At 41.2% G+C, this 144,179-nt stretch overlaps 2 protein-coding genes across 15 annotated transcripts; both read right to left on the bottom strand.

Moving 5' to 3' along the window:
- Window positions 1-12,714: 12,714 nt before the first annotated feature.
- Window positions 12,715-112,384, bottom strand: LOC124132285 (ATP-dependent RNA helicase DDX19A-like). The gene is made up of 12 exons (XM_046496137.2): window positions 112,347-112,384; window positions 96,019-96,086; window positions 95,629-95,818; window positions 92,007-92,145; window positions 67,349-67,441; window positions 55,637-55,739; window positions 50,407-50,521; window positions 47,172-47,349; window positions 44,874-45,114; window positions 21,777-21,939; window positions 15,561-15,749; window positions 12,715-14,516 (listed from the first exon to the last, which is right to left on the bottom strand). The coding sequence occupies exons 2-12, from the start codon at window positions 96,070-96,072 to the stop codon at window positions 14,455-14,457; spliced, it is 1,527 nt and encodes a 508-aa protein (XP_046352093.1). The 5' UTR covers window positions 96,073-96,086; window positions 112,347-112,384; the 3' UTR covers window positions 12,715-14,454.
- On the bottom strand, window positions 56,180-67,335 carry LOC125378607. 14 transcript variants are annotated; one of them, XR_007220378.1, is made up of 4 exons: window positions 65,749-67,335; window positions 63,153-65,689; window positions 59,845-62,856; window positions 56,180-58,781 (listed from the first exon to the last, which is right to left on the bottom strand). XR_007220378.1 is itself a non-coding variant. In XM_048394310.1 (4 exons), the coding sequence occupies exons 3-4, from the start codon at window positions 58,567-58,569 to the stop codon at window positions 57,326-57,328; spliced, it is 1,008 nt and encodes a 335-aa protein (XP_048250267.1). In that variant the 5' UTR covers window positions 58,570-58,781; window positions 59,845-63,270; window positions 63,507-67,335; the 3' UTR covers window positions 56,180-57,325. The 14 variants fall into 14 exon arrangements, 5 of the variants coding, with proteins under 5 accessions (XP_048250267.1, XP_048250270.1, XP_048250266.1 ...); XR_007220377.1 differs by having other exon boundaries at window positions 63,153-64,333; window positions 64,570-67,335; XR_007220382.1 differs by having other exon boundaries at window positions 59,845-61,734; window positions 61,794-62,856; window positions 63,153-67,335.
- Window positions 112,385-144,179: the final 31,795 nt, after the last annotated feature.

The following is a 144,179-nucleotide window of genomic DNA, read 5'->3' on the forward strand; positions in this document are numbered from 1 at the left end:
CTTGTTTTTGTGCTTGTCAAACCTGGCTGTGATCAAACTTTATCCCTAAGTCTGTGCAAACATAAACAGTGATACGTCGTCAGGGGAGCTACAGTTCTGTTTCGCCGCGTCCAACTGGAAGGTGCATTTCAAACTGTACAAAATAAATTACGTTGCCGTCAATTAAGATGGTCTCTGATGATTGCAACGTGACCGACAATGACGACCCTACACGTTTGAGTTTTAGTTTGCTGGAGCAATTTCATTTGTCAACAGCCCTTCAGTGTTCATAGTTGCCATATCTATTCGGCAGTATGTGATTTTAATCCCTTAATGTCAATGACGTACATTCCGCTGCTTGCCCCGTGGCAGCATATGGCTGAGATAATACCTTCTATAGTTTCTTCTTTCACATCCGCCCGGAAAAAAGACACAGTGCTAATGCGGCTACATGTCGCTCTTCTGATTTCATTTGCCGGCGATGTTTGAGGTGACATTGGTAATGGCTAGTGACACACAAGACACAAGCCAGCATTTCCACTGAAGTTTTAATATCATAAGACGGTTAGACTGACATGGCGTGCTGGATAGGCACTGTGCTTTACTTCATCATCTGTTGTAACTGTCTCGTATCAGCTACTCCCCAAGACACTAATACAAGCAGCTCCTACCTACCAATCAGGCCTGATGTTTGCTATGGTCCAAAATGGTCATGTGTTGGTGCGTGCGGTCAGTTTCGAAGCATGCCATGCTCATGCGATGAACGATGTCCAGTGTACAACAACTGCTGCGAGGACTACCTCTTCGTTTGCTCACCACCAGACAACAGAAACGTGTCCATGTTCCACAAAGCACAGACTGTGTGTCTTTGGAATGACTTGTTACTAATTGCACAGTGTCCCGCAACAGCTAGCAACAGGACAGATGTGAAGCGATGCTTGCAGTACCAGGATAACTTTGAAGATCTCGTCCCTGTAACCGACACAAGGCTCGGCCTTCATTTCCGAAACTCGGCATGTGCCCGGTGTAATGGCTTGGATGATATCGTCAGATGGGAGGCCAACATGAGTTGCCAAGTGGACTTACCAGAGAATCCGGAAAACGCTTTCCACTTCATTAAAACCAAACGATGTGATGTAAACTTCCACGCCCCTCTTGTTGAAGGAGTCCACCTGCCCACGGCCGCCCGCTGTGTGCTGACCGGGTCCAGATACTGTAACATAAAAGCCTATAGCAGTATGTGTGGCGCCTTTGCGTCCTATGTGAAAATGAAAAATACAAAAATGATTTTCTATAACAGGTAAGTGCTTCAACATTTATTTATCTTGTGCTGGTGTAGCGGCCATAAAATTTCCGAGTCCCGTGATGGGATTCGAACCACGGACCTTCTGATCCGAGGTCGGACGCCTTGTCCACATGACCAAAGAGGTTACCCCCCCCCTTCAGCAAGCTGACAAGGTAAGGATGTCATCTGTGGGATGACTCCACGCTCTGCTACATACTCCCCCGTCAACAGAAGGCACGTCCCGGGTCGCATAGTAGGGTACTGAGGCTTATTTTGCTCAAATTTAATATGAACGTGCTCAGCCCCACGTTGGGCGCCAGTGTAGTGGCCATAAAATTTCCGAGTCCCGTGATGGGATTCGAACCACGGACCTTCTGATCCGAGGTCGGACGCCTTGTCCACATGACCAAAGAGGTTAACCCCCCCTTCAGCAAGCTGACAAGGTAAGGATGTCATCTGTGGGATGACTCCACGCCCTGCTACACTGGCATCGATCTTTTTAGAGTTTGGATGCAAGACATTATTATTAACACAATTTTCACATACATAACACCACTGCTCCACCGAGTGTCTGTAGGTGAGCACGTCTCGCTCAATTGGCAAAGTTGGATTAATAGTTTTAATAACACTTTAGTCGTCTTTGAACACTGGTTTAAGTATCTCAGTAAATCTAGCAATACATTATTGTCCTCGCTAGATCTTCACGTGGACATATGTTGACACGCCTATTAGATAACTAACCTCGCTTTCACAAACAGATATCGGCATTTGTCAGATATGTTTTTCGTGTATTGGTAAATTAAAAGGCTTGTCCGGCAATTTGTAAGATTTAGTCATCTTGAAAGGCGTTTGAAAAACACGTCATACATTGATCAGAAATGCATTCACGTTTATTTCTTCTACTACCATCACGTTAAGTGATTACATTATTCCCCAGACACCGCGATATTTCGTATATGAAATCAAATCTGCTAACGGCCACACGGCTATTCTTAGTCTGTCTTACAGACCCTGATACAAATATATATCAAATACAGCCCATGCAAGTCTATCATGTTTGGCAAGTCTAGATCACTGCAGTATCAGTATCTGAAAATGAAGAGAGTCACTGGGCTCCTTTTTATTATATTTTTATTAAGATAACTGAACAACTGTTTTTTTTAATGTATGATATGTTCATTTCAGAGACTAGATTTTAGTCTAGGCTATTCTACATTTTCCCCGCAGTTAGGGGTATTTGAGGAGAATGTTTTGGAAGACCTGTCTTAAACAGAGCATTGTTTAAGGACATTGTAAAATCTACTCAACCTCTGACAAAAATTACCAGGGTCCATAACGCGACAATGTGACAACGCGACAATGTAACAATGTGACAATGTAACAACGCGACAATGTGACAATGTGACAATGTAACAACGCGACAATGTGACAATGTAACAACGCGACAATGTGACAATGTAACAACGCGACAATGTGACAATGTGACAACGCGACGATGTGACAATGTGACAATGTAACAATGTAACAACGCGACAATGTGACAAAGTGACAATGTAACAACGCGACAATGTGAAAATGTGACAACGCGACAATGTTACAACGCAGCAACGTGACAATGTAAAAACGCGACAATGTGACAATGTAACAACGCGACAATGTGACAATGTAACAACGCGACAATGTGACAATGTGACAACGCGACAATGTGACAATGTGACAATGTGACAATGTAACAGCGCGACAATGTGACAATGTGACAATGTAACAACGCGACAATGTGACAATGTGACAATGTAACAACGCGACAATATGACAATGTAACAACGCGATAATGTGACAATGTAACAACGCGACAATGTGACAAAGTGACAATGTAACAACGCGACAATGTGGCAATGTAACAACGCGACAATGTGACAACGCGACAATGTAACAACGCGACAATGTAACAACGCGACAATGTGGCAATGTAACAACGCGACAATGTAACAATGCGACAATGTAACAACGCGACAATGTGACAATGTTACAACGCGACAATGTGACAATGCGACAATGTAACAACGCGACAATGTGACAATGTAACAACGCGACAATGTGACAATGTAACAACGCGACAATGTAACAACGCGACAATGTGACAACGTGACAATGTAACAACGCGACAATGTAACAATGTGACAGCGCTACAATCTGACAATGTAACAGCGCGACAATGCAAATGTCCTTCAATATTACTCTTTCGCTGTATGAAGTCGAGCTGAACTGAGTGGCGAAGGGTTACATAAATGGAAATGCATAAAACAAATAGTGGAATTGTATTGAATTGTATGTTTCTATGCAGGTTTGGTCTAGATGCGGCTCTATTTGTTGTGTAAAGAAGCGCTTACAATCACTGTGGCACGGGTCTAGTTTTCAAGAGTCTTCACTATGGATATTCCAACAATAAGATGAAAAATCGTACACTGACTGAATCAATGTCAGGGTGGCTTTAAACTCTCGATAGGGGGGTCACGGTAACAAGCAGATTTGAAAACCTCGAAAAGCGCATTGATCGTCGACTACCAAGGATTTCGGAATTGGTTGAATTAAATAAAGCATGAAGGTACACTGTAAATGATAAGAACCAGTAGTAGTTGAGGTTATTCTCTGTGTTTCAGGTTCTGCCTCCTGTGTCGCGGTGTTGAAAGTGCTGACTGCGATATCCCCAAAATTGACCTCTCCGAGGGCTACTACGGGGCGTCCCAATTCTCGTCGTTGATGAACTGGGTGCCAGCCGACGGGACGTGGGCCATTACGAACACCTTCGAACACAAGTCCGCCACCAGGTCCTGCTCTGCGGGTTCAGGAACAGCTTCTTCAGTGTGCAAGATCACCTCTTGTCCTGAAGGATCAGTTCCTTTCCTTAACAATACGTATTGTTTGTCAGATCCAACATTTCCGGTTTATGTTTCGGTGGCCGTGGACGCCACATTGCCTTCAGACTTTACCCCGTCCAATAAGCGGGATAATGCTGTTGCCGGGTGTACCAGCATACGTAGTTTTGACACTTTGGTCCACCATTTGGTGTATAGGTTTGAATGTAACTGGGGAACTACAAGAACACATGCAACCATACATCAAATGAAACAACTATATGATGCTATTGTAGATATGTTACGAAACAATAACGTTCTTTATCGCATAACTAACATGACAACCGTTTTTATATCCGTTCATAAACAGCTGATAACAGAAACGGAAGCGACATTTATACCACCAGATGACCAAACGTGGCTAAAAGCAATAGAATGGACCCTTTCAGTGATCTTCACATCCTTGTCCATCACCTGTCTGGGCGTACGGGTGCTCCTCCAACCGTTCTCCTACCTGCTGCACACACATCCCGGCTCCATGCAGTTTTGTCTGTGTGGATGTCTCCTCATGGCCTACTCTCTGTTCCTCGTGTCCCAGACAGCCGCAGCCAACTCGCGATACTGCTGGGTCACGTCCTTACTTCTCCACTGGGCCTTTCTCTCCAGTCTGTTTTGGATGCATGCAATAACCTATGATCTCTGGACAAGATTCCGATACGGCCGTATTCTGTCGTCTATGAGGGAGCGCAGATCACTAAAGAAAGTCAGCATCTACTGTTGTTTAAGTCCTTCTTTGATCGTGGGAACTGCATGTATACTCGATATCTTGTACCCATCTAGTATATTCAGTCCAATGTATGGGGCTAGTCTCTGCTGGATTAACCAATCAAATGCCTTGATCGTGTTCTTTGTTGTCCCGGTAAGTCTCCTTTGTGCCATGAATCTTGTCCTCATAATGGTCACGTTCAGGAACCTACACGCTCATTACAAATCGTCAAAGTTCATCAACAGTCTATCGACCTCTTCGCCTATTTTGAGTATTTCAATCTGCACTAAGATGACGTGCCTTACAGGTGCCACTTGGCTTGTCGGGCTTATTGCTGGCTTTGTCAATAATTCTTTCTTGTGGGTTGCCTTCACTGTTATCAACTCTTCTTGTGGTCTCATGGTGGGAATGACGCTGATGTGGAACAGACGACTGTGGGGATCACTGACACTGCCTGGAAAGAAGAGAGTGTGTATCCGGGCTAGCGTCACCCCATCTAGGGGCAGACGCGTACCTATCTACTCTGTTTCACCTGACACAAAGTCGAACAGTTCTACTTCCGGAACACATGTGAGTGTAACATCATGTTCACAACATGTGAGTGTAACACCATCTACACAACATGTGAGCGTAACACCATCTACACAACATGAGAGTGTAACACCAGCTACACAACAAGCGAGTGTAACATCATCTACACAACATGTGAGTGTAAAGCCATCTACACAACATATGAGTGTAACATCATATACACAACATGTGAGTGTAACATCATCTACACAACATGTGAGTGTAACACCATCTACACAACATGCAAGTGCAACACCATCTACACAGCATATGTGAGTGCAACACCATCTACACAACGCGACAGTGTAACACCATCAACACCAACATATGAGTGTTGAATCATCTACACAACATGTGAGTGTAACACCATCTACACAACATGAGGGGGCCAACACCATCTACACAGCATATGTGAGTGCAACACCATCTACACAACGCGACAGTGTAACACCATCTACACAACATGTGAGTGTTACATCATCTTCACAGCATGTGAGTGTAACACCATCTACACAACATGTGAGTGTAACACCATCTACACAACACGAAAGTGTAAAATCATATTCACAAAAAGCGAGTGAAACACCATCTACACAACATGTGAGTGTTATATCATGGACACAAAATGTGAGTGTAACATCATCTACACAACATGTGGGCGTAGCATCAGCTACACACCATGTGAGTGTAACACCATCTACACAACATGAGAGTGTAACACCATCTACACAACAAGCGAGTGTAACATCATCTACACAACATGTGAGTGTAACGCCATCTACACAACATGTGAGTGTAACATCACATACACAACATGTGAGTGTAACATCATCTACACAACATGAGGGGGCCAACACCATCTACACAGCATATGTGAGTGCAACACCATTTACACAACGCGACAGTGTAACACCATCTACACAACATGTGAGTGTTACATCATCTCCACCAACACCATCTGCACAGCATATGTGAGTGCACCATTATGTACATAACATGTGAGTGCAACATCATCTACACAACATGTGAGTGTAACGCCATCCACATAGCATGTACGTGCAACACCATCTACACAACATGTGAGTGTAACATCATCTACACAATATGTGAGTGTAACACCATCTTCACAGCATGTGAGTGTAACACCATCTACACAATATGTAAGTGTAACACCATCTACACAACATGAGAGTGTAACACCATCAACACAACATGTGAGTGTAACACCATCTTCAGAACATGTGAGTGTAACACCATCTACACAACATGTGAGTTTAACACCATCTACACAACATGTGAGTGTAACACCATCTACACAACATGTGAGTGTAAGACCATCTAAACAACATGTGAGTGTGTCACTATCTACACAACATGTGAGTCCAACACTATCTACACAACATGTGAGTGTAACACCATCTACACAACATGTGAGTGTAAGACCATCTAAACAACATGTGAGTGTGTCACTATCTACACAACATGTGAGTGCAACACCATCTACACAACATGTGAGTGTAACACCATCTTCACAACATATGAGTGAAGACCATCTACACAACATGTGAGTGTGTCACTATCTACACAAGATGTGAGTGAAACACCATCTACACAACATGTGAGTGTAAGACCATCTACACAACATGTGAGTGTAACACCATCTACACCGCTTGTGAGTGTAACTCCATCTACACAACATGTGAGTGTAACACCATCTACACAACATGTGAGTGCAACACCATCTACACCGCATGTGAATGTAGCACCATCTACACAACATGTGAGTGTAACACCATCTACACAACATGTGGGAGTGTAACACCCTCTACTCAACATGTGAGTGTAACACCATCTACACAACATGAGGGGGCCAACACCATCTACACAGCATATGTGAGTGCAACACCATCTACACAACGCGACAGTGTAACACCATCTACACAACATGTGAGTGTAACACCATCTACACAAGATGTGAATGTAACACCATCTACACAACACGACAGTGTAAAATCATATTCACAAAAAGCGAGTGCAACACCATCTACACAATATGTGACTGTTACATCATGAAAACAACATGTGGGCGTAACATCAGCTACACACCATGTGAGTGTAACACCATCAGCAATACATGTGAGTGTAACACCATCTACCCAACATGTGAGTCCAACACCATCTGCACAGCATATGTGAGTGCACCATTATGTACACATCATGTGAGTGCAACACCATCTACACAGCATGTGAGTGTTACATCATCTACACAACATGTGAGTGTAACACCATCTACACAACATGTGAGTGCAACACCTTCTACACAACATGTGAGTGTATCACCATCTACACAACATGTGAGTGCAACACCATCTACACAACATGTGAGTGTTACATCATCTACACAACGTGTGAGTGTATCACCATCTACACAACATGTGAGTGTTACATCATCTACACAACGTGTGAGTGTATCACCATCTACACAACATGTGAGTGTAACTCCATCTACACAACATGTGAGTGTTACATCATCTACACAAATGTGAGTGCACCATCATGTACACAACATGTGAGTGTAACATGATCTACATCATGAGCCCCATTAGCAGGCCAAGGTTGTGTGGGTTTTTTCTTTATGTCCAGTAAAGTCTGTGATCACACGTGCAACGCGAGGGTGTGTATTGTCCTGATGTTAAGTGATGTGACACACGCGTGATTGTAATTTTCCATCCGATGTCGGCAAACACGCTGACGGCCACCACTGCTGTCGTGATGTAATCTGGACTCATCTGTGGAGAGAAATAACTTCTCGCAACCCAAACCTCAGATGTTGTCTTCACATGACAGCCGTGCAATTCGATGACGTGGCGACAAAATTGGAAGTTATCGATTCCACCCATTCCTTTCACAAATCGGAAGTAAGCCAGGGATGCCCCGAGTTGTCACAGCTGCAGTTGACACCCGATTTCGCAGGTGAACCACACTGATACGATTATCTGACCAACGTGACGTTGCACGTAGACGTCCAGAACGTGGTCGGTCCCTGGTGTTGTTTGGTTGTTCTTTAACGCCGCACTCGCGCCGTACGTTGTGAATGTGTGACGAATTTCTTACTCATGGGATTGTATGCATGTATGCACGTGCAACATCATGGTCATCATATATACTATTTATTGTTCCTAAGCACTGTCCTAATTGTAGTAATGTGGTTCGTATTAATAATCGTCATGTATAACTTTGAAGGCGCAACATAAATCATGTTTGTTTGTTTGTTGTTTAACGTCGCACTCAGCAATATTCCAGCTATATGACGGCGGTCTGTAAAATAATCGAATCTGGACCAGACAATCCAGTGATTGACATCATGAGCATCGATCCACGCAATTGAGATTGATGACATGCATCAACCAAGTCAGCGAGCCTGACAACCCGATCCGGTCAGTCGCCTCTATCGACAAGCATAGTCGCCTTTTACGGTAAGCTTGGGCTGCTGAAGAACTATTCTACCCCGGATCTTCACGGGTCCATAAATCATGTAATAACACGGAATAAAATGTTTTATTTGTGTAATCTAAATGAAGATAGTTTTTCTCTGTTCCGGTCGTCAACGTTTGACGCCATGTCAACAAGACAACCATATTTGGTTAGTGCATCTACGGAATCGATACCAAACTACAACATTAACAGCTCGGAACAATTCCTGGGCTGAGACCAATTAGTGGCAGAACCACACGCGCAACCGGCACAACATCTGGTCGCGACGTCCAGCGATACGCCCACTACGCCAAGCTTGGTGTAGACAGCATCTGAGGTTCAGCAGATACACTCGGACAGAATACTGTTCACAGATGCGTCCAGGTTTTATCTGGGTCTCCTCCAACGGTCTACAGGCGTCAAGGAGAACCTTTTAGCGACGTTTGCGTCACTCAACGTCGTCAGTTTGTGGTGGAAATGTAAAAGTATGGGTTTTGTCAATAAATTAATGATAAAACATTGATCAGACGAAAAACGAATTATGGTGTTACTTTCAATAACATAACATTTACACCACTTTGTATGGACAGATACTTATTTACGCTAGTAAACATGGGTGTGGGTGTGAACGAGGACTGGTTCTGAATACACACAGGAATAATGTCGACAGAACACAGTAAAAAAGAAATCATCACGGGAAATGGCAGTATACGTTTATTGGTTCTGATTACCCTGTGATACGGGGGCTGGTCAAAACGTTCAAAGCCTGACTAACTTTCAAACGTTGGACTGAGAGGCACATGCGGAATCGTCTGATATGGTGTCGTGCCTGTAATCGATGGAACTTGGCCAACTGGAGAAGGATCCATTGGTCTGACGAGTGTCGAATGCTGCTACGAACTGTTGATGGTCGAATACGTGTTTGGAGGCAACGTAACACTCGTTCTGCACAAAGGAACATCCAGAAGACCTTAGCATGTGGCGGGGGTCTGTCATGATATGGGGTTGTGTTTCCTTCGGCTGCAAACTACCGCTGGTGACAATTCGTGGAAACCTGAATGGCCAACAATACCAAGATGCGGTTCTTCGCCCAGTGATGGTCCCTCATTTTGACAACCATCCTCTCCAGACAAGACCTGTTTACATGGACGACAATGCTAGACCACAGAGATCTCGGGCAGTTTTGGCTTATTTGCGTCAAGAAGCTATTGCCTCTTCCTTGGCCGGCCTGTAGTCCGGATCTTAATCCGATTGAGCATCTCTGGGACATTCTTGGCCGGAAAATCAGACATCGTGATCCCCCAGTTCAAAATCACGCTGGACTTGAAGCCGCACTTCATGAAGAATGGATCCGTATGCCTCAGAGAAGCATTCAACGACTTGTAATGAGTATGAGGCGTAGAGTTAAAGTTGTGGTCAATGTCCGTGGATCATACACACGTTACTGGCGTTTGTCTTGCAATAGACTCTGCACTCCCTTGGGTGTCTATGCGACACCTGATATGGTCTGCTGATATGATGACAGTTACATGACAAAAAAAGTTTTTCAATGTTTTCTAATCCTTCAATTTCTGGTCTTCGGTAAAATTCCATTCTGCTCATATTCTTTTGGAACACAAGATAAACTTGCTTTGGGACAACTTTTGCATCACATGAGGTTTACATATACGGCTTATAACAATCGTACATCTCGTTATAATAGTCATCATTAAGTGCCAAAAGTATCAGCTCACAAATATGGTGGGTGGCGCTTAACTTTTGTGCATGTGTATATATTAGTGACAGCCAATTGAACGGGATGGGGGTCCAAATGGACACAGACATGGAAAAGAACGAGTACCGAGTAGTCATCAAGGTTTTTTTTAACTTAAAAGAAAAGAACTCCCCAAGAAATTCCTTACCGCACGTCACAAGTGTATGGGGATAAGTGCCCTAGCTATTCATTCCACTGTTAAATGTTGGGCAGCAGTGGGAGAACAAGCCTTGGTGATGACCCTAGGTCTCGGTCTGGACATCCATCAACTTCCATCAATGAAGATTCAGGGAGATAGAAAATCTTACACTGTCAGATAGACGTATATGAATAAGATGAATAAGACAATTGCTTGTTGAGTGCCAAAATTTTCCAAATTCTGACCAAAAGGAATAAAGAACTGACATTGCCAGAGAAAATTTAGAGCTAATTGAAGTTTTCGATAAATTCGAAAGGAGATGAGTCACGGGTGATGAAACATGGGTCTACCATTATGATCCCGTGTCAAAACGTCAATCCATTGAATGGCACCATTCCACTTCTCCGGCACCAAGGAAATTGATCAGTGAAGAATGTTTTGGCCACTGTATTCTGGGATGCAAAGGGTGTGATCCTTGTTGATTACTGAGAAAGTCAAAAGACGATTACCGGTGCCTACTATGCTGATTTGCTTCATCGCCTTTCTCTGAAAGAAAAGCGGCGAGGATTGCTGACTGCTACCACTTTTATCATGACAATGACTCTTCTCACACCTCTCGACTTGCAAAGGCTGCTGTGCGACAATGTGGGTTCGAAGAGTTTCCTCACCCTCCATACTCGCCAGACCTGTCACCAAGTGATTTCCACCTGTTTTTCAAACTGAAAGAACACCTTCGTGGAAAGCGCTATGACGACAACGATGACCTCAAAGTTGCTGTGAATGGCTTTTCAGGGTGGCTTCGGAAAACTGAGAAGTGTATTGAAAAGCAGGGAGATTAGGTTGAATTTTTTTTTTAAAAACACTTAACACTTGTTGGTTTTGTTTGAATGTCTCAGAACGTTTGGACTCGCCCTCGTACACGTATATTTCACTTCACTGGAAATTGTTTCACAATTCCGTGGTTAGGGTGCTTGCACATTATGTCATGATCAAGGAAAAAGCTGGGCTGTCAATCTCGAAATAAGAAACGTTGCAAAATTGTGTCCAAGTGTGAATATCACATTCTCACGGAACGGGAACTTTCTTCTGCAGTGAGTGGGATGGGGGATGGGACTACAAGCACCTGCAAGGCAACGCATTTTGAAGTTTGTTTTTGTCTTGGGTTGTGGCCTATGAATGAAACAAATTGATACATGAGTGGCATGTCATGTCACATGACTGATTATTGGAACAGTTCATAAAAGCTGATGTTGTCTGGTTCATTGAAGCTGATTTTCAGACCCACACATGACGATGATGCACTCGTTCATACATCACAAGTAATGTCATGCTACCACTTATAGGGGCCTCAAATCTTCCACACCTGCTTATGCAGGGGCTGTCATTCATTTCTATTGAATGGAATATACATGCACAATCGACAACATATGTAATAAACTTTCTAACAGCTCAATAGTTTTAACAATCTTGACTTTCACAGCAAACTTAACTAAGAGACAAATGTGTTTTGTTTGTTTTTTAACTTTGCACACAGCGAATTTGAATAAAATAATTATGAGCAATGTCCTTGCTGATATGACAGCTCACTCAATATAGATGCAGGTGCTGCTAACATGGAAATATGTTCATTTCTTTGGATGGGTTTTGGTTGCTGTTTCAGTAATGTTGCAGAATATCCTGGATACCGTACATAAAGGGTCATCCAGGTTTTGTTGGAAATATTGCTGTCCCTTCACTACAGTAGGATGGAGGAACAAGGAGATGCACCTTATATACTGTGAAAGGAGAGGAACACATACTAAAGCAATGAACACACTACACAATCAGGAACTTCTTACCAGACAGATGACTGTGCCACAAGGGTCAAGACTTAATTGTTAAATAAACACAGACAACATTTCACAGTTTATTTACAAGTATTACAAACAACTTACAATAGCGACATCTGTTATGTACACTGACAAGGAGAGTACTCAAATAAGCATGAAAGTTTGGTGATTTCCTTCTCCCAAAAGAAGCCATGAAACTGGCGGATTGATCTTTGAAAAACTGCAACAATTTGGGATTGCTAATTGATCATTGTGCAGACAAATCACTGTTGAAGAATGACAGTGTTAACTGGTTAAACACTGGAAAGCAAATATGTGGTTCAGTACATGTCATCTTGTCACAACTATAAGAATTCCTCCTACACATTCAAAATACAAAAATCGTTATATATTCACTTTTTCTTTGAATCACTAAGAATTATGTAAAAAGATGTACTTATTGACGGAGGAAATAGCAAAATATTGAATTTAAATTTAAAAAGCATGAGCCATTGGCTTCTGCAGATCACTGAGTAAATTATTCTTTGCGGAATATCCAAAAATTTAAATCAAAGATCTTAACATACTAAAAGCATCAACGTTTTCATATCGTTGCTTGGATATTCTGTGAAAAGATAGACTTTCATATTTTGAATAAATGTAATACCGTTAGAACTACCAGAAGAGTACATAATTGAGCACCAATGAAATGTTAAAAAAAGCTAAAACATGCTATGCCTATGTGGACATACACAGACATTTTATTCCTAATGGTATCAATCCCCATAACACCTCCATTATTGCCAAACATGAACCAAGTTTGCACACCTCACCAAATTACAGAATATGTAATAGTTCCTTGTTCACAGCTGTTTACAGCAAACAATACACAAAACAAAATATGGACTGTCATGTCAATTTGGGGTCAGAGTGGAGGGTGCTATTAAAAGTTACTTACAGATTGTTCTAAAAGTTGGTCAAGGGGTGTGTATTGGAGCAAGGCACTTAATACGGCGAATATGGCGAATATGGCAAATAAGATCAATGGATCTATACCACAAAGTCCCAAACAATGTTTTTGTCTACATGCTAATAATCATAAAAAGTTTTCTGGATTCTTATAATATCTGACAATTTTCAGTTTGAAGTAAAAGATTTTTAGACCAATGTAAAAACAAATGTTTAAAAAAATTAAAACTGGTCAAGAATTGCTATTTCCTTCTTGAAAAGCACACTTGCATCACTCCTACTTGCTGCAGCATCACATTGTCAGTCAACAAACACAACATCCCGCTGGAAGAAGCAACTGAAGCTTTTACTTGATATTAACTTTATTGTCATTTATGTTGATTCCAAGAAAAGCATCATATATACATTCAACATAGTTCTAGAATAGTCTCCCTTCACATACCAATTAAAAATATCTGCTTTATGGAACTAAAATGTCTGTTTAAGTTTCATTAAATTGCTTTCCTGATCTCATCTTTACGTCCACAGTAACTCCTGAAAATGATTTGAACATTCACGTGGAGTTATTATGGAAAAACAAAACTGTCAACAAAATAAGTTGACAGCAAAACCAAGGTAGTTTTTGAACCTGTTTCTTTTAACCTGCCCTGGTGGTCTCTTAGCCACGACACTTGATGACAATAGAGGCATCTGTGTGCTGCAGGGTTCCGTGTTGCTTGAGGCAGTGGCAGATACAGTTCAGCTCAAGTACAGTATCAGTGGTACAACTCGTGCTGCCCAGCAGCTCATCAAGGTGGACGAATGAGTGATCATGATAGGAGGGGTACTTCTCTCATCATATTTGTCCACCTGCTTCTCAGGTGCTGATTTTCTCTATCTCTTCAGCATCATCGGCATCCAACTTTGTGATTTTCCGACCTGTAATGCAAACAAAGAATGTGTATGATGTCAAAGGAAATAACGGTATTAAAGAAGGCTCCGTTACTCACCAGAATATTTCAGAGGTAAACAATCATAACAAAAGGGTAAAAAAGAATATGCAATGGAATTTACAGAAGTTTCTCCACAATAAAACAGCATGAGTATTTTGAAATTACAAGGGGTGTCTGAAAAGTTAAGAGTATATCTACACTGCAACATTTGGACAATATACACAACCAGGCAGGAAACGTCTGCAGGCATGCAAGTCACTAGATATTTATTGTTGAGAAAAATGGACAAAGCCCTATAACTAGTCCAACAAATCATGAAAATGTTCTAATGCCAAAAGTCTCACAAAATCACTTTCTCACAGTTGAAGCGGCTGAGATTAACTGTGGTACAGTATCTTTACCTGAAAACATTTACTTGAGCTGTGCCGTGTTCACTGATCTAAGGTCATTCTCTGATTTGAATAACCCTATTCCCATCACCCTCACTTACATCTGATTGTAAATGATCACCAAAAAAGCATCAGCTTAAACGACAAAGTGAAAATGGGCCTCACTGGTCCTTGCTCAAGGCTCAGAATATTACTTTGGGCAAGGTGCTCACAGGGTCGTGGCACTCACACACACATTCACACACAGGTACAAACATGAAATGTTTTTATTCGAAACACACAGTCTCTTGCAATTTCGTAACATACAGTCTGAGGCTACAATAGCCTCCCATAGCCTCCTTTTCATAATAAATTGCGGACCAATGGTAAATTTTGATTGTAGCTAAGAAGACCTTAGCCTACAAGTGCAAGTGGATTGTTGCAGAAGCCTTGGACAGAAGCGTTCAGGCTTACAGTGATCGTAGCAGTCCGAACATTGTGTGGTAGTGGGCCAAGTAATTACCTAGTCTTCCAGAAGTCACACATTCACTGCTTTTCAGTTTCTAATACCCCAGACACAGACCCTTTACTCTGGCACTTGCTTGCAATGAAATGATAATAATAATGGATGATCAAATGTTTTGAACTTTTCCTCCACTTACCAAAGTGGTTCTCTATAGATCTCATAGTGTTCATAGAGCGAGAACTGTCCACCATGTTGATTGCAATGCCATTCTTGCCGAATCTGCCTGTCCGTCCTATCCTGTGTAGGTATGTCTCATTGTCAGGTTTCCCATCCAATGTGGGCAGGTCAAAGTTGACCACAACTGTTACCTGTTCCACATCAATACCTACAACAGAACACAATTGATGACAATCAAATTCCCAATACTTATATCAATCTTGATGCAGTAGGCTATTGCAGACTTATGTTATGATGCAGTATCCATGAATTTGTGAGGGTGTGGTGTGGGGTGTGGTGTGTGTGTGTGTGTGTGAGGGGGGGATGGGGGGGATGGGGGGGGTGGGGGAGAGAGATCCAGCTGGACTATTTCATGCCGATATCTCTCAAAAAGTAATATTATTTGTGATGTACCTTTCAGAATTTAACGCACTCCTGATTTAATTAATGACATCAATTCTGGTTTTGGAAAAATCAGTACGCAGTACGATTCTGAAACAGAATCTCCTTTTCCTCTAGCTTCCTTAACAACAAAGCCATAAACACACTTCCATCATAATTACATCACTTCTGGTTTGGGAAAACATGTGCCCAATGTAGAACAACAGTTACTTTGAAACAGTCCTGTGCTAAATGGCTACCTTAACCACAAAGTTATATACACTTCTGGTTTAATGGCATCACTTACTGTTTGGGAAAACACACATACAACTTTCAAATAGAGAATCCTATGCCTATAAAACATTATTAAGAATAAATTCTATGCATTTTCGGCTGAAAAAATATATGCCATATGCACATGCAGTGTAACTTGACACAGGATGTCCCATGCATCAAGATACATTAACAAGAATGTTACATGTACTTCTTGTATAACAATTTCTCTCATTGGTTTGGAAATATGCATGTTTTTTGCAAGACATCTTAAAAACACAAAGCTACTTTAATAAAGTCATATGCACTTCCGGATTAATGACCTTGATCCCCAATTTCTGCCAATCACATGCTTGGTTGTTTCCAGCTGAGAGATGGGTGCTTACTCTTTACTTTTCTCACAGGATTAGTTCCGCAGAACAACCTAACAAATGTGCATTTAAGTGACCTTGACCTACAATAAACTCCTTGAGTTATCACAAACATATTTTTTGAATTCATGATCTTGGGAGTTAATTTAAACTTACTAAGGGCTATCCACCATACAAATCAAATATTATATCACTTGGTGGAATTCAATTTAACAACGAAAAAAGGAATATTCTCTTGACTGAAAGCAGGGGTAGAAAAAAACATTTTAGTCCACTAGTCCTTACAATGATAACAAATAGCAAAACCCTTAAAAATTGCAAATTTCTATTGATCCTCATGATACCTTAAATACTGGGCAGTTTGGAGGACTATAGTACTGGTGCCAATTTCTAACAGTGGAATGTTGGCCACAGTGATTATCATCTTTGGTGGCACATAAGTAGTATTTAAGTGATATAACCACAACCTGCTTAACACTTAATAAAGAATGTAAAAAAAGGCATTTAAGTGAAAATACGGAACATACTTTATGAATGACCTCAACCGTGTCAGATCGGAGAGCCACCCCAAGGATGACAGATACCAGGTTTAAGCTTCAGAAAATCCTTTTCGAGTTAGGCAGTAAACAAAGTGTTTTCAGGCTATGACCTAGAGGATGACCTTGACCCCTGACACAACATACTAATGTGCAAAAATGATTTCCCTTGCTCATAAAAGAAACACATAAATGATATCCTTGAGATATACAAGCCTTTAAAAAAAAAAAATCGATACTAATTTATATACCCCGTCTGTAAAGTGAAATGGAATGAAGCACATCACCTACATTTGAAATAAAAACATATACTGAACAACAAAAGTTCCTGTGACATTGAATAAGATTTAATGCAAAGTTATGTTTTTTACCAAATCTGAAACAATTTCGGTTGGCAATAGAGAAAAGACTCCTGTAAGTGTTCAAATGGTTTAATTTGCCATAAATGCGTGATTTCATAAAAAAAATATGAACATGCCAAAATGTCAATTTACAAATCAATAAAGTGTGTGTCCACCTCTGGTTGTGATGCAAGCAACACATCTTCGTCTCATGGAATGGTTCAGGCGTCGCACAAAGTCCTGTGGGATATCTGTCCATATCTGCTAGAGTATGTTTCGAAGTTCCTGCAGTGTCTGTGGAACACGTGGTTGACGTCGAAGACGCCGATCCATCTCATCCCACATGTGCTTGATTGGTGAGAGATCAGGGGAGCGAGCCTGCCAGGGGATGACATTCACGTTGTTTTGTTGAAGAGAATCCTGAACAAGTCGAGCAATATGACGCCGGGCATTGTCATGATGAAAGGTAATGCCTGGGCCATGACCATGCAAAACCGATCTTCTTCCATGAAAACAATGATTGATGTAATGTTCACCGCGACGTCGGTACACTCGAATCCGTCCATTGCTAAGGCTGAGGTGAAAACGAGACTCGTCAGTGAATAGAACTTGTCCCCACTGCATGGCCGTCCAGCGTAGACACTGCCTGCACCACTGTAGACGTGCTTGATGGTGGTTCCCTGTCAAAATGGGGCGTATGGAGGTCTTCTGGCGACATTCCCTGCACATCTAAGGCGACGACGTACAGTTTGTGAAGATTTTCGTCGAAGGCCAGGGATGCTTCTTGCAGTCACTGTTGCTGGCTGGAATCGATTTCATAGGTGTGTTGTTCGAATCCAGTTGTCTTGTCTATTATTGGTTACGCGTGGCCTGACACTCCAAGGATGGTCTCTGACTGCATTAGTCTGTTGCCAAGGTTGCCATAAACACCAAATGGTGTTTCTGTTGACGTTAAATTGTCTTGCAACATCATGTTGACTCGATCCTGCTTCAAGCATACCAATGGCTCGCAGACACTCAGTTTGTGGCATTTCGTAATGTTGAATAATTGCGTCATTTTGTTGTTTTTCTGAGTGGTTGTTGTCAGCACGATGCTAAGCAATGCATATGGAATCCCGTTGAGGCACATATGTTTTTATACCCATTCTTGGGTAGCGAAATGCATGGGGCTTGCATAAAAGTCAACTTTTGCATGGAATGCATGCTTTTCTGTAGCAGTTGCGTTTTTGTGACTTGATTCCATACATGTACTACAATATTGAACACAAAACTTTACTTGTTTGAAAAATACACTAAAATATTGGTGTTACAGGAACTTTTGTTGTTGAGTATATGTCTTCCGCAGAAAAAAATTACATCATATCCCTTCAGCGAAACTAACAGATCATAACAATTAAACTTGGTCAATAAAAAATTCAAAATTTGAGATAAAACATCACTAGACATGATGATTGACCGATTAAATCATATTTCCTGTTCTGTTAGCCATTGTTTTAAGTCCCTATCTCAAATACACGATTTAAGAAATTGCGAAACACGATTTAAGACAAGTTTAAAAGTCGTGTTGATTCGTGCTCGACCTTTTGGTTTATGCAAATTTCTTAACCAAACACAACCCTCATACGGCTAAAAACGACCCTCATACGACTGAACACGACACTCATACGACCGTCATAAGATATTCATACCATACAACACGATTTAACCTCATTTAACACGACCCCAATACGACTGTCATACGACCAAACAAGACCGTCATATGACGCCCATACGACTTAACACGCGATACGATTAAACCCGATTCATTATGATGTCCATACGACTACAAAAACAAGCATGAAATACTCACATCCCCCACCAATATGACATGTCGGGTGTGTGCAATGCATTAGCTCCTTTGAACTATGTTCACTGGGCCTTTTTGTAAAGAAATATAGTACGTTTTTCAAGATCTGCTCCGGAAACGAGGACTACCTCCATTTTCAGTCTAAATCAAAGTCGTTGCCATGGAAACTAAAAAAATATTGTTTTTAAAAATGCCAAACTTTCAAAAGGCACCAGTTCACCACTAGATCTATCTATGTGCCAAGTTTGGTAGAGAAATATGGTACGGTTTTCAAGATCTGCTCCGGAAACGAGGACTACTGCCATTTTCAGTCTAAATCAAAGTCGTTGCCATGGAAACTATAAAAATAACTTTTTGAAAAATCCCAAACTATCAAAAGGCACCAGTTCACCACTAGATCTATCTATGTGCCAAGTTTGGTGAAGAAATATGGTACGGTTTTCAAGATCTGCTCCGGAAACGAAATGTGACGGAAGGACGGCCGGATGGCACCCAATCCTATATCCCCCTTCCACTTCGTGGCGGGGGATAATAAACACGATCTCCATACGACTGAGCAAGACCTTCATACGACATATTTTGGTTTATTTTGGTCACGTGGGTCATGTAGTATATAAGCTGCATTGCAACAGCATTTCTGTGTCAGTCTTCACCAAGTTCAACAACGAACGAGACCCGCAAGAAGCAGCTTTGGAGGATGAGGAAGTACTTCTGGTAGCTATGGCTTTGATGGTGAGGGGTAGGAGGCAGCATAGGCGTCGCAGAGTGGGGAACAGGAAGAGATTGTGGGTCCGACCATGGTTGTTGAGCTTCTGTTTCGGCTGCCTGAGGTTTGGCATGGCTGTAGAATGAGCTTTCACTTTCAGGGGGTTTCCCATGTTCTCACTCAGTCACGTGATGGGCTCTTCCGGTCGTATGACAAACGTATGGATTTCGTGTTAAAACGTATGAAAGTCGTATGAGTTTCTTCCCACGCTCCCCAACACGACTGAACGCGACTGAACACGATCTTCATACGACTGAACACGATCTTCATACGACTGAACACGATCTTCATACGATTGAACACGACTGTCATACGACCTTCATAGGATTGAACACGACTTTTCAGCTCGGCTTAAATCATGTTATAAATTTTTGCAATGCAAAAATTTATAACATGATTTAAGCTGAGCTGCGACGTCCATACGACCGCGTGCAACCGACCAAGACTTAACATGAATGAACATGAATGAGTGCGCGACCTTCATACGTTCTAACACGATTTATGGAAAAACGTTAAATCGTGTTCAGATTCGTGAATGTGAGATAGGGGCTTTATATGCAGAGATTGAGACTCCCGTGTGTATCATCTTATTTATAAATGAAGCCAGAAGCAGCCATCAGCTGTACACACGTTTTCTCGGAATCTACCGGTGATATCAAATAGTATCATCTATAATACATCAATACCAAAGATTGCTATTTCTATCCAAGGGTTGCCAAATGGTATATCTATATCACCACCAAAGCTTGCTATTTCTATCCAAGGGTTGCCAAACGGTATATCTATATCACCACCAAAGCTTGCTATTTCTATCCAAGGGTTGCCAAATTGTATCATCTATAATAGATCAATACCAAAGCTTGATATTTCTATCCAAGGGTTGCCAAATAGTATCATCTATAATACATCAATACCAAAGATTGCTATTTCTATCGAAGGATTGCCAAATAGTATCATCAATAATAGATCAATACCAAAGCTTGATATTTCTATCCAAGGATTCCCAAATAGTATCATCTATAATACATCAATACCAAAGATTGCTATTTCTATCCAAGGATTGCCAAATGGTATCATCTATAATCAATTATCAGCTTGATATTTCTACCCAAGGGTTGCAAATGGTATCATCTATAATAGATCTATACCAAAGCTTCCTATTTCTATCCAAGGGTTGCCAAATAGTATCATCTATAATAGATCTATACCAAAGCTTGATATTTCTATCCAAGGGTTGCCAAATAGTATCATCTATAATAGATCTATACCAAAGCTTGATATTTCTATCCAAGGATTGCCAAATGGTATCATCTATCATACATCAATAACAAAGCTTGCTATTTCTATCCAAGGATTGCCCAATAGTATCATCAATAATAGATCAATACCAAAGCTTGATATTTCTATCCAAGGATTGCCAAATGGTATCATCTATAATCTATTATCAGCTTGATATTTCTATCCAAGGGTTGTCAAATAGTATCACCTATAATAGATCTATACCAAAGCTTGATATTTCTATCCAAGGATTGCCAAATGGTATCATCTATAATAGATCAATACCAAAGCTTGCTATTTCTACCCAAGGGTTGCCAAATGGTATCATCTATAATAGATCAATAAGAAAGCTTGTTATTTCTATCCAAGGGTTGCCGATTGGCATGCAATTTGTTATGCTTTACCTCTGGCTGATACATTGGTTGTAATCAGCACCTTTTCTTTGCCATCTCTAAATCTGTGTATAATGGCTGCCCTTTGTTCAATGGCCAGCTCCCCTGACAACAATCCCACAGCGTGCCCTTCCTTGGTCATCTTCTCTGCTAGCCACGATGCTATTCTCCTCGTCTAATCAGAAAGAAAACATCTGTCATACATGTAAATATGAAACAAACTTAAAAGTAATGTGTGTTCAAATGAACAATCATTTTGAGCATCTTGCCCTCGGTAATTACCTAAGAGATGGGGCCTTGTTACGGACTTCCCCAGGACCCACTTGTTACCATATATCCATCAACTGTGTTGTAGCAATCAGTATCCAGCCTCAGCATTGGAGGCTGGTCATGACAGAGGCCTGAGAAAATCTTAACCATCTGGTGACAATCAATAATTTCAGATGTTCAAGTGAATTGTACCATGTTACTTCAATACTACAATGTTAATGTTAAATGTTTTTTGTTTGCAATAACTAATGTACAGAAATTTAGTATTTTATATATCATACATTTATCCTATATCTAAAACACAGCGTGAAAAGTCTTCACTCAAACATACAAAGGGCTACGGTCACTAGTTCAGAGTTATTTCCCTTGATCTTCCTCTTGCTTCTGTCTTGCCAAAGGCCGGACAGACACCTGGGTATGGGGTGGCTGGGCCAGGCTTATTCCAGTCACATCAGGAGAGGCATATAATATACGAAATATTAGATTTTTGTCAATTATTCCTAATCCTGATATGACAGTGTGCAGTTAGAGTTCTGGAAACTGTTGCATCATCCCTCATCATGACAGTTGGACTCCATCGACTTACTTTGCCCAGGAGGTGCGTTCACTTTCCAGTATCATCAGCACAAGAAGTTGGGTCATTGTGAAGCTCCATGTATCACACCTTGTGCAGGTACCCAGTAGGAAAGAGAACAGTGCAAACTCTCTCAGAACTTCTGGCATTTATCTTGTGGCCAGAAACTCTTGTTAATAGCGGCAATCTCTGGTGCTTTGCTGACCATGTGAGTCCTTGAAGCAGCCAATACAGTGTTGATTGTATGTAAGTAGCAATTGCAGCCCTACATAGTTTCTTGTACTTCAGAAGATGAAGGAGGATATCAGCCACAAACTACATCAACGCCTAATTAGGTTGAACATCTTTCTTTGGCAATAGGCAGCAGAGGGCTCCTGATTGTTGTCACTAAGGGAATGGGTTGAGATCCTATGAATGAGTTGTTAACAGCTGGAAAACATTAGATTATCTCTCACGAGCAATGTGATGAAGGGAGGCATCAACAAAGAGGTAAAGGGAAGAGTGAGTGAGTGAGTATGGTTTTACATCGCTTTTAGCAGTATTCCAGCAATATCACGGCGGGGGACACCAGAAATGGGCTGCACACATTTTACCCATGTCGGGAATCAAAGTAAAGGGAAGAAGCAAAATCTGTTAAAGAAACTGTCAAAGACTTTTGACTCAAGTTAGAAGATCCTTTAACATCTGCAATTTTTGAACTGACAAATATCCTGAGAAAGCTTGGTATACCAGTAACTATATTTGCTGCCATCCGGCTGTGTTGAACTGTCTTCAGATGAAATAGACAGAATTTGGTGGGATGACTTCATATTTCTCCTCATTGATAATGAGGCCCTCACTAAACTCTCCAGCCCATATTTATTTGAGTCAAAGTTAAATGAAACCAAAAATACTTTAAATTCAAAACAAAGAATAGAAATGAAATCCCTGAACATTTGTATTAGTTGATACACTTTGTGTGTCAATATCAAAATACGTCAAATTTCAAAAGTGTGAAGTGTGACAAAACAAATGAATGAGTAGAGCCAATTTATTCGTTGGTCTGGATAGATGATTCAATACATAGTACAGAAATAATGAACATCCAGCACAATGTCACAATAGTGTTTACTTTCATTAGGTTGTCCTGTCTGTACTTGGGTTACCATGGTCATATGTCCTTCGCGTAACAAAACTGTCTTTGTAGGAAATATTAAAAACCGATATAAAAATAACAAGCGTATAGTTGACAAAGTCATCTATATCCCCCGCCCATTTTAACACATTATGGTCCCAAACCAGTTAACTGACCCAACATTTCTCTTAGCCCATGTCAAAATAGCTGCAATGGAAATTCTAAAATAAACATTTCTAAAACTCCTTAATATCAAATGGCACTAGTTCAGTATGCGCTTTATATATAGACATGCAATGTTTGGCAAGGAAATATTTAACAGTTTCTTTGTTATACTACTTAAGTAAACCAATCCTATATTAAAACTTAAGTCCAACTTGTTGCCATGGAAACGTAAAACATAAAAATTTATAAAACTCCTAAATAGCAAAAGGCACCAGTTCAGTATGTGTCTGGTAAACATGCAAAGTTTTGTAAGAAATTATTTAACGGTTTCTGAGTTATGCTCCGGAAACAATTTCGGGACGCACACACGCACACACACACACGCACACACACACATGCACACACTCATGCACACACACATGCACGCACACACACACACACACACACATGCACGCACACACACACACACACACACACACACACACACACACACACACACACACACACACACACACACACACACACACACACACACACACACACACACACACACACACACACACACACACACACACACACACACGGACGGAACCCATTTCTATATCCCCCGCCAACTTCATTGGGGCGGGGGATAATCAAACTTTGAATGCAGATCTTTTATATATTAGGACTTAGTTTTATAATAACGCAATACCAAAAGCAATATTTCTTGTATAGAAATGCTGTAAGATATATGTGTTATTGTATTGTCAACCCATATAATTGTTGTCTCGATTCCCTAATGGTGTATATATAGCCATCAGAATAAACCTGAATCGCCAATGATAAAATGTCTATGGGAAATATTTGATCTGATATACCATTGAATACAGTAGTAGTTGTATATGTGACCAAAAACGTCATCCTTACAGGAAGGACATTTTGTTATGGGATGGAAAACATATTGTTACGGGAAAGACATGAATGACTTGATTTTATCTAACTTACTTTCAGATAAATCATCTAAATCCACAATGAAAAAAGGAAATAGTTTGTAAAAAATACATGCATTTTTTCTTCTGCATTGTAACGTTTAAAAACATGAAACGGGAAAGACATATTTTGTTAAAGGAATCAAACCTGAGTCGCCAGTCTTGTGGAAATATGTGACTGATTGCAGATATTTTGAGAAAAATTAAACATATATTCAATATGAATACTTTTACTGATATTTTCCAAGAAGTTTTTGATTTGACAAATATACACAAAGATACAACACCAACAAGCCAAGGGCTTTCACAGGATGCCTGAGGATGGACACTTTTCTGTTACATTATTTACTCAAATCTTCTTTGATCTGTTTCATGGGTGACTGTTACAAGAAGGAATTTTTTTAAATAAAATACATTTTCTGCTAAATGAATGCTCCCTCAAAGCAAATTGCTCACAGTTCAATCATCAGTACACCATTGCATATTTACCCTCGCTGTCTAAAGCCATTTCCCTCAGGTTGTGGCTGGCAAAGCCCGAGTCAGACCTCCAAAAACATCCTTCTATGATGGCTCTAATGGAACAGTTATCGTGTGGAACCATCGTCGAGGCAACCGCCCCAATATTATAGGAGTTATTTGCTCTTGGTGGCTCAAGATTAGCAATATTGTAGGTGTGATGGCATCTTCCCAGGGCAAGGGAGTCGACTGACTGTTAAAGTCCAATTTCCATTCTTGCCAAACTACGCTGAAATTTCATCCTTCCATCGTAGCTCCACCAGTGACAATTACTGATTATGTCCCTTCTAAGTCCCTCCTATTGACCAATCAGATTCCACCTCTTTATATACTGAAACGCATTGAAAACACACTAGAGGAAATTGATGCTAAACCAAATTTTATATGGTGTTGGGCAGGGGTCCGGAAAATTTAAAATCCCAATCGGACATTTGCATTTAGGCCACGCCCCCTTCAAATAGTGTATTCTAGTACGACTTTTCACACACATTACAAGTTGTTACGTATTCATAATATGATGAATTATTTCAATCTAAATTGTTTAATTCACTGGACAATTAATAACAAATAATATCATTTTAGATATACATGGAAAACATGCGTTTGTTTCTGTTACAATAACGATCTGTGAACGTAGTGAACGGTCTAATTAATATTCATGAGTTATATCTGCTCAAGTGTATGCGTTGTAACATTTGGATCGAGGCTATTATCCCATATTTGGTTATCACGTGACTTCACGGGAAAAGGTTTTTTATCAAGCTAAAGATTATTCAATAACAAGACAGATAATATAATCACAAATACTAAAATATCATTGATAGCAGTAGTATAGGTAATAGGGGTTCTGGCTCACTTCCACTGGAGCCGGATTCATATACCTATACTGCTACTACAGATGGAATTTTTTATGCCAAAATGACTATGCGATTCAACGATAGTCATAAGATTAAGTTAAATTGACCCTAGCTCACCAATACCTGGGGCCAATCATTGCTTTAGATGAGTCTAAATGGTAATAAAAATATTCTTTATTATTTTTATCGATAAAGCGATATTCAACATTTTTATTAAGTTCTTCGTTCATTTTACTAGGAGACCAGACTATATAACTACACTCTTTTTGTAAATTGATAAGAAACAATTGATAACCATATTTGGTTGGTTTGACATCACTGATATAATAAAAACCTTGTGGTAATTCTTTCCATTGAATAGCTTTCTCCATTATTATATATTTATGTTAGCATTTGTCTAAATGTAATCACACGATAGTAAACAATCTATTTTTAATCTCCAACCAGTTCTTTGGTTTTGGCACGGAATAATTGACGCGCTTGTTGCCTCCCCTGTTCTATGAACTTTTTTTTCTCGTCTTCGCTAATACCACTGGTCTTACGAGATTTTGATCGAATCTCCTGCTTCATTTCATTGTATTTGGTGAGCTCCGACAGCACTAAACGAAACTCATCCTCGGATATCTTACAATCGGCCATTGCTGTTGAAATATGATCCTCAATGCTGTTCAACTTTGCTTCGGCGAGTATCCGAATACTATCGTGTTTTAATGCTTTCTTTTGTAACCTACGAGAAATGAATTTTATCGCTATTCCTGCCAGTCCCGAGACTCCAGCGGTTATTTCCATGCCGAGCACGATAGGCGCGGCGATTATAGTTGATAGTAAACCGATACCCGCTACACCGAGTCCCATGCCAGATACTAAAAGCACGGTGTCAACTCCGTCCAGAGCATTCACGGCTCTGCGATACTTTTTATACAATCCAAGTCTCAACTCCCTATCCTTCTCTATTCGATGTTTTATGTCGCTTATTTGATGTAATCGAAATCCATCAACAGTTTCCATCTTTTCAAATGCTTTACCGAGCGCCGGATATAAACTCATAGTGTATATAACGATCATATAATAGTCTTTAATTGGTCTTGCTTAAATGTTTTGAGACTATACATCAATCTTATCAAATGTATATTATACGGCAAGAATATCTTAGAAAGAGAAATGCTGTCACTTTTAATAATTTGGACCCCCTCGAGGGTTGCAACGGGCGATGCTCCGATATGAATAATACTGCAACGTTGATGCTCGTGTTTCTTGAGCCATTTAATCGATAGACCTGGTAATATATCGAAGGCATCTTCCGGTGCATCTCCGAACAAGACTTCAATAATAAGCGTAGAAAGATTAGGTATTGCACTCAGGTTAACTTTAATATCTTCGAATTCAGTAACCAAATTTAACATTTTTTAAGGCCGGACGACTATATAACATATGACCTGGGTTTTCTGGCAGGGGGGTAACTAACACACTTTTTCGTTTTGACGGGATATAAGCCGCGAGTACGATGCCACTATTTATTATCTTAGTTAAATTATGTCCCTTACCCATCATCACATAAGGTGGGGTAATGACGATATTCAGTAGCCACTCGATGTTTGCTTCGATCATAGTCCATTTATTATCGTCGTTGCGAGTAATATTGTACGAAGTGTTTTTAAGGAGTCTACTAACATCAACGTCGCTTAAATCTCCTAGATTACCCGTGAATGTAACTTCTTTCCGATTGTATACATTATCGTGTAAGTGTAAAGCGTATAACTTACCATCGGTACCGGGTTTACCGAATCCTTCTGTGTCTCCGAGATCAGAAAGCGCAATTGTATTACATTGTCTTACTGTTCCAGGGCCTGATGCATCAACCATTATTTTTAATATGGAGTGTTACACTTAAGTATCCTATATGTACAGGTTGGTGTTTTACATCTAATATAGAAATTTTGAGGTCTGAAATAATACCACGCTTCAATTTTTTATATTGTAATGACGAGAAAGATTCCGTTCTACCGCTATTGTATTTTTCATTTTTCACTGGAACACATCTGAGTAGAGTTGAAGGACTTTCTAGTTGAATATTATCCGTCGTGCTTATTTGATCAAGATGGATGAACAACTCTTTATAGGGAACTAAATCGGGTAATGCATCTCCATCAGATGTTGTCCTGTATATTGATAATATAAAGTTTCTTGATCTTTCTACCTGTGTAAATCCAAGTGTAATTGCTAAGTTCTCATGAATCCATATACCTTTTTCTCCAGTGCCGATTTTCACTATCCCATTCCACTCATTTTGTGTGATACTAATTCCATTAGGCTTAAAAATTTTATCATTGAGTGAGCATATATTGTAATACCCATCAGGTATATTAATGTTTTTTTCAATAATATTTTGTTTATCTGTTATAGACAACTCATTATTATCTCTCGCAGCACTTATATTGGTCCACAGTGGGTAATACGTTACATCGCATAGGGCTACTTCGAGTTGACCATCCGAGTTATCGATAGTATGAAGCAGTTCAATAGACTGACCATTTGTTATTCCCGGGAGTGTAACATACATATTAAATATACAATGATACTATATCATAACTTAAATATGAAATCGAGATACATTACTAATCAATCGATTATAGTAACTGCCTCTGGTGCTGAATTTTTCGTTAAATTCCCCGATATCTTTGAAAAGTACAGGGTCACGGCAACTAGCGATAAAATGGTGCACGATTGGTTTCACAATCCTATGCAATTTTGGCAGAATCAGTTAAACTTTGCCATATGGTGTGCCACAACGGGATGTGGCGTATCTGTTAATGCCCCAGGATTTATGCTAAATAAGTCTGTTTTATTATTTCACGTGTATTATCAGATTAGACGTATACTTAAAGAAATTAGTGCTCCATTACCGCAGGATGGAGCTTGGAATTCCACAAATAATCCGTACAATAGGTCCGCGTATGAGCGTATTTGTCAGGAATTTAATATTTCTACGAGTAAAGATTGGCGTATTAAAGGAGCAAACCATGGTCTAGGTGTTCCTTACACAGGGGAAATAACCGTCAAAGAAGAAAGCGATGATTTATTTAAAGAAGTTAACAAAGGTCCATTTAATGCGTTTAAGTTGTTGCATACCAGCAAACTTTACATAAGAATGTATGATTATTTTCTAAAAACTCATCATTGGTATAAAGACTGGGAACTTTCGAGTAACGATTGGAGAGGGGATATTATGAGTTTTAAGAGTGGTTTAATTTATATTGTTACAAAATTTATACAAATGAACGATACCGCAAACGCTTGGAATGAATTTCTTAATGATAAAACAGAAAATAATTTTACTAACCCAGGATTTGTAAGATTTAATGAATCGATAAGAACTTATGTATGGGCAATTCTCGGAGCACAATCGCAAACACGAACATCCATTATCGGTTCTGGGACGGCGCTCGATGCGCAAAAACAGTTTGTCTCAAACGTGGAGGACGCCATTAATTCACCAGTTGACATACCATCGTCTATAAAGCGTTTTCAAGATGCATTACAGTACGCTCAATCCAAAGTGGACTTCGTTTATGCGCCGGGACTATACATGTCTCCGAGTAATATGGAACTTAAGATCGGTCAAGTGATAGGCTATAATAATAAAATTGTTATCGCTACCGATCAACAAAAACCAGGTATAAATTCAGATATTAACGTCGAATTAATAACGCAAACGATCACGGGCGAAAAGGGAATAGTCAAGCCGCAAACACCACATGTTTCACAACCATCTACTAATGCACACGCACAAGTACCACCGCATATTGAGGCTAAAAATCAACAACATATCGATGAAAAAACAGCGCTTGTAGTGGGTGGAGTCTCGGTTGGTTTACTCATGATTTGGTTAGCGAACTGATTTGGTGGTTAAATAGTTCTTAGCGAATACGTACAACAGCCCTGCAATTGCTACGATCAGCCCCCACAAGTTTTGACTAAGCCAAGTGGTGGTCTTAGCTAATAAATTCAATAGCCAGGAAACAACACTCCCTATTATACCGGGAAGTGCGGCCGCGGCTTTCTGAGTGAGCTTTCCCAGTGCTGAACCTAATGCTTTTAAATGCTTTTTTATCCACTCTTTTATACCATTTTTATCGTTAGGAGGTGATCCGCCTCCACCTGTACTACCACCTGTTAACGAGAGAGTCAAAGTCGATATAATAAATCCCAACGCGGTTAAAATACTGGCAATTGTTATTCCCTGTTCTCTGAACAATGTTTTAATTTTATCGGCCAGTGTGGTGTCATCGTTGAGGACTTGATCGATAGTTTCTCGAATACGACTGATTTGCGAACGAAGTGCCTTTCTATTACTGGAAGCTGCTTCGAGGCGGGCCGATCTTTCGTCTTCTAAGTTACGCAATCTTTCCGCTACGCGGCGTCTACTGAACTCATTGCCCGCCTGTTCGAGTTTTGTTTTCTCTTTAGCTATATGCTTGTCGATTTCGGATATCTTGGCTGTATTATTGATGAGTTCTCCCCGCATTGTTCGCATTGCCTTGTCAAGACCTCGTAATTCCCTAATACTAAACTCCGATACCTGTAACGTGGAATTATCGTAATAGGTATCTAAGATTTCTCCAAGTCCGTCTGAGGCCACCATCGAGGCTGCTTCCAAATCATCTGTATTACCGAGTTCAGTACGCACGGTTTGAAGAACCTTAGTAGTCTTCGCGGAAAGTCGTCGGTAGTCCACAAAACCTAATTTATCACGAACAGTGCTGATGCCGTGTTTAGCAGCTATCGTAGACAAGGCTAGGGGCTTACGAGTACGAGAATGCATAAGATCAATATCCGGAGCACCACGCAGTCGCAATATTCCTTTACTATCTATCGTAAACTTTGAATAGTCACGGCCTATTGGGGTATCTTCTTTTAAGGCATCGTAATAATCATTGACGGACGATTGTAAAAGTTCATCGTTAAGATTCGTGCCACCAAAGTTGGTTTCATCAGTACCCTCTTCAGTTCGATTCGGGTCATCAAAGGTACTTAGATCAAAGTCATTAATATCAAAATCAGTCATTTTTATATTAAACATAGGGTACATAATTTCAATATAAACAATGTCTTCGCAATACGGACGCAAGTTAAACCCACAACGTAGACTTCGAGATCCATTAGGGGTCAAAGCAATTCGTCAGTCTGTAACTATAACTAATAACCCTAGTACCATAGATCAGAATCAAACGCTTCTGGTTTGCTTTCCTAATCTCGGCGCACACGATGTGTTAGTTCCGGGAACTGTCCGACTAGCGTTTACAATTAGTTTGACTTCTACAGACGTTAACAGGGAGCCCGTTCAGAACATAGGTCGTGCTATCGTTAAGAAAATCGCCATTAAAATTAGCGGTAATGAGGTTTTGAGTATCGACGATAGCGATGTATACTATTGCTACATGGATCTCTGGAGAACGGATAAAGAGCGGGAAAACTTACAGTACCAAGGTATTTGTCAATAAGAACACATTGAGACTGCGCGTGGGCGCTGAAAATGGTGATGATAACTTCGTAAAAGATAAGGCCGTTGCCGATGCATTAGGTAACAGATTCTATGTTCCCCTAGACTTTGAATTACTAGATTCCCACATGCCCTTTTATCAAGCCTCCCTAGTTGATAGGTTAGAATACGAACTCACTTTTAATGACTATGGTAGAGTAATCAGATCTGCTAATGATGATGCTAGCTATTCTATTGATAATATCTCGCTGGAGTACGATATGATAACGGATCCCGAATTAGCCAGACAAATTCGTAACCAGTATTCGGGAAGTTTAGCCATTTTGTACGATCGCGTGCTGCGACACCGAAAGATCACGAGGGACAAAAAAGATACGATGTGGAATATCAATCTAAACGTCCCCACGAGGTCGCTGAAGGGTATTTTAATGTTGTTCGAGGACCCCTCCGATGCGTTTAAAAGAAATACCGAGAAGTTCTACAATCCCAAGATTACAAAAGTAGAATTGACTATCGAGGGCGTTCCTAATCAACTATATAGCCAAGGAATACTAGCGTATCACCAGTGGGATGAGATTAAAAAACTTCCTTCTATAAAACGTTCTCCGGAAGTTAACGCGGTCGTGAAAGATCTGTCTCTCGGGAGTGTATCGATGGGTGAATACCACACCACGAAGTACGCGCTATGGCTCGACATGCGAACAACGGACGATGACCAATTACACGGCAGTGGGAGGAGAATAGAAAATGCCAGCGAGGGTGCAACCATACAGATAACGAAGCTTCAGGAAGCGGCTGGTAAATTAAACATATATTTGTACGTGATTATGGATGCGCAACTTAATATACAGAATGGGAGATTCGTGCAAGCAATCTATTGATAATCTTTTACCTCAAAATCCGCACTGCGCTATCATATGCGGGCAAACGGGCTGCGGAAAAACAACCTTTATTCTAGATATTTTAGAAAGTCATTATCGGGACGTTTTCGATCATATCATTATTCTGTGCCCGACTATAAGCGTTAATAAAACCTACTTATCGAGAGATTGGGTAATGAATGACGACGGGGTACACAGAGTCGATCCGGGCGATCGTTTACAAGACTGCCTCCGAGTATGTCACGAAAAATACAAAGGAGAATCAACCCTTTTCGTAATAGACGATTGCAGCGCGAGTAAAGAACTCACAAAAAAGAAAGATATGCTTTCGTATTTAGCATTCTCCGGTCGGCATACTCAACATAGCGTTTGGGTACTTACTCAAAAATACAACTCTGTCCTGAAAGATCTCAGAGAGCAGACCAAATGGGTAGTGCTTTTTCATTGCAAAGATCGAGATTCATTCGAGGAATGTTTACGCGAAAATGACGTCATTTATACCAAGGGGGAACGAGATAAAGTCAGAAAAGTGTTAGCGGCAACGAAGCACTGTAAACTCGTTTTAAAAACCGATCAACCAGCTGCTTATGCAATTGCTTAGCAAATTATAGCAAAATTATAGCAAAATTGTAGCAAAAATGTAACAAAATTATAGCAAAATGTAGCAAAATTATAGCAAATGTAGCAAAATTATAGCAAAAATGTAGCAAATTGAACATTAGCGGTTAATATTACATAAAAATGTGGTTCGAAATCCTCATTCTTTCACAACAGTTCATTATTACGGGTTGTATTGGATATGTCATATTATATTATGTTAGACTTAAATATCTCCTTAGGTATTACATTATGGAATGCGACGAACTCATCGAACAAATGCTCAAAGAATCTGATGCAGATCAAAATGTTACAGACAAATCTTTAGATAAACAGAGAAAGACTCGCCGCTTTGGTAGCCGGTGGAAAATGTTCCCAATATTTGGGGGAAAATTATACCATCGAAAAAATTGATAACATGACCGACGAAGAGATTAAAAAACTGTACGCTCGTTACGAGTCTAGACTGGGAGCTACCATGACTAAAACGATAGGGTCTTCTATATTACAACTATACACAGCCGTAGCTAGTACGTTTCTCCCCATCCCGGCAGAACATCGCCTGTATTTATGCGAATCTCTCGAGAAAGACCCATTCATCGAACATGCTATAAGTGCAGTGAGCTGTGAGTTTTATCATAGATTCGGAATGTTCTTAGCTCCGTTCACCACAGCTTTAATAACGGCTAGGTATTGTCAATTTAAACATACGTGCCCACTTAATAATATAAATGGAGACACAACAGATTGCGGAAACACAATCACAACAGGTGACACCACAGATTGTGAACGAGGAACCACAGATTGTGAACACACAACAGATTGCGGAACAACAAGTGAATGAGGAACCACCACCAGTGAATGAGAAAACAAAAAAACAACCCAGAGTGACAAAGAATCCTTTAAAAATAGCCGCAGGAAGAAATGGAGGGCTGGCGAGGAAAGCAAAATTAATAAATAATTCAAATATTAATCCGATTAAAACATGGGCACTAGTAGGAGTTGCTGGTATAGCGGCTGTATGGTTCTTATATAAGTCCGGAGAAGAGAAAACGTCACCCCCGCCGCAACAACAAGTTCAATTAGAGGTTAGTCCTCATATAATGCTATAAGAAGCATGACTACTCCAGCTACAGACGGTAAAATGTTGGTAAACGCGACGTATCATTCAGCGGTGGTCACCGGCTTGGCCATTGGCTATGCTCGTATGGCTAAAATGATTACTAAAGCCACACCTCCCAAGCTAGATTTTAATGGATATGACATACCAATGATGGTTCTGGATATTGGATTAGCTATGGCAACGAAGGATATGCTCATCAAACAAGGACTTATCCCGGAAGACATAATGAAGTAATTAAACATTTGAATATTTATATTCATATAAAGATTTGAATATGGCAACAATTGCGATGATGGTCGGTGGAGCTGTTGTTAATGCTCTAGCTTTTTCGGGGAGTAATTATTTATTTTCCAGTATGAGGGAATCAAACGCTAAAGAAGTTGAAGAGGAGCGTAAACGACATAACAAAGCTTTAGAACAATACCAAGCAGCCCAGTTACAATATACACAGCAGAGAATGAAGAGATTAGACTTTATTCATGAACAACTGATTAAGGAAGGACATTCAATTCAAATGTTTAAGGATGTCGAATCTGCCATGCACGAATACTTCCTCGTTTATGGGAAAAAACTAGACCCAATACCAAGACCAACAATGAGTCAGTTTTATACGCCGTCAGAGGAACAAAAAAACCGAGAGGTCACATTTATTATTATTGGATTGACTTCTCTATTGATTTTCAGCTATACCATGCATAAGTCAGAGTGACAGCTGTGGCTATGCATAAACCATGACCTAGTTTAGAGCGATCTATAAATAGCATAATCAATATCTCACAGTGTAGCTGTGATTTGCATTTAGACAAATGATATGATAGATGTATATACCATGAATAACTGCAAGTTTACACTCATGGGAAAGACTACCCTTTGTAACCGACGCTGTGTTGATTTTTTTTACTGCGGCATACACAATTATTACATCAGGCGCGGAAACATTAACTATACGTGTTCTGTATGCGGGATAGGGGTCAAAGGTCGTTATTGTTTATGTAAGGAACACGGTGCAGATAGGGTCAGGAACCAGATTATTTATGCTAGGAAGAGAGATTACATCAATGAGAGGAATAGGTTGGGGAGAATACGTATTTAGATATATGAAAACAACCAATTAGACATTTGTCTCATTTTGCATATACCATTCAACCACAATGTTTTTTGTCAGAGAATTAAAAGCTATGGCAAAGCAAAGTGGACTGCGTGGATATTCTCGTATGAGAAAAGCTGAATTGATGGATTTACTCGGTTTGGAATACAACAGACCCCAGACTGTTAGAGAACTCAAAGTTCGAGCGAGAAACAGTGGGCTGAGAGGTTATTCTCGAATGAGAAGAGCTGAATTGATCGCTTAACTAGATAATAATCAACCTATTGATAATGATGATATTCAACCTAATAATGATGATAATCAACATAATAATGATAATGATAATCAACATCAAGAATTAATATTTGTACCCACATCCGCCGGCGTTGGTAAATATCTAAGAGGTTGGAAGATGGATATTAATTCCAACATGGATGTTAACGATATTAAGCCCATCATATGGAGTAAAATTAACGAGGAGTTAGATGATTTACATAGTATAAAATACCAGCTGACGATTAAAATGACATTGAGTAAAAGTAACACAGACGTTAGCACCGAATATACCGAACCATATTTCCGTAGCAATCAAGAAGTTATAACCGAATCCGATACTATAAACTCATCATTAGATACATCAATTCAGAGGATACAGGAAACTTTAGAACGCTGGACTAATAGAGGTTCTGGTTGGGGTGTGGATAAAATTGATAGTTTATATTTAGATATAGCAAATTATATGCCTTTCAAAGGTGGATCTTATATAGATTTACCTCCGTATTATAAGAAGAAAAAAGCCATAATTAACGTAAAAAATAAATCCGATGACTGTTTAAGAATGATGATAAGATCTGCATTGTTCCCCGTAGACAAAAATCCGGATAGACCTTCTAGCTATCCCCAAAACGATGGACTCAACTTCGATGGTATAGACGAACCTACACCAATATCACAAATTGATAAGGTGGAAAAGCAAAATAATTTAGCTATAAATGTTTTCGGACATTCTAAAGGAATTGTTGTACACAGGATAAGCTCCGCTCCGGAAAATATCCCCAGAATCAATTCATTTCTGATCCAAAAAGATGGTAAATATCATTATACGTGGATAAAGAGTTTAAACAAGCAATAATACGATCAAACTAAATATAAGGGAAAGAAATATTTCTGCGAAAGATGCCTGCATGGGTACAGCAGACAAGATCTATTAGAAGCGCATAAAGAAGACTGTAGAGGTGTTGGACAGAATGCTATTAGGATCGATATGCCTAAAGAAGGAAAAAATATATTAAAATTTGAACATTATTGTAATCAAATGCCAGTACCGTACGTCATTTACGCCGACTTCGAAGCGCTTATCAAACCCATAGAAAATAATCAAGATAATAATCAAGATAGTAGTTTTACGTACAAAACTCAAGAAAAAATTCCTTGTGGGTTTGGATATATAGTTGTAAGGTATGATGGGAAAACAAACCCGCCCGTGATTTACAGAGGTCCCGATGCAGCGGGAAAGTTCCTAGAATATCTACAAAATGAAGAGAGAATAATCAGGGAAAAATTATCATGTAAGAAACCCATGCGTATGACGAGCAATAATTGGAGGGCCCATAAGAAGTCAACGAGTTGTCACGTTTGTAATAAACCCCTGGATGGGGATTCCGTAAGAGATCATTGCCACGTCACGGGTAATTATCGGGGAGCCGCTCATAACGAGTGTAACTTGAAACTAAAAATGAACTCTCAAACAATACCCATCCCCGTTGTGTTTCATAACCTTAGGGGATACGATTCACATCTCATTATGCAAGCTATCTCGAAGACCGACGGTGGTTTAACGTGCATTCCTAACAATATGGAAAAATACATATCGTTCTCGTTGACTAAACCTATACATTATAGGGACAAGGATGGGAAATCTAGAACAAAGCAAAGTAATGGGCTTAGATTCATAGACTCCGTACAGTTTCTGTTATCTTCCCTGGACAATTTAGCTAATGCAAACAATCCAGATGACTTTGCGATAACAAATAAATATACCGATAAGATAACACGTCATTTGTTGCTGAGAAAAGGTGTATATCCTTACGAATATATGGATGATTGGTCTAGATTCAAAGAAACTGAATTACCACGCCTCGAATCATTCTATAGTAACTTAACAGAATCTAGAATAACAGATGCCGATTATGAACACGCTCTGACGGTCTGGGATAAATTAGGTTGTAAGAATTTAGGCGATTATCACGATCTGTACTTAAAAACCAATGTACTGTTACTCGCCGATATATTCGAGATATTTAGAAAGACGTGTTTCAAACAATATGGCTTGGACCCGGCATGGTACTATTCCAGTCCCGGACTATCGTGGGATGCATTGTTGAAGAAGACCGGCGTAGAACTAAAACTACTCACAGATTACGATATGCACTTGTTTATTGAGAAAGGATTAAGAGGTGGTATATCGATGGCAGCTAAAAGGTATTCTAAGGCTAATAATAAATTAGTGGAAGGATACGATCCCAGTAAACCCGACACCCACATATTATATCTCGACGCTAACAATTTGTCCGGATGGGCTATGAGTCAACCTTACATGGGTGGTTTTGAATGGGTCGATGATATTAATGTGAATAATATCCATAATATCGAAGTGAATAAAGGGTACATACTAGAAGTTGACTTGGAATATCCAAGTTCGTTACATAAAGATCATAACAGTTATCCGCTAGCTCCCGAAAGATTAATGGTTAATAAAGATTGGATGTCGGAATATCAACGCTCCTTGATGGGTAATAGTAGGTTAGCTAACGTAGAAAAACTCGTACCAAATTTGATGGATAAAACAAAATATATAGTTCACTACAGAAATCTCCAGTTGTATCTATCGTTAGGTATGAAACTTAAGAAAATACACAGAGTTCTAAAGTTTGATCAAAGCCCTTGGATGGAGCCCTATATAAGGTTGAACACAGATTTAAGAAAGATAGCTACCAGCGATTTCGAAAAGAATCTGTATAAGCTCATGAATAACTCGGTATTTGAAGAATAGGCTCTCCTTCTTTCGTAACCAATCGACTAATGTTATACGTCTTAAGGGACCATATGGGATTGGTTGCGCGACGTAGGCCTCCTTCGAGTTCACCGGCCTGGTATAAAATATCTTACCCTTACTCTATCCGGAAGTTTTCGTTCTTTGCCTCTCCTCGGTGCTGAAGATTCGGAAGTCACGGATTTCATTTTAATAGCATCGGATGGTTTCTTCCCTATTAATCTCGTCACTTCATTATTCAGCGCTGATACAACGGCTGATAATCGTGTCACCCATTCGGTTGATCTCAATCGCTCGGATTTCATTTCGATCCCATACTGATAGCCAAACAAACGTTCCGCTAATGTCCTGTTAAATCTTTCGACGATAGCTTGACTGCGGTGGGCCTCTCTTTCACCACGGACGATTTCGACATCATGCTTTGTTAACAGTTTAGTTACCGATCCCATAAACTCGCGACCGGGATCTACTTGAAATAGCTTAGGCCATTTTAGCGGTCCGCGTTTATATATGCGACTCAGTGCATTAGCTACCTCTGTTGATTCTTTCGAGATTAATGGCTCAGCCTCTTTGTATCGACTAGCCACATCCACTACCGTTAAAGTGTATTTATACGTTTTGCGTTTTACCTTATCGTGGGGAAGAAACAAGAGGTCAGCCTGATGAACTTCATTCGTCGTAAAAAAACTTCTTCCTCGGTATATAACGCGGTGCCGGTAAATATATCTGCCACATCGCTTGTTTCTTTAACCAATCCTTGGCCACATCTTTAGATACCTTAGCCGCGGTAGCTAATTTTTTTATTGCTCCTACACCTTTCCAATATCCTCGTGGGCTATAGTAAATTTTATTCATTATTAATTAATATTGATATTTCTTTTAAAACGACTTTCGTTGAATCACATCATCATTTTTATACTAATAGAAGCAATGATTGGCCCCAGGTATTGGTGAGCTAGGACCAATCTCATGACTATCGTTGAATCGCATAATCATTTTGGCATAAAAAATTCCATCTGTAGTAGCAGTATAGGTATATGAATCCGGCTCCAGTGGAAGTGAGCCAGAACCCCTATTACCTATACTACTATAGCAATAGTTATTTGAATACTTTTTTCATCTGTACTTAATTATTGACCATAAAAAAATTTGATATCGATCGTCACAGAAAGCAAAATGGCGGTCAATCAAGATTCAATATACGACTAGCTACTGAAAGCAATAAAATCGGGAAATCCTAATTGTATGTCAACCAAGTGAAAGTCGTTAGCCACGACTTACAAAATGATCGTACAGACTTTGAGGGTTTGGCAGATCCGCTCGACTAATCTGCATTGGTCGACTGGCTGTCACGCTTTCGCTTCTTGTCTGAAGTTACATATCATAGCATTTTGAGGATAATGAGGTACATCTTACTTACTTACTTACTTACTTACTATAGAGATTTAACGTGCGCTTTCCGACTGATGCGTATTTCGCACACGGGCGAAAGTGGTGTACGCAACCCAAGAGGAGGCTTTAGGGGTTGCTTATATAAAATTTGGGAATTTTGAGATTTGGAATAGATGCAGATGGGGTTGGGGAGGAGAACTAAGGGAGCTGGGTATGGTGGATGTTTGTTTGTTTATGTGATTTTGATTTGGTAGATTATTTTGTTTTTAGATGCATTTTATTAGTTCCGTTTTGATTAAGAATACGCCTAAGGCCTTGAAGTTTTCTTGTTTATTTTGTGGGTTTAATATTGCTTCTAGAGTGAGAGCCTTGTTTAGATTGAGGGTGGTTTGTAATGCGGTTCGATGTGTAAGGTAGTGTGTGCAGTGGATGAGTGAGTGTTCTGGGGTTTCTAGTTGTTTGCAGTGTGGGCAGTTACCTGTAGTGTGTTTTTTTAATTTTTTTTAGGTAGTTATTTAGGTTGGTGTGTCCTGTTTGGAGTTTAGTGATTACTCTGTCGATTTTTTTTGATGGATTGTGAATTTTTGGTTTGCTGAGTACTTTTTTATTTGGCTATTTGAGTTTAGATATAGGTTATGCCATTTTTTGGTGGTTTTTTGCTTGTTTACACTTTTAATTTATGAATTTGAGATGAGTAAGTTTAAGCTTATTTCTGGGATTTTGAGGGATAGTTTAGCTGCTTTATCGGCGTTTTCAGTACCGTATATTCCTACGTGGGTGGGGATCCATAAGAATGTTATTTGTTTGCCTGCCTTAGTTAGGTCGTTGGAGCTTTTAAGTATTTGATTTATTAATTTAGGTCGGTTTTTGGTATTTTTGTTTTGGAGGGCTTGCAGTCCACTTAGGGAGTCTGTAAGTATTAGGATTTTTTGGTGGTTTTTGGATTCTTGATTATGGAGGGCTGAGGCCATGCCTGTTAGTTCTGCCGTGAATTTTGATTGGTTGTTTGGGAGTCGGATGGATTTTGTGGTTTAGTTGGTTGTGTGTAGACTAAAATCTAGTCTCTGAAATGAACATATCCTATATAAAAAAAACAGTTGTTCAGTTATCTTAATAAAAATATGATAAAAAGGAGCCCAGTGACTCTCTCTGAAATGAACATATCCTACATAAAAAAAAAACAGTTGTTCAGTTATCTTAATAAAAATATAATAAAAAGGAGCCCAGTGACTCTCTTCATTTAGATACTGCAGCGATCTAGACTTGCCAAACATTATAGACTTGCATGGGCTGTATTTGATATATATTTGTATCAGGGTCTGTAAGACAGACTAGGTTGTGTGGTATGGACTCCGAAACCTGTGTGTTTGGAGGTCGGATCTGAAGATCCGTCCGTGTAAATGTGACACCAATTTGGCCAATTTCTGTGTATGTATGCTAGTGTGGTGGTTTTAGCTATGTTTGGGTCGGTTTGTTTATTTATTTAGCTAGCTAGTGTTGTGTCTATTTTGGGTATTTTAAGTTTAGGGGTGAAGATATTTGATTATTTGCAGTTTTGTTTAAGATTTTTAATTTGGTGTTCATTTAGGTAGTTTGTTATCTTTGGGATATTGGGGTAAGTAAGGGGTGTTTACGAGCTAGAGCTTGGTATTTGGGGCTGATATTTTGGTTTAGTAAGTTTTGGATGAGAGGGTTTGATTGGGACGCGGCCCAGAAATTTAAGCTTAGCTGTTCCCTGCGTAGACTTAGTGGCATTTCTCCTGTTAAGGCATGAAGTGAAGTGTAGGAGGTGCCATGTTGGGTGGGTGTAATTTGTTTGAGAGCCTGATATTGTATTGGGTCAAGTTTTTTAGATAGAGAGTTGTTTAGGGTGTTGTATATGGCGCAGCCGTAGTCTAGTTTTGATCTAATTAGTGATATGTAGAGAGAGGGTCTCTTTGGAGGCTCTCCAGTTAGAGCCAGTTAGGCATCTTAGCGTGTTTAGGTCTTTACTGCATTTAGTTGTTAGGTTTTGTATGTGAGCATCCCAGGAGAGATGTTCATCGAAAATAAGTCCTAAGAATTTGGTTTGTTTTTGAAATTTGATTGTTTGATTGTTTAGCTGGAGGATTGGGAGGCGGGTTTCATGTTTTTATGTTTGAATACTATTCCTGTTGTTTTTTCTGAGTTAAGGGAGAAGCCCCATTTGTCAGCCCATTGTTGTATTTTATTTAGAGATTTTTGGAGTAAATTTTGGGCCATTTTAATGCTTTTAGTGCGGATCCAGAGGGCTCCATCATCCGCGAATTTTGATGTGTTTAGTTTAGGGATGAGGTACATCGATGATGCAAGGTATTTATGTACAGTTGTAAACACCTTTCACTCAAATTAACAAGATGTTCTCAGTAATTAATCCTCGATTAATCAGTGTCAACTCAGTTTATTGCCTATTACAGTGATTGACCGCTTGGACTATCATGTAGGTACGATGTATTTACAGCAATCAAAACAAACAAAGCTTGTCAGTGTAGATAATCTTCATTGTGTTACAACTGCAGACAGAAACTGTCATGTCAGATCATGTCCGGTCAAAATTTAAGAATGTCCGGATAGAAAAATTTAAATGTCCGGTAAGCAATATTTTAAACCGGACATTTGAGATTCCCAATCGGACATGTCTGGCGCATATGACAGTTTCCGGACCCCTGGTGTTGGGTATGTACTACAATCACACACAGATAACTCAGTTCCACATTAGTAATGACAAGTGTAATTGGAAAGTACACAATTTTAATGTAGAGGAAATGGAACACACAAAGGGGTCAAAAGACAAAGTCAGTACCAGGTATGACCACCCCTGGTTACAATGCATACCAGTCAACGCCTTCTCATGGACAGTATCATGGATAACAGCTTGTTGTATCCAATGACACTAACGTTGCAGGATAAGTGCCAGCTCTCTAACATTGGCTATTAGAGGTTGACGTGCAATCGGCTGTACAAGGTAGTCCCACAAGTGCTCCATGGACTATGGATCGGAAGATAACGCAGGCCATGGCATTACAGGTACGTGGAAGCACGTACTGTATGTGTTCTGGCGTCTTGTTGGAAAGTATGCAGCTCTTGGTGTTGACGGAAACAGGGGACAATGCGACGTCTTAAAATGGCATTCCTGTAGTAAACTGGAATAACATGACCTAGGTATACATGGAGCTGTGCTGAAAACACAATACCCGTATACGTCCATCAGCATTCCTGAGGTGAAATCTGAATTCATCAGAGAAGAGAACACCATGCCAGCGTTGAAGTAACCATTGTCTCTGCCTCAGCAACCACTGTAGACGTGCATTTCAGTGCCTAAGGGTCAGAATCAGTCCTATGTAAAGATGGGCATGTAAACCAGCGACATGAATCAGTATCGTGGCTGAAAACTCCTTGTCAACCTACGATGGTAGCTGCTGTTCTGGATGCCAGAAGTGTTCGATCACGTAGATGTGCCCTCACTATCTGTCGGTCTTCCCTGACACATTTTTGTCCTGGGCGTGGTTGGTCTCTGGTACGTCCCGTCTTCTGAAATTGCTCGTTCAGTTTTGTGATGGTACGGTGATGACATCCAAACCTTGCTGCCATGGCCCTTGTAGTCATGCCAACTGAACCTAAAGATCGCTATGATGGAGAAGCAGATGAGGAACTAGACATAATGGCACCAGCAGGTGACGCCACAGGAAGAAGCAAAGAAGGAGGCAAAGCCAAAAAAACCAGCAAGTTCAAAAAGTAGTAGGCATGCACCAGGTACAGTGGAAGCAGTAGGTATCATACAAGGTGGACGGGAAATGACATCCAATGATGAAGCTGTACCAGGTGCAGGGAAGGAAGGAAAAATGAAAGTGGAAACCCAGGTGCTCGTTTTTGACTCGATGCTGTGGAAACTGCATCCCAGGAAAAAGCCAGGCGTTTCTGTAGGAGACATAGAGATGGTAGGAAACGTACGTGGTAGACATAGAGAGTGATAAAGTCAAAGTTGTCCATGTACAGCTAGAAGCTCCAACTCTTGGGGATGAAGTAGTGATGGCCATGGTGGCAGCACATTCAGAAAAGGAAATGAAAATTACATTGGAAAAACAACAAAAATCCACATAGCAGGTGGGCATGCAAGAAATCATTGGAATTAACAATGAAAACACAATCACAGATTGACAGGCATGTATATGAGTGAAAGAAACATACACAAGGTATGAATCCCCCCACACAGGCGATCAATGTGAGGAGAAGGAAGAAATGGTCATTGAAAATAATTTAATCAAAGCATCAAAAGAACAATGGTGAAACACCAGAAAGTAATCATCTGTGAAGGATTCCAATGGGTGACAGATGGTCACAGGTGGTGATCAGAAAGATGAGGATGATCAAGGGAGCGGGAATAGTCTATGGGTGCATTCAGTCGAACAGTTTTCACTGTGTTATGGTCAAAGACGAAAGATAGACATTTAATACTATCATATCAGGGTTAGGACAAATAAACGAGTCCTTTTCACATTTAGCATTTACAAGAGTACGAGTCATGGATCCGGATGACAAGAACATCTGTTACTTTTAGGAGCCAAGACAACAATGTCAACCCAACACTTACAGCTTGGTCCCACTACGTCTCCTACATTTCATATGCCTAAGAGAAAAGCTGTTGATATTCAAAGATAGAGGAGGAGGTAAGTTTTAAAAAAATTTTAATTTGACGTTTACACGATGTACGTCTTTGTACAAGAGCTCGGTCACATGACCGCAAAATTGACGTTCATAAGTGTATGAACACGCAAACTCGCAAGCTCCGACATTCATACAGTTTCACCCTCACTCCATAAAGGTTCATACTCCAATGAACTCACACAAAGTGAAGGTCAATTCTTAAGTATTAACATAGCCTTTCCCAACAGCTTCCCAGGCGGATTAATTGATAAATGGCCACTCCATATCTTAACTAGCATCAACTAGAGTCAACAACACACTTAAAACAAACAGCTTGGTTTAAATTACCTGACAGAAGATCATGGACTGTCCAATAGATATTGTACCATAGATGTTGGACAGTGCCTGGAACTTATCTTCTACATCTTGGCACTCAATGTAATATTGTTTGATGTTGTCTAAGCTCTCCTCCTCCCGACGCAGCCGAATCACAACAGGGTCATTGGGAATGACAGCTTGTGCAAATTTCATTACTTCTGCATCATAGGTTGCCGAAAACAGCAACATCTGACACTGACTTCCAAGGTTCCTGGTGAAAGACAGAGTTGTATGTTAAAGTGACATGTCATCATGATGCTTGTGGCCAATGACACATTGTTACTACCTCTCCGACCACTACCAATGACACATTAAGAGTTCTTGGATCAAGTTACTCCTTCTCTGACCACTACCAATGACACATTGTGCATTCTTGGATCAAGTTACTCCTTCTCCGACCACTACCAATGACACATTGTGCATTCTTGGATCAAGTTACTCCTTCTCCGACAACTACCAATGACACATTGTGCATTCTTGGATCAAGCTGCTACTTCTCCGACCACTACCAATGACACATTAAGAGTTATTGGATCAAGTTACTCCTTCTCCGACCACTACCAATGACACATTGTGAATTCTTGGATCAAGTTACTCCTTCTCCGACCACTACCAATGACACATTAAGAGTTATTGGATCAAGTTACTCCTTCTCCGACCACTACCAATGACACATTGTGCATTCTTGGATCAAGTTACTCCTTCTCCGACCACTACCAATGACACATTGTGCATTCTTGGATCAAGTTACTACTTCTCGGACCACTACCAATGACACATTAAGAGTTATTGGATCAAGTTACTCCTTCTCCGACCACTACCAATGACACATTGTGCATTCTTGGATCAAGTTACTCCTTCTCCGACCACTACCAATGACACATTGTGCATTCTTGGATCAAGTTACTACTTCTCCGACCACTACCAATGACACATTAAGAGTTATTGGATCAAGTTACTCCTTCTCCAACCACAACCAATGACACATTGTGAGTTCTTGGATCAAGTTACTACTTGTCCAACCACTACCAATGACACATTAAGAGTTCTTGGATCAAGTTACTACTTCTCCGACCACTACCAATGACACATTAAGAGTTATTGGATCAAGTTACTCCTTCTCCGACCACAACCAATGACACATTGTGAGTTCTTGGATCAAGTTACTACTTGTCCAACCACTACCAATGACACATTGTGCATTCTTGGATCAAGTTACTACTTCTCCGTCCACTACCAATGACACATTGCAAGTTCTTGGATCAAGTTACTACTTCTTCAACCACTACCAATGACACATTGTTATTACTTCTCTGACCACTACCAATGACACATTGTTATTACTTCTTCAACCACTACCAATGACAATGACTATTGTGAGTTCTTGGATCAAGTTACTCCTTTTCCAACCATTACTAATGACACATTGTTATTACTTCTCCGACCACTACCAATGACATATTGTGAATTCTTGGATCAAGTTACTACTTCTCCGACCACTACCAATTACACATTGTGAATTCTTGGATCAAGTTACTACTTCTCCGTCCACTACCAATGACACATTGCAAGTTCTTGGATCAAGTTACTCCTTTTCCAACCACTACCAATGACACATTGTTATTACTTCTCCGACCACTACCAATGACATATTGTGATTTCTTGGATCAAGTTACTACTTCCTCAACCACTACCAATGACACATTATTATTACTTCTCCGACCACTACCAATGACACATTGTGAATTCTTGGATCAAGTTACCACTTCTCCGACCACTACCAATGACACATTGTGATTTCTTGGATCAAGTTACTACTTCCTCAACCACTACCAATGACACATTGTGAATTCTTGGATCAAGTTACCACTTCTCCGACCACTACCAATGACACATTGTGAGTTCTTGGATCAAGTTACTACTTCTCCGACCACAACCAATGACACATTTTGAGTTCTTGGATCAAGTTACTACTTGTCCAACCACTACCAATGACACATTGTGAGTTCTTGGATCAAGCTACTACTTCTCCGACCACAACCAATGACACATTGTGAGTTCTTGGATCAAGTTACTCCTTCTCCGACCACTACCAATGACACATTGTGTGCATAAATTGTATACTCTTTATATTCTTTTTCTATTTACAGATAAACTTAATCAGATAATGATTTAATACAACCATATTAATGTAGGATATATTTCATCTTATTTGAGGCAGTTAAAGTGCTATATCTTCTCAAGCACACTAAGAACATTGACTCTGACCTCTGTATTCTGAGAGACTGGTCCTGGTGACCCTGTGTTGCTATCATCACGTCGGCCTCATCCAACACAAACACCTGGATTTTCCTCAGATCCAACACCTTCATCTTAATAGACCAGTCCATCACAGTGCCAGGTGTGCCAATCAGGATGTGGTATTGAACCTTCTGGCCCCTTGGTACTACAACAATAGACATTGTGTTGCTCATGAAATAATAAAAACAGAGCCACTGCCTTGTGACTCACCTGCATATGTAATTAACAGCCTACAACACCAAAAAAGACACTGATATTAAATATTTTCTGCATAAAATGATAAGGACTGATTGCTAAGTATTCAATAAGTAACTTCATTTGAATTTTATGATAGAATATGTAACCGTATTTGTAATGAGTAAGGATGAGACATATGGTCAAACAACTTCTTTATTACAATTAGGATCAATGGTTTCGGTGTAGGTTCTAACACCGATATCAAGCAAGTGAGTGAGTATGGTTTTACGCCGCTTTTAGCAATATTCCAGCAATATCACGGCGGGGGACACCAGAAATGGGCGTCAAGCAAGTGAACTACAGAGTATGGTTGACAAGAATATATACAGGATAGGAGGCAGTGTTTATACAGTTGAGTAGGTTTAAGATCAGTTACACTGTTGTATTTGTAATGAGTTGTGTTTCTGCCTAAAGTTAGTAAGTGATTGCAACAACCGTGTCCATGACACTTTTGGAGGAACATACACACATGCAATGCAGAACTAACCAACAAGAAAGGAAATTTATTCAATACTGCGAGATGACATTATGTGCCAAGTTTGGAGAATAAATATGGTACGGTTTTCAAAATCTGCTCCGGAAACCAGGACTACAGCCATTTTCAGTCTAAGTCAAAGTCGTTGCCATGGAAACTCGAAAAATATTTCTTTTTAAAATCCCAAGCTATCAAAAGGCACCAGTTCACCACTAGACCTATCTATGTGCTAAGTTTGGTGAAGAAATATAGTATGGTTTACAAGATCTGCTCTGGAAACGAGGACTATCGCATTTTCAGTCTAAATCAAAGTCGTTGCAATGGAAACTCAAAAATATTTATTTTTTTAAATCACAAACTATCAAAAGGCACCAGTTCACCACTCGACCTATCTATGTGCCATGTTTGGTGAAGAAATATGGTACGGTTTTCAAGATCAGCTCCGGAAACGAAATGTGACGGATGGAAGGACAGAAGGATGGAAGGACAGAAAGACGGAGGGACGGTAAGTCGAATACACAAAACACAAACACTGCTTAGGCTAGTGCTTACAAATCAATAAAAATGGTGGATATACCATAACAACAAATCAATGCAACACCCTTCATGATTGGGTTAATACACTGTATATATAATCTGGACAATGAACGTTGTGATAAGATATATGCTTGACAAAGTCACTATAGCTCCTGCCAGCGTTTCCCTATGTTACAGAAAGTTTGATGCAAAGACACAGGCTGTTCAGAATTTCATTAACGATTTTTGAATCGATAATCCAGGGACTAATCATGTATATTTACTTTTGAATTATTAAATTATGAAACACCTAGTTTAGAGTTTCTATCAGTCAAAAGTCTGACTACTTATAAAAAACATCTGCCAAATTGAAATTTTATGTCTATGACCGGTGACGGGTGGTCATATGAAATTCTGTATACAGTATTCACACTGAAAAGTGTTTGCAAGTGAAACAAAAGCTGCCGCTTTACCACATGCCTTGCATGTCTTCTACAACATCAATCAGATGGAAGTACCTTGGCTCAAGCTAACACAAAGAGGAACCAAAAGGCATAATAATAAATAACAATTAATGGATATTTGTAAAGCGCTATAGTCTATCTGTTGAAGCATGCTCAAAGCACTAACATCATTATAACCCTGGTCCATGGACCAATCTCATTAAAATCAGATCTTAGTTCTCGCTACCCCTAAACACAGATCTGAGGACATCCCATTTGGGGTTACGTCAGAACGACCTTTCATCCGACCAATCAGAGCGTCGCTTACCACATCGTGAAAGTGACAGTCAGAATGTGATTTCTAATCATGCAACCTCGATAACTTTAACATGGGGTATTCCGAATGATAGTTACAGGTTTAACGACTGAATCCATACAATCAAGACCATCTATTATAGTAGCTATTCAAGAATGTTCTTTTGTTCAGGTTTCAATTTTTTTATCGAGAACCTGTCAAAATATGTTTCGAAGTGAAGTCGCCAATTTGAAATTAATGCCGTAAAACATGAGCTGCCTTCTGATTGGCTAATGTCGACTTGTTGTCAGTCATTCCATTGGTCGGTCAAAGTTTGAGCAAGGTTGGTCTGACGTAATGGGATGTCCTCAGATCTTTGTTAAGCAGTGGCGAGAACTAAGGTCTGATTTTAATGAGATTGGTCCATGGACCAGTGTGCACTCGACTTTCTTTCTAAACTCCCTTGGAAGTATACAACCCAAGCAGCATGTGAGGTCCAAGAAGTTGAACAGTTACATTACCATCTCATCCTACTGGGTACCCATTCACTGCTTGGTGAATAGAAGCATATTTCAAACAAAGTCCCTTGCTAAGGAGACATCACATGCACTTCATGACTGAAGCCCTATACACTCTCAAAAGTCCAGCTGCCGAACACGGTCACTAATCTGCGACCAACGTTGCTTAACTTTGCCTGATATGTGATCTGCGCACTGTGCACAGGGCCAAGTGCCACAACATAATGTAATGATATCACTTCTCTCTTGGGAAAACACCCGTCAAGTGCAAGACATCTCCTAAACATAAAGTTCCATGTAGAGTTACCGTAAGAAGAACCCTCCTAGCGATCTTTAACTGCTACTCAATAAAATCATAAGATTTAACACATAGGGAAAAGGACAAACATAATTTACGAAAGACCATATTTTGAGCTTGATCCTATAGGAAGGTCACTCGTGGCCTTTTCTGATCCAATCTGAAGTTGTTGTCCAGAAACAATTCTTCACTGTTCAATTGGCCATTTACTTCATATATATAAATTTTCTATCCTTTAAACTTGTTTTCATAGACCCAATATTGTAAAATGCATCAACATACAAGTATTAAAATGATAGCTGACATTTGGAGGCCTTGAACTGCCCCAGGAGCAGTTAATTTGAAGACCTATTTCCTGTCTTTCTGCACGACACAAACAAATCACTGAAATCCAAAGTGTCCAGCATACAAGACTCAAACCTCTTTGTCCTCTGACGGCATAGCCTATTTTACAATCTGTCATGTGTTTGGCCATCTGCTCTGTGACCTCCCCAATCTGCAGAGCTAGCTCGTACGTTGGTGCAAGACACAAACACTGGAACAATAAAACAAAGACAGTTTGTTAATGTTACCAAAGAATAAGACTTTTTCTGTGCAGGGCAAACAGATCATAGCATACCAGACATCAGTCACCATATCTTTTTGTGAATAATACACACTTCTATATAGATGCTGTAGCAGTGTAGAAGGAGCACAAATTCAATCAATTAGAACATTCATGATATTAGTCCATAGCCACAACAAATTGCACTTTCCTTCTCTTCGATCCCATAACCAGTAACAGAGAATCCAAAATATGCCTCAAACCTTTGGTGCACTTTCCACCTGGTCAATGACAAAAGTTTATTTCCTTCGAGCCTCATTTCCCTCTCACATGAAAGCTGCACACACTTCTGGCAGGGGACGAGTGAAACCTTAGAGCTGCTGTCAGGAAATGTCTACAAATATCATAAATATTTTAATTGTTTAAATGATTTCTGATCCCAATACAACATAGTGCAAAGCTTATCCCTCAGTCGGTGGCAGAATCAGTAGCTGCGATGCTGGACGGTGATGGACTACACTTAAAGCAACATCAGTGATAGGAACTACTGCACTTTCAGGGGGCGGAACTTACATGAAGGATCTGACAGGTCAATATGAAGTCACGACAACACACAGACCTCATTGGCACATGGGCTGTCTGTGCACAAGAACACAAGTTAATTGCAAGCAGTGTGATTCATGCAATGTAACACACAGACTTATTCATGGCTTCATAATAATTCCTTGGCCAAATCACAATAATGACGATTATAAAGTAAACAATAAGCCAATTTAGCATGTGTTCAAAATCTTTCATATTGTACCAAACGAAGTCCAGACATTAAAGTATGAAATCAAAACAAATTGTGAGCTAATTTTAACAGATACAATATGTCTGCTGTTGACATTGGCACACACAGGAGTGAGTGAGTGAGTGAGTGAGTGAGTGAGTGAGTGAGTGAGTGGGTGGGTGGGTGGGTGGGTGAGTGAGTGAGTGAGTGAGTTGGGTTTAAGGCTGCTTTTAACAGTATTCCAGTTATATCATGGTGGAGTTGGGTTTAAGGCTGCTTTTAACAGTATTCCAGTTATATCATGGTGGGTCAGCTTAATGTAGGAGGAAAGCCTGAAGTGATGCAGGTCTCAGACATTTACCACTTCAGTGAAACCCACGAACACGGGTATGGTGCTGAAAAACCTAGAAACATAATCTGGGCGAACCGGGATTCAAACTCACAATCATAGGTTTCTGGCGTGCCCAAGGGATGCAACTCAGCGAATTGCGGTGCCTTAGATGACTGGGCCACCCGTACCCACGGGCACACACAGGAAAAAAGTAAAGTTTTCCACCTTTGTGCAGGCGCAGTGGCGCAGTGGAGCAGTTCCAGTACTGTTTGGCAGTGAAGAGGAGTCTATTGAAAATTCTGAAGATTTTATAGCATGAGCACAACCAAAATGCAGGACTGTGGTTATGATGTTATAGAGGTAAGGTATTCCGAGGAATTATGTGCTTGAAAATTTGATATTTTGGGGATATCTTCAATATGAACAGATGTGTCCCTTTTAACAGAATGCTCAGACTGGAGATATCAAGTGATGGTAATGGGCAGATTATAAAAAAGGAGAGACAAGGTGTAACATGACAATCAACAAAACATCTTTGCGGTGTATTGAAAGGGTCCAAACTTCCAAGAAAGATGAGAGGCTTTTGCAGTCAATGAAGAAGTTCAGATGACTTGATCAATAATGGGTCATGCACCCACGATTAGTCAAACATCTGTTTGTACTGTCTGGCCTAGTCCGAATCAATCTCCATATGACAATTTGAGGGAGTATAGTCCACTCCTCTTGCAGCACCTGGCCCAGTTCAGTTAACGCAGAGCAGTCCCAGACTAATTCTGCAATTCCATGATTATGGTAAGATTAACAAAAAATGTAACTCAGCGCAGAATTGCAGAAAAATCATGAAATTTGCCTGTTTTTATCAATCATCACACTATTCTCATTATTTTCAAGATCGTCTATCGAAAATGATGCCCAAATATTTTACATATGATTCAAACATGCAAAGTATGATTCATGCAAAAATTGCAAATAATTCTCACTAATAACATCCTTCCGGTATTATTTTGCCCAAACATGCAACATGATTCAAACATACAAAACATGATTCCTGCAAAAATACCAAATAATTCTCACTATAAAATGTTCTTTTGGTATTATGACTACATAAACCATGTTTATGAAGTATATATCGGTGACGCTATGCATATTATACAATGACAACTGTTTATATTGACAGTGTGGGGAATTATTTTGTTTCGGATTTGGATTCGAGTTTTTGTAATTCTTTTGTAATTTTGGTAACTTTAGGTGTGAAATTTTGGTAATTTTACCACAGAATATTGATAATGTTACTGCAGAATTTGTCTAGGACTGGTAGTGGGTGGCCTTTGGTGTCAGTGTATACTTCTCCCAATCATGTCCTAGATGTGCTGTATGGGGGAAGGTCAGGGCTCTTGGATGGCCTTTGCATTCTGGTGATGTTCTGCTGATGGAGGTTGTCAGCTTAGATATGTACACGGTGGACTCAAGGGGTATTGGTTGAAAGACAAAAACCTGGCATGCAAACGGCACAACTATTGGTGTCAGTATGTCGTCTCAGAAGTACTGTCCAGTAACCCTTCCATGGACAATATACAGTGGCATTCTGGCAGTCATAGTGGTTCTGCCCAATATTGTTAGACCCACCAACAAATTTGTCATATTCCCTTACTTTGATGTTCGCATCATGTTTGCTAGGATGCCTCCAGACATGTCCACACCTATCCAGCGAGTTCAGAGTGAACCTGGACACATCTGAAAACATACCAAGAGACTATCGGTGATTCCCCCAGATTCTAACAACCATTGCATGGTGTCTGGCTGGAATGTGTTGAATGGTTAATGGTGGTACAACAATGGTTGCCAAGCATGCAGACAATTTCTAATCCCTGTGCATGGCTGATCTCTAACATCTTGTCTGCAGAAAGCTGTTCCAAAGTCTGCAAATCACAGTCTGGGACACATTGAGCATATTCGCTATCTCTTGCTGAGTTCTACCAGCATGAAACATTCTTGTTGATGTAGTGTGTCACTGTGGAGTCGTCTCTGGAGACCAGAACCTTGGTGTTTCCTACATTGTATTGCCAGAAACTCCATGTGTTTGATATGCAGTCTCCTGCTCCTCTGACCACATCCCTGAGACCCCCTCCTTGTTGAGATGCATCTTAAAACAGGTGGTGGGCAGGAATGAGGACTCAGAGACTTTGCCAAAGGCTTCCAACTGGAGCATCCACCACAACAGTTATATCTTGAGACTAGCTTCAAAAGTAGGCTGATTTAGGCTTCTTGCAGAAAAAACTGAAAACGTCTGAGTTGATTAATTGATCTCTTGATTAATGTCTTGTGTAACCAGAAAGAGATCCCTGCTCCTGTCGAATTAGCCTATCAACTGGAGTGTCTGTCCAGTCTGACTTCCCCAAGTTGACACATCATCTCATCAGAGGGACAGAGGCTGTAGAAGTCACGCTGCTGCTGTAAAATCTGGGGACCTTATTCGCAGTCATCATGAATAAATGTAGCTCACTCCCACATAGATCACCATGATAGGCTGTGTTTTGCGTAAATAATCTCACCCTTGAAACAGAAACCAGAGGTATATGGGAATGAGCTGATCAGCATCTTGCTGAATAGTGAGGTTCAACAAAAAATACAAACTGTAAAATAACAAACACATACTGATGATGACTGAAAGCAATTTGGTCACAACTATCTGGCGACCAAACGTTAAAAAAACCCACAACAATGTGCCAAACAAGTAAACCATTTGAGGCATTATTGTGTGAAGTAACATTCCACAAAATGATCACCCACGACATTAGTTACCAGGAAAAGTGCACAAAAACAACGATAACAACAGATTTTGAGTCCAATACTAAAGATATTGAGAGCAGCTCACAACTATGTTTGCCATGACAAGAAGGTAAGCGTGGTTGGTGACCCCTTGTGAGTACCCACTAGTGAGGAGGCACATCTTGGGTTCTATGTTATGGGATTGAAGATAATAAGTGTATATCAGGATAAGAAATAATTACATATTATCATACAAAAACGATATCAGTTGGGGTCATATGCGGATAGAGATGCAAATACCAAAGGTCGAGTAGGGACTACTTCCAGTGTTTATAAACAAACATGGCGTCGCCCTTGTCATTCGGCAATCGAGTCAGATTTAACCATCTGGAAACTGGATAAACAACAGGGATAATTGCAACATCAAAAGAACAGTTTAATATACTGAAAATCAGTGTCTAACTGTGATACAGCTAAGGCATTTTATAAGTTTTGGCAACTTTGGAGATATAAATTCCTAGCCAAGCGGGATCAGTAGCCATATCTGTGCTTGTAAACCTATGTGGCTTGAAACATTTTCCACAAATTAAAATAGTTGGATTTGGCCAAAATATGTTTGAATTGTTACCTTGTTTTGTTTTGTCGCTGTGTGTACATCTGACTGCATTTCTTAACATTAGACAGGACAGGCCGACTGTCAACAACGTCTGAACGTGGCCGTGACGTCTCATAGACTAGGGTTAGAGTAGCTTCCCTTTGACAAAGGGCAGTTACTCTTGCGGACAGATTGATGGATTGCCACGAAAGGCAAGTAAAAACAATTGTTGCTTTGCATATATGTTGCTTTCGCCACTGTGTAAGAAACAGATTTCAGTTGGAACTATATTGGCTACTGTCACTGTCCAACTGACACATCACTTACCCTGTGACGTAATAAACATTAATGCACACATTCCAGGAAAACACGCAATGTTTCGGTAATGTTTAAGAGAGAGGGAAAGTGATTTTCAAGCACAGAATCAAAGAATGACATTAGGTGATAAAGAGGTTATCACGCTTGTGTGTTTGGGGATGGTAAATATCCTATATTAGGAATAAACACAATGTATTCACAAAGCTTGCTAAATACAATGTTTATTCCTAATGCAGGATATTTACCATCCCCAAACACACAAGCGTGATTTAACCTCTATATATTTGGCACAAACATAAACATCACAGGCAGTAGTCTCACCTGCACATTATCAATGGATGTGTCACATCTGCTCAGCATGGTGAGAACGAAGGCTGCAGTTTTCCCTGTACCACTCTGACTCTGGGCAATCATGTTCACAGGCCTGAAAACATCAGTACTATTATCTATGCCAATACAGGATATTCATTATATATGAACACAATTCTAAATACACAAAAATATGAACTGATCTTCAGATTTTGTGAGTTAGCAATATTCTAGCTATCAGAGTGCCCTGTATATTATCAAGTCTTGATGAGACAAAACAGTGATAGAATAGTATGATCTATGTCAGACACAACTGAGGTAAGATGACACACAATCAGGCAAATGATACAATCTGCTTGACAAGTGGGAAGTACATGGGGACTGCTCTGGCCACCCAGTCCCTGATGCAGTCTCCATGACAAGTTGGAAGTACATGGGACCTGCTCTGGCCACCCAGTCCCTGATGCAGTCACCATGACAAGTGGGAAGTATGTGGGACCTGCTCTGGCCAAGTACTCCCTCATGTGGACACCATGACAAGTGGGAAGTACATGGGACCTGCTCTGGCCACCCAGTCTCTGATGTAGTCACCATGACAAGTTGGGGGTAGTTGGGACCTGCTCTGGCCACCCAGTCCCTGATGTAGTCCCCATGACAAGTGGGAAGTATGTGGGACCTGCTCTGGCCACCCAGTCCCAGATGCAGTCTCCCTGACAAGTTGGGGGTAGTAGGGACCTGCTCTGGCCACCCAGTCCCTGATGTAGTCCCCATGACAAGTGGGAAGTACATAGGACCTGCTCTGGCCACCCAGTCTCTGATGTAGTCCCCATGACAAGTGGGAAGTACATAGGACCTGCTCTGGCCACCCAGTCTCTGATGTAGTCACCATGACAAGTGGGAAGTACATAGGACCTGCTCTGGCCACCCAGTCTCTGATGTAGTCACCATGACAAGTGGGAAGTACATAGGACCTGCTCTGGCCACCCAGTCTCTGATGTAGTCACCATGACAAGTGGGAAGTACATAGGACCTGCTCTGGCCACCCAGTCTCTGATGTAGTCACCATGACAAGTTGGGGGTAGTTGGGACCTGCTCTGGCCACCCAGTCCCTCATATAGACACCATGAAAAGTGGGAAGTACATGGGACCTGCTCTGGCCACCCAGTCTCTGATATAGTCACCATGACAAGTGGGAAGTACATGGGACCTGCTCTGGCCACCCAGTCCCTGATGCAGTCACCATGACAAGTGGGAAGTATGTGGGACCTCCTCTGGCCACCCACTCCCTCATGTAGTCCCCATGACAAGTGGGAAGTACATGGGACCTGCTCTGGCCACCCAGTCTCTGATGTAGTCACCATGACAAGCTGGGGTTAGTTTGGATCTGCTCTGGCAAACCCAGTCTCTGGTGTAGTCCCCATGACAAGTGGGAAGTACATGGGACCTCCTCTGGCCACCCATTCCCTCATGTAGACACCATGACAAGCTGGGGGTAGTTTGGATCTGCTCTGGCCACCCAGTCTCTGATGTAGTCACCATGACAAGTGGGAAGTACATGGGACCTGCTCTGGCCACCCAGTCTCTGATGTAGTCACCATGACAAGTTGGGGGTAGTTGGGACCTGCTCTGGCCACCCAGTCCCTGATGCAGTCCTCATGACAAGTGGGAAGTACATGGGACCTGCTCTGGCCACCCACTACCTCATGTAGACACCATGACAAGTTGGGGGTAGTTGGGATCTGCTCTGGCCACCCAGTCTCTGATGTAGTTCCCATGACAAGTTGGGGGTAGTAGGGACCTCCTCTGGCCACCCAGTCCCAGATGCAGTCTCCCTGACAAGTTTGGGGTAGTAGGGACCTGCTCTGGCCACCCAGTCCCTGATGAAGTCACCATGACAAGTGGGAAGTACATGGGACCTGCTCTGGCCACCCAGTCCCTGATGTAGTCCCCATGACAAGTGGGAAGTACATAGGACCTGCTCTGGCCACCCACACCCTGATGTAGACACCATGACAAGCCGGGGTTAGTTGGGATCTGCTCTGGCCACCCAGTCCCTGATGTAGTCCCCATGACAAGCCGGGGGTAGTTGGGACCTGCTCTGGCCACCCAGTCTCTGATGTAGTCACCATGACAAGCCGGGGGTAGTTGGGACCTGCTCTGGCCACCCAGTCCCTGATGTAGTCCCCATGACAAGCCGGGGGTAGTTGGGACCTGCTCTGGCCACCCAGTCCCTGATGCAGTCACCATGACAAGTGGGAATTATGTGGGACCTCCTCTGGCCACCCAGTCCCTCATGTAGTCCCCATGACAAGTGGGAAGTACATGGGACCTGCTCTGGCCACCCAGTCCCTGATGCAGTCTCCATGACAAGTTGGAAGTACGTGGGACCTGCTCTTACCACCCAGTCCCTGATGTAGTCCCCATGACAAGTGGGAAGTACATGGGACCTGCTCTGGCCACCCAGTCTCTGATGTAGTCACCATGACAAGCCAGGGGTAGTTGAGATCTGCTCTGGCCACCCAGTCCCTGATGTAGTCACCATGACAAGTGGGAAGTATGTGGGACCTCCTCTGGCCACCCAGTCCCTGATATAGTCCCCATGACAAGTGGGAAGTACATGGGACCTCCTCTGGCCACCCAGTCTCTGATGTAGTCACCATGACAAGCCGGGGGTAGTTGGGACCTGCTCTGGCCACCCAGTCTCTGATGTAGTCACCATGACAAGTGGGAAGTACATGGGACCTCCTCTGGCCACCCACTCCCTCATGTACACACCATGACAAGCCGGGGGTAGTTGGGACCTGCTCTGGCAAACCCGGTCTCTGATGTAGTCCCCATGACAAGTGGGAAGTACATGGGACCTCCTCTGGCCACCCAGTCCCTGATGTAGTCCCCATGACAAGTGGGAAGTACATGGGACCTGCTCTGACCACCCACTCCCTCATGTAGACACCATGACAAGCTGGGGGTAGTTTGGATCTGCTCTGGCAAACCCAGTCTCTGATGTAGTCCCCATGACAAGTGGGAAGTACGTAGGGCCTGCTCTGGCCACCCAGTCTCTGATGTAGTCATCATGACAAGTGGGAAGTACATGGGACCTGCTCTGGCCACCCAGTCTCTGATGTAGTCACCATGACAAGTGGGAAGTACATGGGACCTGCTCTGGCCACCCAGTCTCTGATGTAGTCACCATGACAAGCTGGGAGTAGTTTGGATCTGCTCTGGCCACCCAGTCTCTGATGTAGTCCCCATGACAAGTTGGAAGTACATGGGACCTGCTCTGGCCACCCAGTCTCTCATGTAGTCACCATGACAAGTTGGGGGTAGTTGGGACCTGCTCTGGCCACCCAGTCCCTGATGCAGTCCTCATGACAAGTGGGAAGTATATGGGACCTGCTCTGGCCACCCACTCCCTCATGTAGACACCATGACAAGCTGGGGGTAGTTGGGATCTGCTCTGGCCACCCAGTCCCTGATGCAGTCCTCATGACAAGTGGGAAGTATATGGGACCTGCTCTGGCCACCCAGTCCCTCATGTAGTCACCATGACAAGTGGGAAATTCATGGGACCTGCTCTGGCCACCCAGTCCCTGATGTAGTCACCATGACAAGTGGTAAGTACATGGGACCTGCTCTGGCCACCCACTCCCTCATGTAGACACCATGACAAGCTGGGGGTAGTTTGGATCTGCTCTGGGAAACCCGGTCTCTGATGTAATCCCCATGACAAGTGGGAAGTACATGTGACCTGCTCTGGCCACCCAGTCCCTGATGTAGTCACCTTGACAAGTGGGAAGTACGTAGGGCCTGCTCTGGCCACCCAGTCTCTGATGTAGTCACCATGACAAGTTGGGGGTAGTTGGGACCTGCTCTGGCCACCCAGTCCCTCATGTAGACACCATGACAAGCTGGGGATAGTTGGGATCTGCTCTGGCCACCCAGTCCCTGATGCAGTCCTCATGACAAGTGGGAAGTATATGGGACCTGCTCTGGCCACCCACTCCCTCATGTAGACACCATGACAAGCTGGGGATAGTTGGGATCTGCTCTGGCCATCCAGTCCCTGATGCAGTCCTCATGACAAGTGGGAAGTATATGGGACCTGCTCTGGCCACCCACTCCCTCATGTAGACACCATGACAAGCTGGGGGTAGTTGGGATCTGCTCTGGCCACCCAGTCCCTGATGTAGTCCCCATGGGAAGCCGGGGATAGTTGGGACCTGCTCTGGCCACCCAGTCTCTGATGTAGTCCCCATGACAAGCCGGGGGTAGTTGGGACCTGCTCTGGCCACCCAGTCTCTGATGAAGTCACCATGACAAGCCGGGGGTAGTTGGGACCTGCTCTGGCCACCCAGTCCCTCATGTAGTCACCATGACAAGTGGGAAATTCATGGGACCTGCTCTGGCCACCCAGTCCCTGATGTAGACACCATGACAAGTGGTAAGTACATGGGACCTGCTCTGGCCACCCACTCCCTCATGTAGACACCATGACAAGCTGGGGGTAGTTTGGATCTGCTCTGGGAAACCCGGTCTCTGATGTAATCCCCATGACAAGTGGGAAGTACATGTGACCTGCTCTGGCCACCCAGTCCCTGATGTAGTCACCTTGACAAGTGGGAAGTACGTAGGGCCTGCTCTGGCCACCCAGTCTCTGATGTAGTCACCATGACAAGTGGGAAGTACATGGGACCTGCTCTGGCCACCCAGTCTCTGATGTAGTCACCATGACAAGTTGGGGGTAGTTGGGACCTGCTCTGGCCACCCAGTCCCTCATGTAGACACCATGACAAGCTGGGGATAGTTTGGATCTGCTCTGGCCACCCAGTCTCTGATGTAGTCCCCATTACAAGTGGGAAGTACATGGGACCTCCTCTGGCCACCCACTCCCTCATGTAGACACCATGACAAGCTGGGGATAGTTTGGATCTGCTCTGGCCACCCAGTCTCTGATGTAGTCACCATGACAAGTGGGAAGTACATGGGACCTGCTCTGGCCACCCAGTCTCTGATGTAGTCACCATGACAAGTTGGGGGTAGTTGGGACCTGCTCTGGCCACCCAGTCCCTGATGCAGTCACCATGACAAGTGGGAAGTACATGGGACCTGCTCTGGCCACCCACTCCCTCATATAGACACCATGACAAGCTGGGGGTAGTTGGGATCTGCTCTGGCCACCCAGGTTATGATGTAGTCCCCATGACAAGTTGGGGGTAGTAGGGACCTGCTCTGGCCACCCATTCCCTGATATAGTCACCATGACAAGTGGGAACTACGTGGGACCTCCTCTGGCCACCCACTCCCTCATGTAGACACCATGACAAGCTGGGGGTAGTTTGGATCTGCTCTGGCCACCCAGTCTCTGATGTAGTCCCCATGACAAGTTGGGGGTAGTAGGGACCTGCTCTGGCCACCCAGTCCCTGATGTAGTCACCATGACAAGTGGGAAGTATGTGGGATCTGCTCTGGCCACCCAGTCTCTGATGTAGTCCCCATGACAAGTTGGGGGTAGTAGGGACCTGCTCTGGCCACCCAGTCCCTGATGTAGTCACCATGACAAATGGGAAGTACATGGGACCTGCTCTGGCCACCCAGTCTCTGCTGTAGTCACCATGACAAGCCGGGGGTAGTTGGGACCTGCTCTGGCCACCCACTCCCTCATGTAGACACCATGACAAGCTGGGGGTAGTTTGGATCTGCTCTGGGAAACCCGGTCTCTGATGTAATCCCCATGACAAGTGGGAAGTACATGTGACCTGCTCTGGCCACCCAGTCCCTGATGTAGTCACCTTGACAAGTGGGAAGTACGTAGGGCCTGCTCTGGCCACCCAGTCTCTGATGTAGTCACCATGACAAGTGGGAAGTACATGGGACCTGCTCTGGCCACCCAGTCTCTGATGTAGTCCCCATGACAAGTTGGGGGTAGTTGGGACCTGCTCTGGCCACCCAGTCCCTCATGTAGACACCATGACAAGCTGGGGATAGTTTGGATCTGCTCTGGCCACCCAGTCTCTGATGTAGTCCCCATTACAAGTGGGAAGTACATGGGACTTCCTCTGGCCACCCACTCCCTCATGTAGACACCATGACAAGCTGGGGATAGTTTGGATCTGCTCTGGCCACCCAGTCTCTGATGTAGTCACCATGACAAGTGGGAAGTACATGGGACCTGCTCTGGCCACCCAGTCTCTGATGTAGTCACCATGACAAGTTGGGGGTAGTTGGGACCTGCTCTGGCCACCCAGTCCCTGATGCAGTCCCCATGACAAGTGGGAAGTACATGGGACCTGCTCTGGCCACCCACTCCCTCATATAGACACCATGACAAGCTGGGGGTAGTTGGGATCTGCTCTGGCCACCCAGGTTATGATGTAGTCCCCATGACAAGTTGGGGGTAGTAGGGACCTGCTCTGGCCACCCATTCCCTGATATAGTCACCAAGACAAGTGGGAACTACGTGGGACCTCCTCTGGCCACCCAGTCCCTGATGTAGTCCCCATGACAAGTGGGAAGTACATGGGACCTGCTCTGGCCACCCAGTCTCTGATGTAGTCACCATGACAAGCCGGGGATAGTTGGGACCTGCTCTGGCCACCCAGTCCCTGATGTAGTCCCCATGACAAGTGGGAAGTACGCTGGGCCTGCTCTGGCCACCCAGTCTCTGATGTAGTCCCCATGACAAGTGGGAAGTACATGGGACCTGCTCTGGCCACCCAGTCTCTGATGTAGTCACCATGACAAGCCGGGGGTAGTTGGGACCTGCTCTGGCCACCCAGTCCCTGATGTAGTCCCCATGACAAGTGGGAAGTACGTGGGGCCTGCTCTGGCCACCCAGTCTCTGATGTAGTCCCCATGACAAGTGGGAAGTACATGGGACCTGCTCTGGCCACCCAGTCCCTGATGTAGTCACCATGACAAGTGGGAAGTACATGGGACCCCCTCTGGCCACCCACTCCCTCATGTAGACACCATGACAAGCTGGGGGTAGTTTGGATCTGCTCTGGCAAACCCGGTCTCTGATGTAGTCCCCATGACAAGTGGGAAGTACATGGGACCTGCTCTGGCCACCCAGTCCCTGATGTAGTCACCATGACAAGTGGGAAGTACATGGGACCCCCTCTGGCCACCCACTCCCTCATGTAGACACCATGACAAGCTGGGGGTAGTTTGGATCTGCTCTGGCCACCCAGTCTCTGATGTAGTCCCCATGACAAGTTGGGGGTAGTAGGGACCTGCTCTGGCCACCCAGTCCCTGATGTAGTCACCATGACAAGTGGGAAGTATGTGGGATCTGCTCTGGCCACCCAGTCTCTGATGTAGTCCCCATGACGAGTAGGGGGTAGTAGGGACCTGCTCTGGCCACCCAGTCCCTGATGTAGTCACCATGACAAATGGGAAGTACATGGGACCTGCTCTGGCCACCCACTCCCTCATGTAGACACCATGACAAGCTGGGGGTAGTTTGGATCTGCTCTGGCAAACCCGGTCTCTGATGTAGTCCCCATGACAAGTGGGAAGTACATGGGACCTGCTCTGGCCACCCAGTCCCTGATGTAGTCACCATGACAAGTGGGAAGTACGTAGGGCCTGCTCTGGCCACCCAGTCTCTGATGTAGTCACCATGACAAGTGGGAAGTACATGGGACCTCCTCTGGCCACCAACTCCCTCATGTAGACACCATGACAAGCTGGGGGTAGTTGGGATCTGCTCTGGCCACCCAGTCTCTGATGTAGTCCCCATGACAAGTTGGGGATAGTAGGGACCTGCTCTGGCCACCCAGTCCCTGATGTAGTCACCATGACATGTGGGAAGTATGTGGGACCTCCTCTGGCCACCCAGTCCCTGATGTAGTCCCCATGACAAGTGGGAAGTACATGGGACCTGCTCTGGCCACCCAGTCTCTGATGTAGTCACCATGACAAGCCGGTGGTAGTTGGGACCTGCTCTGGCCACCCAGTCCCTGATGTAGTCACCATGACAAGTGGGAAGTACATGGGGCCTGCTCTGGCCACCCAGTCTCTGATGTAGTCACCATGACAAGTGGGAAGTACATGGGACTTCCTCTGGCCACCCACTCCCTCATGTAGACACCATGACAAGCTGGGGGTAGTTTGGATCTGCTCTGGCCACCCAGTCTCTGATGTAGTCCCCATGACAAGTGGGAAGTATGTGGGATCTGCTCTGGCCACCCAGTCTCTGATGTAGTCCCCATGACGAGTAGGGGGTAGTAGGGACCTGCTCTGGCCACCCAGTCCCTGATGTAGTCACCATGACAAATGGGAAGTACATGGGACCTGCTCTGGCCACCCACTCCCTCATGTAGACACCATGACAAGCTGGGGGTAGTTTGGATCTGCTCTGGCAAACCCGGTCTCTGATGTAGTCCCCATGACAAGTGGGAAGTACATGGGACCTGCTCTGGCCACCCAGTCCCTGATGTAGTCACCATGACAAGTGGGAAGTACGTAGGGCCTGCTCTGGCCACCCAGTCTCTGATGTAGTCACCATGACAAGTGGGAAGTACATGGGACCTGCTCTGGCCACCCAGTCTCTGATGTAGTCCCCATGACAAGTGGGAAGTACATGGGACCTCCTCTGGCCACCCACACCCTCATGTAGACACCATGACAAGCTGGGGGTAGTTTGGATCTGCTCTGGCCACCCAGTCTCTGATGTAGTCACCATGACAAGTGGGAAGTACATGGGACCTCCTCTGGCCACCAACTCCCTCATGTAGACACCATGACAAGCTGGGGGTAGTTGGGATCTGCTCTGGCCACCCAGTCTCTGATGTAGTCCCCATGACAAGTTGGGGATAGTAGGGACCTGCTCTGGCCACCCAGTCCCTGATGTAGTCACCATGACATGTGGGAAGTATGTGGGACCTCCTCTGGCCACCCAGTCCCTGATGTAGTCCCCATGACAAGTGGGAAGTACATGGGACCTGCTCTGGCCACCCAGTCTCTGATGTAGTCACCATGACAAGCCGGTGGTAGTTGGGACCTGCTCTGGCCACCCAGTCCCTGATGTAGTCACCATGACAAGTGGGAAGTACATGGGGCCTGCTCTGGCCACCCAGTCTCTGATGTAGTCACCATGACAAGTGGGAAGTACATGGGACTTCCTCTGGCCACCCACTCCCTCATGTAGACACCATGACAAGCTGGGGGTAGTTTGGATCTGCTCTGGCCACCCAGTCTCTGATGTAGTCCCCATGAAAAGTGGGAAGTACATGGGACCTGCTCTGGCCACCCACTCCCTCATGTAGACACCATGACAAGCTGGGGGTAGTTGGGATCTGCTCTGGCCACCCAGTCTCTGATGTAGTCACCTTGGCAAGTGGGAAGTGCATGGGACCTGCTCTGGCCACCCAGTCTCTGATGTAGTCCCCATGACAAGTGGGAAGTACATGGGACCTGCTCTGGCCACCCACTCCCTCATGTAGACACCATGACAAGCTGGGGGTAGTTTGGATCTGCTCTGGCCACCCAGTCCCTGATGTAGTCCCCATGACAAGTGGGAAGTACATGGGACCTCCTCTGGCCACCCACTCCCTCATGTAGACACCATGACAAGCTGGGGGTAGTTTGGATCTGCTCTGGCCACCCAGTCTCTGATGTAGTCACCATGATAAGTGGGAAGTACATGGGACCTCCTCTGGCCACCCAGTCTCTGATGTAGTCACCATGACAAGTTGGGGGTAGTTGGGACCTGCTCTGGCCACCCAGTCCCTGATGCAGTCTCATGACAAGTGGGAAGTACATGGGACCTGCTCTGCCCACCCACTCCCTCATGTAGACACCATGGCAAGCTGGGGGTAGTTGGGATCTGCTCTGGCCACCCAGTCCCTGATGTAGTCCCCATGACAAGTTGGGGGTAGTAGGGACCTGCTCTGGCCACCCAGTCCCTGATGTAGTCACCATGACAAGTGGGAAGTATGTGGGATCTGCTCTGGCCACCCAGTCTCTGATGTAGTCCCCATGTCAAGTTGGGGGTAGTAGGGACCTGCTCTGGCCACCCAGTCCCTGATGTAGTCACCATGACAAGTGGGAAGTACATGGGACCTGCTCTGGCCACCCAGTCTCTGATGTAGTCACCATGGCAAGCCGGGGGTAGTTGGGACCTGCTCTGGCCACCCACTCCCTCATGTAGACACCATGACAAGCTGGGGGTAGTTTGGATCTGCTCTGGCAAACCCGGTCTCTGATGTAGTCCCCATGACAAGTGGGAAGTACATGGGACCTGCTCTGGCCACCCAGTCCCTGATGTAGTCACCATGACAAGTGGGAAGTACGTAGGGCCTGCTCTGGCCACCCAGTCTCTGATGTAGTCACCATGACAAGTGGGAAGTACATGGGACCTGCTCTGGCCACCCAGTCTCTGATGTAGTCCCCATGACAAGTGGGAAGTACATGGGACCTCCTCTGGCCACCCACACCCTCATGTAGACACCATGACAAGCTGGGGGTAGTTTGGATCTGCTCTGGCCACCCAGTCTCTGATGTAGTCACCATGATAAGTGGGAAGTACATGGGACCTGCTCTGGCCACCCACTCCCTCATGTAGTCACCATGACAAGTTGGGGATAGTTGGGATCTGCTCTGGCCACCCAGTCCCTGATGCAGTCACCATGACAAGTTGGGGATAGTTGGGATCTGCTCTGGCCACCCAGTCCCTGATGCAGTCCTCATGACAAGTGGGAAGTATATGGGACCTGCTCTGGCCACCCACTCCCTCATGTAGACACCATGACAAGCTGGGGGTAGTTTGGATCTGCTCTGGCCACCCAGTCCCTGATGTAGTCCCCATGACAAGTGAGAAGTACATGGGACCTGCTCTGGCCACCCAGTCCCTGATGTAGTCCCCATGACAAGTGGGAAGTACATAGGACCTGCTCTGGCCACCCACTCCCTCATGTAGACACCATGACAAGCTGGGGGTAGTTGGGACCTGCTCTGGCCACCCAGTCTCTGATGTAGTCCCCATGACAAGTTGGGGGTAGTAGGGACCTGCTCTGGCCACCCAGTCCCTGATGTAGTCCCCATGACAAGCTGGGGGTGCTTGGGATCTGACCACTGAATAACCACAGCGAGTGACTTGTGCTACAAAATCTCTACATCCAGTTCTCTAAACGTTACAGACTGATCTTAAAACAGATGGACACATTGAGTTCTTACACACAGATCTTGCCACACATGGCTTATGCTAAAAATCCTCAAATGAAAAACAATTTGTTTCCAATCACTGGTATTCAATTAAAGTATGCAAACAGAAAATATTGAGAAAAATCACTCTTCGAAAATCTTGAAAGAAATCAATGTCATATAAATAATGTATCGCAAAAGCATATGAATGATTTAAACAGATGCACATTGCCTTCTACTTCATGGAAAGACATAAATGTGGCTTTAGCTAGTTAAGTTAGAGACCCTCTGTTTTATTCTTCAAATCTCATAAAAAGCCTATAAATCCTTTCCATGCCGTCATCATCAAAAGATATACGGTACATCTAACTGCCTTGGAATAAATATCAAAATATTGGTCAAAAAGAGAAACCCACACCATGCCATCCTTTACATCAGTTCTACCCTATATGACAGTACATCTTTACAATGAATCAAAAACACTTTGCCACTGAACATGATGAACAACAGAACAACAGTTTAGATGTCTACTAATAATGCAAGCTTAAGACATTTGACTTATTCTAAACTCAGCCTTACGGATCTGCTAATAATGTTGGTAGAGCTGTTTCTTGGATTTTGGAGGGAGCATTGAAACCCATGTCGTAAACACCCTTCAGCAATTCTGGTTTCCTGCAAGAAGATGAACAATCGTTGTAAAAATCAAACATATCTGATGTTCACTTGCAGTCATAAGAGAACAATGTAGCACAGTAATTAAAATTCAGACCAATGTACCATGAGTACAGAACAAAGAGAGATACAACATTCCTCTATTGTTTGGTCTACAGCTCAGGCCTGGGGTTGGATCATTCTCATCTGCTCTTTCTTTGCACTGGCCATCAGATAGCGATGTACTAGAAGCTGAAGCAACTTGCAGTGTTGGCAAGTACTTGAGAAAAAAGTGCCACAGCACTGCAGCTCACCTGGATATGCAGTCAACAGTTGGAAATGTCAACACAGACAGCCACATAGCAAAAGTTGATGAGAATGTTGATATTCAAATATTTTCTGACTAAATACTCAGGAAAAACTAACAATAAAATCTCCCTCAATTTAACAATTTCAGAGCAGGGTTCACACAGACATTTGGAGAGAAACATTGAACCTGTTGAAGAGCATGGGCAAAACATGGTCAAAAGTGAAATATTTTACAAAAAGAACTTGTGTTGAATATCTCTACAAACAAAACAAATACCAAATTTCTTAAATTTTGTACAAAATAGATATAGAGGTAGTATGGTATGGTTAAATGGGTATATTAAGCTTGGGGGGTTGTTGTTAGATACTGTCAGGTAACACCATAGGAACAGGTTAGAGTCAGGGAGGCTAACTGGGTATGGCTGATAGCTGCGGAGTTACAATAGGGAGGTCAGGGGTAGCTTGGGTAATTGAGGTCATATTAAACAGCTGGGCAGGGTTGTAAGTTGCACAGTCAGCCAGAATCAGCCTATTGTTATACAAGGTTCCAGAAATGGACTGACAGTGAGGAAGCTTCTCACTCAGGTTGGGTAAGTCTTTGCATTTATTTGTTTCATGTCATCTTTCCGAGGCAAGAGAGTTAACTGACTATAAAAGTCCAGTTTCCACCCTTGCCGAACTAGGCTGGAATTCCTGGGCACGATCGTAGCGCCACCAGTGGTTATTATGAGTTATGTCCCTTCTAAGCCTCTCCTATGGACCAATCCCATTCCATCACTTGCATTTGTTTCAAACAAAATGGCGGCGCCTGGTCAAGACAATCTGATTGATAATAAAGATCTATATTTTGATAAAACGGTTCTTACATCGCAAAGTACATCAAATCACGCGGGCACCTTGATTAAAAACATGAAAAGGTTTGGAAAATATTTGCTTACAACGAGTTGGCGGTGCACATGCTTTGCAAATCCTGCAATCGACCGAAAGCTGCACGACAGTTTACTAACCATATTTCGATTTTGTTGCGCGATTTTGATTGGACTATGCATAGACTCTTTAGTCCAGCAAAAATGTAACTCCATAATACCAGCCTAGTTCGGCAAGGGTTGAAACTGGACTTTTAAAGTCAGTTAACTCTCTTGCCTTGGGAAGATGGTTTGTCATGTAGGATTGTGTATATGGAGGATAGGATTTTAAGTTATGTAGTGTTGTTTTTAGATGTAATTATATGCATATAGTGTAATTGTAGCTTAATATTAACCTGAAATTTTGATCAGTGGTGAAATTTTGAATAGATATGAACTCCAATTAATTTTTCAGAATAAACTTGTCAGCGAGATGAAAATGAATCTATACTATATATATATATAATTTAAATAAACACTGTAGACATAGAAATGTGGTAGAAATAGAATTTGTAATATAATCAATACTCTGTAAAAGTCAATATGATTATAAATTTCAAACAAATATAAACATGATAAACATATAATATATATCACAGGATAAATAGAAATATACAAGGTGGATCACAAATGTCTCGATAGTCAGGCTCAAAAAGTCAATGTCCTGAATTTGTGAAACACAAAAAATCAAAAGTCACAAGGTCCATACACTTCAAAAAACAGTTTGATGAATGAATTATTCATCCACATAAGCGTATAAGATGTCCTCGGAAACTGCATGAACTCTTGTATATTGAATTCCATCTACTGGATGATGAACTGCCTCTTCTCACTGTACAAGTGATGATGCTGATGAAACTAGCAGCCCCACGTTGGGCGCCATTTTGTAGCCGGGCGTGGTGTGATGTGTCCAGCCACTGGGCTGCTAGTCAAAACATGAGGCAGTTCTTGAAGATGATGATGATATTTATTCTTTTGGAGTAGATGGTGGGAGGGAAGCTGTAAACAAGAGTCCTCCCTCCATAAAGAGTTCATGCAGAATATGTTATAATTTAATTTAAGCCAAAAGGAAACAGATTAATTTATAGGGATATGTTGGGGAGCACATGGTTGAAGACCATGTGCTCAATTAATGTAACACAAAATGTGTGAGCTGGCAAACATTTAGATATAACAAATTAAATAATAATGCAATTAAATATATTTTACTTTAATGATAAGCTGTGATACCCTTTCTATAAATATAGTTGTTTCCAAAGCAGGATGGAAAGAGATAAGAATATTGAAATGTTTCTCACCTGTAAACAAGAGTCCTCCCTCCATAAAGAGTTCATGCAGAATGCATGAGGAGGGCAGGTGAGAAAGGAAGTTAAAGAAGTGGACCAAAGGGCCAATCAAAAGAAAGGTAGCATCTGACAGGTATTAAAAGGAAGTCAAGATGCTTCAGTCACATAAAGTGGTGAACATATCTAAAAATAGATAGGGGGAAGTCCAGGTGAAGCTGGAGAAATTACAGAGGCTGCAAAAGGGTATCAGGTTGGTGTTAGTTGGCTGACATTCAACTGCAGACAAGGACAACATATAATGAACATATAATGAACACAGAATGAAGTGATGGTGATAATAGATGAACATGTATGTATATATGTATAGAATGAATCTAAGGGGGGTTATAAGTGGGTGGTACTTATATGGCTATAACTCATTCAGAGTTAGCACCACCACCCGGCTACATACACCCCCACTTTGGGAAATGGCGACCTCGCCATTAAATAGCGGCAATGTTTAATTACATCCTCACACCCAGACACTTTGTTTTACAACGAACTGCCCATCTGTCATCCACTTTGGCTTTGTTCGGGTTCGTCCAACTCGCCGAGGTGGTGGCTGTGGAGTTGACGGTCCTGAGCCAGGGATAGAACTGTTTGGTGCAGTTGGTGCTGGTGTGGATGGTGAAACTACTGGTGACACACTTGCAAATGGCGAGCTGATTGGTGGCAGTGCTGACACTGGGGATGATACCGACACTGGAGAAGGAGAACTCTCAATATCCATGTTGGTTGTTGAGATCTCCAGTGTTGTGTCAGTACTTGTGTCCTTAAGCTCGCCAGAAGATGGTGTTGAAACAAAAGTAGTAGTAGTCGTCGTCGTCGATGTCGATGGTGTGCGCCTTGGCCTGGGTATGGGCTGACCATTCGTACCAATGGGAAGGAGTAGATTACGGTGGAGTACACGACATTCTCTGGTTCCTTCCTTATGAACTTTAAACACAGGAATGTCGGCATGAGGTTGAGAATCAACCACGTAATACTCCTCTTCCCACCGGTTAGCCAGTTTTTGCTTCCCACGTATGTTGACGTTACGCACCAATACAACGTCACCAACCTTGAGTGTGGCTCCACGTGCCTTAAGATTATAGGCTTTGCGTTGTTTAGCCTGAGCCCTTTCAAGGTTTGCAGCTGCAAGCTCATAGGCAGTGTGTAATTTGCGCTCTAGATCAGCAGCAAACTGCGTATAAGCTGGTGATGAAATATTGGCCAGTGATGTACCAAAAGCAGCGTCAACAGGCAGCCTAGGTTGTCTGCAAAACATGAGGAAGTAGGGAGTGAACCCCGTTGACTCATGGAGGGAACAGTTATAGGCATGAACTAAGTGAGAAAGGTGATCTTTCCACTTTGCCTTTTGCTGCTCCTCCAGAGTGCCGAGCATCCCTAAGAGCGTCCGATTAAACCGCTCACATAGACCATTACCCATTGGATGATACGGAGTGGTCCGCGTTTTGAGAATACCCAATATGCTGCACAGCTGTTTGATGATATCACTCTCAAAGTTCCGGCCTTGATCAGAGTGCAACTTCTCTGGAATGCCATAGTGAACAATGAAGTGATCAAACAGTACTTTGGCTGTAGTACGTGCCGTTTGGTTGCGAGTGGGAATGGCAACAGCATATTTGGTGAAATGGTCCGTAATGACCAGGATATTCTCATAACCACCAGAGGAGGGCTCCAAGCTGAGATAGTCCATGCACACCAACTCCATAGGTTTAGTGGTTTTGATGCTAACTAATGGTGCACGCTCAGTTTGGTTAGGAGCTTTACGAAGTATACACCTCTGGCAGCAGTGAATCCTTTTCTCCACATCCGTGATCATTCCCGGCCAGTAAAACCGTGTCCGGAGAAGAGCCACGGTCCTGTCCCTACCAAGATGTCCCATGCCGTCATGTAGATGGGTAATGACCTCATCTCTTTTAGACTGAGGAACAATCAATTGATAGTAGGGTACTACACCATCTGAAAGTTGTTGCCTGTGGAGAAGGCCATCTTTGACAGTGAGTGAGTCCCACTGCCTGAGAATGGATGCAGTGTCCCGGTCCATGGATTTAAGAGCCTCCTTGGTTGGACATGTATCATTACGGATGAGGTCCAAAATCGAACAGATTGAGGAATCAGCTTGCTGATATGTTCTCATCCGTTGGCTAGCAACAACGTCAGAAGGTTCCATACCATCGACCGCCAACATACAATTCATCACCTCCTGATAGAGGGAGAGTGTCTCCACGGCACATGATGAGATGAGTTGCCAATTACAGAGAGCAGACACACTTTGAATGTCCATGGACTCACGCGGCAACCTGGACAAAGCATCTGCATCAACATTCCTTGCACCCGGAACATACTCAAGGGAGAAGTCATAAGTAGCAAGTTCTGCGAGCCAGCGATGCCCAGTTGCATCCAACTTAGCAGAAGTTAGGACATACGTGAGGGGATTATTGTCAGTCTTTACAGTGAATGAGTTGCCATACAAGTAATCATGAAACTTCTTGGTGACAGCCCATTTCAGAGCCAAAAACTCTAACTTATGAGCAGGGTAATTGCGCTCGGCTTTGCTGAGACTGCGACTTGCATAGGCAATCACTCGCCTTTGATTGTCTTGGGATTGGTACACTACTGCACCCAAACCATCCCCACTTGGATCGATGTGCAATTCAAAGGGCAGAGTGAAATTAGCAAAAGCCAAAACGGGAGCACAAGAAAGCCTGCTAATAAGCTTACTGAAAGCTGACTGTTGAGCATCCTCCCCCATACAAATGGTTGGTTTGACTTAATCTTGCACTTGGATCTCCCGCCATGTCCAGCAAGCAAACTGGTTAGTGGCTTGGCAACTTTAGCGTAGTCTGGAACAAAACGTCTAAAGTAGCCAGAGAATCCAAGAAAACGACGAACATCTTCGACATTACGTGGAATTGGCCAGGTCTTCAATACTTCAATCTTCTCAGGGTCTGTTTTGATACCCTCCTCGGAGATTACGTGACCTAGGTACTTAACGGAGGTCTGCAAGAATTGGCATTTTGACGGCTTTAGCTTGAGCCCGTTCTTGCGCAATCTTTCAAAGATTGCTCGTAATCTCTCAAGATGCTCATCAAAGGTCTTAGAAAACACAATGATGTCATCGAGATAAATGAGGCATTGGAGAAGATGAATGTCACCCATACACCTCTCCATCAGGTGTTGGAAAGTAGCTGGAGCATTTGTCAGTCCAAAGGGCATAGAGTTACACTCGTAAAACCCAAGTGGGCCAACAGTAAAGGCAGTACGGGCCTTGTGCTCCTCATCCACTTCGACTTGCCAATATCCACTCTTAAGGTCAAGACAAGAGAAGTATTTTGCCCCGTGTAAAGCATCAAGAGTTTCCTCTATCCTTGGTAGAGCATATGAATCTCGAATTGTGCGACTGTTCAATTTTCTAAAGTCAATACAGAAGCGCAGACTCGAGTCATGTTTGTGAACCAGGACAACAGGCGAGGCATATGGACTAGCAGATGGACGGATAACTTTAGCATCTAACATCTGCTTTATATGGTCCTTGACCTCTTGATACATAGAGGGCGGAATATGTCTATGTCTTTCCTTAAATGGAGTCTCTTCTGTGAGTTCTATTCGATGGGTGACCAAGTCAGTATGTCCCATGTCCATATCAGACTTGCTAAACACATCGTCAAACTCATTCAGTAGAGAGCGCAATTGAGTTATTTCATCTGGAGTGTGATTATCACCCCGAGAGTCCAGTTCAAATAACTCTTTTGGTAGTTTGGTAGGTACAGCGCCAGTATTACTGACGCCATCCTCAGGGGATAAGCCGTCCAACACAGCAACTTGTTCCAAATGACAAAGTTCTGTTTTGGCTGGAATTGTAACAGCCTTGGTGGACGGGTTAGCGACCTCAACTTTGACCCGTGTTGTTGACTGGGTAGACTGAAACCCAACAACACCAGTAATGAGGGTAAGTGAACCAGGAAGAACGGACTGTGTGGCACAAAACTCCATACCAATCTGTGGAGCACTACCCCTGCAAATACCTGTTATAATCTGGTTGCAAGACGGGGGTATGGTTATAGATTTAGTTGTCCGCACATTCTCAGTTCGGTTCAGGTCATTCCAACGCCTACTGAGCCACTGAATAGCCATGGTCCAAGGAGAAGAACTCCTAGATACCCTGTCACCAGGGTTGCTTTCACAAGCAGCACGCAGGACATTGGTCCCCAGGATAAGAGGTACCTTAGAGGTGAAGTCGGTGGTGGGCACCACAAGAATGAGTGCGGGTACCTCCACTACTTGACCCATGAAGTCAGGGGGTATAGCAATCGTAGCCTCAACATACCCCAAATAGGGTAGCTTGGCTCCCCCAGCTCCATGCACCTCTAGTAATGAGCTGATTTGGTGGAGTGGCAAGTGAGGGAGGTAAGCTCTGTAGAAGTTTTTAGAGATAGTGGTGACCATTGAACCAGTATCTATCAAAACATCACAGGCATGCTCCTCTACCTTCACATGCGCAATGTTTGGGTGCCCAACTAAATTGGAAGGCACCTTTCGTTGAGCGCTTTGGTTAGAGTCCTCAGACCGCTCCATAACTGGGACTCTTAGAAGTTTAAAGCAGGGCAATGCTGGTGACCCCTTTTGAGCCGTGGCTTTCCACAATCAAAACAGAAAACTGATGATTGTTGTGGAGGGGGTTTATCACCGACCTGCTTTACTAAAGGTTTATTTGTCTGGGCACCTCTGAAGGGAGCTTGGCCTTGACTCCTGGTGGGTGGTTTGTAAGAGGAGGCTTGAGCAGACCTGAGCTCAAGAGAATGAACTTTGTCCCCGATAGACTTTAGACTCTTATCAAGGTCTTTAAGCCTAGAGAGCACATCCTCCATCTCCCGACCACATGGTACAGGAGTGGTAACGGGACACTGATGTGCCTCCTTAGGGGTAAGCAGTTCCTCCTCCACCCGACGTACAGCAAGCAGCAGTTGGCTGTACTCGAGACCAGAGTCAAAGTGATGACGAGTTGCCTGCTTCAAAGCATCCTGGGACAACCCCATCCAGAAACGGCTTCGAAGCAAGGTCATGGCAGCATTTGGTGGGAGCATTCCTGAGACTTCGATCTTTGAGATCAAGTCACAAAGTCTACAACTCCAAGCTGCAGCAGACTCGTCTATTTCCTGGCGAGCTGTGTAAAAGCGCTCCATGAGCGTCTCGCCAGGCATCACATTGCCAAAGACAATGTCCAACTGCTCTAAGGCAGAATCAAGGGTTGCCTCAGCCGGGAAGCCACTGAGAAGATCTGCAGCAGAACCCTTGGCTGCTCTCCGCATGGCATTGAATATGGCGGTGTCAGAGTGAGCATTTTCACGTCGACACCCCAATATTTCAAGGCGCCACTGACTATATTTCACATCACCCTTTGCCCTATCCCCTGACAATGTTGACAACCGGGGACTTGGTGCATTGATTATTGGCATGTACGAGGCGTGTGATATGGGCATAGTGGAATGCGGAGTTGCCAGGAACTGACTAGGCTGAGCAGTTGGAGTGTACCCAGGGTATAGAATGGGCATGGGTACATGTCTGTTGGGCCAAGCCTCATTTGGTGCCCCAGTCGGACGTGTAATGACACACGACTGCTGTGAGTAAGGGGTTGATGAACCCTGGGGTTGATTATAGCTAAAGAGTGACCCGTAGGGCCTAGGCAAAGATTTCGGCAATTCTATCCTAGGGCTATGGTCTTGTGGGGGTATTGTCCGCTGGGAAGGCTCCATGGGTGACCATATATCAGGCAACAAAGGAGACCCCAGAGGTGAATGTGTTAGCAGTGACGGTAGCCCAGGTGTATATGGTTGGGGAACAACCCTTTGGCTATCCACAGGAGGTGGAGGCACATGCGGCCGAAACAACGTATCTCCAGACCCAACATCAGCTACATAAGTGGTCTGAGGTGGATGTGGATTAGCGTCATCTGCTAGACGGTAGAGTAAACTAGTACGGACTAAGGGATCAAGCTGATGGATGAAATCCACAACCTGATCAACCTGTAATCTAACATCACTGTCCGACTGAGCCATGATGTGTATGATAATACAAGTATGACAAACCTCCAAAAAGGCAACAAGGATCCTATACGTTGGGACCCAACAACAATATTATGAACCGAGGCGATCGCAAAGTGCAAAAACTCCTAAGTATTAGGAAACCAAGTGCAGGGCTCCTACAAAAGCAAGGATACAAGATGGACTATGGTGTGATATGGGTAGACTTACAACTGAGGGGAACTAACCACTACCCCAGGTAAGCAACAAAGTTCAATAGCAATGCAAGTAGCCGAACAACAATCAGGATGTGGTCACCTGAAGGACAACTTATGCATGTACTGAGGTCAGGTAAAATGAAACACTAGCCAGATGATCCCAATGGAAATGAAACAAGTATTTGTCACAGAGTGACGAAATATCCCCCGCCTGTACACCATAGTACCAAATATGAAGACAATCCAGCGATTAGTTCTTGAGATATTGTGGCAACACCGTTTTCCAACTCTAAAAACAGATTTGCCTGCTGTGACCTTGAAAATGGGGTCAAGGTCACCAAATCTGACAGGTGTATGCGGTGTCTGTATATACACTATAGTTCCAAATATGAAGACAATCCAGCGATTAGTTCTTGAGATATCGCGGCAACACCGTTTTCTAACTCCAAAAGCAGATTTGCCTGCTGTGACCTTGACAATGGGGTCAAGGTCACCAAAACCGACTGGTGTGTGCGGTGTCTGTATATACACCATAGTTCCAAATATGAAGACAATCCAGTGTTTAGTTCTTGAGATATCGCGGCAAGACCGTTTTCCAACTCCAAAAGCAGATTTGCCTGCTGTGACCTTGAAAATGGGATCAAGGTCACCAAAACCGACTGGTGTCTGCGGAGTCTGTATATACACCATAGATCCAAATATGAAGACAATCCAGTGTTTAGTTCTTGAGATATCGCGGCAACACCGTTTTCCAACTCCAAAAACAGATTTGCCTGCTGTGACCTTGAAAATGGGGTCAAGGTCACCAAAACCGACTGGTGTCTGCGGAGTCTGTATATACACCATAGTTCCAAATATGAAGACAATCCAGTGTTTAGTTCTTGAGATATCGCGGCAAGACCGTTTTCCAACTCCAAAAGCAGATTTGCCTGCTGTGACCTTGAAAATGGGATCAAGGTCACCAAAACCGACTGGTGTCTGCGGAGTCTGTATATACACCATAGTACCAAATATGAAGACAATCCAGCGATTAGTTCTTGAGATATTGTGGCAACACCGTTTTCCAACTCCAAAAACAGATTTGCCTGCTGTGACCTTGAAAATGGGGTCAAGGTCACCAAATCTGACAGGTGTATGCGGTGTCTGTATATACACTATAGTTCCAAATATGAAGACAATCCAGCGATTAGTTCTTGAGATATCGCGGCAACAAACAGGTGGGACGTACGGACGGACGTACGGACGTACGGACGGACGGTCGTGAATACTATATCCCCCGCTTCGCGCTTTCGCGCGGCGGGGGATAATAATCAAGCAAGCAAAGGCTACGGTGTGAGACTAACCTGGCAACAACTACAAAGTCATCCCAGATACAAGCAGTAACTGCAAGTACTACAGACCAGACAACCACTGGAAATAAGTCAAGATGCAGCAACAACTGAGTTGTACATACAGAAAGTAAATGTAACAGTAGATACTGACTGAACTCCACTGTCACATATGTAACTTACATATGAGGGGAAACTATACAAATATCTCCCATCACAGATATACTGTTTCTTGAGATAATAAATATGCAATTAAGGGAAATACTGAGGACATAATCACTGATGGTGTTCAAATATTTCAAACAGAAGATCTGATATGACTGATGATAGTGATGAAGCCTATAATGGGATATGGTATATGATGAAATGAAGAAACAACACAAGACAAGACAAAATACTTATGGTAAACATGTTAGTGGTTTGCTGAAGAGAGATATGTCCACACGGAAGGAAAGACAGCAGGAACAGAATGGAAAAAGAAGTACTGAGGATAGAGTCTGACACAGGTGAAGTAAGAAGGGTATCAATGCAGATATCAAAAGTATTGACAGAAAATATATCAAGTAAAAAAACAAACTTTGGATTTTGAAATTGAACTGTTTAAGTTAAATGTTAAATAATTTTCAAATATAAATTTGGAATCAAAGTCAAATAATTACCAGCTACACTTAATATTAACCTGAAATTTTGATCAGTGGTGAAATTTTGAATAGATATGAACTCCAATTAATTTTTCAGAATAAACTTGTCAGCGAGATGAAAATGAATCTATACTATATATATATATAATTTAAATAAACACTGTAGACATAGAAATGTGGTAGAAATAGAATTTGTAATATCATCAATACTCTGTAAAAGTCAAAAGTCAAACACAAAAAATCAAAAGTCACAAGGTCCATAAACTTCAAAAAACAGTTTGATGAATGAATTATTCATCCACATAAGTGTAAAAGATGTCCTCGGAAACTGCATGAACTCTTGTATATTGAATTCCATCTACTGGATGATGAACTGCCTCTTCTCACTGTACAAGTGATGATGCTGATGAAACTAGCAGCCCCACGTTGGGCGCCATTTTGTAGCCGGGCGTGGTGTGATGTGTCCAGCCACTGGGCTGCTAGTCAAAACATGAGGCAGTTCTTGAAGATGATGATGACATTTATTCTTTTGGAGTAGATGGTGGGAGGGAAGCTGTAAACAAGAGTCCTCCCTCCATAAAGAGTTCATGCAGAATATGTTATAATTTAATTTAAGCCAAAAGGAAACAGATTAATTTATAGGGATATGTTGGGGAGCACATGGTTGAAGACCATGTGCTCAATTAATGTAACAGAAAATGTGTGAGCTGGCAAACATTTAGATATAACAAATTAAGAATAATGCAATTAAATATATTTTACTTTAAGATAAGCTGTGATACCCTTTCTATGAATATAATTGTTTCCAAAGCAGGATGGAAAGAGATAAGAATATTGAAATGTTTCTCACCTGTAAACAAGAGTCCTCCCTCCATAAAGAGTTCATGCAGAATGCATGAGGAGGGCAGGTGAGAAAGGAAGTTAAAGAAGTGGACCAAAGGGCCAATCAAAAGAAAGGTAGCATCTGACAGGTATTAAAAGGAAGTCAAGATGCTTCAGTCACATAAAGTGGTGAACATATCTAAAAATGGATAGGGGGAAGTCCAGGTGAAGCTGGAGAAATTACAGAGGCTGCAAAAGGGTATCAGGTTGGTGTTAGTTGGCTGACATTCAACTGCAGACAAGGACAACATATAATGAACATATAATGAACACAGAATGAAGTGATGGTGATAATCGATGAACATGTATGTATATATGTATAGAATGAATCTAAGGGGGGTTATAAGTGGGTGGTACTTATATGGCTATAACTCATTCAGAGTTAGCACCACCACCCGGCTACATAATAATGAGAAGGCACTTCCACTCAGTTTATATTTCAGTGTTCCACTCAGAAAAATGTAAATCGGTGCATTTTGATGCATTTCTTTATTCTGCTACATTGTATTGTAAGGTAGTGACATACACCTTAATTAACTATCGGTGCTTATATGATATTGTAGGGTCTCGGAACTGGCCGGCCATCCTTATAGTAACATACTGAGGAAGAAGTACCTCCAATACCACGGAGGAGAAGTGTCTCTGATATTCTGAGTGAGTGTGAGTGGCATGCACCTCTGTGGGAGTATGTGATGCTGGATGAACACAGACATGACATGTCACACAGATACCCTCGACTTCGTGGGGAAACCATCACCTAGGTGTGAGGAACACCACATTGTTATACAGAGCAAGTGTCCTCTAGTGTAACAGTGCAGTGACATTGAATGTACATGACAAACTATAAGTTTATGTATCTATTCTTATTTGAAAGAGACAGTAGTGTCATTTCTATATGAACATCCATGTTGTTAATAATTATTAACATAATCAATGATTACTTATGCATTTGCATGGTGTGTATTAGTGTTGTTATTGGGATATTGGTATCAGTAGGAGTATTGTTAACAGTACAATATTAGTAGAAGTATTGTTAGAAGTAGAATATCTGTAGTAGTATTGTTAGCAGTAGAGTATTAGTATCAGTACTAGTCTTGTTAGCAGTAGAATATATGTAGTAGTATTGTTAGCAGTAGAATATTAGTAGTAGTATTGTTAGCAGTAGAGTATTAGTAGTAGTATTGTTAGCAGTAGAGTATTAGTAGTAGTATTGTTAGCAGTAGAGTATTAGTATCAGTAGTAGTATTGTTAGCAGCAGAGTATTAGTATCAGTAGAAGAAGGCTGTCGAGATAAGAAAAATTGTTTTTTTAGATTAAAAACGATGTTTTATTGGTCTGTTTTCAGTCGTACAAATGGGTATCTCTCATACCCTCATGTCTAGTCGCACGTTTAAAAGGAAGCCAGAAGCTGGAATGTAAACATTAAACTTGTTTCCACCTGGTTGCGCACGCACCTCCCTATGACATGTCACAAATCTCGAAGAATAAGCCATCAAGCAGGACTGGACTGGATTACTTCCCTGTGGGGATGGCTGGGTGGGAACGTGTGACTGAAAACAGACCAATAAAACATCGTTTTTAATCTGAAAAAACCCATGTTTTAGTCTGTTTTCAGTCGTACAAATGGGTAGAATTTGACAGAACACTGGAAGGAGGGTCGGGAAAGTAATCAGGAAGTGACCTCTTTCACGTCGAATGTACAAAGTTCCTCACCCCTGTAGTGACAATAGAACATTCGACCAAATGCACAGACGAGACAAGTTGTTTATCACGAACGCACAGCATGGTTAATGCTCTTCGACACACAACTAATTATCGATGCGACAGGACAACTGCACGAGTCAGTTGAACTGCGATCGAAGTGTGATCGACGTATAGTTTAGTTACAGAGCAACTCGCAGTATACAAGGTAACTAAAACAGCATGTTTAATGCTCTTCGACCCACAAGTAAGTATCGATGAGCCAGGGCAACTGCACACGTCAGTTGAATTGCGATCGAAGTGTGGTCGGCTTATAATTTAGTTACAGAACGACTCGTCGTATCCAGGTAACTAAAAATAGCATGGTTAATGCTCTTCGACACACAACTAATTATCGATGTGACAGGACAACTGCACACGTCAGTTGAATTGCGATCGAAGTGTGGTCGGCGCATAATTTAGTTACAGAGCAACTCGCAGTATACAAGGTAACTAAAAAATACGAGCAGTACTATATAGTATGGGAAGACGATGCATACACCGAATAACCATAATAAAACAGCCGAAGTACTGCACGCAACAAAAACAATAAGAATGCGTACATTCACCAACAGTTTTTATTGTAACCTGTTATCTGGCACGAAGTGTCGAGCAAAAAGTCCAAAGTGAATAAAGCACAAATTCACTGTCTTTTCTGGGAGATCTGTTGTGCCACTACGAGTGGACCAAACTGTTTGTTCATGTTGAAGCTATAGCTCGAACTTCATGCAGATGAGAGGAGGTGGGAGGTGTGAGTCCTTGCACCTCGTAAGCTCTGAGAATGACCGCTCTCAACCAAAAGGAGAGAGTATTACGTGTAATCTCTTTCTTTGCATTGGTTGAGAGCGGTATGAGTGAGTGAGTGAGTGAGTTGGGTTTAACGCCGCTTTTAACAGTATTCCAGTTATATCACGGCGTGCCAGCTTAATGTGGCAGGAAAGCCCGAAGTGATGCAGGTCTAAGACGTTTACCACTTCGGTGAAACCCACGAGCACGGGTATGGTGCTGACAAACCCAGAAACATAATCGGGCGAACCGGGATTCGAACCCACAATCATAGGTTTCTGGCGTGCCCAAGGGACGCAACTCTGCACAGCGAATCGCGGCGCCTTAGACGACTGGGCCACCCGTGCCCCCGAGAGCGGTATGAACAGCCGTCGAAAATGTTGTGGTCGCTGTTCAGATCGCTGCAGGTAAATACGAAGCGCTGAAAATGGGCACAGGGTGAGAACAGCGTGATCATGAGGGCCCATAATGGCAGACAAGGAAGGAATGTAGAACATTCTCGAATCTTGGCCAGGAAGTTGATTTTTCGCTAAAAGAATCCAATCTGAGACCAAGATGGACGTTGCCCCGGTTACGCTGATCGAACGTAATCCGATCGACGTCAATGGCATGTATTTTCGATAGGAAGGAGAGCCGTTTTCTGAGACAATGTCGAACGCGACCTGATTGAGAGGCTCGTAAGTCTGACAAGACAGGTTGCGCAGAACGATATAGAGGTCAAAGGCCGGCGGTCGGAATTTACGTGACTGATCTTCAACCATGGAGGCACGTAGAATTTACTGCAAAATCGGTACTTTAGTGAGCCTGTCGCCCGTAGGAGACGGCACCACGGAAGCCAAAGCTGACAGATAAGTCAGATCGTCAACCCTTTCAGACGCCGAGATGACCGGAGTGAGGGAGTGAGTGAGTATGGTTTTACGACGCTTTTAGCAATACTCCAGCCATATCACGGCTGGGGACACCAGAAATGGGCTTCACACATTGTACCCATGTCGGGAATCGAACCCGGGTCTTCGGCGTGAGATGACCGGAGATAGACTAGGAACTCCGCCACTTGTGGTTTATCGATTATCTGGAGAAGTTCCGGGAATCACGTTCTGGCCGGCCAATAAGTTGCGACCAAAAGCAGACGTAGGTTGGACCGTTTGACGAACTTTCTCCAGTATCGATGGTAACAGTGCCGTTGGCGGAAACGCGTAAGCGTCTAGACCCTCCCACGATATCGCTAGAGCGTCGTGGTCCCATGTCCGTGAGTCTGGTACCGGCGACACGAATGGAGGAAGGCGGTTGTTACCGGGTTGCGAAGAGATCTACTTGGGGCAACCAGAGTAGATCTGTCAGCAGATGAAAGACTGTCGGATGGAGCATCCACTCCGTGGGAGACGGCCTCAATGGTCTCCACAGGGCGCCGGCTATTTGTCCGAGCCGACCAGTCCTTGTGTTAGCCCCTAAATGCCGAGCGCCCCAGACAGGGTAACAACAAGTACCATCTTTTAACATCTTTTGGTATGACACGGCCAGGGATCGAACCCCGGACCTTCCGCTCTCCGGGCGGACGCTCTACCACTAGGCCAAGGAGGCGGTCCCAGAAGGGCCGCCGACCAAGTCGTTCCCTGTTTGTTGATGCAGTGGACGACTGTGGAGTTGTCCGACTGTATCATCAGCAATTTCCGACGGAGCCGAAGTTTCCAGAACTCGACCGCCCGAATCACTGCTTCCTCTCTTGAGGCAGTTGATGTGGAGGACCTTTTCTTCTGGCCACCACAGCCCGGCCGCTTGGTCGTACCCGAAATGCGCTCCCCAGCCTTCCAATGACGCTTCTACGAATAGGTGTAGTATGAATGGAGGCTCGCTCATAAAGACGCCGTCGCAAACATTAGACGGCTGGAGCCACCACTCCAGATGACAACGTAGCTGCGCCGGAAGTGGAACCAGAAGGTTGGGAAACTCCATCTCTGCACTTGCGGGACAGCTGTCGAGGCATGTCCCTACGAAAGGCCCGTTGCACATTTTCGTGTCGATAACGTCGTCGTGTGCAGTCGATGTAACCAGAGCAGAGGCAAAGTTCTGGTCCATATCGTGAGCCATGGCTCTGAAGACATCGGGAGGAGAATACTGAAGAGACTGCAGCGTATCTCTGACCTTAAAGCCAGCACACGTCGGGGTGTCATCATCTTTTGATGGCAGAAAGTGAGATAACCAAGCTATAGCAAGGCTGTCGTCACAATCCATCGTCGACGTCGATTGTGTATACGTAGATGAAGGTACTGGTGTACTGGTCGATGGTCCATGGACCTCCGACGTAGTCGAAATCCTTCTTGGTCGACGCCATCGAGGCGAGTACCGCCATCGCGATCTGGGCTATCAAACCCGGGTAGATATGAAAGTGAGACGAGGGTGTCGATCGGTCATTATCTCTACGACGCTGTCGTCACAATCCATCGTCGACATCGATTGTGTAGGCATAGATGAAGGAACCGGTGTACTGGTTGATGGTCCATGGACCTCCGACGTAGTTGACGTGGTCGAACCCCTCTTGGTCGACGCCGTCGAGGCGAGTACCGCCGCCGTGTTCTGGGCTATCAAAGCCGGGTCGATATAAAAGTGAGACGAGGGTGTCGATTGATCATTATCTCTACGACGCTGATCTCCCAAAAACTCCCTTCGAGGGTGTCGCATGTCCCCGTGGGGACGAGAGCTACGATCTCTAACTGTAGAAGTACTACGAACCCCATCCTAGTTATTGTCCGAATCGAACTCTCGATGACCTAGAAGACAACGAACATCCTCGTGTCGTTTACTGTCTCTCGACGAGGCACTCGACCTGTCGTCCCGGGAACGGGAACGACTTGTAGAGGGGGATCTATGTTTCACTGTCGACCTGCACGACATCCCTTTCGTCGTTGGTAGGACAAGAGACGGACCGACTATGGACCATAGTCCCCTCATGGTCCTCGTCACAAACCGGTCCCGTCGTAACGGGGGTAGCTGAGTGACGCTCTCGATCAACCGATTGACGAAGATCAGTTTTTTTCGTGCGGGTAGTATCATCGGCAGGCAAACGGTCACGTGTCTTGTCGAAAACATAAGTTGACTGAGGCAGGTCTTTATGTCCAGGGCCAGATGTAGAGGGTGCAGAGTCCAGGGATCCACCCGATGTCCTACTCTGCTTGTAGCGCTGGTCAGTAGCCCGCTTCGCCAACGCACCAAGATACCAATTAAAGTTTCCTTTGACACAAGGCACAAAAGCCCGACATGTTGCCCCATGTATAATCAAGTCAAACAGTGAAACGCGTGCTGAACACAAACAATGGATTACCAAGGATTACATTCCATGAGTCTACAGGTAAGACATATTATAATTACTTTATTAGAACAACAACTGTAGACACACGACAAGTACTAGTAGAATACAAACAAGCAGTCTATCGCGAAAGTCTTTCTCGAGCGACCAGCTCAGAGGCGCGCTGAGAGATTTGTGACATGTCATAGGGAGGTGAGTGCGCAACCGGATGGAAACAAGTTTATGTTTACATTCCAGCTTCTGGCTTCCTTTTAAACGTGCGACTAGACGTGAGGGTATGAGAGATACCCATTTGTACGACTGAAAACAGACTAAAACATGGTTTTATAAAGGTGATAAGGTCTTAATGGTTGAATCATATAGATATGTATTTTGGAATAATTTTCTGATGTTCAGGTAAAATGAATAAATGTATTCTAGCTTTGTCATCAAGAGGTAAATTAAGGTTTAAATTACAGGCAATTTTTACAATTCTATTTCTGTATGGAACTTTAGAATTTTTGGACATATTAAATATTTTTCTTGCTCAAACCACAATGGAAATCAGTATCTTCACTAAGCTGTTAATAGCCTAAAAACGTGTATGTTTTTACAAGTGGTGAAATAAAAACCCATGCCTCCATTCGAAGCAACATTAGAAGATCGTTTAGCGCTGCCAAGGAAATATTTGCAAGCTTTGTTTTGTGAAAGATTTCTTTCTTTATAGTGAGTGAGTGAGTATGGTTTTATGCCGCTTTTAGCAATATTCCAGCAATATCACGGCAGGGGACACCAGAAATAGGTTTCACACATTGTACCCATGTTGGGAATCGAACCTGGGTCTTCGGCGTGACGATCGAACGCTTTAACCACTAGGCTACCCGACCACCCCTCTTTCTTTATAAGTATCTATACACCAAATCCTTGATCCATAATGCCTCACTGGTTCCACGAGGTTTTCATATAGCTTCTTAAAAACAGAATATGACATGCCTCCAGCTACATGACATTTTGTGATTGAAGATGATAGGGCACGACTTGCAGATTTATATAATTCTCTAGCAGTCTTCTTCATGTCTCATTTAACATACCGTATATGACCGCGTATAAGCCGAATTTTGAGGACCAGAAAAAAGATTCTGTAGAAAGGGGTCGGCTTATCCACGGGATACACTTTCATGATAGTATTTTTCAGATCGTGATCTGTCAGAAACATCGCCTGAACGACGGTCCGATAGATCACAACTTCCCGAAAGTTTGGAAGTTGCCACGACTAGAGCCATTATTGTTATAAATTTTCAATAAAGTTATTATTATACACCAATGTTGTCATTATTATAAGAATGTTATGCATGTTACTACTTCCGATAATAAGTTTTCAATTGAATGTTCAAAGTTTATCGTTCTTCGTAAACTCCACAATCTTTACATGTAACAATATATGTAATTCACAGCTATAATATATAATCCCCAGATGAAATCGCTAATAGCTATTACGTACGTTTTGCAAAGTTCATAAATTGATAGTGAACAAGTGTCTACCTTTATTGAAAGAGGCAAAAAAACAACTGTATCGGCGAGTTATTCCGTTCGCCATTTGCAAAAACATGTGATCAGCTGTTTCCTGTGACGTCACAAACGGTGATCACTGTGATTGCTTCCTGTTGTTTAAAAGCGACACGGTACACAAGGAAATGAGCATTGATAATAACGGGCCGATTGGTATTGTCATTCTTCCCTGCCCTTAAGGCGGGGAAGTATACGGGAAACGTTAAATTTGTGGCATGTATGTCGACATGTTGGTCTATTTGAAATTTCAAGCCACGCATTTACGGAAACAAAACATACAAATCATGTGCGTCAAATGTTGATGCTATTCTTTTCCAGCAATAAGAGATACTTCAAAGTCGTCTTTATGTAGTTAATTGATGCATCTGACCGTTTCTGGTCATTAGCTGACATTATTAAACCATTCATGTGTAATCCGATGTCCTTTTTTCCTCAAGGACTGATTTTCTGATTTTCACGGTGTATACAAAAGAAGAACTGTGCTCCGGAGATCGTAAATAACAGCATAATAAAAATTATGTTCTGAATATGCTTATTCATGAACAACGACATCTCAATTTAAATGTAATATGGCTGAATTCCATATTCTACATACCACACTTTTGATTGTTTGGATGCTCATGTTCACTGGAAATATTTGGAATAGTTATATTCCGTATCCTGAATTAACCCAGTCCCCCATGTGTGTTTTTTAATCAGTGCACCGCACATAACCACATGTGAAACGTTTGGTAGCAAAGTCAAAGCAAAATCGGAGTAGTGTGTCAGCGAATTTGCATCAAGGCTGTAGTATTTTTCAACCGTTTAATGGAATTCAATGTACAGCCGTAGCTCTGGTCATTCATATATTTTGTGTCCCATAGCTCAAATCTATTTGCGTCTGTACCGTGTTCCACTGACCTCGATAATCTGTGGGATGAAGGCACAGCTCTCTACAGCCACAAAGTTAACACCGAAGGCTATGAGGTGTATTTAGGTCATAATCAGTCCCCAGCAGCCTCAAGCGATATTGTCTACATAACAGATCAGTTTTATGGCTCCGTCACAGGTGCTCCAAATATTGAAGCAGGGAAAACAAATTTCATAGAATCATTTCAAAAAGCAATATTGATATCCCCGTCACTTTTTGTAACTTTTAATGATGTCTCCATTCCATTTTTTTACGGATTTCGATTCGTATGCATTATTTGCTGTCATCAGCGGAATGGTCTTGGTCAGATTGATCCGAATGGACAAGCTGTTTTACTTCTGTTTAGTAGTATGGATGAATTGTCATGTTACATCTTAACAGTATATATATATCAGGCTACTATGCTTGTCGTAAGAGGCGTCGATCCCAATTGCTTGGATCGATGCTCATGATATTAGGCACTGGATTGTCTGGTCCAGACTCGATTATTTACAGACCGCCGTCATATAGCTGGGATATTGCTGAGTGCGGCGTTAAACGACAAACCAATCTATCATCATCATATGAACTCAAACCAGTCATTGTTACAAGTAAACCACATTCCACAACAGTTACTGACACTGGATAAAAAAACAGTATATAGAAAAAAACCAAGTAACTCAACTCATCATGATCACAATTACTATTCTTTGAAAGAAAGAAATACACACAAAAACTGACCAAAAAACGTAAAACAAGAGACGAGGAATCTCCGTTATCGATTAGTTCCGGTATTGAAATGTTCTCCAACTACGTGATAATATTTTGAGTATGTGCATCTGTGGTTGTGACAAAAAGACCTTATCTAGTATGACTTTTTTTGCCATATGGAGCCCTTAGTATTTTCATTTACATTATTATAACCAAATGCTAAGTGTAAAAAGAATGTGATCTATTTTTTGAGTAAGTGCATCTGCCAATGTTGTTGGCAGTTTTGATACTATTTCCACATGTTTACATTTGTGCCAGAAATTGCTTCCATTTCCTTCGATCTACTTTTTAAATAAAGACCCAGGTAAGAATAGGTCTTCAGCAACCTATGCTTGCCGTAAGAGGCGACGAAGAGGATTGGTTAGTCAGGCTCGCCGATTTGGTCGATGCATAACATCATATTCCAATTGCGTAGTTCGATGCTCTTGGTGTCAATCACTGGATGATCTGGTCCAGACTGGATTATTTACAGACCTCCGTCATATGGCTGGAATAATGCTGAGTGCGGCGTTAAACAAGAAACTATTTTTAAAAAGACCTACCCTATGCAAATGTATCAACTGTATTGCCCAATACTCAAAATAAATAATATTTTTTTCCACAACAGCGTTGTGTTATTTGTGGTTAATATAATTATGCTCCATCATGCCTTTCAGTAACATCATAATTATGCGTTTGTGAGGCATCACATATGGCGGGGAACTTTGATGCTCTGCATCAATGTTTTCTTGTGTTGTTTACACAAACATTTTCAAGTTGTGGGTGCTTAGCGATCGTGTTGGGAGTAGGGGCTTAATTCCTTTGTTTTCGAGAGATTAGTTTAATAAACTGGAGAAGCCTGTGAGTAAGTGATGGTCATTCAATGTGTTCATAGTATGATAGTTTATTTAATTCAATTGGATTAACATACAATAGTGGTGTAAAGGGGGTTATACAAGTTGGTATATTTTTACCGACTGACATTCTCATCATGAGTTTGAAACGAATACGCCATGCTTACGATGCTGAATTCAAACTGCGAGTCTTCGCTCTAGCTGATATATTTTCTCACAGGTTCATAATTCTATATACACCGATTCACAAAATGGCGCTTGTTGTTGATGGCAACATATAACGATCATTATGAGATTAAAAAAAACCACGAGAAACAGCTTCCCACATTATGAAAGTGGATGACTGGTTTGTTAAATCTTTATTAGAAATAATAATGACTTTTTCAATATGATTACAACGTTTTTCATCTTATATTTTTGAATATCTGCGAGTACCGGCACATGTCTTGCAGTTCGACTTCGCAGTGTTTTTTGCCTTTCAATTCCTGGTTCGGCTTATCTGCGGGTCATATCATTTTCTCTCGTATTTCAATGGTCAAGTTAGCACCTCGGCTTATCTACGGGGTCGGCTTATCCGCGGTCATATACGGTAGTCCAAGGTATCAAAAAGATTAAATATAATCAACAGTGAGACTGTTATATTAAAAATCAAATTGTGATCTGTGTTGGGAAGGGTTTCTCAAACGGGCAACAATTGGTTTCTTCTTATTCACTGTCAACTGCCATCTATTAGTATTACACCAGTCACCAGGTACGGTGAGTGTCCACATCAGACCATTTTGATTATGTAAGGATAAGAATTTATGGATGAACAACTTCTTTGTTACAATTTAAGAGCGACGTTTCGGTGTACACTGGTGTAGGTTCTAACACCGTTATCAAGCAAGTGATTTACAGAGTTACTTACTTACTTACTTATATTAGAGATTTTACGTGCGCTTTCCGACTCCCGCGCATTTTGCACACGGGCCCGGCCAGGCCATTTAATGTGTTTCTGAAAAGTGAAAAGTTGTTTGGCAACCCAGTAGTGGGGTTTTAGTGGTTGCTTATATAGAATTTTAGAAATTTTGAGATTTGGAATAGATGCCGAGATGGGAGGAGAACTAAGGGAGCTGGGTATGGTAGTATGTTTGTTTGTTTAAGTGATTTGGATTTGGTAGTTTATTGGGTTTTTAAATGCGATTTTTATTAGTCCCGTTTTGATTAAGAATACGCCTAAGGCTTTGAATTTTTCTAGTTTATTTTGTGGGTTTAGGATTGCTTCTAGAGTAAGAGCCTTATTTAGATTGAGGGTGGTTTGTAGTGTAGTTCGGTGTGTTAGGTAGTGCGTGCAGTGTATGAGTGTGTGTTCTGGGGTTTCTAGTTGTTTGCAGTTTTTTGGACGGATGTAGAATTTTTGGTTTGGTTAGGGTTTTTTTGAGAACTTTTTTGATTTGGCTATTTGAGTTTAGATATAAGTTATGCCACTTTTGAGTGATTCTTTGCTTGTGGACACTTTTAATATCTGATTTTGAGATGGGTAAGTTTAAGCTTATTTCTGGGATTTTAAGGGATAGTTTATCTGCTTTATTCGGCGTTTTCATTGCCGTATATTCATACGTGGGCGGGGATCCATAAGAATGTTATTTGTTTGCCTGCCTTAGTTAAGTCGTTTGAGCTTTTTAGTATTTGATTTATTAGTTTAGGGCGTTTTTTGGTGTTGTTATTTTGGAGGGCTTGCAGTCCACTGAGCGGGTCGGTAAGTATTAAGACTTTTTGGTGTTTTTTAGATTGTTGATTATGAGATTTACAGAGTTACTTACTTACTTACTTACTTTGGAGATTTAACGTGCGCTTTCCGACTGATGTGTATTTCGCACACAGGTCCTGCCAGGCCATTTAATGTGTTTCCGAAAGGGGCGAAAGTGGTCTGTGCAACCAAAGATGGGGGTTTTAGGGGTTGCTTATATAGAATTTGGGAATTTTGAGATTTGGAATAGATGCCGATGGGATTGGGGAGGAGAACTAAGGGAGCTGGGTATGATGGATGTTTGTTTGTTTATGTGATTTTGATTTGGTAGGTTATTGTGTTTTTAGATGCGTTTTATTAGTTCCGTTTTTATTAAGAATACGCCTAAGGCCTTGAAGTTTTCTAGTTTATTTTGTGGGTTTAGTATTGCTTCTAGAGTTAGAGCCTTGTTTAGATTGAGGGTGGTTTGTAATGCGGTTCGATGTGTTAGGTAGTGTGTGCAGTGGATGAGTGCGTGTTCTGGGGTTTCTAGTTGTTTGCAGTGAAGGCAGTAACCTGTAGTGTGTTTTTTAATGTTTTTTAGGTGGTTATTTAGGTGGGTGTGGCCGGTTTGGAGTTAAGTGATTACTCTGTCGATTTTTTTGGATGGATGGAGAATTTTTGGTTTGGTTAGTGGTTTGCTGAGCACTTTTTTGATTTGGCTATTTGAGTTTAGACATAGGTTATGCCATTTTTTTGTGATTTTTTGCTTGTTTACACTTTTAATTTCTGATTTTGAGATGGGTAAGTTTAAGCTTATTTCTGGGATTTTGAGGGATAGTTTAGCTGCTTTATCGGCGTTTTCAGTACCGTATACTCCTACGTGGGCGGGTATCCACAAGAAGGTTATTTGTTTGCCTGCCTTAGTTAGGTCGTTGGAGCTTTAAAGTATTTGATTTATTAATTTAGGTCGTTTTTTGGTATTTTTGTTTTGGAGGGCTTGCAGTCCACTTAGGGAGTCGGTAAGTATTAGGATTTTTTTTGTGTTTTTTGGATTCTTGATTATGGAGGGCTGAGGCCATGCCCATTAGTTCTGCCGTGAATATTGATTGGTTGTTTGGGAGTCGGAAGGATTGTGTGGTTTTAGTTGGTTGTATATATACTTGCCAACCGCACTCTGTAAATCACTTGCTTGATAACGGTGTTAGAACCTACACAGAATCCTGTATTGGTAAAAACAAATATCAGTGTACTGTCATCACAAGGTCAAACATCTGTCCACGAGACATTCATGCCCTTGATGCAAACTATCATTTTAACACATTTGTTGAATATTACACATGGATGAATTTTAAACCAATGAAATGACTTACAAATTCAAGGCTTCAAAAGACTTGACAGAGTAGAGAGGGTTGTTAGGATCTTTCCTGAGGACCTCAATGTCATGTTTTGTCTTGACTAACTGGCTACGAAGCAACTTCCGCAGATAAGATTCATCCTCCTTGGTGGTCACTACAATGAAAATAGTGGCGCAGCACTGTAGTTCACAGGCTTATTCCATCAACAGCTTGACATGTCCACATAGACAGCCATTAGATAAAGGATGGTGTCAAACTTTCTAAGTTTGGTAATGCAAATTGAAATATCTATGACTTCTAAATTTGCCTGAAACTAGAGACACTTATTTAAATTTTCCCTGTTCAATTCTAATACAGACAGTTTTGAAGCAACATGAATACAAAAGTCACATAGTTTCAAAAATGTTATTCAAAGTGGTCTACTAATAGTTTGCTGAAAAGTCGATGGAACATATGGGAAACTGAATAAATAGTACATGTATTCTGTAAACAAAAATTTACTTTAAAATTAAAACTGTACCCATGACTGATTCATTGATTCCCTGCACTTGAATATGTTTATTTATGGTATGGTGATTTTGTTTCTCTATGAAATGCATGAGCATGAAGAATGTTAACAGGCCTAAACAAATTAAAGGTAAATTAAAAAAAGGGAGAACTTAATTACTTTGAATATTTACTGAAATGATTGTTTGGAAACCTGTTCCACAATGGCCTACTGATGTTGACCAACTTAGGCACTTATCAAGCCATTCGTCAGGTTGAACTTCGGCCCAGTGGCACACTATACAAGTTTACAGAGGTCATTAATGGTGTTCCTGATGATCATCCTACCTTCACATCAACTAGTCAGTCAGTTTCTTCAGTAGTCAATCATGATTGGACTAATACCATCAACATGAACAAGAGCAAGCTTATTCCATGGTGGTAAATTTATTTAATTCTATTTAAGATGTAATGGAAAGGGCCATTGTAAGGACAGGTGCTACAGTTCCCCTTGTACAGTCCTGTAACCAATTAATAGAGAAAGGCACTAACTTCACACTACAGTCCCCAGATATAGCAAGCAAAATTTGATGACTGAATCACATGGTAATAAGATGATCATTTTCAAGTGATCACAAGACTAGATCCTCAAAAATAAAGTATAGTCAAAAACCAAAGCTAATCTTAACTGCGATCATGGTGATTCAAGATTTCACTGTCAGTTTGCTGTAGAAGCTTCATTGTATCTGGGTGCTGTACTGGCAATGTGGCTGCCTTCTTGTATGGGTTAGCGCCCTCCTCAAGGATGGGGCATTAAACAACTTATGCCACATGAGCCACCATAAGCGATACACTTTTACACAACAATGCAAAACAGTGAACCAAGGCTTTCTCCGCATCTCATTCCAACTGAATCACTCCAGCCTCAGCACAGATCACATGCTGGATTGGGGACATTACGCACCCTAGTGGAACAACAGCTGGGTATCTACAGCAACACAGGATCTGCCATTACAAATAAATTTCTGTTTGTGGATTAAAAGAACCCTGTTCACCCTTCATTTGTGGGAGTCTGGCATGATCGTTGGATTGTCCAAGTAGTGATCATTTGACTGTGGAAGTCATTCCTAACACAAGAGGTGACTGTAAACATTATACCTGAGGTTCCACAGGGTGGGAAGTGTTGGTTCTCATGACAGTTAAATGCTGCAATATTAAACATAACATAATCTAAAATAGTGTGTAGTTACTTCCCTTACCATGTGCAAAGGTTTACTGTTCATCTCATGTGATGGTCATGCCGGCAGTAGAAGTTTGTGTGCTTGTTTTGCCGTTTGCAAATTTGGTCAATGAAAACTTGAAATTTACGATAAAACATCACTAGACATAATGATTCACAAAATTAATTATATTTGTGTCCAAAAGAACAAAAGTAAAAAAGGAGTCCAAATCAAGTCTATAATGATTTGGCAAGTCTAGATTACCTCAGCTCTAGGAAAATAAGGATTAAGGCTCCATTTGGATTATTAATTTTGTAGATATATATGTTTAAATAAGAGAACTTTATTTCTGGGACAAAATGTCAGTCTATTGTGTACTGTATTGCTGGACATTGTTTCGTAAGCAGAGATTAAGATTACATGTGTATTTGTCTTGTGAAATAACCCGGAAATAGCAATCAGCTGTTCACACATTTTCTCCCTGATCTTAGGGTGATTTAATTTTAGAAATACCTAATATCATGGCCAATATCATAACTGAAAAGAAATTTCAATACAGTGACAGGAAGACCGAATATATAATATCATGGATTACAAACAAAGTCCAGATACACAATGGTTGGTTGGTTGGTTGGTTTGTTGTTTAACGCTGCACTCAGCAATATTCCAGCTATATGCCGGCGGTCTGTAAATAATCGAGTCTGGACCAGACAATCCAATGATTGATATCATGAACATTGATCCACGCAATTGAGATCGATGACATGCATCAACCAAGTCAGCGAGTCTGACCACCCGATCCCGTTAGTCGCCTTTTACGACAAGCTTATAAACCTATTCATTTGGATCGCTATTAAGTAAGAGACTTCTTTCTATAGGCATTAAACCTATTGTGAGGTTTTACTTTCCAGTCGGGTTAAATCTCATAAACAGGGACGTTGTAATGTCCCTGGGATTTTATATAATATCCCAGGGATTTTATAGGATATTCAAGTCATATTTGCTATAATATCCCAGGGATTTTATATAATGTCCTGGGTATATTATTATTATAACTTCCGTTCAGATTGTAACATGTAATGAAATGTAAAATCAAATGACAAATGTTTTCTTTATATTCCCGAGGATCGAACTCACAACCTTCATATCTGTAGCCCAGTGAATGTACCATGAGGCTACAGAGGTGTTGATAAGCCTCACTGGTTTTTAGAATGTCCTTTTCAAGATCTGTACGCCAGCAACAGATATTTTACGTGCGTTTCCTAAGGTTCATGGGAAGTATGTTTGAAACATAAAAATGTTGATAAATGTTTTTTTAAGTTTCTTTTTTCGGTTTATAAGTGTGGAAAAACACTTTCCCTCGGTTTTGGTAGACAGAGCATGCCCTGGGGGTCGTAAAAAAACGCGGGGACTTCGCCCCCTTGGTTTTTTCCTCTCCCCAGGGCATGCTCTGTCTACCAAAACTTCGTAAGCGTGTTTTCTCCAATACATAGTCACCTTTTACGGCAAGCATGGGTTGCTGAAGACCTATTCTACCCCGGAATCTTCGCGGGTGAGATACATATAATGAACACTTTTATAGCCAAACAGTGTATTAACAGGACTACTTTACGTCCTTATGAACATATTTGTTGACATGCTACTTTCAGTGTTGCAAGCTCACAATAATGTCTTCACGTTGTGAAATAGATTTGAAACTCACACTGCACACACTGGAAGTCAAATATTGTATTTCACTAATCTACTAATACATTCATGTAGGAGGCCCTTTCCCAGGTTGATTGCACACAACTGTTTATTTGGTTAGATACTACATGTACTAGTTTGAACAACCAAAAGAGAAAAACGCTATGCTCCCGCACAATATTTTCAAAAGCCATTGCCTGAGAACCAATTCTTTTATATTTCTGAGCCTAATGCTCACTGTGTACCTTTCTCCTCTGCAACATCCTCAGCAGGTTTTGCTGTAGCTTCAACTGGTTTTGCTGAAGTGTCTGCTGGTTTTGCTGAAGCATTTGCTGTAGCGTCTGTGTTGGTAGTGTCTTTCGAGCCGGATTTACTTGCACCATTTGATGCTTCAGTATTGGCCGATTCATTCTTGTTGATGGCCAGTTTTTCTACCTATTAAGGGAAAACACAAAACACAAATGATGGAACTGGCAAACCTAGCATGCTGTAATCAGGGTTCGTCACAAATATATTTAAATATCAAATGCCTCACTTAAGTTAATATATTTCAGTAAATTTTAAAATGAGGTATCCCTTGAGTGTGATCTCAGTATGGATGAAACTGTCAAAGAGTATGCGTGCGGTGACTCTACCTGACTGGCTAGCCCCTTCTCCTGGGCATCAACTTCATCTCCCCAGTCAGACATGGTTGCTCCTCTGCCTGCAAATGTCAGAGAAGGATGAAACATATCTTCCTCTCCCTACTTTGGAAATAGACCCAAAATTTATCTCAACAGCAACAAATTTCTTCCAAATTACCCTGGTACGTAAGTAGCTCTACAGTCAGCTATTATGTCAACTCTACTATTCTCCAAATATGGCAGGAGGGACAACAGAACTCAAACCATCAACCATACTTTGGTGGAATTCATGAACATCTCGAAACTGGTATCATTATCATGATTATTGAGTTGCCCTTAGTTGGTATTTTTTTGGTTTTTTAAAAAAAAAATTTACTGTTCCCAGAGTTTGAGATTAATACAGTATTCCGTCAAAAACATATTTCGGATAGCATAGAATGGCACAATACACTCTTTAAAAAATTAAAGGGTTGGAAACAAACATTGTCCTATTTCAAACCCAAAACAGTTGCAACACACAATCAGACTCAAACATGGCATGTATCAACAGAGAGCTAAGAATCAAATACTGAGAATAAAGGTGACCATTTTTTGTTAAAGTTATTTTTGTCATCCATTTTTATAGCAATACATTTCTCGATTGAGTATATGTTTTTAAATAGTTTTAAAAGTATATCTAATTTCGGTTTGGTTCCTTTAATTCCACTTACATGAATATGCCTTTTTCCCAATAAAACTATATGATTGATTAAAGTATTAGAGTAGTTAGAACCAAACCAAATAAGATATTTTGTCAATTTAATTTTTTGTGGAAGATGATTATTAAGCCAAAGTTCAAGATCATTCCAAAATTGTTTAGTTTCATTACATTCCCAAAAGACATGGCTGACGTCCTCATTGACAGCATTACAAAAGCTACAAACACTGTTGTCCACAAGATTCATTGTTAATAGTTCCTCCTTTGTGTAGATAATTCCATGTAGAAATCTGTACTGAAAATCTAAAAGTTTTACATCCTTCAGTTTACATCTATAAACAGTAAATATCGTTTTCCAATTAAAACCACCGTGAAAAATTGATTGCCTTTTATCACAAACTTTAAGATTATTTTCATTTGATATTAATTTATCATAAAAGTTTCTAGCGCCTTTAACAGGCTTCATCAGATCACTTAAGCAACTGTTTATATACTTATTCTGTAAAATTATTTTTCTAGTTTTCTGGATTGTTGTTTTCCAGGATTCTGCTATATAACCTTTTATCAGATATTTTAGTTTCACTTCTTCAAATGACATCAATCCGTTTTCATTGCATATATCTTTAATATTAGCCCATTGCTTTATGTAGTATGCATCTTCCCGAGGCAAGTGAGTTAACTGACTATAAAAGTCCAGTTTCCACCCTTGCCGAACTAGGCTGGTATTATGGAGTTACATTTTGGCTGGCGCACCAAAATCGAAATCCGGTTCGTAGAGTGTCATGCAGATTTCGGTCGACTGCAGGATTTGCAAAGCATGTGCACCGCTAACTCGTTGTCAACAGATATTTTCTAATTCTTTTCATGTTTTTAATCAAGGTGCTCACGTGATTTGATGCACTTGGCGATGTAAGACTCGTTTTATCACAATATAGATCTTGATTATCGATCAGATCGTCTTGACTGGGCGCCAGTTATGTTTGAAACAAATGCAAGTGATACGAGAGGTTGAATCTGATTGGTCAATAGGAGAGGCATAGAAAGGACATAACTCGTCTGTCCAAATCCATATTTTTGTAAATTGTTTTGATACCGTATCAAATGCCTTTTCAAAATAGACCAACAGACGTAATCCTGGTTTATTTTGTCTTTTTAATATCATATAACAACCTTGTGTTTTCTGAAATAGATCACCCTGGAATAAATCCTGTTTGATTATTATGAATGAGCAATTCCAATGTTGATTTTATATGGTTTGCAATACAAGTACTAATTATTTTATAGAGTACATTCAATAAAGTTATTGGTCTCCAATTTTTCATCAATGTTCTGTCTTTGTTTGATTTTGGTATACAAGTTATAACTCCTCTTTTCATTGTCATACTCATTTTGTTATTTGCAGAAGTACTTTTTACAAATCTGTATATCCAGAATTTTAATTCTTTCCAGAAAAACTTTAAAAATTAAATAGGAAAGCCATCAATACCGGGACTTTTATTGTTTTTCATGTTTCATGAAATTTCTTTAAGCTCAATTTCTCTTTCTAATAAGTTTTTCATTTGGTTGTCTAACGTTGGAGTCTCTTAATTTGTTAATTTTTGTAACTTCTGTCATTGCTATCAGAAATATATAATTTGTTATAAAAGTTTCTTAGTTCATCTAATATGCAATTGCCGTCTCTTATTACTGTATCATCTTCAGTTATAACTTTATTTATTAATTTACTGACATAATTTCTATTTTCTAAGTGGCAGAAATAACTTGTTGGTTTTTCTCCTTCCTCATACCATTGCATTCTATTTCTAATTTGTATTCCTCTTATTTCCTCTTCTTTTATATGTTCCATTTCTAATTTGTATTTTGATAGTTCAGATACCGTATTCGACGTAATAAGCGCCCAGGGCACTCTCAAAATTAGAAATAGGAGGCTCTAATTTGAATATTATTTTGGTGAAAAAAGACAGCGTTGAAAGATAAATTTCATGGTTATGCTGACAGCCTGAAATATTAATGTACGACAGATATATTTTTCCAGAATTTTATTGCCCATAATTAAGGGTGCATAAAGCACACGAGTGCATATTATACGCGAATAAATAAGTCTTGTGTACATTGATCAATCGGAAGGGGTGCTAATTGGGATTGTTCACCAGCCAACTTATCAGCAAATGTCACTGTGGGTGCTTATTACGTCGAATACGGTAGATATTTTTAGTCTATTTGTTCAAAATTTCGCCTTATGTCATCTTCCAAATCGCTTATCTTAATTTCTAATTATTTTGTTTGATTGATTTTGGTTCTTTTAATGAATGAAGAAAATGAAATTGTTTTCCCTCTAACTTTCATTGAGAGGGTTTCAAGAAATAAACTGTCATTTATTTTAAGTTTGATATCTAACTCACTTTGTTCACTATCACTATTCTCAGAATATTCTTTTTCAGTTTCTTCTATAACTGGTTTAACTAAATCTGTATAATCTTTTATATTCGGGTAAAATATTTGTTTCCAATGTCATATTTCTTATATCTTCAGACACTAAATTGAAGTCCAGCCTAGCTTGTTGTCTTGGGTTTTTCTTCCACCATGTAAATTTCTTTAAGTCTGTATTTAGTTCTCGCCATATATCTATCATATTTAACGATTCTATTTTTTCCAATACTCATAATAATCTGTCTTGCTTTTGGGTTATTTATATTTTTCTAATTTTCTAAATCAACTGCAGGATTAAGAATAAGGTTCTGGTCACCTACAATAACTAATGAATCATTTTCGAAGTTATCGATATTATCAAATAGTTTTTTATAAAAATCAGGATCATCACTATTAGGTCCATAGAGATTAGTTAATGTTAGTCTTGTACCTTCTAGAGTTATATCAGCTATTATATAATTGCCATTTTCATCTATTTTAGTGCTATGAATTGTTATGTCTACATTATTATTAAACATTATAGCAACACCTCTAGCATTGAATTTATATGGTGCAATTATGCTTTGTAGACCCCATTCATTCCTCATAAGAGTAACATCATTTTCTTAAATATGAATGTCTTGTAGGCAAACAATAGAGATCTTTCTTTTTCTCCAAATATTCAGTACTTCCTTTCTCTTATTTATATCTGCTAAGCCTCTGCAATTAGCCGAAATCACTTTTATTTTTTTAATATTAGCCATAATCTGCTATTGCAAGAAGTAATGTACTATAATGAGCTACAACGGGTATTTGATTTCTATAAACTACAGGGAACATTTTTTTTTGCAGAATTATCTGAATAAAAAAAAAGGGATGAACATAGAAATATAAAAGCATAAATACTGGTGTTCCATAGTGGACCCCACTTAGTTGGTAGTTAATGGCACATAATGATTGTTATGCTGTGACACAAGTTATCTCCAGATTTTTAAAAACTATTTTTGGAAGCTTCTCTTCCATTAGATACACTTACAGTACCAGTAATCAAAGCAGTCGATTACTAATTCTGTCTGTGATTTTAGCCGTAGGCCTTGTCTGAAGCCCGAGTCTAGTAAAATTTCTTCTGGTCCATTAAGATCACCTTACTCCAGTCCATATGGTAAGACTACATTCTACCAAAAGTAATGTTCGTGCTAGTAGTATCAACATAAGTATTTGGCACTGCTGTTAACTGTGTACATCAGTTTTGACTAGTGGGGTTTAAGAGTTATTCTATTATACATCTGATTTGAAATTCATTGTCAACCTAGTTTGAATAGAGGCAAAAGGTATCATTCTATTGGCCAAGAACACCAAAGTTGACCAGACAGCTGCAGTTATCATAACATTTTAGTATGAACATGCTAATTAGAGACTGTTTAACTGATGACATGGACAGAAGGGTTTACGATATGTAGCCAAAGTGTCTGATGCTACTAAAACACTGCAGTTCAATTTAAATTTGATGAATCTGATATCTAATTTATGTGTCGGCAGACTCAACTCCAACTAGTATGCAGAATCATCAGCAATGGTGTAAGTGGATATCAAGACTGACTTTTGTATGAGGAAATTGAAGAGGAAATTGAAGATGAAATTGCACTTTCTAGAATTTCAGTTTGCTCTTCAGAGGATGGAATTCTGTTCCCAGCTTGAAACAAAGCTTGACTGATAAGTAAATCAAATTACCAAACACTTTACAAAGGGTACAAATATTTAGTGTTCATTTCCCAAGTGATCGGCACCCAAATGCTTAACATGTTGCATATTTTTCTCCACAAAACGTGGAACTTGACAGAAATTGTACATGTTTTCCTCACATTACATTTGATTACTCTGCTAAAAGAGGTAAGACAGCTAACTCAGAACTATCAGTTTGGATCGTAAAAGGATCGTAGAGTTGGGGGAAATACCATAAGATGTCAACAATTTTGGTGTTTCTACATGGCAAAAACAGCTGTAAGGAGAAAAACAGAATTCACCACTCATGTTTTGTAATATTATGGGAAATATCAGCCTCGTCCTGGTATCGGTTTTATAGATGAATAATTTTACAATTGCTTGGTATTTCTCTTATAAAAGGAAAATACTCACGATAAATCCTACGAATTCGTACAGCGAGAAATGAGAAATTTCATACTCCAAATCGAAAGTGATTTTGTAATCCTATGCAATAAGCAATCAATTACGCCATATGAAATATTAATTTAGATTAAGAACTAAACAAGATATTACAATGTTCATACAGATATGAGACACTAAAATTCAAGGCCTTTTCAAGACTTTCAACTGTCATTTTCAAGGATTTTTTATTTGGGTTATTAGCATTATACGTTAAAGTCTGTCAATATTGTTTTAAATTTCAGAACACCATATATTAGTCATAAGACCTGAGATTAGAAGCAGTATGAACATCACAACATTTCCAACAAGATTAATTTTCACAACCAACAAATAAAATAAGCCATTAATTTCGATTCTTTCAAGAACAAGTGTGTGCCATTTTGTACAAATTCAAGGCTTTTCAAGCTATTTTGTTGATTTAGAATGCTTTTCAAGGTTGACACTAAAAATCAAGGCTTTTCAAGAGGGACCTTAAAATTCAAGGCCTTTTCAACCCTGAACGAACCTTGTATTATGTATGCATTATTATTATTGCATAGAACAACAATATGTGGGGTTTTATCTGTTGACTGAAGCTAATCTTTGAGAAAGAAAGAAAACAAATTTCAATTGATAATTGCTCATGGGCTCTTTAAACCCAGTAGCAGTTGAGATGAGATTGGAGATGCATATTTAACAATATAATACCAGGTGAAGGTACACAAACATGATAAAGTGATAACAATGTCATTCAAGAAGAATAAGAAGAAGAAGAAGAAGAAGAAGAGGAGTGAGTGAGTGAGTGAGTGAGTGAGTGAGTGAGTGAGTGAGTGAGTGAGTTGGGCTTATCGCCGCTTTTAACAGTATTCCAGTTATATCGCGGCGTGTCAGCTTAATGTGGGAGGAAGGCCCGAAGTGATGCAGGTCTCAAGACGTTTACCACTTCAGTGAAACCCAAGGGCATGGGTATGGTGCTGACAAACCTAGAAACATAATCGGGGCGAACCGGGATTCGAACCCACAACAATAGGTTTCTGGCGTGCCCAAGGGACGCAACTCTGCACAGCGAATCGCGGCGTCTAGACGACTGGGGCACCTGTGCCCGCAGGAAGAAGAAGAAGAAGAAGAAGATTGTCTTACTGCATTAAGAATACGGTTTGGTCTACAGGAGACATGGTAATAAACGAGGGGTTAATAAGGTACCCTTTCTGCCAAAGATTGAGTCTTAGATCTGTATAACAATCACATGTTACCAAAAAGTGAACGTTATCTTCATCAGTTTTGCCATTACATATGTTACAGATGCATTCATAAACAGGAGTTTTGGGGCGTGTATGACAGCCTCTTTCTTATTCTAAAGGTAAAGTTCCACAGCAAAGTTTAGCTAAAGTGCTTCATCGTGATCTATCCAGAATATGACATACATAAAATGAAACATTCAGTGTATTTGTAAACAATCTAAATGTTCTAAGCTTATTGCCTGTAGTATGGCCAGTGTCATTTCAAAGTCTGCTGTCCAAGGACTCTTGGAATGACAAGAGACCAATATCTGATACAATCTATTAATCTCTGTGGGGGGAGCTGAATTCAACTTCTTCCAGAAATGTACAACTCCAATTGTGTGTTAAGTAATAATCAATAACCAACCCATCTCACCTCTTACGGACAAATTAGGTGTAGTGTTTCCTACACCTTAGAAAAAGCGGCACGCTCTATTTTGGATGGCATTTAATGCAACTAAATTCTCTGGTTCTCCAAACTGCTGCACCATACGTTAAGATAGGTTGTACAAAATTATCATACAAAGTACTGAAAACATCATAGGTCATTCCACCAACTGACTTAAATTTACTTATAATTACACTTAGGGCTCTTCCAACCGATTTAGCAATTTGTTTTGCTGTGAAATCTTAATCTAGGTGTTCCTGGATCCAAAGTCCCAAATATTTATATGTACCGTATTTTCTTGAGTATAGTCCAGATATACAAAGAACACTTTTATAGCCAGACAGTGTAATTACATGACTAATTTGCGTACTTCAGTATGGATTTGTTGACATGGTATTTCCGGTGTTACGTGCTCACAGTAATGTCTTTCCATGGGGGAAAAAAACATCAAAACTCATTAATTTGTGTATAATACGCACCCCCTTCTACACAGCTGTGTTTTTGGAAAAAAAAGTGCGCACTATACGGTATTACAAATTTCAATATTCTCTCCCTCACAATGAAAACTGACACTAGGATCCCTAACAGACTGCTGTCTGTAATGGACAATTTTAGTTTTTTTAGTATTAATCTGAAGACACCATTGACACCAATTACCGTATTCAACGTAAAAATCGCCCTGAGCGCTCTCAAAATTTAGAACTAGGGGGCTCTTATTAGAATATTATTTTGGTGGAAAAAAAAACAGAGTTGAAAGATAAATTTTGTGGTTTATGCCGACCGCCTGAAATGTTTATGTACGACAGATATATTTTTCGAGAATTTAATTGCCCATAATTAAGGGTGCATATAACACACGAATGAGTATTATACACGAAAAAAATAAGTCAATCGGAAGGGGTGCCAATTGGGATTGTTCACTAGCCAATACGTTAGCAAATATCACCCTGGGCGCTTATTAGAGCGGGGCGCTTATTACGTCGAATACGATGATTAACATGATTAACACAAGTTAACATTTGTTGTAATGAGTGCTCGCAGCTGGTTATGAGAGCAATATCCTCGGCATATAAGAGTATATTAAGTATACTAGTATGTCAACACCACAGTGCAAGTCATTAATTCCATTTGGCAAGCAGTTAATGAACACAGAAAAAAGTGTCGGTGATAACACACAGTCATGCTTCTCTCCGATATAAACAGGGAAATTCTGTCAAGTATCCGTTAATGGACATAGAATATAATTTTGGTGAGAAGAAAAAGAGAGTTGAAAGATAGTAAATGTCGTGGTTTATGCTGACAGCCTGAAATGATACAAAAGAAAAGTGCATATTATACACAACAGATATATCTTTCCAGAATTTAATTGCCCATAATTAAGGGTGCATATAAAACACGAGTGCGTATTATGCACGAATAAATAAGTGTACATTGATCAATCGGAAGGGGTGCTCATTGGAATTTTCTCTAGCCAATATATATAAGCAAATATTGCCATGGGCACTTATTAGAGCGGCGCGCTTATTACTTCGAATACGGTATGTATGTACTAAAGTGTTCCGTTTTCGACGGAATCCATTCTGCTCTTCAGCCAAAATAGTATTACATTCAAGCCACTTTGAAAACCGTATGTTTAAAATATCAGAATAACTTTTACAGGGTACTGATATTAAGGAGATCCCATGGTATCCCAGCGGGTCCTGGGGTTCAGCATCTGGTTTCAGGATTGGTGAAATAATACTATGGCGCCATATATTCGAACAAATTACCTCCCATGGGATAGAATTTTGCCTATCACAAGCAATACCTATTTTGCCAATAACTTTCCAAAATTCGTGGCTGTCATGTTTATATTTATCAAGCAAGCACTGTTGTTCTTGCAACTGATACGAGCGTTTACAGTTACTTTGCAGTTTATCCAAAACTTTCCGTTCAGACTCATATATCTATTTTAACATTTTTTTTCTTAAAGTTGAGGTAAAATTGGGTTTAACGTCGCATCCAAGATTACACTTATATAGCTACGTGCATGTACGTGTGTGTGTTTGTGTGGCTGCTTGTAGTTGTACTAGTCTGGACTGATGCCGATTTATAGTGCCCACTACTAGCCCACTGAGATACCATGCCGCAGTTTAACCTGAATACCCCACTCAGACACAGTATACTGACTCCGAGCCGACCAGTCCTTGCTTTAGCCCCTTAATGCCGAGCGCCAGACAGGGTAACAAGAAGTACCATCTTTTAACGTCTTTTGGAATGACGCGGCCGGGGATCGAACCCCGGACCTTCCGCTCTCCGGGCGGACGCTCTACCACTAGACCACGGAGGCGGTTCTTTCTTAAAGATGATTTGCTTTTAAACCTATCCTGTTCGGATAAATAAACAGAATCTCATTTCGATTGGAGGGCCTCACACCAATAGGGTTTATACGTGGATTTACCTTTTGTTTTACTGATATTGCTATGAGACACACCACCAACATTTCTATCCAGTTCAGAATATATACAAGCCGAAAACTCAGTACAAGCAGGCATTAATGTGGCAGTGTTGTATATACGTGTATTTTCTGTATTTAATATATTTGTGTACATATAATGTTTTGTATTGAAATGATGTTTTAACCTTTTATTGTTTTGCATTAAATTAAATACACCTGTATAGCTGCTGTATTCTACCGTGCTGCAGCAGAATAATGACTTAATCTCTGCATGGACTTTTCTTTTATTTGATTTATACTGGCTGAGGGGTTGGGTAGGCAGCTTGGGTCGGTCCTTTGTATAATTCAGCTTACGCCTGATTGACCTTGTTTAAAACACTGACACCCAGCACACCAGCCACGACACCTTGACCATGCTGACAACACCCAGCACACCAGCCACGACACCTTGACCATGCTGACAACACCCAGCACACCAGCCACGACACCTTGACCATGCTGACAACACCCAGCACACCAGCCACTACACCTTGACCATGCTGACAACACCCAGCATTCAACCAGCACACGAGCCACTACACCTTGACCATGCGGACAACACCCAGCATTCAACCAGCACACCAGCCATTACACCTTGACCATGCTGACAACACCCAGCATTCAACCAGCACACGAGCCATTACACCTTGACCATGCGGACAACACCCAGCATTCAACCAGCACACCAGCCATTACACCTTGACCATGCTGACAACACCCAGCATTCAACCAGCACACGAGCCACTACACCTTGACCATGCGGACAACACCCAGCATTCAACCAGCACACCAGCCATTACACCTTGACCATGCTGACAACACCCAGCATTCAACCAGCACACGAGCCACTACACCTTGACCATGCGGACAACACCCAGCATTCAACCAGCACACGAGCCACTACACCTTGACCATGCGGACAACACCCAGCATTCAACCAGCACACCAGCCATTACACCTTGACCATGCTGACAACACCCAGCATTCAACCAGCACACCAGCCATTACACCTTGACCATGCTGACAACACCCAGCATTCAACCAGCACACGAGCCACTACACCTTGACCATGCGGACAACACCCAGCATTCAACCAGCACACCAGCCATTACACCTTGACCATGCTGACAACACCCAGCATTCAACCAGCACACGAGCCACTACACCTTGACCATGCGGACAACACCCAGCATTCAACCAGCACACCAGCCACTACACCTTGACCATGCGGACAACACCCAGCATTCAACCAGCACACCAGCCATTACACCTTGACCATGCGGACAACACCCAGCATTCAACCAGCACACGAGCCATTACACCTTGACTATGCTGACAACACCCAGCATTCAACCAGCACACCAGCCATTACACCTTGACCATGCTGACAACACCCAGCATTCAACCAGCACACGAGCCATTACACCTTGACCATGCGGACAACACCCAGCATTCAACCAGCACACCAGCCATTACACCTTGACCATGCTGACAACACCCAGCATTCAACCAGCACACGAGCCACTACACCTTGACCATGCGGACAACACCCAGCATTCAACCAGCACACCAGCCACTACACCTTGACCATGCGGACAACACCCAGCATTCAACCAGCACACCAGCCATTACACCTTGACCATGCTGACAACACCCAGCATTCAACCAGCACACCAGCCATTACACCTTGACCATGCTGACAACACCCAGCATTCAACCAGCACACGAGCCACTACACCTTGACCATGCGGACAACACCCAGCATTCAACCAGCACACCAGCCATTACACCTTGACCATGCTGACAACACCCAGCATTCAACCAGCACACGAGCCACTACACCTTGACCATGCGGACAACACCCAGCATTCAACCAGCACACCAGCCACTACACCTTGACCATGCGGACAACAAACAACATTTGCTTTGCCAAATTTTCCTACCAGGGTAGTAATGTTTTATACATATTGTCATAATGTACTTGTTTCTAATTGTGTAATCAGTTGTAGTGTTACAAAGTCTTAATACTTATTAAGATCAGTCACTACATATAGTCATATAATTGCAGCCATTTAAATGTTGTAACTAGGTCAGTAAGTTCCGAGAGAAATCTGTATATCTTCACCTTTCCTAAATGTTTCATTTGAGAATGAGTGAGCGAGTCCGCATGTATTTTATCATGTATGTGTATGCTTATAACTATGTTATTTATGTATAATGTAAAGCGTTCATAGGTATGGTATGTGTAACACATAATTTGTGTTTTCTAAGATTACCAGTTTTAATCAAGTGAGTATATTTGTCTTTGTATTTGTTTTTTGATGCAGGCATCATCGTCCCGTCAGTTTGTGTTTGGTGAACTCAGTTTTCGCCCCAGTTTCACCAACAGGGTATGCTTGTAGTTTCTTGTGTAATAATGTAATCATTAATTATATTTATCATTTCATTACACATGTATAGCAATACAAATGATACATAGAGTTATTGTGACTTATAAAACATCCTTCAATGTATTTATTAAAAACATGAGTTCTATCGACTTTTATGATGTTGTCAGTGTGACGATGTGAATGAAAATACTGCATGTGAATGTGAGGTGCCCTTACATATTTAGTCTGTGTATATTCATATACAATGTATAAATTAGGAGATAAACATACTGTGTTTTCTATGTAGAGCTAGGTTACCTGTAGATTTAAGTGCTAAATTGAATTTGGAACCGAACGCGCAGCATGAGGTTTCAAATGTTAAATTTAGCGCAGTTAAATCTACAGGTAACCTAGCTCTACATAGAAAACACAGTATGTTTATCTCCATTCTACCATGACTAAATAAAACGTGAACTCTTTGGTGTTAGCAAATATACTGAGTGAAGCAGCATGGGTTGAGTCCAGTGTTTTGAGTGGGTTATCGATCTGAATTACGGAATCACTGAACAAAATATGGCGCTGTATATACTCAAGCAGTTTGTTTACACCCTTATACTTCACTCAAACATATGACAGGCATTGAAAGCATATAAGTAAGGCAACTTGGTAAGCTAACATGAGGTGGGCATCCCTAAAGAAAACAAAGCAAGTTTTGACGTCATGTCGCTCATTGCATCGGATTTTCGTTGAGGACTTCAACATTGGCTTCAAAACTCCAAAAAGTGACACGTGTAAAACCTGTGATGACATGAATATCAACATTGCTCAAGCAAAACTTGAGCAAGATGACGCAAAGGTTGCAGCATTGGAGAAGGAAAAAGAGCTACATCACAGGAAAGCAGAAGCTGGTCAGGACAATATCAAACTTCAGTCCAAGGAAGCAAAAGCATCACATCCAACTGGATACCATGCAATCACATTTGACCTTCAACAAGCTTTGCCAACACCAAAACTGTCAACTGGACCTGCCTTTTACAAACGCAAGGTATGGACATACAACTTGAACATCCATGACTGCAATACTGACAAGGGGTTCTGTTACGTCTGGGACGAATCTGTGGCTAGCCGTGGATCCTAAGATATTGGTAGCTGCTTGAAGAAACACATTGAGGGCAACAATATCCAAGGTGGCACACTTGTAGCCATTTCAGATAACTGTGCAGGCCAGAACAAAAACTGGAACATTCAATTTCTGTGGCTCTACTTCATCGCCTGTGGAAGATTTGAAAAGGTAGAACATCACTTTCCTCTCAGTGGCCATAGCATGCTTCCATCTGACAGGGATTTTGCTTTATTGAAAATCATGTCCGACACAGGACTCAGTATGTTTTCACACCTGGACAGTGGAGGGAGGTCATAGCACTATCTTCAGAGAAGCTCCAGGTATCTGAGATGACAAAGAATGATTTTCTTCAACTGAGTTATCTGAAAGAGTATTTCACAGTTAGACCAAGAATGTGGATGGAAGCCAAGTCAACTTCAAGAATGTTGTCCGATTTCGCATGAGGTCAGGTGAAGAATTTGGCTTGATTGAAACTAGTTCTTCATTCAACACTGACATTTGGAATGTGGTCAGCGTCAACAAACGTGGCAGACTAAGGAACGACATAGCCAACGCACAGCTACCCTGCAAGTACAAAGGTCCTAGGGCACTTGATAAGCTGAAAATAGATGATGTGTTGTCACTTCTTGCCTACATCCCACCTCTGCATCATGGCTATTACACCAGTCTCAAGATTCAGGGAAGGGCAGAGTCTGACAGTGAAGCAGACAGTGCATCTATTGAATAAGTTTCAACAAACCGGAGATAGTTTTGAATAACTTCCAATCATGTTATGCAAGATAATGGTGTAAGCATTGTTTTCATATACTATCGTGATCGTTCAAGTTCCTTTTTGGGTGTTCTTTCAGCTGTTAAGGCTACCTAACTTGTCAATCTCTTTGTGAAAAATTTCCAGGTCAGGATTTTGTGTTTATCCCGCACCTATTACTTTTTGCTCTTTATTTTTAGGAACTTAGGATGTTCCTTGCATTATTGATTAGTTATGGTTTATAGTGACGAGTCTGTGATTCTAAAACAAAATATTGGTTGGAATCGTCAATGTTTGGCCTTCACTACACATGGGAAATCTGTAGGTTTCTGTACAGTTGAGTATTGACTGAAGATGACCATGAGTGAGAGTTAGTTCTCTGATGATGTGTTTTCTTTAGTGAATTGTCCCAATTGTGTTGAAATAAAGTTATATTAAATGTAGAAATATGTTTTCTTTTCTTTAGAATTACAAAGTCTTTCATTTCTGTATTACTGTGAATCTGAATTGGGTTAACACAAATATAAACATCGATCTTTGGGTAAGAGTATGACAAATACGTTTTGGCAGGAAAATGATAAGCAACAATACTTTTCTACAGTAGGTATATTCGTGCGCATAAAAAGTAAATTTTCTGTAGACAAAACACACTGCGTCTTTTTTGTACACCACTAGAATTACAAATGAGCTTAAAAGTGCTTATATTTTAGAAAACAAGTCACATTAATATTTTTCATTAATTATCAAACTTTGAAAATCAGTTATCTCAAAAGTAGGTTTGTGTGGATTATCACTATCTTACCCCGAACTATTCGTATATATAGAAAAGCGCCAAAATTTCAAGCTCTCTGTTGTCTCCAAAACGTAAATACATTCCCTTTGTAGATTTCTATCGTGTTTTCTGCACGAAATGTATTGCCACACATCCTTCGAATATTGTAGTAACCTGTAATTATTTAAATATGCCTACCAACAATGACTGAATATAGTACTATTCTATGAATATTAGCTTCTGCGGTGATGCAGCCATCAAACCAGCTGTTTCAATCAGAGGGGGTTTATTGTGATTCAGTAGCCTCTGATTCACCAATCAGAATCGAGTAAATTCCGAATTCATGGTAGAATATATATTTATGTGTATATTTATTTTTTTAAGTAGTTTCAGGGCATTTGTACTGACCGTCAATAAATCCTCTTCACATGGAACAACCCGTGTTTTTTATGAACACCCCCGGTTACATTAACATCCAGCTGAACAGACAACTGTGTCTCTATCTCATGTATTGTCTCTGTTACCATGGCTAAAGCCTCCTCACTCTGGAGAAAATCACTGATAATGTTACGTTGATTATAACGTTAATGTGTGTGTGCTCCAATCACACATTGTACCCATGTCGGGAATCGAACCCGGTTCTTCGGCGTGGGTGCGGTCGGGAAGCCTAGTGGTTAAAGCATTCACTCAGCATGCCGAAGAGTGTGTGAGCATGGTTTTACGCCCCTTTTAGCAATATTCCAGGAATATCACGGTTGGGACACCTGAAATGGGCTTCACACATTGTACCCATGTTGGGAATTGAACCCGGGTCTTCGGCATGAGTGTGAATGCTTTAACCACTAGGCTACCCGACCGACCCCACCCCGAAGACCTGGGTTCAATTCCTGACATGGGTACAATGTGTAAAGCCCATCTCTGGTTCCCCCGCCGTGATGTTGCTGGAATATTGCTAAAAGCGGTGTAAAATCAAACTCACTCACTCCAATCACACAGCCAGAATCATCAAGTAATTTGAACGATGGCTTTATGTATCATTTGTGATTTGGAAGTTTAGACATGCCAACAAGCACTTCAGTGTGATAAATGTGGTTGTTGGCAAACCATTCATGATATACAATATATTCCAGCTACATGATGGCTGTCTGGACCATACTATGCTGTGATTGATCATTGATCGACGCAATTGGAACATTGGTGGTTGTTTTACTGTGCCGTGTGGTGTGTTTCATCGTGTAGGTGATGGTTGTATGTATGTGTCTATTGTCATGAATGTTACAGAGAATGAATGGTTGACTTTATAAATGTGAATGCAATGATTTTGTGGTGAAACTTTTGTTTTAAGAAATCTCAGCGACGTCTCTTATAATCGAATATGAGATGTTTGGAAACCATAAGCCCAACGATAATATATTGTCTTGTATAAACAAATATTTAGACATACGAAACAGGGTCATGAAGTTTTAATATTTTTAGGGTTACGAATTTTCTAGGTGTACGAATTCGTTTGGGTCATGAAATTACTGCAACCCTCCTTTACCATAGTACTATTTCTAACTTTCATTTTCCAACGTCTTGCAAATGCTATTACATCAAAGATCGCTTCGTGCAGCGACCGTCTTGCATGTTTCCCATCACAGCAGAGATAACCTCATCACGTTATCTATACTGTATTAACTATGATAAGAAGGCTATAGTGTGTTGACTGTTGTTCGTGGTTATTTTCGAATAGGCCTAGTCGACAACACAAACTGGCATCTTTCCTTAGTCGACATTTCCAGGTTATGTCCAGTCAGTGTATATGAATGACTGAAACGGAAAGTACCACGAGTACAATTGCAACAGTGTGTAAAATCTTCAGTGCCCCCTGATATTGCTATTTCATGCCGGAATCATATTGCTTATTATCACTCAAAACATAAAGACTACATACTTTCTTTTGATTTATCCTTCCTTCGCACGCCGGGAACAAAAGACTACTTTCCTAATAATTCTAGAAAGTGTCATTAGCAATTTAGACTATACGTGATATCAGTCATGATTTCTTTGTTCATAAATGTGAAATAATGTATTTTCAATTGCCTAAAGGCATATTACAAATGCCATGAAATACTTTTAGAAATAACTTAAAACATTAATATATTTCCTTTTTCGAAATGAGAATAAGTCGTATGTGTAGCTGTTCTGGGATAGTTGACTGGTTCCCGTTCGTGCTTGCGACAGACAAGCTCCTCACAGCGATAGCCCGTTGGTTGAGGTCTCTTTTCGGACGCTGCCACCACAGACAGTAAGCTGGGCCCCGTCTCCAATATCACAATATAGGAGCCGGTACAGGCCAATGAGACGATGGCTGTGAGCGCCTTCGAAATAGTAAACATACACTATGTTATGTAATTTTTCATTGGTCGCTATTTTAAGACGACGCGCTACCCTTCTACAAAAGCCTCCACTGAGAAACGTCACAAACTACATAAGTCATTTTGTTAGATGTGCCACCGTCGGGTGCAGGAAAGACCTTCAAACTTTAAATTGTAATTAATTGTAGGAAATTAAATTTCCAAAATTATTTTCTTCATATATTTTACGTACATGATATCGATATGTAAGAGAAATGATAGTAAACATAGTCTAGCGTATTCTTTGCATGAACATTTCGCAGGTTTTCGAATACACCCCGAAATTGTGCTATGCGAGAAAAATATTTATCATACACTTGTCAGAAAACTTTGAGCGAATAAAATACTCTCAGGTATTTGAATGAGATACGCATGTAGGAAGTTTATATATGTCGACATATGTAGAGCCACCCATAAAGTATAAATGTCGCATTGAAAATATTCCTAACTTTGTCTTTCCATTCCATGACGTCGAAAAAGTTTATTTTAAGAGGGTTGGTGTTCCATTTAATAAAGGAATAAAGAATAACTCGTAATAAATATGATGTGACTCTTCTGACAAAATAGAAATGTGTTGTACGACTCGTATGTGGTTGCAATATATTCATTGGATGATTACGTTTTAAATGATAAAACCTCTGTTGAAAATATTGAAATTGGAATAGAATAGCAATTAACCATGGCCGATGTTGATATTTTCTAGCTATATATTTTTAAACAACATTCAAATGCAATACAATTATTAATACCAACGAAATAAGTCAATGTCCATTACTCAACAAATGGGCAGAATCATAATGGATGGTTTCTATTCATTCACCCAGTCATCACTTCTAACTTTGTACAACGTTGTAGCTGAGTGACAGCAGTATGAAGGTGACATTCCGTTTCAAGGTGTTACAAATAATACTATAGTAGTAATGTAGTCTAAGATTGCACCTGGGTGCGTCCAGGTGTCGATTTTCTTTTAAACATGGATGGTATTTAGTAACTATTTACATAAATCAAACCTGTGTAAGTGATTATGTTGATAATTTTCAAGATCGTTGTAAAGATGGTATGGGGTCTTATGGTATGCGTTCTTAGAAAACTGCTTTCCATATTACTGAACATGACAGACATGGGCATCATCCTCAAAAGGAGTTATCTCTGTGACATGGAACCTTTTATTAATGCATTACAACTATCCCCAAACAATCAGAGAGAAGAGGTTCTCTTACCTCGTCTCGGGCATTGTTGTCTTGCATATCTCAATATTTAGCATAATAAAAACATTTCTGCACATTTTACAGTTCATTATTAACTGCATTGTCAAAAATATGTGACTCAACGTAAGGTAATGATGTAACACTGTCCAGATTAAAGAAATATCGTATACAACACTATATATATAAACTTATCAATTTCTTGTCCAAACAAACAGGAGATTATCAAAGGTAGATACACGTTGTGGCCTAGATCTACGTATAATATCATATCGAACATTGACAAATATCCAAAGTAGGCGAAAAAATGTATGAAAGATATGAAAAATCTACAAAATAATTATAACTGTAAACAGCAGGATACAATCGTAGTATAGAACGGGTCGCCAGGAACCCCTTTTGGTTGATCCGGTTGATCCAGGCGCACCCGAAGGTGATTGGCTGATCCAAGTCACGTGATCGGATAGGATGACTCATGCATCAACAGCGCGTCGGGAAAGGGTGGGGAATGAAAGGTGTGTGTGTTTATAAGGCAGAAAAGAATTCATAAGAAAACAAAAGTAAAAGGTTATGAATAGAGCTATGTGTATAGCGTGCTGCCCTAAATAGACAGACCGTACCCGTCAGCCCAGTTTGAATTGAGCGCGCTTTACAACTCACGTTATATATTCAAATAACCCGCGCTCGCTAGAGCGTGCGATCTGGTTTGATGAATGCAGGGTGTGTGTTGAAAGTACAAGTACCACCATAGAGACGGGTTGTGTCAACATGATATATGCCGGGTAATGTAGGTGGGGAAAAAAATGTACGTCTAGCTGGATCAAATTCATCTTGTACGGTCTACACGTTGTACACCATGAACGTTAGACATCCTGTATAGAAAAAAAATATAGACAAAATAGATAAGACTACGCAATCAGCAAGCTAGCGGTGTCGTTAGTCACGTCACCCTGCATTGACTATAACGCTGAAGGCAGCCGGATTTCGAATCACCCCGCGCTGCGTACTATTGTGAACCATTTGTATAGAAGGCGTTCACTTATTCAACCCTGTCCCGACTTGCATATAGTTGATGTTTCAATGCTAGCTTTTCCTTTTAACGCCATGATAAATAAACCGTGCGGTTTGAGTTTTAACCGTGTAACATGATGTGCACAGTTTTACTTCAGAACGTGCTATTTTGAAAATAGATAGAAAACTGATAAGTACATGTAGCAGTGTGACGGCACGAAGCTAGGTTTGTTTGGAAAGTGATGGAAGCAATCTATAGGACATTTTCATGTTTACAATACTCACCCTTAATTCGAAGAGAGAATAGAGTTTATCATGGAAAATTGTTTGACGAGGAAAATGTTTTATTGGAAATATATGTCGAAGCAGGTTTATTCATAGCTAATGTATAGCAGAGAGACTAAGCCACCGGCCGCCCATAACAATATCAACATACCCCGGCCTTACAATTAATGTCAACATACCAGCCTCGCCTGAAGCTTCCCATTCATAAATGGTGTGACCAGTGTCCCGTATTTATGATATGTTAGGGAAGATGTGTTGTACATTTGTTATTTTAAAAGGGAGTTATTTCAGAGAGGATATATATATATATGGGTATTCCCCTCATTAAACCTTTCTTTCGTTGGTGTCTATTAAACGTATCCGGTATTTAATACATTTGAATGATGTAGGAAAGTATGTGCGTGTAGATGTTGTACCTATATCCGAACACGAATGTATGACACCTTTCAATAGATAAATTACGGTTCTAACCACGACACGCAACATGACTATGAGCGTGGTATAGAACGGGTCGCCAGGAACCCCTTTTGGTTGATCCGGTTGATCCAGGCGCATCCGAAGGTGATTGGCTGGTCCAAGTCACGTGATCGGATAGGATGACTCATGCATCAACAGCGCGTCGGGAAAGGGTGGGGAATGAAAGGTGTGTGTGTTTATAAGGCAGAAAAGAATTCATAAGAAAACAAAAGTAAAAGGTTATGAATAGAGCTATGTGTATAGCGTGCTGCCCTAAATAGACAGACCGTACCGTCAGCCCAGTTTGAATTGAGCGCGCTTTACAACTCACGTTATATATTCAAATAACCCGCGCTCGCTAGAGCGTGCGATCTGGTTTGATGAATGCAGGGTGTGTGTTGAAAGTACAAGTACCACCATAGAGACGGGTTGTGTCAACATGATATACGCCGGGTAATGTAGGTGGGGAAAAAATGTACGTCTAGCTGGATCAAATTAATCTTGTACGGTCTACACGTTGTACACCATGAACGTTAGACATCCTGATAGAAAAAAAATATAGACAAAATAGATAAGACTACGCAATCAGCAAGCTAGCGGTGTCGTTTACGTTTAGCGCGCAACAACGAGGTAGTCACGTCACCCTGCATTGACTATAACGCTGAAGGCAGCCGGATTTCGAATCACCCCGCGCTGCGTGCTATTGTGAACCATTTGTATAGAAGGCGTTCACTTATTCAACCCTGTCCCGACTTGCATATAGTTGATGTTTCAATGCTAGCTTTTCCTTTTAACGCCATGATAAATAAACCGTGCGGTTTGAGTTTTAACCGTGTAACATGATGTGCACAGTTTTACTTCAGAACGTGCTATTTTGAAAATAGATAGAAAACTGATAAGTACATGTAGCAGTGTGACGACACGAAGCTAGGTTTGTTTGGAAAGTGATGGAAGCAATCTATAGGACATTTTCATGTTTACAATACTCACCCTTAATTCGAAGTGAGAATAGAGTTTATCATGGAAAATTGTTTGACGAGGAAAATGTTTTATTGGAAATATATGTCGAAGCAGGTTTATTCATAGCTAATGTATAGCAGAGAGACTAAGCCACCGGCCGCCCATAACAATTTCAACATACCCCGGCCTTACAATTAATGTCAACATACCAGCCTCGCCTGAAGCTTCCCATTCATAAATGGTGTGACCAGTGTCCCGTATTTATGATATGTTAGGGAAGATGTGTTGTACATTTGTAATTTTAAAAGGGAGTTATTTCAGAGAGGATATATATATATATATATATATATATATATGGGTATTCCCCTCATTAAACCTTTCTTTCGTTGGTGTCTATTAAACGTATCCGGTATTTAATACATTTGAATGATGTAGGAAAGTATGTGCTTGTAGATGTTGTACCTATATCCGAACACGAATGTATGACACCTTTCAATAGATAAATTACGGTTCTAACCACGACACGCAACATGACTATGAGCGTGGTATAGAACGGGTCGCCAGGAACCCCTTTTGGTTGATCCGGTTGATCCAGGCGCATCCGAAGGTGATTGGCTGATCCAAGTCACGTGATCGGATAGGATGACTCATGCATCAACAGTGCATCGGGAAAGGGTGGGGAATGAAAGGTGTGTGTGTTTATAAGGCAGAAAAGAATTCATAAGAAAACAAAAGTAAAAGGTTATGAATAGAGCTATGTGTATAGCGTGCTGCCCTAAATAGACAGACCGTACCCGTCAGCCCAGTTTGAATTGAGCGCGCTTTACAACTCACGTTATATATTCAAATAACCCGCGCTCGCTAGAGCGTGCGATCTGGTTTGATGAATGCAGGGTGTGTGTTGAAAGTACAAGTACCACCATAGAGACGGGTTGTGTCAACATGATATACGCCGGGTAATGTAGGTGGGGAAAAAAATGTACGTCTAGCTGGATCAAATTCATCTTGTACGGTCTACACGTTGTACACCATGAACGTTAGACATCCTGTATAGAAAAAAAATATAGACAAAATAGATAAGACTACGCAATCAGCAAGCTAGCGGTGTCGTTTACGTTTAGCGCGCAACAACGAGGTAGTCACGTCACCCTGCATTGACTATAACGCTGAAGGCAGCCGGATTTCGAATCACCCCGCGCTGCGTGCTATTGTGAACCATTTGTATAGAAGGCGTTCACTTATTCAACCCTGTCCCGACTTGCATATAGTTGATGTTTCAATGCTAGCTTTTCCTTTTAACGCCATGATAAATAAACCGTGCGGTTTGAGTTTTAACCGTGTAACATGATGTGCACAGTTTTACTTCAGAACGTGCTATTTTGAAAATAGATAGAAAACTGATAAGTACATATAGCAGTGTGACGGCACGAAGCTAGGTTTGTTTGGAAAGTGATGGAAGCAATCTATAGGACATTTTCATGTTTACAATACTCACCCTTAATTCGAAGAGAGAATAGAGTTTATCATGGAAAATTGTTTGACGAGGAAAATGTTTTATTGGAAATATATGTCGAAGCAGGTTTATTCATAGCTAATGTATAGCAGAGAGACTAAGCCACCGGCCGCCCATAACAATGTCAACATACCCCGGCCTTACAATTAATGTCAACATACCAGCCTCGCCTGAAGCTTCCCATTCATAAATGGTGTGACCAGTGTCCCGTATTTATGATATGTTAGGGAAGATGTGTTGTACATTTGTTATTTTAAAAGGGAGTTATTTCAGAGAGGATATATATATATATATGGGTATTCCCCTCATTAAACCTTTCTTTCGTTGGTGTCTATTAAACGTATCCGGTATTTAATACATTTGAATGATGTAGGAAAGTATGTGCGTGTAGATGTTGTACCTATATCCGAACACGAATGTATGACACCTTTCAATAGATAAATTACGGTTCTAACCACGACACGCAACATGACTATGAGCGTGGTATAGAACGGGTCGCCAGGAACCCCTTTTGGTTGATCCGGTTGATCCAGGCGCATCCGAAGGTGATTGGCTGATCCAAGTCACGTGATCGGATAGGATGACTCATGCATCTACAGCGCGTCGGGAAAGGGTGGCGAATGAAAGGTGTGTGTGTTTATAAGGCAGAAAAGAATTCATAAGAAAACAAAAGTAAAAGGTTATGAATAGAGCTATGTGTATAGCGTGCTGCCCTAAATAGACAGACCGTACCCGTCAGCCCAGTTTGAATTGAGCGCGCTTTACAACTCACGTTATATATTCAAATAACCCGCGCTCGCTAGAGCGTGCGATCTGGTTTGATGAATGCAGGGTGTGTGTTGAAAGTACAAGTACCACCATAGAGACGGGTTGTGTCAACATGATATACGCCGGGTAATGTAGGTGGGGAAAAAAATGTACGTCTAGCTGGATCAAATTCATCTTGTACGGTCTACACGTTGTACACCATGAACGTTAGACATCCTGTATAGAAAAAAAATATAGACAAAATAGATAAGACTACGCAATCAGCAAGCTAGAGGTGTCGTTTACGTTTAGCGCGCAACAACGAGGTAGTCACGTCACCCTGCATTGACTATAACGCTGAAGGCAGCCGGATTTCGAATCACCCAAGGCACGAAGCTAGGTTTGTTTGGAAAGTGATGGAAGCAATCTATAGGACATTTTCATGTTTACAATACTCACCCTTAATTCGAAGAGAGAATAGAGTTTATCATGGAAAATTGTTTGACGAGGAAAATGTTTTATTGGAAATATATGTCGAAGCAGGTTTATTCATAGCTAATGTATAGCAGAGAGACTACGCCACCGGCCGCCCATAACAATGTCAACATACCCCGGCCTTACAATTAATGTCAACATACCAGCCTCGCCTGAAGCTTCCCATTCATAAATGGTGTGACCAGTGTCCCGTATTTATGATATGTTAGGGAAGATGTGTTGTACATTTGTTATTTTAAAAGGGAGTTATTTCAGAGAGGATATATATATATATATGGGTATTCCCCTCATTAAACCTTTCTTTCGTTGGTGTCTATTAAACGTATCCGGTATTTAATACATTTGAATGATGTAGGAAAGTATGTGCGTGTAGATGTTGTACCTATATCCGAACACGAATGTATGACACCTTTCAATAGATAAATTACGGTTCTAACCACGACACGCAACATGACTATAAGCGTGGTATAGAACGGGTCGCCAGGAACCCCTTTTGGTTGATCCGGTTGATCCAGGCGCATCCGAAGGTGATTGGCTGATCCAAGTCACGTGATCGGATAGGATGACTCATGCATCTACAGCGCGTCGGGAAAGGGTGGCGAATGAAAGGTGTGTGTGTTTATAAGGCAGAAAAGAATTCATAAGAAAACAAAAGTAAAAGGTTATGAATAGAGCTATGTGTATAGCGTGCTGCCCTAAATAGACAGACCGTACCCGTCAGCCCAGTTTGAATTGAGCGCGCTTTACAACTCATGTTATATATTCAAATAACCCGCGCTCGCTAGAGCGTGCGATCTGGTTTGATGAATGCAGGGTGTGTGTTGAAAGTACAAGTACCACCATAGAGACGGGTTGTGTCAACATGATATACGCCGGGTAATGTAGGTGGGGAAAAAAATGTACGTCTAGCTGGATCAAATTCATCTTGTACGGTCTACACGTTGTACACCATGAACGTTAGACATCCTGTATAGAAAAAAAATATAGACAAAATAGATAAGACTACGCAATCAGCAAGCTAGAGGTGTCGTTTACGTTTAGCGCGCAACAACGAGGTAGTCACGTCACCCTGCATTGACTATAACGCTGAAGGCAGCCGGATTTCGAATCACCCCGCGCTGCGTGCTATTGTGAACCATTTGTATAGAAGGCGTTCACTTATTCAACCCTGTCCCGACTTGCATATAGTTGATGTTTCAATGCTAGCTTTTCCTTTTAACGCCATGATAAATAAACCGTGCGGTTTGAGTTTTAACCGTGTAACATGATGTGCACAGTTTTACTTCAGAACGTGCTATTTTGAAAATAGATAGAAAACTGATAAGTACATGTAGCAGTGTGACGGCACGAAGCTAGGTTTGTTTGGAAAGTGATGGAAGCAATCTATAGGACATTTTCATGTTTACAATACTCACCCTTAATTCGAAGAGAGAATAGAGTTTATCATGGAAAATTGTTTGACGAGGAAAATGTTTTATTGGAAATATATGTCGAAGCAGGTTTATTTATAGCTAATGTATAGCAGAGAGACTAAGCCACCGGCCGCCCATAACAATGTCAACATACCCCGGCCTTACAATTAATGTCAACATACCAGCCTCGCCTGAAGCTTCCCATTCATAAATGGTGTGACCAGTGTCCCGTATTTATGATATGTTAGGGAAGATGTGTTGTAGTCAATGCAGGGTGACGTGACTACCTCGTTGTTGCGCGCTAAACGTAAACGACACCGCTAGCTTGCTGATTGCGTAGCCTTATCTATTTTGTCTATATTTTTTTTCTATACAGGATGTCTAACGTTCATGGTGTACAACGTGTAGACCGTACAAGATTAATTTGATCCAGCTAGACGTACATTTTTTTCCCCACCTACATTACCCGGCATATATCATGTTGACACAACCCGTCTCTATGGTGGTACTTGTACTTTCAACACACACCCTGCATTCATCAAACCAGATCGCACGCTCTAGCGAGCGCGGGTTATTTGAATATAATACGTGAGTTGTAAAGCGCGCTCAATTCAAACTGGGCTGACGGGTACGGTCTGTCTATTTAGGGCAGCACGCTATACACATAGCTCTATTCAGAACCTTTTACTTTTGTTTTCTTATGAATTCTTTTCTGCCTTATAAACACACACACCTTTCATTCCCCACCCTTTCCCGACGCGCTGTTGATGCATGAGTCATCCTATCCGATCACGTGACTTGGATCAGCCAATCACCTTCGGATGCGCCTGGATCAACCGGATCAACCAAAAGGGGTTCCTGGCGACCCGTTCTATACTACTTACAATGATCGTGTGTGCTTTCATTCAACATTGTTCAAGGACCTTCACCTCCAAGAAAATACCTAATATGTTCAACAACGTTGGCGTATGACATCACGACCGGTGACCGACTTTTACAAACTGGCGTGTTAACTGTGAACAGTACGCGGGATTTTAAGATGGGACTTCCGTTGATTCAGGAATCTTGCATGCATAAATGTGACATGTAAGTAATCGGAAACATTCGGACAATTAGTGTACTGTTATTTGTTGTGATATTTTTCACTGAAACCAACGGAAATAGTCAGAAATTCCGATAAATACCGTTGTCGTTGTGCGTGATTTTGCGTCAGTCATGGCGTCACACAGGACGGAAATTTTGACAATTTCTGTTGAAAATATCAACCATTGCAATGTATCTATTTTTAGTTCCCTAATTCTTCATACGATTCTCTTCCCATGCATATTCTGAAATTGTTGTGCCAATGTATTCAATGAATAGAGGAATGGATAGTTCAAAATAGGAGAAAATGCTACACTGTGTAAAATCTGAATTTTGCTCTGTTTACATTTCAAACAAGTGTAGTTTTTCGAGCACAGCGTTCGTTTTCACACCTAATTTATTTTGATTGATTTCATCTACACACTTTGTATTGGTGACAAGGACCATATGTGTCATTTGATTCTACTCTGTATGAGGAATTCAATGATGTATGTATCGCAGCTGAGTATAAAATTAATGTGATGTTACAGGCATCTCATAACCGGTATACGTGAAACGTGATTTTGTAAACACTATCCAATATGACGGACTGTGACTGCTGCAGTTTGAATTTTATTCGACTTCACAGTGAGGGTTGAAGAGGAGGGACAAATATATCCCTCTATCATCCAAGGGGAAAGCCTGTGTCAGTTTCTCTACTTCATAACATTTTTAGGAATTTTGTAAGCCTTCATTCTGGACAAGGTATAAATGGACCTCGTCGCCCGAAAATCTATAAAATCTTCGGCCTACCTTTAGAATTCAGTACCGTATTCTAAAGGTGCTCCAAAATATAGAAGTGAATTCTTGTAAATAAATATGTCAACAATGCAGCTCTTTTAACCATTCAGAGGGCAGGATCTAATTGTTTTAGGTTTATGTGAATATACAAACGCAAACAAAATCATCGAATTTCAGAAATACAATTTTTTAAATATTTTCTGTCTTCACTTCAATTAAACCCATGAACCACTTTTAATCTGCCTTAGCGCTCCAAAAGATTAGCGAGACTGTTGTCAGTTGTTTTTGTTTGTCTATTTTCCACTCTATAAAATTGCCCGCCATCAGATTTTGGTTTAACCACAGCAAACGCAAGATGACACGCTTTTCACAGATGTGTCCCTCCCTCCCCTGTATCGGTATTAGCGTAGCCATTTTTGAAAATCACCGGATGTGACATCAAATAAACACGCTGAGTGTTTTTTATTTTGGCCTGTACCGGCTCTTAGCTTGGCGCAAGTTGACGACGCGCATAGGGAGCCGGGAACCAGCTTACCACAGACAGCTCCCCACTGAGCTGGGCGGCCCACAGCTGTGCATGGAGTTGTATTCGCAACCGACTGACCGTTCTGTTTACAAACAAATGATGAAAATCTCAACACCGTAACAATTTCCCACTTGACCTGTACATCAGTAGTTTGATTGCAAAAATGTATTTTAAAATATTTGATTTCCTTTTCAAGGCTATTCACAAGTAGATTACCTTTCTTCAAATGCTAAAATAATGTACTTTCAAGTTAATATTTGTTTGTTTATAAGCAAATATTTTCTGGATTTACTAAAAACATGGCTGTCCCTCAGCCGGGCCAGAATATAAAAATAATACCTAATCTATATCTAAATATTATAAAAATGTAACAAATTTTGTTTTTCAGACTCTCAAATTAACATTAATTACATGAATCCTATCATTACATGTGGCAGTTGCCCTTGTGACTCATGGGTTGGGGGGTTGAAGAAATTGAGCGGTTATGCTCCCTCGACCGGGCAGGTAGCCCGGCACGCGGAAGCTATACCCAATTTTTTAATTTTCCTTATGACTGATGGGGTTTATTGTGCAAACAATCTCTTATGGAATCTTTGTAGGGAAAATGTGAGTGGAGTCCTCTCCAGATTTGCTGGTCAGATAATATAATATGCAATGGATGATTATTTATTATGATATATGTTTTGCTGGATTAGTCTAAAGTTGTATCTTTGAAATAAATTTACTTTTATGTTAACAGGTTTGCACTGGACTTATAAATATCTTTTGGTTGCAGCACCTATCTGTGAAGGCAGTGGACCATGGCAGAGAAATCTGATGAAGATGTTTCCAACTTGTCCAAACAGAAGACCTACAATGAATCCTGCATCATTTGTGAAGAGTCTTCTTCAAATTTAACCACACTGTCTTCTGTTTCTTCGTGGAAAACACTATTCAGAGCAGCAAAACTTCGAGAACATGCTAATATTTTAAGAATAGCAGAAATAACAGAAGAAGATAAATTTCCATCACTGCTGTACCACCGAAATTGTCGGAGCAGATTTACAAATGAAAGAGATCTGAAACAGTTCCTGTCACCTGAAGCAACAACAAAGTCTATCCTCGTGAGAGAGAAACTGAACAGGTCAGGCCATTCTTCAACAACTGTGTATGAGGCAAAATGTGTATTTTGCAGCAAGACCAAGTATAAAAAAGGTACCAACTCTAGGGAGCGGTTAGTAATATCATCACAACTTAGAACTGATGAAACTCTCAGGAGAATAGCAACACTGAAGTTAGATTCTAAAATCCTTGCAGTTACTAGCAGAGATATTGTTGCAGCTGAGGTACACTACCACAGAAGTTGCTATAGAGATTACACAAGGGATGAAGAGAGGTATCACCATTCAACTCCTGTAGAGCAAACCGAAGAAGATCAAATTTATGAACATGCTGTATCAATTGCCTTTGAAGAAGTTTGTGGGTACATTAGAACCACAGTATTTTCAAACCCATCTGTGCTCAAGATGACAGACCTTGCTAGTAAGTTGAGAAGTCTGTTCTAAAATGCTGGATGCAAGGAAATCAAGGCATCAACAATGAAGCACCTGCATCGTAAACTTAGTTCTGAATTCGGTGACAGCCTTCACATATTTACTGACAACAATGGCAAGCTTCTTCTTTTACCAAACACCATATCTATTGAAACCATTGCCAGAGAAAATCAAAAGATGCAAGAAGAGTTGAAAGTTTGGAGGACAAAGAGTGACACAGAGAAAGTTGTACAGGAAGCTGCAATTCTACTGCGCAAGTGTATAAAGAATATGAAAGACGAATTGCCATGGCCACCACAACCATCAGATTTAAAAAATCCATCCAAGTTTGTTCCTCTTCTTGTCAAAGAGTTTTTGGAAATTCTTCTCACTGGAGATGTGAAAACAGAATTCATGTCGGAGAAAACAAAAATTCTTTCAGACTCCTTTGGTCAAGACCTTGTTTATGCAGTGACTGGTGGTAAAACACCCAAGCAAATTCTCCTTCCGTTTGCTTTTATCCTGTATCAGATCCATTACACCTTGGTGCTTTTCATATGACAAGCAAAACTATGCCCGATACCTATCAGCATATCTTGGTCAAATGTCACATTTGTCCTCTACTCACAGAGACATTCATGAATACCTGGAGAACGGTGGGTTTTCTGTTCAGATTGGGTCTGACAATCCTTTTGGAAGAATTCCAGTTGACCAGACTCTGGAGGAAACCACAAACAAAGACACACAAACGGCAGGAGGAACCAAAGGTTTCAGTCTTAAGGCAGGAGCTGTTACAAAATACTATCTGATGGCAGAATACCGCAGCATCTTCCTTGGACAGATCCGTAATATGACGAAGTTGAATAGATCGTCATTTAGTCACCCAGATTTGCAACAGACAAGGATTGCTTAAGATGAAACAAATGTTGAATCAGTAGTGGATATGCTAGAGAACAACTGGATCAATCCTTTCAACAATGTTTGTAATTATGTAGATATCATCAAGTGTATTTTAATGTCAGCTCTTATTTGGGAGAAAAGCCTGAAGTAAGGCAGGTCTTAGACGCATACAATGCTGGTTAAACAACCCCCAAGCACAGGCATCGTGCTACAGGAATCGGAGCTTGAGAGAAGACAATTTCAGCTTGTCATTCCACCTAACTCAGACGTCACTATCACTTTCAAGGCGCTTCCCTAACAGAATATATGTACTATATTGCAAAGAACTAGCCATTCAGCTATTACCAATGACCTTGACATCTCACCTAACTTGATTACTGACAGAGAGAAAGGATTTGTGGATGTCAATATTTTCAACATTACTACAAGGACAGTAGTCATTCACCCCATGCTCTTCTATGTGAGATCCAGCCTGTATTTGTTGAAGAACAGCTTACCTTGGAAGACAGTTCTTAGGACAGCACTTCACTCTTTAACAAGATGGACATAGAGTCTTCACGAATCTCAACCACTCAGCTTAAAGAGGGATTGCATGTTATCTCTGACTATTTAGACATGTTCTCTCATGTTGACCTTGACCTTGGACACACTAGTGCATGTAGGTACCATGAATTCAAGTGTGACTTAGTTGTGTTTCAATGAAATTGTGGATGGAGAATCAGTAGACAAAACCTTAATGACAATCAAGATTGCTAACAGATTCTATTTTCTATTATTTGGATTTTGATACCTTGTGGTGGACAAAATCATGTTCAGCTTACGAAAAAGGTCTAAAATAATTACATATTATAATTTCACAACCCAGATGAGCATACATATGGCTATATGATATTTAAGTATCAATAAGACATACATATTTATGCTTTAAATGGGTAAAAGGGACAGAAAATCTTTCATTTCCGATGTTTAATATTTGTTACTATTTTTAGACACCCTCAAATGTCAAAGGTCATTTCTATAAATAAGCTGCCGTAAAAACCTTGATATGATATCATAATTAATGTATACTAGGCTGTACAAAAATGCATATGTCCCTTTGCCTGTATATGCATGTATAAACAACAACTTTTCTGACAGTGTTGATGTTATGACTGATCTGGAATTTGATCATTACAATTGTGAGTTTTGTAACTATATTATAGTGATCTAAAATGGCATTTTAAGCCGCTTTGTGCTTATTTATTTAAAAGTCTATACAAAGGGTTGAACATTTGTAATTTAGTAGACCCACTTTTGTATGCCATTACTGCAGTAACTGGCTTATAAACCATGTGTACCAAAGTCCTAACAAGTAACACAATACAGTACATGTATTTTTCACATTTCATCTCGAAAGGGATGAAAAGGTTGTTATTTTATGCTACAGATTAATAACAAAATATATGAGTTACAACTCAGTTACAACAAACTCAACTCTGTTACGTCAGGACCTTTTTAATAGATGACTTCTTTTGACAACTGGTGAAAATACTTTGTTGTTTTTATGAGTTTTAACTTTAGATTAGGATTACTGATAATATATGTTGTGACAAAAGATGAAAAATACTATATTTTGGATACCGTCTTTCATGTAAATGACTTTGTTGTCTAGGCAAACTTTTGAAATATGGAGCGAGCACTTACAAATGTCCAAACATACATTTTATTTAGCCAGTTTCCATTTGCATTAACACTGAATTGTATTCACACTTAAAGTTAATTGCTGAATATGATTTTAATATTTCAAAGCAACCTAGCGCTATTAAAATTACTTTCCATTTTGTGATCAGTAACGGAGTTGAATGTCCTAGCGGATTAGGCTAATTCATTAATTATTTTCTAAAAAATTAAACACATCTATGCACTGCATTGAACTAGAAAGTACTTCTCAAGTATCATATTCTCTAATGTCAAGAGAAAATTTGTCGGTTTTGAGATTGTTTCTCGATTGTCGTGACGCAGAAAACTCTTCCGCCAGCTAAATATGTTTGTTTCTTTCACAATTTGATAATCTGAATTTTTAAGTATCATCAAATTAGTATAATGAGAACGTAAGTTTGACGTCATTCCAACCTTACGCCACCTTAGGATTCGAATGACGTCCGAATAATGAAAACAATACTGAAGCGTGTGAAGTGATATTTGCACTAGTGGACATGCGATCTTTATGAACTCGGTTATTTCTAACCCTATGGATAATAAATAATTTGTACACACAAGGTAGGATTTATGTACGACAATAACAATATAATGAGGAAGCCAATCGGATTAACAGAAGGGAAGCCAACTTCGGACAATGAATGTGTCATGATGGGGCTGTGTGTAATGACAATCAATGGTCTATATGATAACAATATAACAAGGCATGATGTCCATTTCCGGTTAATGGTTGGGTTAACACTGGGTAGGTAGACGCCTTGGTCACTTCTTTGCTGGCTTCTTTCCATGGAGTTCAATAGTTTTTTGAAGTTATCTCTTTTTCCAGATATTGGTATGGATAATCTTGTTTTGTTGCCAGAAAATGTGATGGTCAGGACTTTTTATGGTGAGGTGTTTTGTAAATTATCTCTGAAAGGGCAGTTGCATGTCAGATTTGCCATTAGATGTCCTGTACTTATATTCTGGTGACAATGGGGACTGAAGTCTCTCATTTGTATTGGGACCTCATACACGCACCTGGTTTGGGGAGAACTGGGTGGAACCTTTACCATTGACATGAAGGAGTATCTGAGTCACTGTCGAATGTGAACGTCACACCTTTCTCGTTTGTTTTTGTGTGAAGTCTGGTGACTGGTATAGGGCCTTAATTGTTATGGGATGCTGGCTAAGATAGGTGATATGGTTGGTTTGGACATGGAAGCGGGATCCTTTTGCTGGATTTCCTGAGTTTTTCGAACGTTTTTTTTTCTGCCAGATTATTGGAGTCTTCTGAAAACCATCTCTAGACGTTGAACATGTTCCTCATAAGTCTTGGAAAAGATTATAAGGTCATCGAGGTACATGAGGCAGATCTTCAGATGGAGTCCCTCGAGACACTGCTCCATAAGTCGCTGGGGCATTGGAAAGACCAAAGGGCATCCCGTTATATTCAAAGAAACCCAATGGTCCAACAGTAAAGGCAGTTCTTTCCTTATGGCTCTCCTCAATCTCAACCTCTTCATGTCCAAAACAGAGAAATAGGTCATGCCTCCTAAACAGTCTAACAGCTCCTCGATACGTGATAAAGCATCAGAATCGTTGATGGTGCGGTTGTTAAGCTGTCTAAAATCTATACACATCCTTAAAGACAACATTGGATGCCCAAGGACTGTGTGAACTTCGGATGACTCCTGCAGACAAAAGTTGTTGTAAGTGACTTCGGACCTCATCAAACATGGCTGGTGGTATTCAACAATGTCTTTGCTTAAAAGGATGGTCATCTGTCAAATCAATCCGGTGTTGAACAGCTGATGAGTGCCCAAGATCCTCTTCATTCTTGGAAAAGATGTCCTTGAACTTCAAGATAACATCAAGGCCTTGTTCTGTCTCCTGAGGAGTCAAACTCTCTTTCTCTATATCCACTTGTTCCAATAGAGTCTTCTCATCTATAGGTCGACCACATGGTGCATCCTGCAGAGTCACTGGTTGAAGTTCACAGAGTAAGGATCTGGGAGGTATAACTATGGTACGGGTGGTGATGTTGAAAACATGCACTTCGATGTCACCTTGGCTGTCCTTATCATAAGTGATGACTGTTGGAGCTATGTCGACATCAGAAGGAATGGATGCCTGTGGAGTTGGTTGTAGAAGAACACAAAGTCTAGATGTCCTCAATCCCTTGGTTACTTGACCCTTCACTACAACTCTACCATTAGCTGGGATCATGACATTCCTGTCTTCAGCGCTTCTCACAAGTCCAAGTCGCCACTTGTTCCGTTCCAGTTCCTTTTCTCCAAGCACAATGGTCCTGTAGGTTAAACATGGGGCCTTCTGTAGAAACCTAGTTCCATGCTGGTTCCTTGCAATTGTCCAATAAGCAGTTCAAGATGTTAGTTCCTAGAAGTACTGGTACGCGGGCACTATATCTGGTACTTGGTACTATAAGGAATAAACATGGAACAGCATCCACATCAACACCTCCTCCAGTGATTGATACATCCACTTTGATAAACCCCTTATATGGTAAAGTCTCGCCGCTGGCACACTCAATGTCCAAAATATTACCGAGAGGCTCCAGTTCAATGTGCTGTAACTATTCCTCATAAAAGGCCTCAGATATGATGGACACCTAGGCTCCTGTGTCAAGTTAAGCTCGAACTGGCTTACCATCAAGCTTGATGTTATCTTCATTTGCTTGACCAACTAATCCTTCAGGTACTCTGTTGGGGTTCTCAAGTAAGTCTAGTGGTGACCCCTGCCCATAGACCCTTGCCAGTTTAAAGGGTGACGAAGATGGTCCAGACGAACTCGACATCGAATGGCAATGTGTCCTGGGTAACCACATCTGAAGCATGTAACTTCCTGAGACCTAGTAGGATAAGGATAATCCTTCTCAGGTGGTGGTGGATACGGGTTCCTCTGTGCAGCTATCTGAACACCAGATGTAGGAAGGGTACGTCTCTGTCTGCTATGGTTTACTCTTGCACCTCTGTAGTAAGGGTTTGCTGTGGCTCCAATACCTTGTGGTGAGTATACTCTATCATCTGGTCCTTGATCCAAGCCGTGGGGTGAGAAGGGTCCATATGGGGTAGCTCCTTGGGGTGGTGCAATCACTTCCTGAGAGGTAAATGGCAGATTGCCTCGGCGTCTGCCCCTAGGGAAACTCTTGTTGACTGGGGGTGAAAGCCTGGTGCTGACAGGCATAAGCTGTCTCCTGTTGCTTGGTCTTCAGATCTGTAACCTGACTTTGCAACTGTTGGATATCAATAGTCAGACTATCAATATCTTTCCTCATCACTGTCTCAGACTCGGAGGCCATCTTGGTAGTAGCAGTCCCATTCCTAGGTGATGATGTCGGATCTCTCCCTTGCTTCATGTTATACACGATCTCACTCAATAGAGGAGACAGAATCAAACTTATGGCCGGACACCTTCTTCAATGATGACCTAAGACCACTCCACAACATATTCCTCAGCATGTCATCCTGTTCTTGAAAGGGAATAGCGTGGTGATCCATGACTTTGGAAAGCAAGTGTTCCAAACGGCATCCCCAAGTATTAACATCTTCAACTTCTCCCTGGGAAGCGCTATAAAATTGAGCCAAGAGAGCTTCTCTGAGCTGAACAGTTCCATAAATACTGTAGAGTTTGTTCAGTAAATCCTGTATTGAAGCCTTGGATCCTAACCTCATTGCTACTCTGGCTGCCTCTCCCTTCAAGGAATGCCTGATGGCCTGATCCATGACATCTGGTGTGTAGATCGTTGACTTCAAGAGACAATCCACTTCGTAAGTCCAAAGGTCAAATGAGACATCCTTGACCTGAAAGTCGCCACTAAACAAAGGCAGCTTATGGAACTGATGGTACGCTACCGCTACAGGCTTAACATCCTGTGTCTGTGGTTGAGTAGGATGTCCAGTTGTCTCTTCATATTCCCTGGTAAGGGGGCCTTGGCGAGAATACATGTCCTTGATCCAGGCTTTAAAATCCTCAGGCGTGTCAGCCTTCGGTTGCATCCCCAACTTCTAAAAGAGTGTGGCCATGCCTTCCAGCTCCTCATCCTTGAACTCCATGGTTAAGGAATGCAGCAGAAGTAGACAAAGAAAACAAACACAACTGCTCAAAAAGCAGACCATGTGCCATCGAGGTAAAGAGGGAAAATCAAAGGGTACCAGGAAGTCAAATGAGTGAAACACTAATCGCGTGGTGAGTGCGTAGGAAGACCAAGCGATATAGAGGGTCACACTAGCATGTAACTGTATGAGTATGACTAAGGACCCATGCACCGAAGCATGAAATAAGCAATGTGACGCATGTTGCAATCATGCAGCAATACAGCAATGGGAACGCAAAATAGAAAATATCTACTGTACACGTGTGTAGTGAAGTGGACAATGCGAGTTCAAGTAAAGGGCAGAGTACCTGTACCGACTACTAGGGCAAACAAAGACAAACAAGTGGAATGTCTAGTTCAGACAACTAATACACAAACTAAGCTGAAAGGCAATCCCTCCCAACATAGCACGTGTGAAGGCATAATATACTCACAAAAGAAAGATTGAGTGAGTTTGGTTAGTAGTATAGGTAATGGTGGTTCTGGCTCACTTCCACTGGAGCCAGATTTATTACCTATACTGCTACTACAGGGGGGATTTTTTATGCCAAAATGACTATGCGTTTTAACGATAGTCATGACTTGTATTAAACGAAACATCAATATTAATTAATAATGGATAAAATTTACTATAGCCCACGAGGAAATTGGAAAGGTGTAGGAGCAATAAAAAAATTAGCCACCGCGGCTAAGGTATCTAAAGATGTGGCCAAGGATTGGTTAAAGAAACAAGCGTTGTGGCAAATATATTTATCGGCACCGCGTTATATACCGAGGAAAAAGTTTGATATTTTTACAACGAATCAAGTTCATTGTTTCTCCCCCACGATAAGGTAAAACGCAAAACGTATAAATACGCTTTAACCGTAGTGGATGTGGCTAGTCAATACAAAGAGGCTGAGCCATTAACCTCGAAAGAGTCAACAGAAGTAGCTAATGCACTGAGTCGCATATATAAACGCGGACCACTAAAATGGCCTAAGCTTTTTCAAGTGGATCCCAGTCGCGAGTTTATGGGATCGGTAACTAAACTGTTAACAAAGCACGATGTCGAAATCGTCCGTGGTGAAAGAGAGGCCCACCGTAGTCAAGCTATCGTCGGAAGATTTAACCGGACATTAGCGGAACGTTTGTTTGGCTATCAGTATGGGATCGAAATGAAATCGGAACGATTAAGATCAACCGAATGGGTGACACGATTATCAGCCGTTGTATCAGCCCTGAATAATGAAGTAACAAGATTAATAGGGAAGAAACCATCCGATGCTATTAAAATGAGATCCGTGACTTCCGAATCTTCAGCACCGAGGAGAGGCAAAGAACGAAAAACTTCCGGATAGAGTAAGTGTAAGATATTTATACCAGGCCGGTGAACTCGAAGGAGGCCTACGTCGCACAACCGATCCGATTTGGTCCCTTAAGACATATAACATTAGTCGATTGGTTACAAAAGAAGGAGAGCCTATTCTTTATTATCTTCAAGATGGACCGGGTAGGGCATTTGTACGAGAAGAGTTGTTCATAGTTCCCGACGGTACGGTATTACCACCATAACCATAAGCATAGGTAGTTACACCATCCTTATCATTCCATCTCTTTGTATCTAAGGGGGATAATGATGTCTCGTTCATTCTTAATCAATATATCCTATGATTGTAACTTCTTAAAGAGTTCATCTCGTGTTTGAATGTTCTACCGTTGAATAATGCTTCTTTATACTGTTCGTGTTTGATATGCTTTTTTACCACATACTTCTTAACGCCCTTAGCTTTTCTTATCTCCCCATTATCGGACTTCTTTATAGAATACATCTTAGGTCTTAATCCTACATACTCCGCTATAGGGGTCCCAGCACATTCATCCTTCATCTTACCTAACACCTTTTTATTTACTACGCTGTGCAGTGGATTATCTTTTGGGTAATCGCTCGTGTCGTACATATCTATTTTTTCTGCCATATCTTTATACACATCCTCGGTTTGTATTTCCATCAACAAAGAATCTGTGTCGGTATATAAAACCTCGCATCTATCACCGTATTGCTTCTTAAGTTCGTTGTAATAAAAGTCATACATTAAGTGTTTTGACAAGTCGAGAATACTCATACCGACGTACACCGGTCTGTTGAATTTTATATTACTCTTCTGCATATGCAACGCGGCTAAGTCGTTATCGAATATCTTGCTTCTGTTAAAAGCCGGACTGGCTATAAGTTTCCTGAGTCTTTCTTCCTCATTAGATCTGACTAATTTAACATCAACACGCTTCCTTAGATTCTCCATAGTTTTACCAAATACTGAGTTATTCATGAGCTTATATAGATTCTTTTCGAAATCGCTGGTAGCTATCTTTCTTAAATCTGTGTTCAACCTTATATAGGGCTCCATCCAAGGGCTTTGATCAAACTTTAGAACTCTGTGTATTTTCTTAAGTTTCATACATAACGATAGATACAACTGGAGATTTCTGTAGTGAACTATATATTTTGTCTTATCCATCAAATTTGGTACGAGTTTTTCTACGTTAGCTAACCTACTATTACCCATCAAGGAGCGTTGATATTCCGACATCCAATCTTTATTAACCATTAATCTTTTGGGAGCTAGTGGATAACTGTTATGGTCTTTATGTAACGAACTTGGATATTCCAAGTCAACTTCTAGTATGTACCCTTTATTCATTTCGATATCATTCACATTGATATTATTGATATCATTCACTTCGATATCATTGACCCATTCAAAACCACCCGTGGGTAAAGGTTGACTCATAGCCCATCCGTACAAATTGTTAGCATCAAGATATAATATATGAGTGTCGGGTTTACTCGGATCGTATCCTTCCACTAATTTATTATTAGCCTTAGAAAACCTTTTCGCTGCCATCGATATACCACCTCTTAATCCTTTCTCAATAAACAAGTGCATATCGTAATCTGTGAGTAGTTTTAGTTCTACGCCGGTCTTCTTCAACAATGCATCCCACAATAGTCCGGGACTGGAATAGTACCATGCCGGGTCCAAGCCATATTGTTTTAAACATGTCTTTCTAAATATCTCGAATATATCGGCGAGTAACAGTACATCGGTTTTTAAGTACAGATCGTGATAATCGCCTAAATTCTTACAACCAAATTTATCCCAGACCGTCAGAGCGTGTTCATAATCGGCATCTGTTATTCTAGATTCTGTTAAGTTACTATAGAATGATTCGAGGGGTGGTAATTCAGTTTCTTCGAATCTAGACCAATCATCCATATATTCGTAAGGATATACACCTTTTCTTAGCAACAAATGACGAGTTATCTTATCGGTATATTGATTTGTTATCGCAAAGTCATCGGGATTATTCGCATTAGCTAAATTGTCCAGGGAAGATAACAGAAACTGTACGGAGTCTATGAATCTAAGCCCATTACTTTGCTTTATTCTAGATTTCCCATCCTTGTCCCTATAATGTATAGGTTTAGTCAACGATAACGATATGTATTTTTCCATATTGTTAGGAATGCACGTTAAACCGCCATCGGTCTTTGAGATAGCTTGCATAATGAGGGGAGAAACACAACGGGGATGGGTATTGTTTGAGAATTCATTTTTAGTTTCAAGTTACACTCGTTATGCGCGGCTCCCCGATAATTACCCGTGATGTGACAATGATCTCTTACGGAATCCCCATCCAGGGGTTTATTACAAACATGACAACTCGTTGACTTCTTATGGGCCCCCAATTATTGCTCGTCATACGCATGGGTTTCTTACACGATAATTTTTCCCTGATTATTCTCTCTTCATTTTGTAGATATTCTAGGAACTTTCCGGCTGCATCGGGTCCTCTGTAAATCACGGGAGTGTTTGTTTTCCCATCATACCTTACAACTATATATCCAAACCCACAAGGAATATGTTCTTGAGTTTTGTACGTAAAACTACTATCTTGATTGCTATGGTTGGTATTTTCTATGGGTTTGATAAGCACTTCGAAGTCGGCGTAAATGACGTACGGTACTGGCATTTGATTACAATAATGTTCAAATTTTAATATATTTTTTCCCTCTTTAGGCATATCGATCCTGATAGCATTCTGTCCAACACCTCTACAGTCTTCTTTATCCGCTTCTAATAGATCTTGTCTGCTGTACCCATGTAGGCATCTTTCGCAGAAATATTTCTTTCTAGCATGTTTTGTTTGATCGTATAATAGCCTGTTTAAACTATTTATCCATGTATAATGATATTTTCCATCTTTTTCAATCAGAAATGAATTGATTCTGGGAATATGTTCCGGAGCGGAGCTTATCCTGTGTACAACAATTCCTTTAGAATGTCTGAAAACATTTATAGCTAAATTATTTTGCTTTTCCACCTTATCAATTTGCGATATTGGTGTAGGTTCGTCTATACCATCGAAGTTGAGTCCATCATTTTGGGGATAGCTAGAAGGTCTACAGGGAACAATGCAGATTTTATCATCATTCTTAAACAGTCATCGGATTTATTTTTTACGTTAATTATGGCTTTTTTCTTTTTATAATACGGGGGTAAATCTATATAAGATCCACCTTTGAAGGGCATATTATTTGCTATATCTAAATATAAACTATCGATTTTATCCACACCCCAACCCGAACCTCTATTAGTCCAGCGTTCTAAAGTTTCCTGTATTCTCTGAATTGATGTATCTAATGATGAGTTTATAGTATCGGATTCAGTCATAACTTCTTGATTGCTACGGAAATATTGTTCGGTATATTCGGTGCTATCATCTGTGTTACTTTTACTCAATGACATTTTAATCGTCAGCTGGTATTTTATACTATGTAAATCATCTAACTCCTCGTTAATTTTACTCGATATGATGGGCTTAATATCGTTAACATCCATGTTGGAATTAATATCCATCTTCCAACCTCTTAGATATTTACCAACACCGGCGCATGTGGGTACAAATATTAATTCTTGTTGTTGTTGTTGAATATCATCATCATTATCATTAGGTTGAACATCATTATTATCTAGTAAAGCGATCAATTCAGCTCTTCTCATTCGAGAATAACCTCTCAGCCCACTGTTTCTCGCTCGAGCTTTGAGTTCTCTAACAGTCTGGGGTTTATTGTATTCCAAACCGAGTAAGGTAATCAATTCAGCTTTTCTCATACGAGAATATCCACGTAGGCCACTTTGCTTTGCCATAGCTTTTAACTCTCTGACAAAAACCATTGTGGTTGAATGGTATATGCAAAATGAGACAAATGTCTAATTGGTTGTTTTCATATATCTAAATACGTATTCTCCCCAACCTATTCCTCTCATTGATGTAATCTCTCTTCCTAGCATAAATAATCTGGTTACTGACCCTATCAGCGCCGTGTTTCTTCCATAAACAATAACGACCTTTGACCCCTATCCCGCATTCAGAACACGTATAGTTTATGTGTCCGCGCCTGATGTAATAATTGTGTTTACCGCAGTAAATATCAACACAGCGTCTATTACATAGAGTCGTCTTCCCCATGAGTGTAAACTTGCAGTTATTCATGGTATATACATCTATCATATCATTTGTCTAAATGCAAATCACATCTACACTAGGCGAGATATTGATAAGGCTATTCATAGATCATGGTTTATGCATAGCCACAGCTGTCACTGCGTAGCTATTGTATAGCTGAAAATCAATAGAGCAGATAACCCTATAATCACAAATGTGAACTCTCGGTCTTTCTGAGCCTCTGACGGTGTATAAAACTGACTCATTGTTGGTCTCGGTTTTGGGCGAGTTTTTTCCCATAAACGAGGAAGAATTCGTGCATGGCAGATTCAACATCCTTAAACGTTTGAATTGAATGTCCTTCCTTAAGCAGTTTTTCATGAATAAAGTCCAATCTCTTCATTCTCTGCTGGGTATATTGTAACTGGGCTGCTTGGAATTGTTCTAAAGCTTCATTATGTCGTTTACGTTCCTCTTCAACTTCTTTAGCGTTTGATTCCCTCATACTGGAAAATAAATAATTACTCCCCGAAAAAGCTAGAGCATTAACAACAGCTCCACCGACCATCATCGCAATTGTTGCCATATAAAATGTTAAAATGTTCGATAATATAATATATTCAAATGTTTAATTACTTCATTATGTCTTCCGGGATAAGTCCTTGTTTGATGAGCATATCCTTCGTTGCCATTGCTAATCCAATATCCAGAACCACCATACCGATGTCATAACCATTAAAATCTAGCTTGGGAGGTGTGGCTTTAGTAATCATTTTAGCCATACGAGCATAGCCAATGGCCAAGCCAGTGACCACCGCTGAATGATACGTCGCGTTTACCAACATTTTACCGTCTGTAACTGGAGTAGTCATGCTTATTATAGCATTATATGCGGGCTAACCTCTAATTGAACTTGTTGTTGCGGCGGGGGTGATGTTTTCTCTTCTCCGGTCTTATAAAAGAACCATACAGCCGCTATACCAGCAACTCCTACTAGTGCCCATGTTTTAATCGGATTAATATTTGAATTATTTATTAATTTCGCTTTGCGCGCCAGCCCACCCTTTCTTCCTGCGGCTATTTTCAAAGGATTCTTTGTCACTCTGGGTTGTTTTTTTGTTTTCTCATTCACATGTGGTGCATCCTCATTCACATGTGGTGGTTCCTCATTCACTAGTTGTTCCGCAATCTGTTGTTCCTCGTTCACTTGTTGTTGTGCGTTCACAATCTGTTGTGGTGTCATCTGTTGAGTCTCCATTATTATTAAGTGGGCATGTATGTTTAAATTGACAATACCTAGCCGTTATTAAAGCTGTGGTGAACGGAGCTTAGGACATTCCGAATCTATGATAAAACTCACAACTCACTGAGCTTTCTCGAGAGATTCGCATAAATACATGCGATGTTCTGCCGGGATGGGGAGAAACGTACTAGCTACGACTGTGTATAGTTGTAATATAGACAACCCTATCGTTTTAGTCATGGTAGCTCCCAGTCTAGACTCATAACGCGCGTACAGTTTTTTAATCTCTTCGTCGGTCATGTTATCAATTTTTTCGATGGTATAATTTTCTCCCAAATATTGGGAACATTTTCCACCGGCTACCAAAGCGGCGAGTCTTTCTCTATGTTTATCTAAAGATTTATCTAAAGATTTATCTACATTTTGATCAACATCAGATTCTTTGAGCATTTGTTCGATGAGTTCGTCGCATTCCATAATGTAATACCTAAGGAGATATTTAAGTCTAACATAATATAATATGACATAACCAATACATCCCGTAATAATGAACTGTTGCAAAAGAATGATGATTTCGAACCACATTTTATGTAATATTAACCACTAATGTTCAATTTGCTACATTTTGCTAAGCAGTTGCTATAATTTTGCTACATTTTGCTACATTTTGCTAAGCAATTGCATAAGCAGCTGGTTGATCGGTTTTTAATACGAGTTTACAGTGCTTCGTTGCCGCTAACAGTTTTCTGACTTTATCTCGTTCGCCCTTGGTATAAATGACATCATTTTCGCGTAAACATTCCTCGAATGAATCTCGATCTTTGCAATGAAACAGTGCTACCCATTTGGTCTGCTCTCTGAGATCTTTCAGGACAGAGTTGTATTTTTGAGTAAGTACCCAAACGCTATGTTGAGTATGCCGACCGGAGAATGCTAAATACGAAAGCATATCTTTCTTTTTTGTGAGTTCTTTACTCGCGCTGCAATCGTCTATTACGAAAAGGGTTGATTCACCTTCGTATTTTTCATGACATACTCGGAGACAGTCTTGTAAACGATCGCCCGGATCGACTCTGTGTACCCCGTCGTCATTCATTACCCAATCTCTAGATAGGTAGGTTCTATTAACGCTTATCGGGCACAGAATAATAATATGATCGAAAACGTCCCGATAATGACTTTGTAAAATATCTAGAATAAAAGCTGTTTTTCCACAGCCCGTTTGCCCACATATGATAGCGCAGTGCGGATCTTTAGGTAAAAGATTATCAAAAGATTGCTTGCACGAATCTCCCATTCTGTATATGAAGTTGCGCATCCATAATCACATACAAATGTATGTTTAATTTACCAGCCGATTCCTGGAGCTTTGTTATCTGTATGGTGGCACCCTCGCTAGCATTTTCTATTCTCCTCCCACTGCCGTGTAGTTGGTCATCGTCCGTTGTTCGCATGTCGAGCCATAGCGCGTACTTCGTGGTGAGGTATTCACCCATCGATACACTCCCGAGAGACAGATCTTTCACGACCGCGTTAACTTCTGGGCAACGTTTTATAGAAGGAAGTTTTTTAATCTCATCCCACTGGTGATACGCTAGCATTCCTTGGCTATATAGTTGATTAGGAACGCCCTCGATAGTCAATTCTACTTTTGTAATCTTGGGATTGTAGAACTTCTCGGTATTTCTTTTAAACGCATCAGAGGAGTCCTCGAACAACATTAAAATACCCTTCAACGATCTCGTGGGAACGTTTAGATTGATATTCCACATCGTATCTTTTTTGTCCCTCGTAATCTTTCGATGTCGCAGCACGCGATCGTACAAAATGGCTAAACTTCCCGAATACTGGTTACGAATTTGTCTGGCTAATTCGGGATCCGTTATCATATCATACTCCAGCGAGATATTGTCAATAGAATAGCTAGCATCATCAGCAGCTCTGATTACTCTGCCGTAGTCATTAAAAGTGAGTTCGTATTCTAACCTATCGCCTAGGGATGCTTGATAAAAGGGCATGTGGGAATCTAGTAATTCAAAGTCTAGGGGAACATAGAATCGGTTACCTAATGCATCGGCAACGGCCTTATCTTTTTCGTTGGTATCAACACCATTTTCAGCGCCCACGCGCAGTCTCAATGTGTTCTTATTACAAATACCTTGGTACTGTAAGTTTTCCCGCTCTTTATCCGTTCTCCAGAGATCCATGTAACAATAGTATACATCGCTATCGTCGATACTCAAAACCTCATTACCGCTAATTTTAATCGCGATTTTCTTAACGATAGCACGACCTATGTTCTGAACGGGCTCCCTGTTAACGTCGGTAGAAGTCAAACTAATCGTAAACGCTAGTCGGACAGTTCCCGGAACTAACACATCGTGTGGGCCGAAAGCGAACCAGAAGCGTTTGATTCTGATCTATTGTACTAGGGTTATTAGTTATAGTTACAGACTGACGAATTGCTTTGACCCCTAATGGATCTCGAAGTCTACGTTGTGGGTTTAACTTGCGTTCGTATTGCGAAGACATTGTTATTTTGAAAACATGTACCCTATGTTTAATATAAAAATGACTGATTTTGATTTTAATGACTTTGATCTAAGTACCTTTGATGATCCAAATCGAACCAAAGAGGGTACTGATGAAACCAGGTTTAGTAGTCTTAACGATGAACTTTTACAATAAAACGTCAATGATTATTACGATGCCTTAAAAGAAGATAAAAATTATGTTAACCCAATAGGCCGTGACTATTCAAAGTTAACGATAGATAGTAAAGGAATATTCCGACTGCGTGACTCTCCGGATATTGATCTTATGAATTCTCGTACTCGTAAGCCCCTAGCCTTGTCTACTATAGCCGGTAAACACGGCACCGTGTTTGTTCGTGATAAATTAGGTTTTGTAGACTACTCGCGGCTTTCCGCGAAGACTACTAAGGTTCTTCGAACCGTGCGGGAAGAACTCGGTAATACAGATGATTTGGAGGCTTCCTCGATGGTGGCCTCGAATGGACTCGGAGAAATCTTAGATACCTATTACGATAATTCCACGTTACATGTATCAGAGTTTAGTATTAGGGAATTATGAGGTCTTGACAAGGCATTGCAAACAATGCGTGGAGAACTGATAAATAATATGGCCAAGATATCCGAAATCGACAAGCATATAGCTAAAGAGAAAATCAAACTTGAACAGGCGGGCGATGAGTTCAGTAGACGCCGCGTAGCGGAAAGATTGCGTAACTTAGAAGACGAAAGATCGGCCCGCCTCGAAGCAGCTTCCAGTAATAGAAAGGCACTTCGTTCGCAAATCAGTCGTATTCGAGAAACTATCGATCAAGTCTTCAACGATGATACTACACTGGCCGATAAAACTAAAACATTGTTCAGAGAACAGGGAATAACAATTACCAGTATTTTAACTGCGTTGGGATTTATTATATCGACTTTGACTCTCTCATTAACCGGTGGTGGTACAGGTGGTGGTACACCGTCTAACGATAAAAACGGGATAAAAGAGTGGATAAAAAAGCATTTAAAAGCATTAGGTTCAGCACTGGGAAAGCTCGCTGAGAAAGCCGCGGGCGCACTTCCCGGTATAATAGGGAGTGTTGTTTCCTGGCTATTGAATTTATTAGCTAAGACCACCACTTGGCTAAGTCAAAACTTGTGGGGGTTGATCGTAGCAATTGCAGGGCTGTTGTACGTATTCACTAAGAACTATTTAACCACCAAATCATGAGTAAGCCAACCGAGACTCCACCCACTACAAGCGCTGTTTTTTCATCGATATGTTGTTGATTTTTAGCCGCAATATGCGGTGACACTTGTGCGTCAGTAGATGTTTGTGCATTAGTAGATGTTTTAGTGATAGTTGGTGTTTGTGGCTTGACTATTCCCTTTTCGCCAGTGATTGTTTGCGTTATTAATTCGACGTTAATATCTGAATTTATACCTGGATTTTGTTGATCGGTAGCGATAACAATTTTATTATTATAGCCTATCACTTGACCGATCTTAAGTTCCATATTACTCGGAGACATGTATAGTCCCGGCGCATAAACGTAGTCCACTTTTGATTGAGCGTACTGTAATGCATCTTGAAAACGCTTTATAGACGATGGTATGTCAACTGGTGAATTAATGGCGTCCTCCACGTTTGAGGCAAACTGTTTTTGCTCATCGAACGCCGTCCCAGTACCGATAATGGACGTTCGTGTTTACGATTGTTCTCCGAGAATTGCCCATACATAAGTTCTTATCGATTCATTAACTCTTTCAAATCCTGGGTTAGTAAAATTATTTTCCGTTTTATCATTAAGAAATTCATTCCAAGCGTCTGTTGTATCGTTTGGATGCACAAACTTTGTTATAATATAAGGAATGCCACTCTCAAAGTTCATACGATCTTCTCTAAACTGTTTACTCGAGAGAGCAAAGCCTGAAGGGATCACACCCTCTTTAATTAAATAATCGCTTTTATCTTTAATAGTTCTTTGTCCATTGTACGGAATACCTAGACCATGGCTAGGTCCTTTAATGCGCCAATCTTTACTCGTAGAAATATTAAATTCATTACAAATACGTTCGAAGGCCCTCTTATTATAATGATTATTTGCGTGATTCCATGCTGCATCCAGCGGTAATGGAGCACTAATTTCTTTAAGTATACGTCTAATCTGATAGTACATGTGAAATAATATAACAGACTTATATAGTTTAAATCCTGGGGCATTAACAGATACGCCAAATCCCGTTGTGGCACACCATATGGCAAAGTTTAACTGATTCTGCCAAAATTGCATCGGACGGTTAAACCAATCGTCCACCATTGTATCGTTAGTTGCCGTGAAACTGTATTTTTCAAAGATATCATGGAATTTAACAGTAAACTCAGCACCAGAGGCAGTTACTATAATCGACTGATTAGTATTGTAAGTTGATTTCATATTTAAGTTATGATATAGTATCATTGTATATTTAATATGTATGTTACACTACCTGGAATAACAAATGGTCAGTCTATTGAACTGCTTCGTACTATCGATAACTCGGATGGACAACTCGAAGTAGCTCTATGCGATGTAACGTATTACCCGCGGTGGACCAATATAAGTGCTGCAAAAGATAATAATAGTATGTATTTATCAAGTGAAAAAAAATCCATTACTATACCTGATGGGTATTACAGCGTATGCTCACTCAATGATGAAATTTTTAAGCCTAATGGAATGAGTCTCACACAAAATGAGTCGAATGGGACAGTGAAATTCGACTCTGGAGAAAAAGGTGCAAATTTTTACTTTAACTTACCAGTTACACTTGGATTTACACTCCCCGCATTTAAAGAAGACATAATAACACATGGAGATATATTACCCAATCTAGTTCCCTATAAAGAGTTGTGTATCCATCTTGATCAAATCAGTACGACGGATAATATTCAACAAGAAAGTCCTTCAACTCTGCTCAGAAGTGTTCCAGTGAAAAATGAAAAATACAATAGTGGTAGAACGGAATCTTTCTCGTCATTACAATATAAAAAATTAAAGCTGGGTATTATTTCAGACCTCAAAATTTCTGTATTAGATGTAAAACACCAACCAGTACATATAGGATACTTAAGTGTAACACTCCATATTAAAAATAATGGTTGATGCATCAGGCCCTGGAACGCTCAGACAATGTAATACAATTGCGCTTTCCGATCTCGGAGACAGAGAAGGATTTGATAAACCCGGTTACAATGGTAAGTTATACGCTTTACACTTACACGATAATGTATACAAGCGAAAAGAAGTCACATTCACGGGTAATCTAGAAGATTTAAGCGATGTCGACTTTAGTAGACATCATTAAAAACACTTCGTATAATATTACTCGCAACGACGATAATAAATGGACTATGGTCGAAGCAAACATCGAGTGGCTACTGAATATCGTCATTACCGCACCTT

Source organism: Haliotis rufescens, unplaced genomic scaffold (assembly GCF_023055435.1).
Source record: "Haliotis rufescens isolate VD_foot unplaced genomic scaffold, xgHalRufe1.0.p SCAF_13, whole genome shotgun sequence".
Taxonomy (NCBI): domain Eukaryota; kingdom Metazoa; phylum Mollusca; class Gastropoda; order Lepetellida; family Haliotidae; genus Haliotis; species Haliotis rufescens.

Bases quoted from the DNA above. Each gene is read 5' to 3' on its own strand.
- LOC124132285 (XM_046496137.2), bottom strand. From the start codon at position 96,072: ATGTCTGACTGGGGAGATGAAGTTGATGCCCAGGAGAAGGGGCTAGCC. The intron at 47,350-50,406 runs GTTTGAGTCTTG...CTATTGTTGTAG, and splicing joins TGCCGTCAGAGGACAAAGAG to TACCAAGGGGCCAGAAGGTT. The intron at 14,517-15,560 runs GTAAGTGGAGGA...TTTGCATTACAG, and splicing joins ATCTATAGAGAACCACTTTG to GTCGGAAAATCACAAAGTTG.
- LOC125378607 (XM_048394310.1), bottom strand. From the start codon at position 58,569: ATGAGGGAGTGGGTGGTCAGAGCAGGTCCCATGTACTTCCCACTTGTC. The intron at 57,836-58,071 runs GTCCCATGTACT...TGGCCAGAGCAG, and splicing joins AGACTGGGTGGCCAGAGCAG to GTCCCAACTACCCCCGGCTT.